The following is a 144,179-nucleotide window of genomic DNA, read 5'->3' as shown; positions in this document are numbered from 1 at the left end:
AGATGTGATTATCTTCATGCATTCTTGATGCATTCTAACTTCTTGATGTTAGCAGTCATTATCACTACTAACGTTATTTTAGTATTATTCACATACTAACCTTCTTGTTGACTTCCTGAAAGTCTTTTTCTTTTCAGTGTTTTGTATCTCCTTAACCCTCCCAGCAGAGATCACTGAGATGGTGTAAACATAAAAGCCATCACTTTTGGGAGATGACCCAAAAGTCAGTCCAGCATTTTTTCCTATAATATCTCTTCACTTTATTTAAGTGAATCTGTTACAAATGTTTAGAACTCCAGATCTCTGCTGCTGTTTTCTTCGGTTTTTCTTCTGATGTCCTTTGTCAAAGCATCTTGTTGATGGTGGGAATGGCGTAATAGCAATGAGTCAATTTAAAGTTGAAAACTACAAACCAATGATTTTATTTTATTTTATTTTATTTTATTTTATTTTATTTTATTTTATTTTATTTTATTTTATTTTATTTTATTTCATTTCATTTCATTTCATTTCATTTCATTTCATTTCATTTATTATTTATTTATTTATTTATTTTTGGAAACCAATAGCACAGATGTAAAAGGGACACAAGTGACATTAGAAATGTAATGAATTTCCAGTTGTTAAAAGGAATTGATTTCTTTGGAATGTATTATTGAAGGAAGCTGAGGCAAACAAATCTGCAAGAGGCTTAATTGTTTTCTTTACACCTAGATGTTCTTCAAACAAATGTTAAAGGAATACTAATTCACCTTAAGTGCAATCAGGTTATACATTATCCCTGTCACAGTATGTTAGACTTTCTGTAGAGTATCTGATGTTGGAACAAGGTTAATGAACTAAATGGCCAATGGGATGGACAGAGTATGAGGATGACGTATTAGGGATCTAAACTAGATTACAGTTGTGAGTGTAAATAACTCTCTAACACTTTGCTGCTGTGGAACATGAATAAGTAAAATTTTCCAGATTCTTTGACAGTTTGCTGTTCTCTCAATAGACTTTGAAACATGACTCCCCTGTCTGCCGCCAGTCTATATGCCAGGAAAAATACCTTTTCTTCCCCAACCTCTACAGTAAGGTCATCTCCCGTAACTCCCATAACTGTGACTGCAGATCCTCTGTTCTTCTCTCTGAGTGAACACATGATGACAAAATTACACTTGAATACTACGCAGGTTACGAGACATTACAGAGAGCAGTGAAGAATAACAGCCTTGGAATATACATGTAAGCTAGGTTGATGTGTAAGCACTGGAGAAAGGATTGTTTCTTTGATACCCCAGTAACACCCTAACTATTCTGAGATAACTGACTTTAGATGTCCAGGCTCTGTTCACATCAGAAGTGGCCAAACTGCCAAGTTCAAATCTGTTGCAAAAATTTGTCCAAATGGTATTCTTCTATAACATGCAAGTTACTTTTTAGAATCAAATTAATTTTCCATTAATAAATTTCCTTTGCTTATTTAAAACTGATGACAATACACAAGATTTGTTTCAGGCAAAGTTTCTGCATTTAGTTTGATGTTTGTCATAATTTCTGTTTGCTCCTCCATGTGACATGTTGTATGGGAATAAGCACTCGCTGTATATTCTAAATGTGAAGTTCATCTTGGAAATTCTGAAGAATTGTTCTTCTGTAAAACTACAGCTAGTTTTTGTTTCAGCTTCCCTTCACATGGCTAGTCAAGAAGTACATATGCTCTGAGGCCAAATAACAGTCAAATAGCTAGTGTTTGTTTAATCAAAATCCAATTCCAAGAAGACTACAGCCATTGCGTATATAAACCTGACATGTTGTCAGCAGGAATAGGTGAAATATGTAGATAATAAATATAGGATTCCTTGAACCTATTGCTGTTTTTACAGGTCGTTAAATCAAAAAGAAATGAAGATTAAGGGGAGAATCTTTTACACGGTGAATGTCAAAAGAGGTGATATCTGAGAAGCATTTTATTACAGTGGCTCAGTAAAATCTAGTTTCTTGGTTTCACAATGTAGCTCTGAGCAGTAGCTCAGATTTGTTCCCGCCCCAAAGGTTCTCTAACCTCTCCTGATGCCATTGGATATTAGAAGAACTTTTGACACAAACTTAAGGTTTCCCAAAGGCAACAAAGTTCTATAAAATACCATTGTTCAAAAAACATGCACTATCTTAGTTTTCTTTTCTTGTGTAACTCACAATAAGTTAATATATCCCAGGGAATCTAATTTCCCAATACTGCAGGCAACAATAAAATCCCAAGTTGTAATGTTCTGTATAATAACTCATTTTAGGAGATTGTTTCTTAGCTGCCTTCTATAAACTTTGAATCCCCTTCTTCTTCTAAAACAAAACAAAGCATACACAAAATCCAACTTCGACTTGCCTAAGGCTTTTTTTTTTTTTTTTGTCTTTATCTGGCTCAGTGATGACCTGACCTGGGACTGGCATCTTCTCCTCAAAAAACATTTTTTTCACACTCTTTGGGGGATTGCAGGTGGGGGTAGGATACAAAAGGATTGGAGCTTTTGGAAAGGATTGACCTTTTCTGTCAATTTGTACACACACTTGAAATTTGAAAACTTGACTTCCTCGAGTTGTGGAAATAGTATTTTTACATGTTAGCTCCTCACCCTGAATGGCCACCTTTTCTCTGGTATAATAAAATGAAATGAACTGAACAGTGGTACTTAACCACTAACTTAACTAATACAGACAAACTTAATTTAGTCTGTATGTTACAGAGACATATTGGAAACCCTGATAGTTCAACAGGAATGATGAGCAGTGATAACTATAGCTGAAATCAATGAGAATTGTGCTGCAGACCACCAAATGGCTACGTTAGGGGTGATACTATGGAAAGCTTAGTTCTTAGTTGTCATCAATAGGCCACACAAGTTATGAGAGTTTTCATAGCTTTTTGATGTGTACCACTATACTTTTTCACCTCATTAAATTTCAGTTAACCCTTTTTGGATTACATGGTCACACTATATATAGTCATTCAAATGCACATTATACACTGGCCTTAATGTCTCTCTGGCTGCAGGAGCAACTTGGGAAAATGTCTGCCTTTTTTTCACAAGGCAGCTTTTTTATAGTCAGCTTTCTTTTTTTTTTTCACTAATGAATAAATGTGTTTCTGAAGAGGTTTGACTTGCTGAAGATCTAAATGCAGTAATCTCAGTTCATCTGTAATTTTTAACATAATAATGTAGCTTTAGTACTTTGAAACCATTTTTTTTAATCTTTTTTTTTTTCTAACAATCTGAGTCTCAGTTTCATATATGTTTTTATTTTTATTTATTTTTTGTCATCTAAGCCTCTTCCAAAGCCATCAAGATCCTGTTGTATGTGTGACATACTGAAGTGGGTATATATCATTCTTAAACTTATAAACATAGATGAAACTTTTGAACATACTTGATCTCAAATACTGGTCATATGGATTTTTGTCTGAACAGGACAGTGAGGGGGTATCTTTTACAGCAGTCTCGATTGCTTAATTTCAGCAATGCATTTTGAAGCAAGCAGATATATATTTTTTACATTTGCAATATTTCTGTAAGACATTGCACAGAATTCTCTTAACAAGTCCAAATATCTCTAGGTTTTCTGATTTTTAAAGACAAATAAATATTTCTTTAGCTTCCTTCCTTAAACTCTACACTTCTTGCTTCACTTTTTTATGTCTATGGTAGAAGTTATCAGGGCTGATACAAAGTTATTCGTATGACATCTGCAAACGTGTCTTGAGAGTTTATCAAAATATACCTTCCTTGCAGAGTGTAGTGCACCTCTGCTGAGGAGCTGTGTTTTTACAGACTTTTGAATAAAGTCTAGGTAACTGGGTCTGAGAATTGTGTGGAGGAGGAAGGAGAAGGGGCATGTTCCCTCTTAGAAATTTTCCATCTTATAGATGGCCTTTATAAATAGGTAAAAAATGGATAGGGCCAGGACAGCCCTCAAGCCTATATTCTACTACTTGGAGAAATACTCTGCAAGATAGATGGGCTTCATTCATCAGAGGGATGTCTTTCATTTTAAGTGGAAAGTTGTGACATGAGCATAGTCATATCCCATCATACATATCTAATTGTTTGATTCCTTGAGTAACAGAAGTAGTGTTATTGGGATCCTGATTGTGAAGGCTAATTACCTCTGTTGTGTTCTGCTGCCTTGGGAGCATCATTGTTCCTTAGATACTGACTAACTAGAAATGATTTGTCTGGAAATTCAATTTGACTTTGGCCTCCAGCTCAGAACAAAAAAAAAAATAACAACAATCAGTAATGATGAAGTTTTGATTTTTCTCAATACCTGTCTTATTAGATGGAAGTGTCATTTCTGTGCTGCGGAAAGCACCACACTTGGTATCATCTTTGTGTAATTTCAGCCTACAGGCTTACTGCTTTCCTGATTCAAATACCATCATCCCTGGTAGATGAGATTTATCAGTATGTGAAGCTTTTCTCAGGAAACAGGGACAAAAATAATATATCTTGGTGCCCTTCACTGATACCTTCTTGATGCATCATTAAATTCCAGCTTTCTCTCTGTGCATGGTGAGTTCTAGCGTTGTTTCTCATAATTCTATCTATATAATATAAAGAGTGGCCTTTTTTTTGATTTTTTTGTCTTTTTTTTTTTTTTTGCAAGTGATCAAACATCCCGTGATATACCTTTCCTTTATTGTTCTTAACATGAATACTTTGACACATAAAATGGTCATTGTTTTCTTTTATAACATTTCACTTAATAGTTTTTAACTACAATTCGGCTTAGCAACACAAATTAAGTTTATGGACTTCACGTGAAGTGCATGATATTAATGTTCTCCATTGGACCCCTCATTTCAAAAGAGATGTAATTAAACTTGGAAAAAAATACAGTGAACACAATGAAGGTCAAACTTCCACACAAAGAAAGACTGATAAAGCTATGAGTCTTTATCCTGTAAAAGAGACAACTTAAGGTGTTTATTATTGAGAGAGAAAAATTATGAAGGTCTATTCACTGTTGTTGTTGTTGTTGTTATTATTATTATTATTATTATTAAAGACGGAAATCTGGCCATCAAATGAAACTTAGTGTGAATCAAAAGAAACAAAATGAAATGATTCTTCACACACACACACACACACACACGTAGATCTCTGAAATATCTCACTAGCAGAAGAGATGGATATGAAAAAAATGGATTCAAAATAAAACTACAGAAGTATTTAGAAGAAAGATTACTGAAGGTTATATAACAAAGAAACTACTCAGAAATCTCAGGAAAAAAGGTAAGTTTTCCCAGATACTTTTGCCTTAATAACCTCTGTGAAAGTATTTAGGTTTTTAGACAAATATTAAAATATTTTTATTATAAACCAGGATAATTCAGATGTGCAGGTACTGCATGTGACAGATGCACTGTCACAGCTCTTTGAGCACATTGATGACCCAGTGCAGTTCTGCTCCTTTAGGGCTCAGGCTTTTTAATTGAACTCTGTTTCTCATGATCCATTACGGGACTTCTTCACAAAACAAGATAATACCCTATGAAAACGTATAGTCTTTGTATAATCTAGTTTTCAGAGGGGACTACAAAATCAAGTCAGTGACATGTGCTTCATTTTCAATAATATATATATTCAGTTTTAGTTTCCTGAATTATGTATGGATTTTTTTTTATTTACATTGTTTAAATCTTTCTCAGAAAATAAGTCACTCTGCAATAAACTAAATCTCAATTACCTTGACAACATGCAAAGCTCAGACTAAGCCAGATCTTAACTAATCTATGTGAACTACAAATATGTTTATTTTTTTGGTTGTGAACATAGCTATATTCTGTTGTAGACTGACTTGATATGTCTTTTAAAGCTTTGATTTCAAATGTAATTTAAAGTATTAATTTCCAGTGAGCTGATGGTCTTCTGTTGCTGCCTGCTGCATTTGCCAATTGTCACTAGATGTACTCATCATGAATACAACAGTACTTTTTTTTTTTAAGTACTGTTACTGTGATTTACATTTTCAAGTTTAGTCACTAACGCTTTTGACAGCTCAGGTATGGACCTTATCAGTGAGTCAGTCCTGAAGCTCTTCTTCATCTCTTTGATAGTGGTTGAGGGTCTGAAGATGATTTGCATGGATTTGTGAAACCAAACAGTGAAATGGTTGCTTTTCTTTCTTGGTAGGTTTTATTTTCCTATGTTGCAATTTACAGTAAAATAAAATAAATTAACAATTTGAAACTCACGGGAAAATAAGTTGTTTGCTCATAGAATAGCCAATATCTAGGAAAAGCAAAAGAATTTGCAAAACTTAGGCCTGCCTGACTGCAATGTGTTGTAAGAAAAATGACTAGCAGACTTGAGTAAGTTGCAGTGACTCGTACCAGATGTTCTATGAACACTGCTTTGATCCAAAACCTTCCTCTCTGTGGAGAGAAATGTAGTTATGTTTGACTTCTATGTGCTTCTTTCCTGCCACATGGCAGCTTTCCAGTGTGCCAATGGAGTCATGGATGATAGGCATTTGTACTGTGTAGACCTCCATTTTTTTGAGATATTACAGCAGTAAGGATGCTCCTGTTGGTATTCTCAGCCCACTTATTGTCAGCATTATGATATGATTAGGAGAAGACAATTTGCTGGAAGGATCCATTTAAGTCAGCTTGATGATCTCTAGTTAGCTTGGAAAGTTTAAAAAAAATAATATAATAAATAAATAAATAATTAAAAACCAAAACCAAAACCAAAAACAAAAAACTTTGTTAGGAAACTGAAGTAAAATGTTGTGGTGTAGTAGCTCTTTCCCCAGCTCAGCTATGGTTCCAGATTAACTAATGTTACTTCATCCCTCCATTGTCAACAGGCAACTGGCATAACAGGTGAGTACAAACTGGCACTCCCTGATCATGTCTTGGACCCTGTGGCCTGGATTGTAGCCTAATCTGGGAAGTAACCAAACTATACATTTTGGAAGGTACCAGAATGGCACAGTTGGTGGAAAATAAAGCAGTTTGGGTTATCTGAAACATAGCCAGGATGGAAAAGTACTGATTAAAGAATCAGTCATCTCATGGTCCTATAACTAGTGATCCTGATCAAAGAGACTGTGGAGCTCTCCAGAGTTTCAGTGGGCTGTGATCCTTGATCTCCCGCTGAGCTGGGATACCTCTCACGGCACCCCTGAGGTGGGATGTCTTTCAGGGTAGGCTGCTTGAGGATCGAAGATTATCAGCCGACAAACACTGATGGCAGAGGAGGGAAAGTAATTCACCAAAAGGAGGGAAAGTCCTTGAGCATGTAACTGAGTTTAGATTCTTGCCCCTACAATATCCTGCAGTAAATCTTATGGGAACCTTGCCATTCTTGAATCTTCACTGTAAGTCACTGTTTCAATTGTAGTAAATTCTGTTGAATCACTGTGTTAAATTGGCTGATGTTTAAGTTTTGTTAAGAATCACACAATCCAATCTTGTGATTTACTGTAAAGGTATTAATAAATCCTAAATTGCTGCTTAATCAAAGTTGTGTAAAAAATAATTCGCAGTATTTATATGGATTGCCCTGGAAGAGGGCAAATGTCATAGAAGGACCCAGAAGATCACCTAGGAAACTTTGGACTCATTAGTATTATTTTAATTATAGGAAAGTAATGGAATGAGTTATCCTAGAAACTATAACAAACAAAATTAAGCAGGCTACCAGAAAAAGCCAACATGGATTTACCAAAGGCAAATCATGCCTGACTAACCTGATCACCTTCTACAACAAAATAACATCAAATAGTTCAAAGGAGGGCCATGAAGAAGATCAAGGTGCTAAAGACCCTGCTCTGAAGGAGTTAAGTCTTTTCACCCTGGGGAATAGAAGACTCCTGGGGAATCTCTATACAGTGTTCCAGTGCTTAAAGGGTGGCTACAAAAAGGAGGGAGACTCTCTTTACAGGGAGCCACATGGAAAAGGCCAGGGACAATAGGTACAAGCAGCAACAGGAGAGGCTTCATCTTGACATAAGAAACACATTTTTAACGGTGAGAACTATCAATGGTTGTAACGACCTCTCCAGGGATGTGAATCCCCATCACTGGAGGTTTTCAAGAAGTGACTTAACAGGGTGCTAGACGATCTCATCTAGGCTCCCTTTTCACATGAAAGATTGGTCCTAATGATCTTCTGAGGTCCCTTCCAGCCTGGGCTGATCTGTGATTCTGTGAGATCCCCCCAAGCCTTCTCTTCTCCAGGCTAAAGAGTCACAGCTCTTTCCTCAGCCTTTCCTCCTGGAAGAGATGCTCCCGTATCTTAATCATCTTTGTGGGCTTTTTCTGGACTATTTCCGGTATGTCTGTATCTTGTACTGGGGAGGTCAGAGCTGAACCCAGTACTCCTGGTGTGTCCTCATCAGTGCTGAGTAGAGAGGAAAGATCACCTCCCATTTAGTGCTTTGCCTAATGCAGCCCAGGATACCATTAGCTTTCTTTGTGGCAAGGGCACATCGCTGCCTTTTGTTCAACTTGGTGTCCACCAGGACCACCAGGTCCATTTCTGCCAACCTGCTCTCCAGCTAGGTGGCCTCCAGCATGTATTAATGTCTGGGGTTCTTCCCCTCCAGGTGCAGGACATTGCAAACCCCCTTGTTGAACTGCATCAGGTTCTTGACAGTTCACCTCTTCAACATGTCCAGGTCCCTCTGGATGGCAGCATGGTCTTGTGGTGTATCCTGCACTCCTCCTCCCATTTTTGCATCATCTGCATGCTCGCTGAGGTTACATTCTGCCCCATCCTCCAGATCATTAATAAAGATGTCAAAAAGGACTGAACCAAGTATTGACCTCTAGGGTACAATGCCAGTTATTGGCGACTAAAATTTGCAGCACTAATCACCATCTTCCTGGCTTAGCCATTCAGCTGCTTTTCAGTCCATTACACTGCCAGCTCATTTCATCATAGAAGATTATCAGGTTGGGCAAGCATCACTTCCCCTTGGTGAACCTGTGCAGACTCCTAGTTATCTTGTCCTTCATGTTTCCAGGTTTCCAGGATTAGCTTCCCCATTACATTCCCAGGTATAGAGATGAAGCTGAGTAATTGGTACTTCCCTGGGTCCTCCTTCCTGCCCTTCTAGAAGATAGGAGTCACATTTGCTTTCTTCTGGTCCTCAGACACCTCTACCAGTCACCAGCATTATTCAAAGATTATAGAGTGGTCTTGCAATGACATCTGCTAGCTCCCTCAGCTGGCATTCCATCAGGACCATGGAATTATGCATGTCCACTTTGCTTAAATATTCTCTAACCTGATTCTGTTCCACCTGATCCAACTTATTCCTTTTTCACTGACGGTCCATCTTCTTTGCTACAGACTTTCTCCCCTTCATCTCCTAGGTCTAGGAATTCTGAAGATTGTTTTTGCTAGGACCCTAATTCTCCAGGATGATTGGCAGAATCTAGATCAGCCTGAAGACCTGTCAGAACACAGAAAAGGCCAAGAAAGTTTTAAGATGGAGCAAAATATGTTCATAAATGTGATTGTATGTTGGTGTGTTGTGGCAATGGGGAACTGAGCATTGCAACTCTTTGAGGTTCCCTGTCTTGTGTATAGTCTTCCAGTGTTCAGCTGTGAATTGTCTTCACTTTTCTGCCAGCAATTGAGTGGGGAAGCTGCCACCTGGCTTTCAAATCAGCAGGAACATTATCTTGCCGTATGCTTAGTAAGAAAGTCCCCAGGCCACTGTATTTTGGTTACAAGTGTGTGTGTGGCTTCCCTGGATTCTTCATGTCCCTATCTATGTTATGCACAGTCAGTCTCAGTCCCAGCCTTTCTTCATGTCTCCCTGTGCTACTGCAATGAGGATTACAAGTGCATGTTTTCTCTTGCCAAAGCAGTGGTCAAAATGGAAAGGCTGTCTCTCATTATGGGACAGGGAGAAAAAGGATGAACCTTGGTGATCAAGTCCAGATAAGAGGTTTCTGCAGAACTCGTTATCTTTTTCCTCCACAGGGACACAATTTAAACAGAATTGTTTATAGCACAGAAGAGACAGCTATTATTGGCAAAGAATATGGTAGTGCTTTGGTGCCTTATAAACATCTGTAACAACCTTAGAGAACTGCGAGTGTAAAGAGATCTACGAGCCCTTTTGCAGTCCCTGGGTAGTTATGATGTAGGCATTTCCAAATCTTGAGCAGCATAAACCCTCTCTGTTCTTTGCTAGCAACCCAGGTGTACAGGCTAAAACATTCCCTCAGGCAGAGCCACAGAATGAAAGGATTGCACTGCTGCCACAACTTAAGCCATAATTTCTACAAAACACCAAGTGGAGGTTGTTGCTTGGGATTAGCCTGCAAGAAACATGCTGCATTTAGAGAGCACCCCTGGGGTGTATGGGCCACCAGTGAGCCTTATTGGCCAGTTCAATATCTGGGAGATGGGATGACACAAAGGCTTTGCTGTAGCCTGCAGTCTAGGATGTGCCCAGTGGACCATGACAAGAGCACTTCTGGAGGCTCCTGCTGTGATTCCAAGAAGCTCCCAAGAGGTAAAAGCAGGCTGAACATGGCAGAGCTCAGACCGCCTGCCCTCCTGGGCTCTCAGCCCCACACAGCAGATTTTAAAATGCATTATGTTAAGATCTATCAAACTCCGTAATAGTTCCCTGAGTAATGGAAGCAACTTTTGTTTGTTACACTGTACTGGACAAAGCATTGAAATATGCTTTAAGAGCTTATTCTGAAATAGCAAGCTGTATAGGAGATAAAGCTTTTCACAATGTGTGAATAAATTGGTTTTCTTTTATAATCTTGTTAACCAGGCTGTGGCTTTGGTCAGTAATTTCCTTCTTGCTTGAAGATTTCATATTCTGAGTTGAGATGAAGGGAAACATGTAACTTGGAAAATATTATCCTGGGTATGTGAAAGGTACCAACTTTCCAGTTCTCTTTGAAAAGGAAAAAGAGCCATTGGAGTTCAGAAGTTTCAAAATTAATCTCAATTGAAACATCATGTCAAGTTGAGAAAAATGTAGGCTCATACGCTGCAAGGAAAATGTTGAAGTGGGAAGTGGGAACAGGCTAGACTGAATTGTATTTGATTCCCTAATGGTTCCTATAAGACCTCTGTTTCTCTGAAAACAAGACCAAAAGAAGGCAAAGGAAATAGGATGCATTTTCTGCAGTCTGCTGCTCTTTGGCTGGGGCCCAGGAAACACATATTACTTTGCTCTGTACTATCCTGTGAATGCATTTAATATTAATGAGTCCTCTCAATAAATTTTCTTAGGCACATGTCTATCAAATCCTGTACATCTAGTGAGTAGCAGCTCTGTGGCAGGTTACATTACTGACCACATCAAATGGCAGCCACAGCTGCCACGAGAGCCTCCTGAGGTGGAATGGCCCCAGCTGCAGCACTGCGCAACTACTCAGGTCAGAAGCAACCTGACCAGAGATGGACAAGGTCAGCCCTGGCAGAGGAACCACAACACCACAGTGCAGGTCAGTGAAGAATAGTTCATGGCTGAATGTAGAGTGGGAACCAGTTGTTTTGCAAAAGTTGTGCAAGTCTTGATAGATTTGGAGATGTTTGAAATGTGGATCTGAGTGTGATTTTGATTGTGTTATCACAGTACAACAAGGTGTTTATTAAGGGTTATCCTCTGAAGAGCTCAAAATCTGTATGATAATGACTTTCAAGAGTGACAATATCAGCAAAAAGGTTGATATGTTGGAGAAAAGAAATGTAAAACAGATGCCTGTGTAAAGTCATGAATCGCTATTGATATATATTACGTGTATTGGGGAAAATAGATGGCCAATAGTATATTCTGTGAAACATGTCTTGACTTGATCCCAGTGGCTTAAATAATGTTGATTCATGATCTATTCTACATGGTAAGTAAAAGGGATGTTTTGGATACAAGATTAATATTTCCTTGTTAGAAAAATAAGAGCCCTTGAGCTTATTAAAAACATACACTATGTGACTGAAGCCCACTCTGGTGCAGCTGAGGTGCTGCTACAAAAGGACTAAATCTCTTCTTTGAATCTATTCTTTGGTAAATGCAAAGTTCATTGTGGGGTAGGAAAAACATGGAAAAGACAGGTGTGTGTTTCCGTTCGCAGGGAGCTGAATGGGGTGGACTTGTTTCACTTTCTCAAGGCTTTTTAATTTAGAATAGGTTATTTTGCTTTGATATCAATCGTTAAATAATGCTTGAATGATGGAGAAGAATCACATGGAGGCACCTGTTGAGAAGGATGCAGTGGTGTGCTGTTGCCATGCAACCCGCAGCAGGAGCACTTTGATAATCTGCCTGTCTCTTTGGACATGCTGATCTGGGCCTGGAATGGGAAGGTTGGAAATAGGCTTTGAAAAAAAACAATTATAATAATATTATTCAGTAATTAGTAAGTAACTTTATTCAAGCTGGCTGGAACGTTACAGGAAATGTTTTGTATGTCCTGCCTGTGCTTTGGAAAGTCATTAAAATCCTTTGATAGTCAGGGCACCAGTCTCATTTTCTTTAGTCAGGGAAAAACATAGTTTGGGATGGCTGGAGGGCTGGAAACTGAAATATTTTCACTATTTTACATGAAAAAAAGTTTATATCTTGCTGTCCATGTGTGAGGTAGTCAGTCAAATTAAGTATATTTGTTTCCCTTCACTGAAAATAATATAAAACTCATTGAAAAACTTCAGAGTATCTTGTTGCCATGTAAACTTTTGGCTTTTGGATACTGTTTAATAAAATGGCCAAACCCTGCAGTTTTTTGTTTGTTTGTTTTAAAGTTTATTTAATCTCAATTTCAATTGCCAGAAGGCAACTCCCAAGGAAGGGGACATTGACTTTGTAGCTGTCCTTTCAAAATCTGATCACTTGATTTGTGAGAACATGGGAAAATTTAGATGGCCCACAGATTTCATGTCTCATCTTTGTGAGGTGATGAAATTGTTCTTGAGAAGGATAATTGAAAAAACTGATCTTCTAGGACTGAAGTCTGAGCCATTTGATCATTTATAACTCTCTTCAAGTTGTAAAATACAATGTATCCCACCTAAAACAAACAAATAAATAAAAGGGAAACTGTACTTTCTGATTTCATAGGTGTTTAAATTGAGAGCATTTTCCATTGCATTTTTATTTTGTGATAAAAAGGGGCTGAACTGAAGAATCTGCTACTTGGGATCCAACTTAAAATGGTTTTACCAAGATTCTTAACAAAATAGCAGGCTCCTAGAAGAAACTTTCACATGACCATTATTAATACAAACCTGACAAGAGCTTGCATTGAATTTTTATGAGTGCTTTTGCAGAAAATTCAGAAGTAGCAATTTATTCCAGTCTTTCCATAGTCCTGCTTGTGTTCATGTATGGTGAGAGGCCTTATGTGTCTGTTGTCTTTATCATAATAACAGAAAAATGAGGTGCCAGAGAAGTATCTTGAGGAGTGCAATAAGCAATAATGTAATAGTAATAGTTTTATATATAATGCCTAGATCTGTACTTATTTATAAATATTTATGAACAAGTATGTTGGTAATTTATCATTCATAACAAATAATAACACTTGCAGATAAGTCAAATGTAGATTTAACAAAGTAATTTTTTCCATATCAGTGGCAGATAATTTTTAGCTTATGGTGATATAAAATATTGCAGCCTGACTTTGATCTCTTGTAGCTAACATATAGTTGCAAAGATTTAATGTTGCTGAAGAGCTTGCTTGGATGCCTTTCCAATGATCTGCAAAGCCTTAAGGATTTCACAGTGATTAACTCTACCATATGTTTTTTTTGAAACGCCAATTTTGCCAGGCCATCAGTTTATACTCAGATTAAACTGGCAAGTATGAGCAAACTTTCAGAACGAAGTAAAGTGTTAACCGCTTGTTAATACCTTTGGTTATCATGTTATATAGACTATTATTGTAGTAGAAAAGTTACAAAATAAGGAGGATAGGCGGGTAATAAATGAATTTCCCATTTGGCATGACAGCTGGAGTATCAGAAAATTTTCCTGTTGCCATGGGTTGCTGCTACCAGTTATTTTACATATAAATTGCTTCACTCATCTCTGGTTGGCAAGTTTTCTTGGCATGGCCAATATTTAGTGTATAAGCAAATGCTAAGAAATATTTTCCTCTCTAACTGCTTATGAATGATTCGCACTTGGCACCAGAAAAAAAGGCAGGTTTCTGAATACACATTAGAGGTTTTGAGGCCCTGAAAATGGACAGAAGCAGGCAGGAATGAATAAACATGCCTATACTAAGCTAGTAAGGAAGGCAGAGAAAACCTCCTTCTGCAGCAGCAGATTATCTGACAAGAAGATAATGGAAGTCCTGGTGCTCTGACAACAGGCAATGGAATGAAGCAGAACAGATAACTGTTCACAGGAACATGTAAGGTGTCTGGCATAGTGGACTTCAAACCAAGGACAGGAAGTCACATATCCAAAAATGTGTTTTGGTATTGTAGCTTCAACTAAAAACAGCACACAATTTCATATCTATATTTGTACATAGCATAGATTTATAATTTATAGATTGACTTGTGCATAATCTCAGGTTTGTGCCCTGAGGTCTCCATCTCTGTCTGCCAGGAGAAAAGGAACACTTCTCTCAGAAGCTGATAAGCAGTTTACTTTGGGTAAAGATTACTTTGCTTAGCCAGTAATGTTTGCTAAATTTGTGGCTATGTGAGGAAATTTCCCTCAGGAAAAAGCTATGTTCAAAGTCCTGAATGATTCCTGTTCTCAGAAATCTTGAAGTAAGGGAAAAGGGATAAATCTGAGAGAAACTGAGGGAGAGCTTTTGGTTTATGATTTGCCTGCACCCTGAGATTGCAGTCCTTTTCTTGTGTATCAGATGTAAGGTTTATTTAAGACCAGACAGACAGCTGAATTTGCAGTTAGATGACACAGAGAGATTTTACATTGATACTGATGAAAACTTGCAGGTTTGTTTATTTCTGGCAACCTACCCATAAAAAACTTTTAACTGTATTGCCTACATGCAAAGTATGAAAATGAATTCCTAATATTTACTTATCTTGAGTTCTTGGCAAACAATAAAGCCCGTAGATAACTCTGCTCAGTATAATCTTTAAGTGGGAAAAAAACACAGGTGCCCTTGCCTAGAGGAGCTGAAACAGATCTGGTAATGCTACTTCTCTATAGTGAGGATATCTTGTGATGAGACTACAGTGACTCCCTGGGGATGGGAAAAGCTGCTTGAAACTCAAGGGTTTACAAGTTTGTCATAGGTCTGCTGTGCTTTCAGAGCTGGAAAGATCTAGGAGAGCTACTGAAATTGAAAATCAGTACTTGTTTACCTTAGTAGATCCTGACATTAATTGTTATGTTTCAGGAAAAGTTTTGCATTCTGAACAGGAATTAGGGGAATAATAATTGCTCAGGAATTAGGGGAATAATTATTTCATTCCCCTTAAATGAAGTTTGCTTAACAGTAGCTTAAAAGCCACCACAATGAAAAAAGTTATCAGGATCATAAAAAAAAAAAGGAAAAAAAAAAAAAAAAAAAAAAAAGCACAAGTATCTAATAGGATAAAACTTGTCTGGAAGGGAAAGGTGGAAAGTCTGATGAATAAAACCGGTATCATACCTTAGAGGTTATCAACATTTTGAATTTGGGGAGAAAATAAACACAGAACAACAAAGAGGAAAAAAGATAATGAAACAGTAAGGAAATTGAAGGATTAGCCATAATTAAAGACTTATCAGGGAAAAACAAAAAAAAAAAAAGAAATGCTGAAGTGAAGAAAGAAGTGATTTGTTAGTATTAATCAAAGAAGAAATCAATAAATGTATCAGGGTGATATATCCTAAAAAGAAGAAACTGCACCAGCATGAGTATAAATAAATCAATAACAAAGAAGACATTGAATAAATACTGAGAGTCTGAATAACAGGAGGTATTATATCTCATTAAAAAGCAGGTGTAGGAGTACTTGGAAACACTGTAAACATGCTCATATAAGATATACACTTCCTATGATACTGGAAAGCATAATTCGTTAGCACCGAAAGGTCTTTGAACATAGGAAAAGTAGCAGATGATCAAGACTTTATTTATTTATTTATTTATTTATTTATTTATTTATTTTTTACTATGGATAGATACTAGCAGCATTTATTTTGTATGTATTTACTCACTGAAAGAACAAAATGTTGCTGTGGTAGCTTTTTATTCTTTTGTATTTCTATCACGTTTTCTTCATGATGTGACAGAAAAGGATCTGTAAAAAAGGCAAGTAAAGAGCATGTATTAAAATCAAATATTTTTCAGCACCATTGCTCATTCCCATGTTCTGAAAAAAAAAAAAAAAAAAAAAGATCAAGTAGAAGTTCCTGTGCCACATCCCAAGAGCCTTCACAAGGCTGGCTTTTGTATTTTTGTTTGTATTTATTTTGTAAATATAAATGTGGAGAACTTTATTGACTGGTTATAGAAACAAAGATTTAGCAGACTGAATTCTTTCCCTGTTGGACCACAGGAGCTTTCCTGGACAGAGGAGACAGTTCACCAAAAAGCAGTGGAGACAGGTCACTAGCTCTGAAGAGACTTTTTTTTGTATGAAATAACTGAGCAGTGTATTTTAATCATTGCATATGTTAGCTGCTGTGACATAAGAGTATCTTTTAAGATTGTAACAGACTTAAAGCCTTTTTTCCTTCTCATCTTCAGAATAAGGGTTAGCAAATTGTCTCTGTTTCTCTGTCTCTCTCTCTCCCTCCTTCTTCCCCCACAAATTGACTTGGTGCAGTTCTGTTTGACTTCTTCTAACAAATGGGTTAAGGTGATCAATAACTGTGAATAACATGCTTGTGCACAAATTTGTAGAGAAGTCCTACCAGACATAAAATACAGGAGGGGAAAAATCTAAAACAGCCAGATTACTCTTGAATGAAGACTGATGCTTATACGATCACAAACCTTTGTGAATTAGTAACCCTAGAGAGTTTCTAATGAATGAAAGCTTCCTCACCTTAATCATATTACTAAATGGAAAAGGAATTCCAGCTTGACTACGTTTATATAGTCAAGATCATAGGATGACGTGTGAGAGCCACTGCTCATATTTTGTATGATACATTTGCTGACTTTCTGCTTAAAAAAAAAAGAGAGAGAGAGAGAGAGAAAATGCAGTCTGAAAATGCTGTTTTTCTCATATTTTTCTTTTACTTTTTAATTGAGAAATAAAAGCAGAGATACAAACACCTTGCTTTGTCTTGTTACTATAATGCATGAGAGGAGACTGGGACTGGGGGAATTGGAGTGCTCAGCAGATCTGCTGTGAATTTTAGAGAAGAAACCAAATTGCTTTTGTTCTAAAATATGTTTTCTGCTCCTAGGCACCACTCATCATACACACTATAAAAGCACAATACAACACAACGTTTGGAATACACACAATACTACATGAGTACTGTCAACACTAAATCCTAGTCAACAATGATACAAACTATTGTTTTTGGCAGGGAGATTCATTTGACAGTCATTGCAGGGATTTCTGAAGTTTCTGGTGATGTTTTACGTATCAGGATATGGAAGAAATATTTCAGACCTCCCTTTTTAATCTGGAGAAAGCAACACAACCATTGTAGATGAAGAATTAGTTACACCCATGCCCCTTACACAGCTTTACCTCTCTTGCAAATCAGGAGCTGAAATCAGCTGTCAACATCACCCTTTGATGAAGCTGAATGTAGTATAATTAACGTTGAATTGCCCTTACCTGAGAACTTTGAGGTGAACAAATAGTCAATCTGGCATATCTAATATTGTTATCCTTTGCTTATTCTTAAACAGATTCATTAAGTTCAACAGTGAAGCAGTTTAACAAATGTGTGTGCTCCTGCCTAACAGAGTCATCCTTAACCCAGGTTAAAAATGTACTAGAAGCTAGTTTGAATATCTGGTCCCAACAGTTGATAAAAGAGGAGTGACCAGCAGATGGAGGGAGGTGATTCTTCCCCTCTGCCCTTGTGAGGCCCTACTGCATCCAGGTCTGGGGCTCTCAGGACAAGAAAGACGTGGACTTATTTGAGTGAGTCCAGGGAAGGTCCACAAAAATGATCAAAGGGCTATATCACCTTTCTTATGAAGACAAGATGAGGGAGTTGGGGATGTTCAGCCTGGAGAAGAGAAGGCTCCTGGCTGCCTATTGCAGCCCTCCAGTATCTAAAGGGGGCCTACAAGAAAGCTGGGGAGGAACTCTGTGTCAGGGATTGTAGTGATAGGATAAGAGGTAACGGCTTTAAACTAGAGGGTAGGTTTAGACTAGATATGAGGAAGAAATTCTTTACTCTGAGGGTGGTGAGGCATTGGCACAGATTGCCTGGAGAAACTGTGGATGCCCCATCCCTGGAAGTGTTCAAGGCCAGGCTGGATGGGGCTTTGGGCAACCTGGTCTGGTGGGAGGTGTTCCTGCCCATGGCAGGGGGGTTGGCACTAGATGACCTTTAAAGGTACCTACCAGCCCAAATCATTCTATGATAACATGATTTTATGATCATATAATCACAGTGTTTAGGTGTGTGCTGGGACCATGGGAGCTGTAACCATGAATCAAGCAGAAGAGGTAAAGAAACACATTCTGGATTAGTGTTCCAACAAATATGCTGTTGCTTCAGGCAGGCAGGCTTAACCGTAGCTCTTCCTCCTGCTGTATTTTATAAAAAAGCAGATGTTATGACTGCTTTTTGTTTGAACTGTCAGGCTCAGACTCCAATTCAGGCACTGTGTTTACCCATAGTCCAAGAGAGCCTACCAGGCTGATCCCTTCCGGGAGGGCAAAGCTCACTCTGTGGCTCTCTGACTTGTTTAAATATGAGAGATATTTGTTCAGCCATGTTAAAGCTGGGTAGTTCTACACATGTACCAGAGAAGTATCTGTTGAACTTTGAGTCAGAAAACCCTCCAGGCATATCTCTGTGGAATCAGAGACCCTCAGGGGAAGATAGCAGCTGGACAGAGGTTTCTGAGGTTATTTGGTGTTTAGGGAGAAAGTTAGGTCATTCAATCTTACTTTAAGTGCATTCTTTAAGCTGGTTGTTCGAATAAGGTTGTATAGCAGGCAACATAATCAGCTGTAAAATTGTTCTTTTCAGCCCTTTAAAATTAAACTGAAAATAGCAAACCAATTTAGTTCATAAGTAATTACAATGGCTTCTTAATTGCCTCAGTGCGGGTTGCCACTCCAGCTGATGTGCTGATGGGGTATTCAGTGATTATCTTCTGACATTTTCTAAGGGCCCCTGGAGATGTCTGACATAACCAGCGGCAGTAGCTGACGATTGAGCTGGCCTCCCTGCTGCAGTGTACAAACTGCAGGCTGCCTGAGTGCCTTGTGAGCCCGCGTCTTACCACAGCATTTAAATGCCTGCTCAGTTGGATTCACTACTTCCACTGCTGGTGGAAGTGGGTGAAATGAAACTGCTGAATGGTCAGATGGGGGAGCATGGTGGAAATGTGTGCTTCTCTTCCTTGTCTGGAAATGTATGCTTCTCTTCCTTGTCTGTCTACAATGACATTCCTTTAGTGAAGGGATAGAGGGACAGAGGAGAGTGTAGGCTCGTAGTCCTTCCTGTTACTGTATCATGTCTAAAACACTACTGTAAAAGGTTCAGAAGTTTGTTTGTTTGTTTGTTTAGCTCCTCCTATCGGCTGTCAGAAAAAATACAGTTACAGAAGAGGATTTGATGACCCGTGGATAGTTGAGTGTGACCATGTCAGGGAAGTCACAGAAGGGGGAGGAATTGAAGGGTCAGGGTCAGATTAGGGCAAAAATGACTCAGTTTTTCAGCATTTGTGAATCCTGAAAGATCTAAGTGGCCATGCTAATTGCCATCTTTAGTTGGCAATTTCTGTGGAAAATCTGAAAGATATTGTATTTATTGTATCATATTCCACATGTCTGATGTAGCATCCCTTCAATTTCTCCACAAGCCTCATATCCGAGTATCCCCCAATTTCTCTGGAAAACATTTTATTTCCTGATAATGTGTTCTTCCTCTTCACTACAAACTTTTATTAGCCAACTGAGCAGTAGGGGTATCCTGCTCTGTTTAGGGCAACAGTTATGTTCTACCTCCCAAAGTATTCCTTGGGACTAGCTAGGTCTACTTTGCTTTTTACACTAAAATTTTTATCCTGGCAAAACACTCCATCTCAGGTCATTGTGATTAAACTATAAAACACTTGGCATGATAGTTCAGTGAGAATGAGTGGTGCCTTACTTCATGCTTTATTCAATTAGACAATGGACTGTAAGTGAGGTAAGATAAAGAGCTGACTGATGTGTTTATCAGGATTTATTTATTTATTTATTTATTTGGTAAGGAAATGCATAAGAAATTTCTCTTATCACATATTCCTCTTTACTCAAAGTAGAAGAATATCTAATTGAAACTGAATATATAGAATCACAGAATGTCTCAGGTTGGAAGGGACCTCATAGATCATCTAGTTACAATCCCACTGCCATATGCAGGGATGCCACCCACTAGATCAGGTTGCTCAGGGCCTCATTTCCACTTTGCCACTGTTACAGGATGAAAGGAATGGAAATTAATGAAAAGCAATCATATGGAAGGTAGAGAAATATTTTGGTTGGGGCTGAACAGAAGATAATTTTAAATGAGATTGGAACAGAAAGGAGGAAAAAGAAAAGCATTAATTTTGGATATTTTATTTTACAATAAATAAATAAATAAATAAAAGGCTTTTGTTTTGTTTTGTTTTGGATAAGGTACATTTAACTAAACTTATCCTCTTTCAAACCTTGTTAATGTGAAATAAATTTAGAAAAGATTTTCCAATTTGGAGAAGAATTTCCCCAAACAAGTAGGCGCTTCAGAAGCAGACACTTTTTTTTCAAGTAGGCACTTCAGAAAACAAGAATAATAGCTGAAAAACAAACAAAACAAAACAAAAAACAAAAAGTGATGTTCCAGCTCTTGGTTTTCTTCCACAATTGAATTAAAATGAAAATGAATTTTCATAATCACAGAATCACAGAATTTCTAGGTTGGAAGAGACCTCAAGATCATCGAGTCCAACCTCTGACCTAACGCTAACAGTCCCCACTAAACCATATCCCTAAGCTCTACATCTAAACGTCTTTTAAAGACTTCCAGGGATGGTGACTCCACCACTTCCCTGGGCAGCCTGTTCCAATGTCTAACGCCCCTTTCGGTAAAGAAGTTCTTCCTAGAATAATGAATGACACTTATGTAAAGTCCATTGTCTGTTTTATTGGGCTTTTTCTTTCACATGTATATACCATATTTCAGAGAACAGCAGGACTGCACAAAATAAAAGGGCTGGGTACTGGCTAATATTAAAGGCTATCATTAGTGAAAATGAAATTAATTGGATTATGCATAGTGTGCTATCGGTTCTTACAGAAATACCAGAATAAAACAGCAGGCTTTCTTGAGAAGGGACAAAATCATGTAAACAAAGCATCAAAAACCCCACTAAGGAGCATTAAACTTCTGAAAACTAGAAAGAAATTAACCATAATTGCTTGCTTGCTTACTGGGGAGGTTATAACCAGAGCCTCTTAAATATTGTCTGCACTTTTGCAAGAAAACACACTTTTTTTCCCTGTGGAGATGACATCTACTGAAGTGCCTGTGTGTGCACATCTACATGTATTGCTGGAGAATTCCTGTAGTCAGGTATTATGCAGAGGGAGAATTTATGTTATTTGACCCTAGCTGTTCTCCTTCTTGGATTTCACAGAAATTTTTGAAGCTGAAAGACTTCAAGTGCATTTTGACTTAAATATTTGGTTACTGGAAGTTGTTCTGTTGGTTCATCTGCCTCCACTTGACATTCAGCGGAGTGACCACAGCACAGAACAAGCATGGATGCCCAACCCTATGCTGCTGGACACCTGTGAGCTGTGTCCAATAAACCTGTGATAGTCTCTTTGATGGTTGTGTCTTTTCCACAGTTAAATCTTCATACCTGTTAGTGTGTGGAGCATAATCCACTCTTTGGTGCTCATATTACTCATCTTACATCAATTAATTTCATTACCCTTTTAAATTTATTGGTACATTCAGAGTAAATTATTCCTGCACACAGAAATATTCCTCACACTCTGTTCAACTGGATAAGACCACAAATCATATTTAAACACAATACTCAAGATTATTTGTTATTTACTTCATTCTGCTTGGGAAATGACTGTTGTTTTTGTTTCTTTGTTTGTTTTTGTTTTTGTTTTTCCATTAAGTGATAGAAAAATTTATCAAGACTAGGTTGCAAAATTCTAGCAGAAAGAATTGTACCCCTCCATCCAAAAGTAATCTTGAAAGCTTCATTTTTTGTAATTTTGAATCAATTGCACATGTATCAAACTGATCCATGTATTTTTAGTATCCTAATTGCTTTGATATCTAGAATGTGCATAATATAATAAGAGCTTAGCCAAACTTGCTAATTCAGCAAGCCTAGCTTCTGAAAAGCATTTCATGATTCCAGTTTAAAGGCATATAGATTTTATGAGTCACATTTAAGCAGTGCCAAATGCAGCTGATAAATGGCTTTTTAATGTATCACAAGGTATTGCTGCCTGTTTTAATCTGGAGTCTGCAAGCTACATCGGCCATAAACATCTTCTGAATATTTACAAATGTCTCCTATTAGTCAGAAAAGCATGTCCCATCTTATGACTTTTGAGAACAGAAGCCTTCCTGAAGCTGTTGTGGTTTTACCCTGATGGGCATCTGAGCTCCACCACAACCACTCTCTTGCTTCTCCTCAAAAGGAAAGGAGGAGAAATACAATGGAAAGGGCTCAAGGGTTGAGATAAGGACAGGGAGATCACTCAACAATTATCACAGGCAACACAGACTCAACATTGGGAAAATATAGAAATTTATTACCTATTACTAACAATCTAGAGAAGTGAAAAAAACAAACTTAAAACTCCATTCCCTGCCATCTACCCTCTTCCACCTTCTCCCCCTGAACAGTGCAGGGGAATGGGGAATGGGGGCTGTGGTTCATCTCCTGCTCCCTCACAGTTCCTCTCTGCCCCTGCTCCCCGTGGGGTCCCTCCCACAGGATGCCGTCCTTCCCAAACTGAGCCGTGAGGACTGATCACAGGCAGCAGCTCTCCAAGCACTGCTCCCACACGGCTCCGTCCCATGGGGTCCATCCATCCCCCAGGAGCAAACTGCTCCAGCACGGGTCCCACATGGGCAGCAGCTCCCCCCAGAGCCCCTGCTCCTGCGGGGGCTCCTCTCCACAGGCTGCAGCTCCGGCCCGGGGCCTGCTCCTGCGGGGGCTCTCCATGAGCCGCAGCCTCCTCCAGGCCACATCCACCTGCTCCACCGGGGGCTCCTCCATCCATGGGGGGGCTGCAGCGTGGAGATCTGCTCCATGTGGGACCCATGGGCTGCAGGGGGACAGCCTGCTCCACCAGGGCCTCTCCACAGGCTGCAGGGGAACTGCTGCTGTGTGCCTGGAGCACCTCCTGCCCTCCTTCTGGTTCTCACTCCTTGCTCTCCTAGCTGCCATGTGCAGCAGTTTTTTTTCCCTTTCTTAAATCTGCTCTCCCAGAGGCTCAACCAGCATCGCTCACTGGCTCAGCTCTGGACAGCAGCAGGTCCATTTCGGAGCTGGCTGGAGCTGCCTCTGATCTGACATGGAGCAGCTACTGGGCTCTGCTCACAGAGGCCACCCCTTCAGCCCTCCCTGCTACCAAAACTTTGACACATTAACCAAGACAGAAGCTTCTTTTAACATTTCTCAGTTTTGTGAAACCTTAAACATATGTAATATTATATCCATTATTTATATTACATTAGTATTATACGTAATATTAACAAAAAATTAAAGTTTAAATACTTACTGCATATATTAGTTATTAATTCAAATGAAGACTACTAAAATGAAAATACTGCAAAACCTATTTGTTTTCTAAGATTTTTTTTTTAACCATGGTAGAAAAAAAAAAAAAATATATATATATATATTATATATATATATATATATATATATATATATATATATATCCAGTAATTGTGCCAAGAACAAAATTTGTTAGTAACAGGTTGCAGACAGTAAAAATTTAAATTTATTCATGAAAATTTCCTAATTACCAACAATGTATGGTATATTCTTTGATGTATTAAGTTGCAAAACCACTTGTCTGGCTAAAACTACTCACTGTTTCCAGCATATTTTTAGTCTGTACATCACATATTTTCCCAGAAAAAGGAAAATTAAATCAATTTTTATAACATAGAATGAATGCTGGCCTTTTTCAAGGCCCTTTAGCTTATCCCAGATGCTGGAGTTTGAGGTAATACAAATCTTTAGTACAGTAATTGAAGCTGCATGAAAAAGGGGCTTTTTATAAGACTAATGTTATGAGTGTTGTATGACACAGGACTAAGTATCTGCCATTGTTAGAATGAAAAAAAAAAAAAAAAAAAAGTCCAGTATCTCTTCCTAATTGTTCTTTGAACTTGGAAATTAGTATTCCAGTCTAAGGCTGCTGCATATTTTCTAGTATAAATCCTCACACTGAAGTATGTTTGTACTCACACATGCTTAATGGCTGTGTAGCACAGGTATTAGTGAAAATTGAGACACTATATTAGAAATTGTGAAGTACAACTCCTGAGATTTATATATCAAATTTTGTGTATTGATGCTTCATATCCAAATACAATTCTTTTCCCTTTACTACAAGGCCACATATCATATATGTATTATCAAGAGATTGTATTTGGAAGTGAAGTTTAATCATATGCATGGGTTGATTGTTTCAAAACTTTTAATTTTATGGAGTGTTTTTCATCAAATAAGTTAAAGGATGTAAATATTGTGATCTTAGCCCTTCTGGTTAAATCAATGTCGTTATCTATAGGAGATGTTGGTGATCTCCAAAAACAAACAAACAAAAAAAAAGAGCCCTCCAAAAGTGATTTGCTGATATGTATGCTGAATCAGCTTACAGCTTATTCAAAGAGCTAAATGAGACACTTGAGATAGCACAGAAAGTTAAAAAAGTGAGAATATGTGTTGTGGAAATTGAGCTATGAAGTTGAGCTATGAAGTGAAATTAGAAGGCAGGTTTTAGTAGAGTGAAAATCAAAGATAATCAGAAGATGTGGTTAAGATCATCAAAGGCCTTGAAACAGCAGTTTGGATCAGCTTGGGAAGCAAGGACTTTGCTGTGATATTTAAAGAGCAGCAAAATGACACATTTTAATGAGATGCAAAGAGTTAGAGCAGAAAAAGACAAAAACTCTAAAAAGTGTTATTGATGCAGATGGAGAATAAGAATCTGCAAAACAAAACCCTTTAGTTGCAGTTATGGAGTTATGGAGTAAGAGGTACTACCAGGATGTTCTGTGTAACTTAATTAAAGCTAGGACTGTTACATATACCTAGGACATGGGTTTGGGCTTTATATGGGGACTGAGGGAGGGAAAAAAAAAAAAAAAAAAGAAAAAGACATATAACAGCCAATCACTTAAAAAAAGAGCCATTTACTGATAAAATGGTGTTAGAAAGCTTTAGATCTCAGCTACTGCCATAGTCAAGAAGAAACAATGAAAGATGATGTCAGCTTGCTTAGAGGAAACTTCTAGGAGGGAGCAGGAGAAAGAATTGGAAGAGGCAAGCTGCTGTGCAGCAGGGCCACCGTGAGAACAGGAGGGGAGAAAGATATAAATCATAAGCGAGTCAGAAACCACTCGATCTCTGTCCCTGAGTGAGCCAGTAGTTGTGTGAGAGGATTTCAGGTGTCATCCAGGTGAGCACATGGTCAGCTGACTGCTCTGATGTTGGGATACTGGAGTCAGTAGTTAGGAACTGGAGGGCAAGGAAGACAAGCACCTTTGGGACCCCTTTGTAGGGAAAGGGGAACTGGCAAAGTGATTGGAAAATGGGCACAAATCCTCAGCCTCTGGAGGTGACTCCTTTCTTGTCCGAAGGAAAGGAATCCCTTCAAGGAAGATACTGTAAATTTCCAAAGCAAGTAGACCGACATGGAAGGAGGTATCCAGTACCTGACAGGGTCTTGTTATGAAAGTGTGGTCTTCCCAAGCAACCACTATGAGCCTTGGAGCTTTGCTTCCCAAGATATGGCTGAACATTGCTAGCTGATGAAAAGTATAGAATAATTGTTTTCTCCTTTTACTTCCATTCAGCTTTTGCTTTTAGAGGTCTATCAGTGTGAAACCACCACAGCTGGTTCAATTGAACTGCTTGATTCCTTTTTTTCTCAGGCGGCTAAGATGGCATGAGCGAAACAAAACTTTCAGAAGTAAGATGAAAATCTTTCTTTTCTGGATGTGGTGATCACTAAAAGAGATGTTACATAAACTATTTTTTAAAGTTTTTGAAGATAATTAGATCTTTGATGTTTGTGGGAGTGCTTTGTGCATTCAACTGTTTTGAGGCTGAGATATCACTGACTAATACAGAAATGTGAAGGTGGAATGCTGAGTCACATGGCTAGTGATACCATGGCTAACAAACTGTGAACAAAGGTGTAAGAACATTTTTTTTTTTTAACAAACAAACACTTTTGTTCAAGTTAAATAATGCCTTCATGCAGTATTTTTTTCCCTCTCTTTTCTTTATTTTGAAATCCTTAGGGTCAAGGGATTTATTTGTGTGTGTGTGTGTGTTTAGGTCACTGTTAAGTGCAATATAAGAGATGATTTCAGATAAGCAGGCTTATATCAGGCTCAAAAAGATGCATATATGCATTTGCTATTGTTTCTAATAATATATGCTTATGCATCATAAGCTATTAAACCTCTAAATATGTGTTAGGCAGTGATGTTTATATCTTAAAATGATTGGATGATCTTGAGGTCTCTTCCAACCTAGAAATTCTGTGGTTCTGTGATTCTGTTTAAACAACCATCCAAAATGTCAGACTTACCTGAAGATAAGTCAGAATTTCTGACTTTTTTCTTTGGTGTTACTAGACTCTATAGAAGGCTTAGTTCAGAAACATTTATTGCATCATTGGGCAGTACTAGTGGGCAAGGATCGTTAAACAAGCCAATAGTTTAATTATAGTCATACAAAGATAATTATCACAATGATTTTTTGTTGCATTTCTGTAACTACATAAAGGTAATTCTATAAAAATTTCAGTTACACAGAAATGTAATTTCATTTCTCATTTTGAAATTACATTTTCTTTTCATTTCAATTCATGTAAATCCAAATGACATTTTGTTCAGTTTTCTTTCTTCTCTCTTTTGTAGATCTTAAAAGACATCTTGCCATTCCCTATTTCTTACTGTTATCTCTCTCCTCGTACTCATGGTACTGCCATTAAACTTTTTCACATGTTTTATAGTACTTTATCTATCCAAAAGATTAAAGCAGATGGGCTAGCTTTCTCTCTTCTTCCTTTGTTGTTGTTTTTTTTTTTTTTTTTTTCCTTCTTAGTCTCTAAGTAAGGGTAAATTTTTTTACATCTAGTGAACTGCCTGTAGTTCTGTACGCAGGGAAAAAAAAAATCTTTCATAAAGTAACTCTGTATCCATAATTAGTAATTTGTGCCTGAAAATTTCTGTCTTTGAAACATAATTTAACTAGAAAATCCAAAATCAACACAGGATGAATTTTATTTCACTGAACAGTAGAGAACAATTGAAATGCAAAAACAATATATATATATTTTTTCGGAAACACTTTATTTAAACTTACAGTTTATAGTATTACCAGAAATTGAAATTAATATTTATTCACCTTAACAATACTTTTTAAACAGTTGGTTGTACAAACTGCGTAAAAGCTTATACTTTTGTTGCCCATTTATTCAGGCTTGTGCCTCTGAAAAGCTTCCAAAGTGTTCATTCTTCTTCATAGAGAGGAAGACAAATAAAATCAATAACTTCTTCATCAAAGACATTTCATACACTAGTGAAAAGCTATTCACATGAGGTAGAGTTTCGAATGTCTCTGCTGCTTGTTTTTCTGAAAGCAGCATCTTCCAAACAGAAACAGATTTGGCTGATTTTCTGCCCCAGACAGTTAAGGAGGTTTGTATAGAGAAGCCTGGGATAAAGATACAGGAAGGTGGGCATTACCATGTTGACATAAACAGCCTCTTGTATAGGTTCTGGAGGCAAAAACAAAACAAGACAAAACAAAACAACAAAAAAACAGCTTCTTTTGGAATAAGATAACTGAGCCACTGTCAGGTCTGCTTAAGAAAAAAACTATGTGAGCTAAAGACTGTTTTACTAGAGGCTGAAGACAAATGAAAATATAGGTTTTTCTGGAGCAGCATGTTTGCAACAAGCAGTGAAGTACTGCAAAAGAAAATGTAGGAAGTATAGCCAGAAAAAAAAAAAAAAAAGGAAGGAAAAAAAATAAAAATAAAAGTATAGCCAGAAAAAATTAAGAATGCATTGAGAAGGACTGGGGCTTTTGGCTGATGAGAAGCTCAAAATGTCTGCTTACAGCCCAGAAAGCCAATTGTGTCCTGGGCTGCATCAGAAGCAGTGTGGCCAGCAGGGTGATTGTCCCCCTCTGCACTGCTCTTGTGAGGCCCCACCTGAAGTGCTGGGTCTAGGTCTGGGGCCCCCAGCACAAGAAAGATGTGGGGCTGTTAGAACAAGTCCAGAGGAGGGCCAAGAGGATTATAAGAGGGCTGGAGCACCTCTTCTATGAAGACAGGCTGAGAGAGCTGTGGATGTTCAGTCTGGAGAAGAGAAGGCTCTGGGGAGACCTTACAGCGGCCTTCTGGTACCTAAAGGGGGCCTACAGCAAAGCTGGGGAGGGACTCGGTTTCAGGGAGTGTAGTGACAGGACAAAGAGTAATGACTTTAGTCTAAAGAGTGGTAGATTTAGGTAAGGAGGAAATTCTTTACTCAGAGGGTGGTGAGGCACTGGCACAGATTGCCCAGAGAAGCTGTGGTTGCCCCATCCCTGGAAGTGTTCAAAGACAGGCTGGATGAGACTTTGGGCAACCTGGTCCGGTAGGAGGTGTCCTTGCCCATGGCAGGGGGGTTAGCACTAAAGGATCTTTAAGGTCCTTTTCAACCCATACCATTCTATGATTTTATGATTTGAAAGGGTGGCACTGTGAATGAGTCTCTATTATAAATGAAGACTCTTTTGAAATGTGATGACCAGATCTCAATGGTCCATTTTAAAAGTGTGATTTTTTTTTTTGACTTTTTTTTTTTTTTTTTTTTTTTTTGGCACAGGCAACAAGCAGTCTGTGGCTGTATCTTCTGAGCTTTGCAAGTGTGAGGTGGGTGGTGAATGACAGATCAACATTATCATCAATTCAGCTTTCACTGAGCCCTGTAAAACATGTCTGTTGTAAAAGCTGTCCAAGGATCACAACATATATATTTAAAAAATGTTGCACCATCCACATGTGTAGCAATAAGATTTTATAGGTAATAGAAATTGAAAGCAAAAATATTATGTTTTTTTTTTTTTTTTTTTTTTCCAAGTTTTAAATGTCATAAAGCAGCGTGAACTGTAGGAAGGACTCTTTCATAAAAGTGTGTACTATAACCTAAAACTAGACATAAAGATAAGGAAACTTGCAGATGGAGTAAATACAGAGATTCCATTTTAAGGCATAGAAGAAACTGAAGTGTCAAAGCAGTCTTTAACAACAAGAAACTCTATAGGATGACAGCACTGGATTTAGCTGCAGAAGGTGAAGAGCCTTCTTTACAAATGAATGGGATGATAGAGATGCCAAGTAAAGTTGAGTGGAATTTTATTAGTCTTTTTTTTTTTTTTTTTTTTTTTTTCCAGTTTTATTGCACTGTTGGAATCATGTGTTTTCAAAAGTGCTCAGCTTTATCTTTTAAAAAGATCTACAGGAATAAAATTGAACCTGAGTTCTCTAATGCATCAGGTCATTCTGCTTCTGCTAATAAGATTCCTAAAGCCATGCTACAAGGAAAGCTCTTGCAGTAAGGACACTACGTGAATTCTCAAGGGTACCCATAATGTATGGTTCTGCCTTCAACAGTTTTCTCAAGTACATTGAGGGCTCCTTAAACAGCCCTATGTCAACAGCAGGAATCTACTTCTCAGTGGCCAATGTTACACAAGAAACCCCTGTGGCATGTAGAGCCCATGGGAGATGATAACATTTGAAATACATTGACAGCATCATGAAGGCAGTCTACGCTTGCCTACTTCTCAAACCACTTCTGCATACCAAAGTGCCTTAGATATTTCTTATGAACAGCTTTCCAAGGCTGTTTATCCTATCCAAATCTGTGAGCCCATTGGAAATCAGTCCCTTTTATAATAATTACATAAACAGATTCCTTGGTCAAAGTCATGGGCAGACACCAACTGATTGTCTCGTGTATGTAATGAAGTGTCTTAAGGAGCACAAAGCTGAAGAGACTTACTCTGTATACCCTGCATCAAAATTGTTTCACTTTACTGAAAACTAGAATGCATCTTCTCAGCTATGTTGACAGCTCTGCAGCCTCACTGAGATAATTTTTTTTTTTTTTAGTGTATTTACATAGAAACATTGTAGATTCAATGACTTACCATTGGATTTGATTTTATTTATTTAATTCAGATTATGTATTTCTATATCAAAAGCTGGTCTCTGATATGGGTGCTGTTAGGCTATTGTGAAATCATCTTTTTAACCTGCTTCAGGAATAAATTCAGCCTTTTAGGAAACAACTTTAAGAGATGTTTTTCTGACTTTGCAACTTCTCTCTGAATCCTCTCCACTCGGTAAAGCTCCTTCCTTAAATGCAGTTACAGTGCTTGGCACTGTTGTGCTACAGTTGGACTGTAGTTCTTCTAATACTTATATAAAAATGCCTTATTCTTAATCTTTATGGGCTTAATTTTCATATATTCTTCTTTATAACTGTCATCTTCACTTGCTTTTAATTGCTGTCAATTTGTTGTGTATATTTTCCTTTTATTATATGTTGGTAGGATGGAGTGTTTGGTTTCCTTACAGTATGCACTTACACTCAACAAGTACAGAGTTTAAATTAACAGGGCATTCTTTCTCTTGCATGTTAAAACATTTTCAAACAATTACCCTTTATCATTCACATTTATGTATTTATACTTTTTGGACCAGACGATCTCTAAAAATCCCTTCCAACCCAAGCCATTCTATGTTTTTTCTCCTCTTCAGTATTTTGATCTTCTCTTTTATGGTAAAGGCTTTTCTATTTTATTTTATTTACTTTGAGTTGTGTCTCATCTTTCTAAACATAAAATAAGCCATATTCTTTACTTTCTACTGAACATATTAGAAGCCAGTTTTCAGTCTCTAGATGCAGCAGCAGGATGTCAACATATGGGAACTGGAGTAATTATTTAACAAGTGATTATTATCTTTGTCATGAACATATGCAGGAAAATGCAACAGAAATAATTTGCTGGAAATGCAAAATATATTTAAGAGGGAGAATTAAAGGTTCAACCCACCTGTCTATAATTGTTAATAAAATTGCCAATATGCTGCCTGTTCAGAAAACAAAAATCAGAGTTGATTGCAGTCATTTTCATCCACACAGTTTGCAGTGACAGAAAAAAATTACAGTGAAGCAAAGCCTACAACAGTCCAAATGTGGTTTAGTACATATAATTTATCTCTCTACCCACACTCAATTAAATAGCATGCTTTGAGGTTCATCTAATTTCCTTGCTCCAACACACAAACACCCACCATTGAAGTTAATGGTTTTTATTTTATTTTACAAAGGTTTTCCAGCTATGCTAAATTAGCAGGAACATTTTAATTACAGCTTGCAGTGGATAGTCCCTTGCCAGTTTCTGGGGAACTACAGTTTGGTGCATGCAGAGGGTGTGTTTGCTTAAAGACAGCTATGCACAGATATCTTGTCGGCTCATCACATGAACAGAGACAGACTGGATGAACCATATTACTTGATCATAGCTCTGACAAGCTTCAGCTAATATCTCAGGACAGCTGCTACTAACCATGGCAGGGTTAAGTTATAATTGGATTATTATAAGAAGTATTCTGAAAGAAAATAAATTACAGCTAGTTACTACCACAGATCTCACCACTCACTTTTCAATAACAAGGTGGATTTCTTTGATTTTGTTCTCTCTATTATAATGAATACTACGACTTTTTTTTTTCCTATAATACATAAGAGAACTTAATGTTTTGTCTTAAAAAACAAGAAATCAAGGAATACTCTATACCTGATATAGGCAATGCCAGAAGATAGGATGATCTCACAAACAATAAATGATATATGCCAGCCACAGTGTGATTTTGCATCTGCCTTAAGTATTGTGAGATGCTCCTTGTGAGATTTACACTTTTCTCTGCCTTTGTCATTTTGGGTACTGTTATAGGGCATGCACTTAGGACGGTAAGAATAATAGATATTGGATATTCTACTGGCTAATGTGTGTGGGGGGGGGGGGGAGGAAGGCAGGGCATGGAAATGTGCTTCATATCTTTAGTACTTTATCACTGCTCTTCTGTGAGAGAAACTGAGCCTTAACTTTGTGCTTACAGAAATGTTACTTAAGAGGGCCTATGCAAAACAAAATATTTAGTGCAGGTGTTTGCAGTATAATACCACACAGTTTCTACTAAGAGAGCTATGAAGAAAATTAATGAATATTGACTAATTTTATGTTTCCTAACATCATTCTACAAACACCAGTTTTGGCACCTCAAGCAAGTAATAACAGCCTTTAGCTTGTGTGGGAGCACATTTGGCTTTGATGGCACTGTTGGATGCCAGAGAGTATGTTTTGTCCCAGTATTATCTGGGTCCTTGCTTTGCTCTTTGCCAGATTCTAAGAGGGAAAATGCTGAAAATGTTGAACAACTTTTGGATCTAATGCAACATGTTGTTTCTTTCATCTAGAATTTGTATTAGCTTAAAAAAAAAAAAAAAAAAACACCACACAACTAGTTTAAAAACAAAAACGCTTTAGTGATGCTTTAGATAACTAAAGCAGATGGAGGAGACTATGTGTGAAGATTTTGTTTATACATTTTGAAAGGCATTTAAAACAAACCAAAAGTATTTCTCCATACGGACCTTCTAACAAGAAGAAAAACCATTTCTTTTCTCTGCCATAAGATCTCTGCTAGTTCCTTCTCTTAATATATAGGAATGGAGTTTCATTGCAAAAAAAAAGTCATGAGAAAAGAAGTATTTCAATGGAATTTCTAATATTGACTCAAAATATGCTTCAAACTTGGGTTTTACCAATATTTCACTCTGGTTGAGCTCTTGGAGGATGTGATGTGGATTGAAAATAAAATTTTGGAATTTTCTGGGGAATGGGATTTCCATTTGTCAGTCACCTACAAGCCCAGTCATTGCCTCCTCCACACTTCTCCCTGGTCACATTCCGAGAGGGCTTATTTACCCTTCCACATTCTGAGAGGGTTTATTTATCAAGTTGCATAGCTGGATCTCAAGTGGTGAAAATTAGCAGATTGCAAGCATGGTAACTAGATTCCCAAGTACAGGAATTGTGTCTGTTCTTGAATCCAGGAATTCCCATGCCTTGCACATTTCATATACCAAATTGTGCTCTGACCTCCAAGTACAGCTATTTGCTTGTTTCTTTCAATTATGGGGCCAGAGAAAGCTGCTTCCAGACCTGATCCTTGCTCCTGTCCTACCTTCTTATTTATACTGTAAGGCGAAATTGATTTTTGAATCTATTTCAACCTATCTCTGTTTCTTTTTTATCACACAACTCCACAATCAATTGTGGTGGTGCATCTCAAGCAATGATACTGGAGCAGTAGTTGACATGGTTGTTAAAGAAATGTAAATCTAAACGCATGATTTTTTTTCCCTTTGTCATGATGAGCTGGGTACAAGTGCTTGAAAGTCTGCTTAACCTTTCTGAAATAATCTTTGTGGGAGCTGTGAGCTGTTAATTTGTTTCAATGAGACACCAAGTTTGAAATTTAAAGATGTTAGAGTGAAAATTAAAAGTGCAAATTGCTTCATCACTTCTTATCCTAGCAGAAAGCAGCCGTCTAACATGATTCCTTCACAATCCTGCACTTCCACTTCAAGCATTTGGAAATCAAATTCACATAAAAAGTTCAACATACATGTAATTACCAAAACATTCACAGGTCTATGGATATCAATATTGATTGCCATTGGTTTCTCTCTTAAGCATATTAATATTTGTTCATGGCATCTTCTCTCCTAAGCATACTTTTATGCAAAGATTATGGTTAGATATTGTCCCATCCTGACATTACAGAAATACATACTAACCTTATGAGTAGTTCTTAATACCTTAGTTTTCTGTTGCTTAATATGATATTTTTCTTTTGTTTATTTTCCTCGGCTTTTCTGTAAATTTCATTAGGAGAAATTTCTTCTCAGAGAGAGCAGTTAGGTATTGGAACAGGTTGAGATAAGGACAGCTTAATAAGACAGGTAAAAAATAAGAACTAATAATAATAATTATAATGATAATAATAATAATTTATAAAAAAAAAAAGTGATGCACACACAGCTGGTCCCTGAGCAACAGCAGCAGCCCCGGCCAACTCACCCCTTTTTATCATTCCTCGTGACACTCTATGGTATGGGACATCCCTTCGGCCAGCTTGGGCCAGCTGCCCTGGCTGTGTCCCCAGCAACTCCTGGCACACCCCCAGCATCCTCGCTGGCAGGGCAACACGAGGAGCTGGAAAGGCCTTGGCTCTGTGAGAGCACTGCTCTGAAACAACTAAAACATTGGTGTGTTATCTGCATTGTTCTCTTCCTAAATCCAAAACACAGCACCTTAACAGCTACTAGGAGGAACATTAACTCTATACCAGCTGCAACCAGGATAAAGAAGTACAATTATAGTTTTCTGTTTTGCTTAATATTTATGGCTTTCAATAGATCAATTTATGAGCTATCAAAATTATTTTATCTCTGAGTTAGAAAGAGCAGAGAAATAAATATGTTTTGAAAATAATTTTCCACTTTAATATTTTTTTCTTTGTCTGTACCCAATCAAAACCTTTTTAGGCAACTATGAATGGTTTTCAACAGAAAGAAGTTAAGCTGAGACTCATTCTGAGCTGAGACTCATTCATCTTTAGCAGTGGCAGAGTCAATACCTGGAGAGAAGATAAAACATACTTCTAAATGGATTTTAGGGTGTGTTTGTGAAAAATGAAGACAGCCACTTGCTACAATTACAGTTCAACTTTTTAATTTCTCATGATGTGTCTGCTTTTGAATTTATGGGCTAGATTGAGGCACTTCCATGCAGGCAGCAATCTGGAAAAGAGTAAGTTACGGGCTTTGGTGGGCCCACTTGCCCAATACCACTTTTACAGGAGGGATTTCATTACGTAGTTGCTCTAGCACCAAAACTAATGCTGTTCCTTCACCATAATTTTAGGTATTTCAGTAACTCAAACAATTTTTTCAACTTTTAAACATATCTCCTATTAAGTCAAGACTTTGGGTCTAATGAAGTGAACGTGCCTTTTACATCACCTGGAAGAGAGAAGCAGCCATACAGTTTGTTGATGTGAAGTAGTGATTTAATAAAGCTTATGTGTTTTAAAGATTTGATGATGACAATTTGTTTATTTACTGCATAGAGGATAAGAACAAACAATATCATCAGGGAGGCCCTGCCATTGAGTCCCACAGTTCATAGTGCATCCCCTTGCTCTCTAAACTCCTTGAACCAAGGAGGTAAGGAGCATAGGTACAGCTAAATACAATCCAAGTACCACACTTGGTCAGAGACTTATGTCTGAAGGATTATATATGCACAATCAATCCTTTCTGTTACTTAGAAGTGTGGCTCTCCCATTTGGCACATTTCTGTTGTGTGATTTGGCTTTTCAAACATTCCCTTTCAAAGCAGCAGTTTGGAACTGGAATTAAAATGATGGCAAAAAGCCCTAATCAGAGCCCAGGGCCTCATCCAACCTGGCATTGAACATCTCCAGGGATGGGGCAACCACAGCTTCTCTGGGCCACCTGTGCCAGTGCCTCACCACCCTCTGAGTGAAGAATTTCCTCCTAATTTCTAATCTAAATCTTCCCTCTTTTAGTTTAAAACCATCCCCCCTTGTCCTGTCACTGTCTGACTGTGCAAAAAGTTCTTCCCATCTTTTTTATAAGCAAACCCCCGTTAAGTATTGAAGAGCTACAATAAGGTCACCACGGAGCCTTCTCTTGTTTAGGCTGAACAAATGGGCAAGAGTGTTTGAGTAAATTAAAGATTCCTTTTAATTGACTCATAGTTGTGTTCTTTTGCACATGCTCCACTCACCCTCAGCTTCTGAGCAAGATGTCTGTCTGTCTGTCTGTCTGTCAGCTCCTCCAGCGCCCAGCTTGAGCCAATACCATGGTTGCTCTCTGCCTGAGCAAGGCCTCTGGTGCAGCCAGGACACTTTTAGAGCAAGGGAACAGCCAGACCAAAGTGGGGGTGGGAGCACACTGTCACATTTCCTTCATACATACACACAACATGTTTTATTTTTCCATGACCATGATCTCATCTCCTGCAGGATTGCAGATTTTTGTAGCCTGCACTGTTTCAATGGGAGGTTATTTGGGTTAACAACCACTTGATGTTGCTATACCAACCCAGCTGATGGTGATGCTGAGCAGCTGGCTTGGTACAAATAGAGGTTTTACAGGCTACAACTCAAGCAGCTGGCTCCACGGAACTATTAGTTAGGCTAAGGCAATTCCCTAGTAAAAAGCAGATAGATCCACGCATTAGAAAGACAATACATGCCGCTCATACCCTAGCGCTAGCACTGATAACACTTTGTGATTTCTGAGGTCAGGCACAAATGGTGAACTGAAAGCAGGGTCCAACTGTTGAGCAGTATTTTATCTTTTCCCTGGATGGTATAATTTGGACTCTCAATTTAAGGAGACTACATTAAAAACAAAAAACAAGTACCATAGACCAGTAGGATTCAAGCTTATGGTCAGAAATTCAGTGCAAAATATATCATAAGAAAAAAACGATTTAAGTGATTTTAGATTTTTCTTCTTTTCAAGAATATTCAGTTCAGTACTAATGATAGTTTAGCATTCTTAGTATTTTTTAATCTTCTACTGTTTTCTTTACGTAGATATGCTAAACATACCATTTAACTGCCATGACATCCTCTGTGAGAAAAGGTAAATACTGTGAATATTTAGGATCTCATCAATGCTTTTCTTTTAGCAGTCCTGAGAACTGGAGCAGGTAATGTGACCCCGTATGACTCCAGTGTGCTTATAAATGTATAGGTCCTCTTCAGACCAAGGCAAAACCACTGGTGAAGGATTATATTGGGGATGTATTCTTTATTTTGAGATTATTAGTGTTGAAGAACTCTGTAAATCTGTTTTGTTTTCAGCATTTTTTATGTCTTCACTTGTTAAGTATTTCTTCAAATTTAAGTTTGCTTTTGGTAGGCAGAGCAGGCTACCAAAATAGGCCCAGGGTGCACAACTCAGCCAGCCTCTGTGCTGCAGTGGGTGCTAAGGACCAGTGGGTGCTAAGTGGCTGTGGACCAGTAATGATAAGAGCTATGGTCTGAAAAAAACAGTGATGAATTTTTTATACCACAAATAATAAATATTGTTGTGGTTATTAATTCTCACATAGAAAATAACCATACTGATTGTATTTAGCTCAAAATCAAGATGGTTGTTTTAGTGTTTTTTTTTTTTTTTTTTTTTTTTTTTTTTTTTGTCATTTAATGTGTTTGTTTTGACTGAATGTAAAGTTGATTAGAACTAATAATTCCCTCATTCTTAACTGTGATTCATGAAAAAGTCTGAAGCGTTTCCAGAGATTAGCTCACTGTTAAACTTCATACCAAATGATTTAATTTAAAGATATTTACCACGCAACTCATTGTTTGAACTACTTGCGGTAATGCAGAGAAAACTGATTCTGCAACCACCACTGTATTCCTATGTAATTACAGCAAAATATTCAACATTCTTTATCTAATTCAACTTTTTCATCAATGTGTTAACCTCAGTCTTTTTCTTTCCTTTCATCACAATCAGAATCAACTTCAACAAAACACTCTAACATCAACGTAATTGTAATGCAAAATCCTTCCTCTTTGAAAACAAAATTCTTATTTTAAGGTAAGCTTTTACTCTTGTGCTCTTTTTGTATGTTAACAGTTCAAACAAGTTGTTGGCAGATTTGTCACCTCAGAATTGAAATCTAATGTGGCTGTTTGAGGCTTGAAATTTATGTGAAATTAATTCTGTTTTGTAAGCTTTCAGCAGTACTGCTTGGTCCAGGTCCTTTATTAATTCTGACATTCAAGCACACCTGCCTGACAGTGGGAATGGCAGAGACTGGTGAAACAAGAGGAAAAAAAGAGAAAGCTGATTCTGCTTAATCTAAGTATTTACAGTGCTATCATTGCTGGGCAAGCAAAGTTCAAGTTTTAAATTAGCAAGTTTAAATTAACAAAATACTTTATATTTTTATTTTGTTTTTTATATTCCATATGGGATAGGAGCTTTCAATTCACTTTTCATGGAAATGCTGGAGGGAGAAGAGTCTGGAGAGAAACATCAGCAATGATTTCCAACATCCAAAATGAATGAAGAAATGATGCTTTTCCCAGTCATTTGCTTGATTGTAATGGCTGATGCAGTTTTATTATTCAGACCATGGAAATATCTCTCAAAATGCCTGAGAAATTGTTTTTTGAGAAAACTGCCTCTAGAGACAGGGTTGCTATAACACATTAGAAGTCAAATAGCTCTTGCTATTTAACCACAAAACTGGAAATGAAAGGATGTATTCTGTGCAGTAGCAAGTTTGCTGCTTTGTCATCAGAAGGTTATTAATGGTTTAAAAACTAGGCATAAAAAACAGTTTTGAGCTTAGCTTTATGTTATACATTATTTAAAGCATTTCTTATTCCATATCTAAATTGTTCCTACACCTACAACAACATTATGTCAGGAATGTCTTCAGTAGAGTCCTTACCAAATGCTGACACAAACTTGTCAGGCTGTATTTTTATTTCCCACAGAAAGTGATTTTTTTTTTTTCCTGTCTCTGTTGGACAGGTTTTCCTCCATAAGTCTGTGGTACTTGTTGATCTTCAAAAGCCACAGGGATGTGATTCTGGGTCCCCACTCAAGCAGCAGGGTTAGACCAGGTGACTTCCAGGAGTCCCTTTCAACCTCAACCATTCTGTATTTCTGTGGTACAGAGCTGATGCTGCTAAGCAGTGTTTTGAGTAAAAGGTAATTAATCCCAAGCAAAAAATCACTCACAAAAATCATTTGCTGTCCAGCTTGTGAATGTTGGAGACTACACAGCCATACTTTCACTTCAGCTGCCCTTGCTGCCAAGAGGGCAGGCTTAGGTGCTCACTGTTACAAGCACTGGTGACATGTTCCTTCCCCGGGATGAGCTCTTTACCCTAAAATTAAGTGAACAGAGACTGAAATCGACTGAACAGAGATGTTTTCTTCTAGGTTACTAGGAACAGGGGACTGAGGACTGACAAGGAGCTTAAAGACATTCTTTGTTTCCTATGGATTTGCAATAGGAAGCGGTTTTATTTCTATAGTGGCAGGGTGCACTGCTTATTACCGCCTGCATTCTGGGTCTGGTTTTTGCTCGGACTAACTACACGCTGCTTGCAGGTGCAAAAGTCCAGCTGAGAGGTCACAGGGAGAAAACATCTTTTATTTAAACAGGTGCAAACCCTCTGTGTAAACTGCATTGCCTTCTGCAGCTTAGTGCACAGCTTGCCTCTGAATAAAGCTAGACCTGGGAGGGCTTCTCTATGGACTCACAAACTTGTGAAATAGCAGGTGGTTTGAAAAGACATCTGTGTGTTCTTGGAGTTTCAGTTGCTTTTCAGAGAGAAACATGTGGGAGCACTGGCTTGGTTTGACAGATTTCATTCTGTCTTAAAGTTTATTTGACTGAAAAGAACCAGCTGTGTCTTCAGTTTTTCCTCTACCTACATTTATAAATTGTCATTTTTTGACAGTATACTATTAACCATAATATGACACTAATGAAGCAATTCACTTATAAATTTGGAAGTATTTGTTGTACCACAGTAGGAATATGTCAGACATGAAGTACTACCAAGACAATTCATGCTGCTCTTTTGTATTCAATATACTTCTATACTACCCTGAAACCAATGAAATCATGTAATGTTAAAAAAGGGATGCATTTATTCATATGTTCTTGATTTAAACTCATTGAAGAAATCTAAGGTAAATCTGCTAATTTTCATTGGCTGTAGACCATGCTTCATATAGAATAAGCACTATCTTTAAGCATGATATAGAATAAACTTTTTGCCTGGTATTAAGACAATCTCTGAGCAGTGAGTAGACAGCTAACCACAGTTGCATTCTCAATTAATATTGGGTCTTAAATTTGCTATATTTACATCAGAATATCATAAAGAAATCCTGCTAATTGAGGAGTAACTAATATCCTGGGATGATGACAGAAATCATGTCTCTGCTGATACTCTTTTTATTGACCTTCTAAAGACTTGTTCATAACATACCATAGAGAAAGCTATAAGACCAGTCATGGTTGATGGGCTCAAATTAAAGCAACTGTAAGCATGTGAAACTAACTTGAATTAATCTTGTGCAGTATTCAGAGTTGTTGTTATTTTGTTTACAGTAAAATGTGAGCATTCCAGAAATTCTGGCAAAATACTTCTTTCTGTGAAGACCACAAAGCATTACAGTTTGATGATGAACAAAGTAGTTTACCACTGCTGTGAAAAACAAGCATATTAAGGATGCTTTTGACACCTTCTGTCTCTTGCCGCTACATGAATTCATATTGAATATCATGACTTGCAAGCTGAGCATATGTCCTCTAAATTGCCAGCCTTACAAAGGCAATGGTAAAAATAAAATCGTCTTCGTTCTGCTGCTATCAGCAGAATAGATGTTCATTGAGTCAAACATACAATTAAAAAAATCTCCTTTTTCCTCTTCCAGTTGCAGAATTATAAAAACAAGATAATGGGAATGACAGTTAGAACTTAAGCCCACAAAGAAACATCAGTGTAGTGACAGGAATTGTTCCAGTTGTGGAGGCTGTCTCTTACAGAAGAATTTGCCTAATTGAAAAGGAGGTCTACATTCTCCACATAGTTTACTAATAGTAAACTTACTAATAGTCTCTTATTAAAACTTTAATAATAAACTTTTCTATTTATTAGTAAAATAAGACTAATAGACTAAAATAGACTAAAAACCAAGAAGAAAGTCCTAGAATGCAAGATACTGAGCTGAAGGGAATGCTAAACCAGCCAAGAAGAAATGCCAGGCAGAAATCCTATCTTATTCTTGATCTAAACATTTACCTGTACCACTGAGATTAAATTCACAGCATCAAACTGCTTCTGAATTTAGATGTGTGAATTGTTCCTTTGAAAATCCTCCACTCATTTCTTACAAACAGCAATATTGTTGGGGGAGGGGGGAGTAGGAATTCATAACGTATCTGTTTGCTGGAAGTTTAACATGAAATCTGAGGAGCACGAAATTTGGGCATCAGCTGGAAGAGGCAGTGAGCACTACAAAGATGCTGACAGCACTCACTTTGCTGGATAGCGTCTGGGCTGCCTATCAGAAAAAAAAATATCAAAAAAACCTAACAGAAATGAAAGAGATTTAAGAACAAGTAACACAAGTAACAGAAAATGACAATCATAAGACCTCTCTCTCTCTCTCTCTCTCTCTCTTCCCTTGCCTTTTGCAGTGAAGGATTATTAGAAATCCCTGGAATTTGTGGGAAGTCATCTTTGAAGCCTTTGGTGTAAATTGAAAATTTTAATCATTTCAGGAGAGACATTTATCTGATGATAAAGTGCTTCTTTAGAGCCTTGGGAATTACCCTTGACATTATTAAGGCATAATATATAGAAAGTGAAGAAGTAACACTTCAGAAAGGCTATCCTGGCAGGCGGAGCAGATGTCGTTTTTTGTCGTGCAGATTTCTGTTGCACATCTCCATTAGACCAAGAGTCTTGTACCTGACGGTGCCGAGCACTTAAAAGTAATCAAAGTGAGGTCTGTGAGAATGGGTTTTACACAAAGCTGAGCCCTGTTCTGACCGACTGCAGGGCTGGTGCTCCTTGAAACCTCAGTCTCCCTTTCTGGATAAATTTGATCAGTCTTAGTGGTAACTTTCATAGCTCTGTAGGTTTCTTTTCCAAAATGATGCAGGAGCCAGAATGCTCCTGCCTTCAGTGATTTGCATTGCCAGGTACTGATGATTATGGGATTTGGGAAAGAATATTTAGTTTGAATACTAACACCTGTTTAAAACTTTTTTTTTTTTTTTTTTTTTTTCTGTGATAATAAGTTTAAGTTTGCCTTCAGTGTAATTCTCAAATTTTGTGAATAATATATCCTTGATAGAAAAGATTTACAGGAAACTATATTTATTTGAAAAGACTAACTGGTAATGAAAAATGCATGTGTTGTTTCACTAAGGTAGTACTTTGGCTAAGAGAATGGCCTGCTTGAAAATAAAGAATTTGCATGTTACCAGCAAGTTCTCAAGAACTATTCAAATATTTTTGTACCACTTAAAAGATTTAGTCATCTCTACTTTAAACCGTGCAACTCCATGTTCCCTCTTCGTTGTTGTTTCTTCTTCTTTTTTTTTTTTTTTTTTAATGTAGTATGTTCATTTGGAATGGTCAATCTTATTTCCTGAATATCTAATATCATATTTGATTGTGAATGCATTAATTGTACCTGCTAAAACAGGCTTTACGAATCTGTTTTTCTAGCTTAGGCTAAAAAAATGGTGTCCAGTATAAGCAAAAAATAGTCTAGTCTCAGAATAAAAATGGTAAAAAAAAAAAAAAAGGTAAATCAAATTTTTACATGGTAAAATCAAGGTAACGTTACATTGTATGTTACAGCTGAAGTTCTATAATGCAAAATTCTATACTGCAAAATATCTAACTCCAGAAATAACAATAACATTAGTGGTTTATCAACTGTCATAACACATAACCTTAGCAAATGTTTCTAATGATGTTCTCCTTCAAAATCTTGTTTGCAGTTACTATCTTCTACTGTCATCTAGTGTCCAAATAAACTTTCTGCAAGTGCTTAGTGATTAAACAGAAAAATGAAATGCTGTTTTTTCCCAACTTAAATTGAAATGAAAAAACAAAACAAAACAACCCACAAACAAGCAAACCAGACCACAACAAACAAAACCAACTAACAAACTAATCAAAGAAATTTATTCCTAAACCTTGGGTATTTTCTTCAGTCTCTGTAGTTACTCAGTCTTGAAAAACTCTCTGTAGCTGAATATGCACGTCCAGCAAAGAAATATGAAATGGAGAAGCAATACAGAGCTTTGAAAAACAACAGCATTACAAATGATAGTTGAAGGAACAGGGACTGCAGGTCCTCCTTGTGTCTGAGCTTGAAGGGAACTAGAAGAATGTGGGCTAGGAGAAGGCACTGTCAAAATGTCTCAGCACAATTAAACATTAGAAGTAAATAAACATATCTAGTGAATAAAGATATTAAGATATTATTGAAAACCAAAACAAAACCACAACAAAATAATAACTAAAACCCTGGCAAAACAAGAACATGCATTAAATATATTCCATGCTTTTCCATGGAATCTGCCTCTTTCCCACATAAAGTAACAAGACAGCAGACATGGCAGATTTGAGACGTTCCCCAATGCATTTTTATGGTATTTCAGTGAGCACACTGCCAGTACGGTGCAAAATTGAGCCATATCCAATAGTTTCCTCTTCATAAACACCCCTGTCTATCATTCTGATTAGTATTTCAATAGAACTTGTTAAAGTATTGCACTGAGAAAATTTGACAACCATTTCACAGAAATACCAATTAATTTTCAAAGTGAAAGATGATATGAAACTCTTGTTTCTCCTTACGTGTATTTGCCACAGCCACCTGACCAAATTCAGTTTTCATTTCACAACATTCATGTAGCACACAAGACATTCTCAGAAAAGGGGGGGGGGGCGGGGGAGGACTGTGCTCACATATTGATGAGAAAATAGGATTTAAAATAAACTTTGATAACATGAGATGTCATATATGTATTTAGCCTTGCTAGAATTAGCTTCAGGAACCACAGCACCAGACTCTAACAACAAACTTAGCCCAGGGCATTAATATCTGTTTTTGAATGCAAGGTTGCTGCCAAATGTGTATTACCTGTTTACTTCATAAATATAATTCCAAGGGCAAAAATGGAAGTATAGTGAAGTTAAATAACCCAAGGTCACATAAGGTCCATTTATTATTATATAATATATTAATAAAAGGCTGTTAAAAAAAAAAAGTAAAAAAATTGCTATTCTTGGTTAAAGTACATATTGAATTTCAGTAGGTAAGTGCAATAAAAGTTTTCACCTGCTTAATGGGATTTTTCTTAACCTTTAAGTTCTCTTCCTGTATTTAGTAAATATGTAAATAACCTACCATGTTTACCTGTTTTTAGTCAGAAAGAAAGAACTTACTGTCACTCTCTTTTAGTAGGTGATTTTTGTCTAATGTTAAAATAAGGTTATTAGGTTATTATATAGCCTGTTAAAAAGGCTACATATTAAGTCCCAGTATGTCCTTTAGAGAGGTCCATATGGAAAATGCAAAAGACACTTGGAACCCAATTAAATAAGTATGTGCATTATTTAATATCCTGTCTATTGCCTTACCAAGTAACTAACAAAATTTTGGTAGCTTGGAGTTCTGAAAGAGCTTTAATGCATTTTCTATAGAGAAAAAAAAATTATTCTATAAATCTGAATTATAATTTCCTTGCGTTATGGTGTGCAGAAAGAAAATCTAACAGTAGCTTTAAAAGTCAATAGAAAATACTATACCAGGGTGGCTGTCCCATCTGCAATGTTGCTTTAAGAAAACAGAAGAAAAAATGTTCCAAAAAGTTGTGTTTTTTTTTTTGTTTGTTTGTTTGTTTGTTTTTAATATGAAATTATTCTTTATTTATTTTTGAACATGGCTAGCTTCAATTGAAACATAACCTTGAAACCCACTAAGCAGCACAATACAACTTCAGTCCTTTGTGAAATGAAGTCTCTGTGTGTCTAGTAAAGTATCTAAGTATTGGTACTTGAACTTTTGATATTGTGCTATATTGGACCTCTAAAGGTCTACCTGCTCTTTGCTATAATATTAGAAACATTCAAGGACATGCCTTTTTGCATATAGTAAATGACATTCAGACAACTTTGTACTCATCAGACTATAAAAGAAACAGAACAAATATTAACTTCCTTTCTGAATCACTGCCTAACCTTAGCAAGCATTCTACATGCCAGAGGCAGCTCAACAGTAATTCCTAATATAAGTCTTTAATGAAAAATATTAAAATTCACATTCAGGCTTGCTAAATTAGATATTTGGAAAATAATTAAGAAGCAAATAGAGAGAAAGAAATAAATTGTGTAGGACTGACATGCAGTCAGTCCTACACAATTTAATGCATATATTCACTTGTCTGTTCTGGGACTGATGCTCTACTCATTTGATATATATATTAAAAAAAAAAAAATATGAAGCGTGAAAACTTATGAAACCATGCATCACGAGCGGGTTTGGTTCCTAAACATACCCCTCATTATGTATGTTTAAAGAGAAAAACAGTAACTCCAACTCAGAGCTCTGCTTGCTTTCAGGCAGAATCAACGTGTAAGGACTAACAATGTCCTCTAGCGTTGCTTTCTCAGAACTGCAATACAGTGTTTCCAGTAATAAACCACAGCATCCATGAAATAGGTAATTCTAGACTGTATTCAACTATGTGGTGCAATGCATAAGAAGATCTTTGAGAGAAGAAAAAATGCTTATTCTATTAAATAAATACTTACACCAGCAGAAGTACTCTGTCGTTTCTCTTAAAAGCTAGTAAAAACTTATGGAGCCCTTTTTGGATTGATAGCTCCTGTTTCTGACTATAGTAGGGAAAAAATTTCTGTGCTCTTCTTTGCCCCTGGATGGGGAAGAAGGACAATGGCTCAGCTGAGAGGCTACTCCCTCTGGCTCATATTCTCAGGACAGGCAAGACAGGAAGAGTAGGAGAAAATGAATTAAACCCCAACAACAAAAGCAAGTGAAAGGCTATTACATTTCATACTGTTGCTGGCTATATTATGCATCCTACAGAGCTTTTGTGGGGAAATGATAGAGAAGCAGTGCTTTCTAAGACAACCTTCATGCAGGGATAAGGCTGTTACTGTCCCCTACGCAGACAAATAACCCTGTTGCGTATTGGTTTCAATAGCCATGAGCCTGAACAGAAAGAGCCTAGATACACAGACATGGTTAGAAAAAGACAGTACTAGTATGTAAATTAATTGCTCGTTTGGGCTTGAGAGGAAACACAATACTTCTCTTTGGTAACATCACAGATATGCCAAGAATCTTTGGCCTTAGTCCCACAGCCCAGACCTTGCTTTCAGATCTCTGGTGCATCTGTTGAAGTGAGATCCACTCAGTTCTATTGAAAATACCAACTGCTTCAGAGAAATTAAAAAAAAAAAAAATTGTCTTTAGGGACAAATTGCCAAAGCAGGATGGTTAAAAAGATTAATCAAAATCTGTGGAACCCATCTTACAGAAGGACTCCAGAGACCTTCATAAACACAGCTGAACTGAAATCACAAAATAATCTTCCAGGGTTCTTTCAGAGTTTGCTCTGGTCAGCAGGCACTGAAGAGTGCAATGTTTCTATGTCTAATTCCACTTTTGGATCTGGCTTGCTCTCACTTGCTCCTCATTTTTCTCCTCCTTAACCTTTCTTTCTTCCTTTGCAATGACAATATTAAGCACACCACTGAGCTACTGCTTGTATCTGCGAGATATATATATTTATATAATATATATATTATATTGATATATATATATCTCAATATATATATATATCAATATATATTATATTGATATATATATATAAATATATATTGATATATATATTTATATAATGTATATACATATTTATATACATATAATATATAAAATATTCTATATAATATATACTATATATTAATATATATTAAATTTATATGATGTATAGATATATAGAATATAAAATATAGAATATTTTATATATATATATATTCTATATTTTCTTTAATTGCCTCTATTTCATTGCTACTTGCTGTGTAAACAGATGTGGGTTTTTTTGTTTTTGTTTTTGTTTTTTGTTTTTTGTTTTGGCTTGTGGATTTGTTTTTTGTTTGTTTGTTTGTTTGTTGCTGTTTGTTTTTTTTTTTTTTTCAGAGTACACCTATGCAATTCTCTAGTCGATCTATATCTGCAACTTGAGATGATTTCTATTGCACAGTTTAAGAAATGTAATCCTGTCATTAGAGAAAAGAGTGACCGTAAAGCCTACAGGGAAAGGTTTGACTCTGCTAGCCCTCAGTGGGTCACAGCACTACTGGTGGCATAGCTGCAGCAACACAGAACTTAGGCTGGGGTAGCCGGTTGTGAATTTCCTGAGTTCACAAAGCAGTTTTGCAGCCACGGCTGAGCAGGTGATGCTTCGGCTGTGCTATCACCAATGAAAGACGCACATTTCATGCAAGTTCTGCTCCACATCTGCGACCTGAAATCCAATACAGAGCATTGACACTGTGTGCGATTTGTGGGATGAGCTGTCTGCAGCAAAATCACAAAACATCCTGGCACGTGCTAGAATGTACCTCACAAAATATTAAAAGGGACGATGAACTTAGGAGGGTGTGAGAAGCAGTGGCTTTTTGAGATGGTTGTCTGGAGTATTTCTGAATTGAAGATAACCACAGGAAATGCTTGAATTTCTATATGCCTCTGGACAGCTTGATGCAAAATCAATCGTAAGCACACTCAGACTATAAGAAGCATTTGGAAAAGATTGGGCTTCTGTGCTCCTATGAACTAAGTAAACCGCAAAGTGGAGTTACTACTTGGAGAAATAGTAAATGAACAAAATTATGACAGTTTATCTACCTCTGTCTTTCTAAAATTACCTTTTTTTTAAACCAGCCAGAAATAAAACAATTCCTCTCGCAGATAAACCTACATTATTCATCAAGTAGAATGTATGGCTGTTTAGTGACCACCAATGGTTTGTCTCATTCAGAATGGGTGTGCTTTGGTCAGGTAAGGGGACATAGGTAAACTTGGCAATTCCTTTTGCCTAGTCTTCCAATGGGAAAGGTAATGAGCAAAACTGGAAAGCTGAAGTCCATAGCCTGTCAAGGCATGGGTCAATCATTCTTCTGTTCCCTGAATCCTAGAACTAACACTAAGCCCATAACAAGCTGTCAAAAATGTTAATGACGTAAAAATTGTCTAGTGCTAATCAAGGAATTTACTAGAACCTGGCTAGGGATTAATAATTTGAGTGAGTAAATCCAGGTACTTTGGGGTTCTACACTGTGGTCCATTAAAGATAATACAATAAAAATGTGAAAAGCAGGGAAACTGCAGAAGACTAAAATGCGGAGTTCTAAGGTCAAGGCAAGTTTTGAAAGTTGCAAATGGATAAAACTAGTTAAAATCTATAGGTTGATGTGACACCTAAAGAACACTTTTTTCATCATGATGTCAACAGTTTAATTCAGTTAAAACAGCTAAAAGGATTAAGAATAATGTTAATACTGTTCAGAATCCAGGAAAATGGATCCAAAACAGTAAAACTTCATTGACTCAGGTTATATATTAGAGGAAACAATAGACTCACTGAAGCTCATTTCTTCACAGTTAAATCATGAACACAGAAAAACTCTTATACACCTAATTTTGTATATATTCTGAAAAAAATAATAATTAAAAATAATAATAATAAAAAAAAACACAGATCCCGAACCAATCTTCAAGAAAAGAATCCTATTCAGAATTTGATGGTGGTGAGATTACAGTTTCTTACTTTCCTGTGCCCAAATGATTATGCAGATAGTGATCTGCATTATCGCTAATTTTCTTATTTCAACAGAAAACATTCATTTGTTCTTAGTAGAGATTTTTCCCGTTAATCTCCATTTTGGTGTCCTTCATGCATTGCTGCATAAATATACTAAATTCAATCATTTTAGAAATACATTCTAGAAAAATATTTATTTTACGATATTTGAGAATTTTTAACTGCAAAACAGCCTTCCACAATCTCTGTCTCTTTAAATAATTCCTTCTCTGCACTGCTTCAACAAACTGTACATGTTTTTAAAATGCATAGGGAACAAAAATGATGCAATGAAACCAGCAGACTTCAGAGTTGCTGTATTGCAAAGCTCAAATGCAGAGCAAATTCCAAAGCTGCAAAGCCCTGAAAGAGGATTTTGCCAGCACCCACGGCTTATCTCATCAATGAATATAAAAAAGCTTCTAAGAATGAGTAATGAATGCAAGTACACTAAGAAGTCAGATTTTTATTTTTTTATTTTTTTGAAAATGATTTAAAATCTAGCTTAAATTAGTCTACTCCTACAGTATCTTTTAAAAATACTTTAACTAGGTACTTAGGGATGGTACTTAGGTATAGCCTCTTCTGGTGATACAAAGAATCACCACTTCAGTTTATTCAGTTAATTGAGGTCAATGACTAATTCTTTGCATTAAGAATCTGGGAGCTAGAAGAAAATGATGGGTTTGTTTCCATTCCATTCAGGAATAAAAATGAATAAAAATGAAACAAAAAGCACTGAATGCTACCAGACCAAAGGAGGAAAAAATAATTCAATATGTTAATAGGTGATATTTTCTCTTCATAACATCTTCGTTTAAGCACAAAGTGGGTTTTATAAATTTGGTTTGAGGATCTTAATAATCTATTTAAATATAAATAATAAATTATATCAAATGAAGAGTTTCTGCACTTTGAATTTCCAGTTTGTGTAAATAGAAAGCTTGTGGGTGGGGGGAAGTTATACGCTAATATAAAATCCAAGCAGTCCTTTTTAACAACAGCAAAAGAAAACAAACAAAAAAATGCCCAAGTTACTGACTTAGATTATATGTAATCATACTTTTTCTTGCCTTTAAAAAATAGAGTGCCCATTAAAATCTAAACATAGGAGTGGACATGATCTAGAAGCATATGCGGCTGTCTCAGGGCAGTGCCTGCTGAAGGGCACCTCCAGGCTGGGTGCTGGGACGTTGGTTAGCTTGTGGCCTGGGTTTTCAGCTGGGTACATCCCAAATCCCTTTTTCATGAATAATGCCATTTGAACATGGCTTCGTGTACTGTGCTAGGGTTACAGTGAGATACAAAGTTCACTGCTGGGGCTGAAAGGAGCCGCAGCCTCACAGGTAAGCCTGCACCCCTTGGTTTGTGAATTATTTCTTTTTGGTCACTGATTCAGGACAGGGACTGATGCAAGTCATGAGAGGATGGGAATATGTGATCTGTGAACAGAAAGACTATCAGGTATTTAGAATGATGTTTTCCAAATGGGAACAGTGCATCCCATGCCATAACTCTAAAATGAAGAGGTGTCTCCACAGCTTTCTAGCAACTTAGGCCAACTGAATTCCTGGGATAACTTCTGCAACCCAAATATTTGCTTATATAATTAATTTTCTTGTCTGTGGGAATTAGGTTTAACATTTAAAACTATCATTGTATATGTGAATGTGACTTAAGTGCTGTAAAAAACAAACAAACAACAAGCTGTTACACATTAAAAAGTAAATTCTATTTCTAGTAACATGAAATAGTAATACTAATATAGCAATGCCTTTATATAATTGTATTTATTATTACTGTTGCTCTGTGTAGTCTTTAATGCATTACTTGTTTGGCCTTGTGTTCAGTATCCTCCATGTGTTGTGGAGAGGAGGTGGTGCAGGAAGGTCTGGTTGTTACATTACATACAAACGAGGTCTCTAAATCAAAATGAGCAAAGAGGATTTTTATATGATTATTCAGGTGGCCTGTGTTCCTTTCAAAGCTCCTGCTCTTAACCACTTCTGAAGGTATGTCCATTCTGACTATTTTATCCGAGGTTTAAATGTCATTTGCATGTTTCTGCCCAGGACCAAAACCTGATCGCATGACCTAAATGTTAAATTGAAGCTAAATAATTAGCTTCCTGCGCAGAGCTCAGGCAATGAACACAAAAAAATCAAGTTACTCACTTATGAATTCAGAACCTGTGTAGTCAGAATTACAGAAATATATTGGGAAGAGTCACGTGGTGTTAAAATCACTGGTTAGGAATGATCCATAAAAGGGTCAGAGGGAGTGGTGTGCTTTCAAAAATGGCATCAGCTGCTCCTGAGTCATTGACCATTCAAAAACAAATTACTGAGAGCTTACGGACCAGTCTGTGCTCTGGAAAGAAGCAAGAGATGGGACAGTATTTGGTGTTTGCTCTGGAGCGCCAGGCTCCATTAAGGGATAATCGAAGTTCTTGAAGCCTCTCTGCCTAATGTAGAGGAGAACTTGTGTTGTTGGAGGCTGGCATTTACTTTGTACACTCTAGTTCAGAGCAGAAATACACTTTGTGCTTTAAAAACCCTCACTATTTGAAAAAGTGATTAACTTATTTTGTTGCAGGAAAACTTAAACTGAAAACAAATACTTGTTCAAGATTTCTTTAAAAGATGCCACAAGGACTCAATGAGTGTGAATGGAGAGACGAGGAACTTAGGTATAAAACGTCAGCCTGGCTCCGCAGGGAAGGAAAAGCAGCTATCTCCATTATCCACCCCATCCCCCTAGCCCTCCAAAAAGACAAAATTGAAGGGAAGTTTATAAAGATATCAAGTGTAAGGGAAGCAGAAGTGCACAGGGACAGTTATGGGCAAGTAGAGCTAAAGAAAACAGGAAGATGTGGTTTTTCAAGTACATTTGGAACTCAATAAATACCAACAGTATTGGTCTATTACTGGCAAGGCAGGTTACAACTGCAGATGAAAAAGTTACAGAAATATTGATATGCTACTTCCCTATTTGATACTAACTTAGTGCTATCAGTTCAAAGCATATGCCTGACAGAAGTGTTAGGGATACACTATGGGAATAAACACTTAGGAGCAGAACTCGAGGAGTTAGCTTATTTGGTGCCATGGAGAAAATTCAGAGGTGCTAAGGAATCACGTGTGAACAAACATCTCCAGAAGAGAAATATGTAAGAAATTAAATGGCTGACAGTGAAACTGCCCATCCGAGGTAACAATATGATGCTAATTAACCACTGTAATCACTGAAAGTTTAGATTAACACTGGATGTTTTTCTTAAAACACTGTTAATCAAACAGTTTTCACAGTCTTGTCTCATTTGTTTTGGGAGTACTCAGACTCAGTCATGTCTCCTAGTTTTCTTTTGGAATTTAATTACATCAATATATATATATTTCTCTAAAGCATTTTCACTCAAAAAGCATTCTTGACTTTGTGAAATTACAACCCCTATAGTTTGTAGTAAGTAGCTAACCAACCTTGCTTCAATTTTTTTCTATCTATAGCTTTGGCTTGCAACTGGAATTTTTAAGCATAAATCACATTTTCAGTACATAGTTTAATATACACAATCTATTACAAAGTGTGTACTTAAACAGACGTTGCAGAAGGCTAAATGGGCTAAAAAGGCTAATGCTGTCTGCAACAGCTAAGGTAAAACGGACTACCTTTTTTATTTTTTTATTTTTTTTTTTGTATCTACACTGTGTTTCAACTTCGTACATAGGTCTACACCCACTTATGGCAGCTGTCACGGCCCTCAAAGCACAAACAGGTTGTACAAGCCCTTCCAAGGGGCCTGGCTGTCCTGCTTGAGGCCCCTTGTGTCATGGTGTGGCCATGGGGACCTGGTCAGGCTGCTGTGAAAGGACTGTGTGGCTGGCCCCTGGGGGGCTGCTCCCCTCTGCTCTGGAGCTGCATTTACATTTCAGCCCTTGGCCTCAGCCTTTTCTTGAGCCGCACTGCAGCTGTGACCCTGCGGATCCTGATGCGTTGTGCTGGCTCCACCCCAGGCCTGCCTTGTCACCATGGATTTGTCTCCCAGCCATTGACCTGGTGGCTGAACCAGGTTTTTGTCACCAGACCTCTTTCTGTTACAGTGGGACTGCACTATTTATTCACAGACAGTGCCCCTGCCAACCTCGCCATCAGCCTCGGCTGCCAGCTTGCCTGCCCTCGCAGAGCACCGCTTTCTTTTTGCTCCCCAGCTACAGCTGCATGAACATACAACCTAAGAGACACATTCCTTGGTACGCCAAATTTAGCTCCCCAAATTAAAAGCACACAGTGAAAAACTCCTTCAACCTCCTTGGCTGTTTTACAGAATGTGAAAACAATGTACCGGTGAATCCTGAACAATAAGTTGAAAGAATAATAACTTAAATACAGCGCTTTGGAAATGTGAAGAATCATCAGCAACCCCAAATTAAAGCCTTTTATATATATGTCCTGGAGCAAAATAGTCTTCATAAAATACAGCTTTTCAGGGCAGATGTGCTAGATATTATGTTAAACTTTTGCTTGTTTTTGTTCAGACAGGTTCGTGAAAAAGAAAAAAAAACAACACACACACACTGTAATTAGTTGCTTGGCATGAAGTGGCTCTGGATCACTTTGAGAGGAAGCAACATAATGAAATGTTACAAGATCAAGCCAGACCAACCTGCTCTGCTAGCAGTGCTTTGCTTACTCCTGTTCCTGCTTCAGTCCTTCCTGAGCTGCCCCTGAAATCAAGGTGTCCTGCACGTGCTGGCAAAGACTGTACAGCCCTTCTTCAGTGCCTAGAGCCTTTATGCAATTGCTGAAAGCCTGAATGGCAGAGGTTCTTTGTTAGGAAACTACCAAGCCTGTTGGCACCACCACTTCAGTGCCTGAGTATCTGCTGTTGCTTCTCTCATTGACCCTCAAACTGCAACAGGTAACTCCCAGCAGTATCTCCTCAAGATACTTGGCCAGACAAGTTCAATGAGGCTCTCTGGTGCTTCAGGCTTACTAAACCTCAATGTTGTTTTTTAACTTTGGCTTACCTCCCTGTTTAGAGTATATATAGCACTTGTTAAGTTCTAGCTGGATGTCATTCCCTTCACAGTACAGAAGATCAATCCTTCATCACATTCAATTAATTTATGAAGGAAAAGACCATTTTTGGAGATAAAAAAAAAGTTAAACTTCTGTAGAACACCTGACTGATGTAATCAAAGTTAAATTACCCAAAGCTGCCCTGAATTGCTCAATTGCCCCGATCATATTTCCCATAAAATCACGTGTGCTCATTTCAGTAGCAATGCCTTCTCCGCTCCAGTCACGGCTGTACTCCGAAGTGCCAGAGTTGTCTTCCACAATGTGGGTAACTAGGCCATGTATCCCAACAAGCTCCAGCAGTCTGAAAGCACTGGGTATCAGGTGCCACAAGGTGGCAACTGGGGGTAGCAAGGCCTTATTTACTTGCAAAATCCCACAGCAGTGGTGTTTTCCAGGAACAAATACCTGTCTGCACAAGCTGTGGCTGCTCAATGTTATTTAACATGACAGGCAGGCAGCAAGCTCTTCAATCTGACAGAAGGAACTACTTCAGAGTTTACTGCGAGAACCATAAGCCTGGTCTAGCTTGTGAGAAAGTGTGTTTTCTGGCTGATGAACTAAAGAAAAAATAAAATTGGGTGAAGGGCTGTGCACTTGGGATTTAAACAGGCCTAAGAGGAAACCTCAGGTGAGGGGAAGAAAACACACTATATAATGGCCCTAGTTATTTTACTAACTGCATCTGTCCTGCAGGCTGAAAATGAGCTGCCTGTGCTCTCGCTTTGCATTCCTCCTCTCATGTGCTCTCTTCCTATTCTGACCGGGGCATCATGCTTTGAATTTCTTCTAAGTTGCGCCAGGGGAGTTTTAGGTTGGATGTTAGGAAGAACTTCTTTACCAAAAGGGTTGTTAGACATTGGAACAGGCTGCCTAGGGAGGTGGTGGAGTCACCATCCCTGGAGGTCTTTAAAAGACATTTAGATGTAGAGTTTAGGGATATGGTTTAGTGGGGACTGTTAGTGTTAGGTCAGAGGTTGGACTCGATGATCTTGAGGTCTCTTCCAACCTAGAAATTCTGTGATTCTGTGTGATACTCCCTGACCTGCTGCCCATGGTACACGTTACAGGAAAAGGTCACGGTGCTGCAGCACAGAAGACATGACCCAGCAATACACAGAAAATATAACACAAATAACATGATAAGGAGAAGGCATGATGCAAGGAAGCCTTGCTTCTTGTGAGGATGTCCTCAACCCCACAGGCAGCCGAGGCCGAAGCCCCCTCACGCCGCCCTCTGTCTCGCTCTTTTGTAGGTGACCGCACCACCGGAGAAACCAAAAACAAAAGGGAAACCCGAAAGCGAGGCGTGCAAAGTTTATTTTCGCTTTCTCAGCGCAGGAGCAAGAGGCCAGCCCCCAGGAAGCTCAGGGGCTGCTTCGTACCAAAATAAATAAATAAATAATCTCATAAGACAACTTGGGGAGGCGGCAAGGGGAACCTGGGGCGGGCAGATGGGGCCTTTTTAGGGTTGGTGGGGGCTGAAATGACCCCGGCGGTCGCTGCCGCGGCGCTTTCGTGAGGCGCAGCCCAGCCCCGCCCGGCCCCGCCGCTTCCGCCGCCCGGTCCCTCCCCCCCCGGGGCCGCCCCCTCCCGGCGTCCCCCGGCTGCGGAAGCGGCTGCCGACAATAACAAACAGCGGCGGCGGCGGCTGCGCCCCGGCTCCCCCGGCCCCGCACCGCCCGCTCCCCGCCTGCCTTCAGCGCCCGGGGCGGGGGGTCCCCGCCCAGCCGCCGGGCCCGGGGGGCGCCGCTGCCTCCCTCCCTCCTGCCCGCCCGCTGCCGCCGCCGGCCCCCGGGGTGAGTGGCGCTGCGGGGGGGGGGGGGGGGAGGACGGGGATGGGGCTCGTAGGGAGCCGCGGGGAGGCTGGCGGGGGGCTGCCCGGCTCCCTCGTCTTGCAGCAGGGGGGCTCGGCTAGGAGGCGAGGAGCCGGGGTGCGGCGCGGTGGTGGTGGTGGTAGTGGGGGGGGGGGGACACCCCCGGGTGGGTTGGGGCGCTCCCTGCCCGCGGCTCGGCGGAGGAGCCCTGGCAGCGAAGTTGCTCCGAGGGATGACTCAGCCGGCCTGTGCTTAGCAGGCAGGGCAGTGCCGTGCTGGTGAGGGCTGACCGGCCATCGGCTCGCCTCTTGGCTTCTTTCTGCTCCCCCGGGGCCCAGCCGTCCCCTGGTTCCCCCCCCCCCCGCCGCTGCCGGGGCTTCTGCGGTGACCCCAAAGTTGTGTCGGAGGTGCCGCTGCTCACCTGGGTGCTGGGGGGGCAGCGCCTGGCATCGCCGTCTGTCTGACTTTATCTAGAGATTAAAGGAAAACAACTTGTGCCCGAAGCCGAGGTGCTCAGCAGTAACCTTGACGTGTTGGTTTAGCCCTCTGGTAGCCCTGGTTGTTTTCACTCTGCCCTCTGTTTCGTGCCCGGAGTGATGGAGCAGGGCGTTGTGTCGGTGAGCCACGCCGTGCCTTCGCGTTCAAAGTTTCATTTTGGGAGGTTGGGTGGCTTCCTACCCCTGCCTAACCGTGGGAGGTGGTTGGCGTGGCAGGCTTCCTGGAAGAGCTACGCTTCCGAAATCAATCGGTTGATGTGAGACACCCCAAGTGTGTTGGGGAAACCCCAAAGGTAGAAGGAGATGCATCTTAGAGTTTGTGTAGCTGGGCAGCGTTACGAGGAGTACTAGGTACTAGAAACACCTGATCACAATTAAGCAAGCTTGTGCGCTCCCGTGATACATCCAAGCTGTGAACCTAAAATAAATTAATATCTAGTACTTTGGGATGCTTTTAGAAGATGAAGCACATCAAGAAGGGGTTTTGCTGTTGATTAATGCTTTCTCATAAACTTTAGCACCAAAGAGCAAACACTAACAAGAAAGAAATTGGTTGTGTCAATCATAGTATTTAGTATTAAAAGAAAGCATGGAAAAGATACGTTTGTACTTACTCTAAACGCCATCTAAAGCTCCAAATGGTTTTATTTTATTGGGAATAGTGAGGAGAATTTACCCGAGGGCATGGAGAAAGGGACTTCAGGAGTGCCTGTGATAGAGCCAGAAATAGAAGCAGGAACCTTTGGGATAATGGATTAGTGTAAGATAGACATAACTGCACTTTGGAGGTATGTTATCATTCTACACTTTGTATAAATAGCTGTGTGCCTTCTAGGTTAAAAACAAACAAACAAAAAAAAGACACACACAAAAACAACCAACCCCACTATATGTTGTGCTGTAATCTGTTGATTTGGCCTTTTGCTCGGCGCAGATTTGGGTTAGTAGTGTCTGAGATCTTCCTCAAGGGGCTGGCTCTCTCCCCATGTCATGTTACCATATTTATAATTAGAAGTGCACGGAGCAGATTTGCGCCTACTGGAGGAGAGGGCAACGGTTATTTTGAGGTCTTTTGTGGTGTCTGTTTAAAGCATGGTTTGTCCCTGCATGTACTCCAAACGTTGCTTAGGTTATGCATAGTTTTGCAAAACTTGAAGCGAAAAGCATAGTTTCTAAGCTATTTGCAAGTTTCTTAGAATTTCAGTTATTCTGGTTAACCTGGAGGTAGGTTGATGTGAGAGGATAGGAATGGTGCGTGTCCTTCTGCTCCTTTTGATATGAGTGACAGAGCGGGATCGTTGGAGAGTTCTCGTTACATTGTCCTGCGGGGTTGGGTGTTATCAGCATGGTCTTAAGCATTTGTTTTTAAAGTAATAATTTTAGTGGACGGCTGGCTCTGCTCTGTGAGGATCTTGAGGTTTGTATTGCAAAGTTTGGGTTTGCTCATGTACTACGGTAAAATGAACCAGGTGGTTCATTTTGGGTGAGGTGGGTGCTCTGAAAACTATAGCTTGCATACCCGGCTGTCTCATGGGCTGCTCCAGAGTCATCTGGACAGTGTCCAGGATGCCGTGCCTCTACTTCTGCATGTGCATGCCCAAGAACAGTTATGCTCCTGATGTTGGTCTGCAGCTCTATGGTATTACACGAGGAGTTTCCAAAAAGGGGGGAGAAAAAAAATCTAATACCCTACCAACTTTGCACCAGAGCATTAGTGGTTAGCGGGGTCCTTAGAAGTAGTAATCTGTGAAGAAGCAAAGCTTGATTACAAGATGCAAGCTTACATAATGTTGCATGATACTGCAAGGCCTGGTTGAATGCACTGATACCAAGCAGGCAAAAAAAAAAAATCACCAAAACAACATGTAAATTACTAAGATAGTTGCTAGAGGTCATACATGCGTTTTGTAGCCAGTTTTTCAGAGTAATGATTTCCGTGTACAAGTTTTTATGAATTCTGTGTCATAAAAGCTTGCGGTGCAATTGATGGTGATAGAGAAATCACTAACAGTAACTTGTTCTGGGAACTAGTTAGGGATTCTGTGGTTATTGCGAAAGTCACTTGTCTATGGGCTAACTCATATCGCAGATTTGCTTTTAGTTCAGTTTTTAGCTCAGTTGGAAGACACCAGCTCTGTATCAGCTGTTTCCCATTGTAAGCAGGGTTGGCAGTGGATGTATTTTGATGTTTCCTGAAGATAATGGAATTTCAACATATCTGGATTGTTACTATCTAAATTAAATTGTTGGCAGTTGTTGACAGAAATATCAAAACAAATGTATTGATATAAAAACTTTTGCTCAGAGATTCAGGTGGGGCTGGTTGCTCTTGGCTGATTAGGAGAAGCCCCTGGGGTGTCAGGAGAACTCTCGCTTGTCTTATGTCCGTCTCCAGGTGTGTATTTTCCTTTTTGTTGTTGGGGATTGCAGTTGGGGTTTGTGTTGCTCCAGCAGGGTTCTGAGCTCAAGCAATGACAGTTGCTAGTGGAGCTTTTTTTATGTGCATCCAGGATGCTGACAGTTTCTTCTGGGAAGAGATTTTGCAGCTGGGCCTGCTGCCTTTATCACATCAAGGTAAAATGATTACAGAATGCTGTATGTAAGTCTCTAATAGCTTGTGTACCTAGAAAATCAGCTGTTGTAAGAAGTGGTAGACTGTTTTCTGTGACTTGAAGAGTTACATGAATTTTTCTCCAATATGTATTGATTACCTGTTGATTGAAAATAAAATGTGAAGCTGCTTTGTTGGCTAGGTGGGGTCCAGATGTCTTGCTGTGTTATGCCACTCTGACTTCAGAACTTTTCTTGCTATGAATAGCTTTTCTTACCTGCTGAGGATTATTTTTGAAACACTTTCTGCTTTTTTTTTTTTCCTGGAGACTGGGAAAGCTTTGGCAGTGTGTGTGGGAGTAGTGTGTTCATTATTTGAATTGCCCGTTTTTTATTTGGACAGATGAGTTGGAACTAGTGTCTATATGGTAGAAACACAGTACAGCAATCTTCATTACTACTCTTAAAGATGTGTTTGAAAGGCCAGCATGGTGTTTTCAGTTTGAACAGATTGAAAGCAATGTGTATTTTTGAGGTAGAAAGTGGCGCTGGAGAAGTAATTAAAGGGCAAGTTTGGCTTCCATCACGAATTCACAGATCAGGCCTCTCTTAGCAAAGCTGCAATATGAAATCTGTTCAGGATGGCACTTTGCTGAGACCTGATTTCCATGAACATTTGAGATAGCTGCTTCTAAATTCCCAAATTTTGTGTTCACATTCTGTTTCATAACTGATCTTATCTTGTAACTTATTCAACCATATAAAAAGTGGAGATACCTTTGTGCTCCATTCTGTAAAATATGCTCTTTTGTCTATTGCATATGTTGCAGAAATGGCTGCAGCAATTTTTCTTCTTTTTCCTTTTTGGATGGCAGTGTTTCCCTGATATTGCAGGGATTATAAATGTCAGTGTTTTATCTCAAATTTTATTTTGGGTTCATTGCTGCCTACTAGCTGTGATGGTATGTCAAAAGTATGGATATTTGTTTCTTACTTAGTGTAGTTGTGCTTAGGTTAGGCAGTTTACACTGATAAAATGGTGCTTGTATTGTTATAGTTTTCCTTCCATTTTCCAGTGTGTGTATTTCTGTTAAATTCAGATGAAATGAAGGTGGTTATGTAAGAATATATTGTGTAACTGGACTATCAGCTCTTTTATAGTATATTATGCTTATGTCATTGTTATATTGCAAGTATTTTACTAGTAAACTCGAGATGATTTGTCTATTGTAATTAAAAATATTCTGTCCAGATACTTGTGTTACGTACTAATTGCAAGAGACTTGATGTAAACCCAATGAACGCTTCTTTACACAAAAAAACCCTAAAAGATCACTTGCAAAACTTCTCAGATCTCAGTCTGAGCAGAAAGAGGGGGTGGAGTGTGTAAATTTTCCTTTACTTATGTGGAAGACTCAGAGATAAAATACTTTTTTTTTTTTTTCAATTCATAGGTATATGATACAACAAAGCAATTTCACATTAATGGTCTGTCAACAACACGACCAGAGTTTAATAAGGTGGAGGTGTGGTTGTCATACATAAAGAGTTGTGGGTTGGTTTAGTTGTCTGTGTTGTTTTTTTTGTCAGAGGTTGTCTATTTCATAAGTTGGTGATATTCCATGGAAGGAATTATCGATGCACTTTGTTAGTTGTTTTAAACTGCCAAAGATTAAGCCAAGAAAAGTAAAGAGGCTAGTTGAAGTTAAATTTAACTTCAAGAGGCTGTTTAATAATATTCTTCATACCCATCCTGCACTTCTTCTCATTTTTTGATACATTAATGTTATCTTTCAGATTGATTCCAATGGAGACCTGAAGTAGATTTGTAATTATGTAATATGCAAATAGAGCAGTAAGCTGGTTTGCCAAAAATCTAGATGTGATTTTTGTTTTTGAAATGTGTTCATAGGGAGGATATGAACTCTGCATGTTCATAACTATCCATATGAAGAATAAAAAGTTTGAAAACATTTTGGAAGTTGCTGATCATTTGAAGAGTTTACCAAGACTATGGGAGTATTCCTTCTAACTTGCTACAGCAAAGTAATCCTGTTTTCTGCATCTATGGAAAGTTGCACAACTGAAAGCTGATGCAGGGAGAGGAGCAGAAGGACAACTGGCTGAGGAGAAAGGACGCTGCTGCTCATGCTCTAATCAGTGTTTGTGATCATGGTCTTGGTTAGCCAGAGGGAGAGTGGTAATGAAGGAGAGGCATTGGTGCTGACTTGTCTGATTTTGATGTAAGAAGTAAAGGAATTTTTTGTTGGCTGTTTCTTGCAGAATTGTTTGCAAACACTGCATAATTTTCATGCTAATTATTTTTAAAATAGCTTGTTATGGGGAAACCTCCCTACCAGTATGGAGTCAGTGAGTAACTTGAATAAAACCACCTGAAGCTCTACATACCCAAAAGCACCATTCTTTGCAAAGTATTAATCTCCATAATTGGAGGGAGATGTGTAGTCTGGCAAAATTACACTTAAAAAAAAAAAAAAAAAAAGCTGACTAAACCTGCAGTTAACTTTGCTAAAGACAAAGTTGCAGGCAGCTGTGCAAAGACTGTTTTCATCAATTAAAAAAAAAAAAGGAAAGAAAAAGCACTTTTACAAGCTGTGGGCTGTTTCCTAGCAATAAGAATGTCAGAAAACCTTGGTTTGTTTTCCAACTTCTACTTGTTAACCAAGGCACAGAAATTTCACTTTCTGACAGATAAGAGATGTGGCGTTTTGCAAAAGCCAGTAAACTTTTTTTTTTTTTTTTAACTGTTGGAGGAGAAAAACTTTTGCCTGATTCTTTATGTGGATCATGTTTTGGCACAGATACAGTGAAAAGAGTAATGTAAATAGATGCTAACCCCTCACAACTGAAGTTTTATAATTATATGCATACAGAATCATGACATAATGTCTATTAATGTACATTTTGCCTCATAAAAGTGCTTGAAACTATTCTTTTCCTACAGTTCCTGGTGTAAGTTCTGTCTGAACTTGAAAGAAGCTGCATTGTTTGGGCCAACTCAATTTTAAAGCTACTCCTTGAGGGGTGGTGTGTTCTTACCTGCCCGGCTGCAGTCGCTTCAGGTCTTGTGCTGTTCCACCCTCGGTGGCGCTGGGGACCTGTGAGGGTCTCTCTCTGCCTGCCTTGCTAGGAGAGCAGAAATAAAAGTAGGAATGGCTCTTACACTGAGTTACTGAGTTCTGAAACTCCTCTTCAGTGAATTGGGAAGTAGGGACTCGGGCACGTTTCCTGCTTCCTGTGCAGGACTGCGGCTCCTTTCCTGCGCTCGGAGAGGAAGGGACTTGCTTTGCTGACCAGCCTGTGGCTGTGAGGGCTGCTGACAGGGCAGGGACTGTTGGAGGCGCTTTAATTAACTAACCGCTTCTGTGCCTGACGCACATCTCAGCACAGTATAAATAGAGCTCCAGATGGCACCTTGCAGATGTCAGGGATTGACAGCCTTTCCTGAAGACTACTATGCTCTGGCTTCAACATGAGATTTTTAGGACTTGTTGTAAAGTGGCCATGGGAGACAGGATCTCCACCTGAAGTAACGTGCATCTTGGGCATTAGGTGTGGCCTGGTTTAAAACTTTTTGAAGGGGTGGGCGATGAGGTTTCTCTTCACATCTGGGTCAGGAGAGGCCCTGCTGTACATTCATCAGGCAGCAGAGCCAGCTGTATGCTGGGCGGCATTGAAAGCAGCATAGCCAGCAGGTGGAGGTGGAGATTGTGCCCCTCAGCTCTGCTCTTGTGAGGCCCCACCTGGGGTGCTGCATCCAGGTCTGGGGCCCCCAGCACAAGAAGGATGTGGGGCTGTTAGAGTGGGTCCAGAGGAGGACCATGAGGATGATCAGAAGGCTGGAGCACCTCTCCTATAAAGACAGGCTAAGAGAGCTGTGGATGGTCAGTCTGGAGAAGAGAAGGCTCTGGAGAGACCTTACAGTGGCCTTCCAGTACCTAAAGGGGGTGTACGGGAAAGCTTTGGAGGGACTCCTTGTCAGGGAGTGTGCTGACAGGACAAGGGGTTAAAGAATTTAAATTAAACAAGGGTAGTTTTGGACTGGACATGTGGAAGAAATCCTTCACTCAGAGGGTGGTGAGGCACTGGCACAGGCTGCCCAGAGAAGCTGTGGGTGCCCCATCCCTGGGGGTGTTCAAGGCCAGGTTGGATGGGACTCTGAGCAACCTGGTCTAGTGGGAATTGCCCTTGCCCACGGCAGGGAGGTTGGCACTACGGGATCTTTAAGGTCCCTTCCAACCCAAACCATTCTATGATTTATTGAAGAAGTTTGGAATTTGTTTTTTGAAGTGCCTCTTAAAGCATGTTTCCTTTCAGTTGCCCAGATAAGGGTATGCATTTGCATTGTGTTTCAGAAATGAAGCGGTTTGTGTTGCTAAAAATATTAGGGAAGAATGTTGTGAGGTCATCCTGTCTGTTTTTCTGGGTGGTTGCAGTGGTCTTTGCAATATTAAGAGATTTTTGGTTGCATTGGTGGCAATAATGAGGAAAGCTCCTTGACGTCTGCTTTTAGAGATGATCTTACAGTATGAAGAAAGATGTTTTTCTCCTTAAATTCAGCTTTAGTCTCTATGTTCACTCTCCTTTGATATTAGGAAATGTGATGTTAAATCCTTTGCTTCTGAAGTGAGGTGTGGAAGATCAAGAGATTTTTTTTTTTTTTTTTTTGAGAAGGGCACCAGAAAAAAGGAAAGCAAATAGAGGTAGAACACAGATTTGTGGAAGAAAGCAAATTGAATCGGAAGGAACATTCTGTGCTAGTCTACTACTTTGTCTATTATAGACTTGCCTAAGTTGAAGAGAAACAGGAAATCCTGCTCAGAGGAGAGCAAGGTGAAATCACAGGAACTGCAGCAGCTCAAAGGCAAAATTTAAATTTTTGCTGCATGGACATGAAGGGCAGCTTAACAAAATGATAATGTGCTCCAGAGTTGGTTCTCCATCCCCAGAGGTAACAAAGGCATATTCTTCTAGAGGAGAGAAGTACTTCACATAAGATGCTCAGTGAATGAGGAATACATCATGAGTCTTTTTAGCACGTGACAGTCTTGTCAGACTCTGCCTTGGATGAATTGTCCTTTTGGCAGGTAGGAATTCAACAGTGATCCCCAGTGAGAATCCAGACCCTTGTAATCACAGGTAACATTTGTGACTCATATTGGAGGCAATATCTATTACCTGTAACAGCCTCAGTAAGCGAAGGAGCTATCCTTTATTAGCTTATACAGATGATGTTCATAAAGAGCTGTTACAATGTCTAATAATTAGCAATGTGGAAAATTTCAGGCTTTTGAGTGAATAACAAGGGTACTGCCCTGCTTAAGCTAGTTCTGTCTGATTTTAGAGCCATGCTCCTTTCTACCTGGAGATAAGTATGGGGGCAAGGAGTTCGGTCTCCTTGGTCCTGTCTGACCTTGGTGGTGAAGTAGTGTTGAGTACAGCACTTACTGTGCAGATATGAAGTAACACTTCCCCACTAAAAGAACGGTACCCTATACTGCTGACGCGTTGCTGTTCCCTCTTGAACCCGTGGGCTTTAAGGGAAGCCATGATTTTGGCATACTTTAGTTTCAGTTCTAGATGCTTAAATAAAAAATTATTAATAACTTGGATTACAGATGAAACTTGAACAACCCAGTTTATAAAGGAGACATGGAAAATGAGATGCCAACAAACAAATAAACAAAAACCACACACAAAGAAAAAAACATACACAAACTGAAATATGAAAATACATTTTATCGGGTATCCTCTATAATAAAGTGAAATTGATGATGCCCCTTTAAACGCAAAGAGCAAAAGTAAACATTGGTTGCTGACTTTGTCATACCCTGCATGCTGTATTTTAGTGTTTGGGTTAGTGAAGTTGGAAAGAATTGTACTGTGAAGCAGCGGAGCAGTCGATGGGAAGGTGGAGCAGAGATTCTGCACTTAATGGGAGATGTGGATGGTTAAGGTAGCCATAAGATTATATGTGGAGTGCTGTGAGACCCATGATGTCTGTGCTGTAGTTACAAAAAGGAAAGGTCTGTAAACAGACATTCATTTCCTTTTACAGATGTAGAAATAATAAGCATATTCTGAACTAAATAAGCAACATTTTAAAATTTTTAAACAACATACATTGAAAGTATTGATCAACACAGACTTCAAAAGTTCTCAATTGTGTTTCGGAGTTTATATTGGATAGGGCGAGCTTGCAATGTTTTTGTGAAGTGAAGCAGATGTAATTGTATTGCAATGTAAACACAACATAGAGCAGTGAAATAAATGTTACATTGTCAGCATAACATATTCCCGGCTGGTTTTGGTGTTAGTTAATGTTACAAAATACACATCTGAGTTACTTTGTGAAGGTTTTTCTACTTTGTGCTATTTTCACTTCACTTTTTGTCATCTTAATCTTTTTCTTATATTAATTTCTACCATTTTCTGTCTGCTCTGGCAGTTATTGCTCTGACAGCAATTCCTCTTTTCAGGCTTCTGGCTTTTTAAAATGATGTTGTTAATAATTCCTGGGTGCTGATCATACAAGCTTCCACCCCATGACTCGAAAGATCTTATTTCTATGATAGCATTGACCTAATGGTGCAGGCAGGTCATGCAGTTCAGACAACAAATCTGGGTGGACGAGTCATTTTGTTACAGCTTCTAATTACATAGTTAAAGGCTTTGTCTTCAGTAGTTGTCAAACTCTGTAATTTTTCAACCCCTATCAAAATGGCTGAAAATAATTTAGCAGTGTAATGCTAAAAAGCCTAACTAACACTTGTAACACTATGTAGAAGTGTAACAGTAAAGATTGTGAAATTCTCTTAACAGCCTGTTGAAGTAATGCCAGCAGAAGAGTAATAAAATGTATTTGTTTATGGGTATATTCTGTTGACAATTGATGGTTCCTGTTTTTTCACTCCAAGCTTACGTTAAAAACCTGTGTTACTGCTGAATCATATTCTTGGAATCATGTTCTCAGATTCTAGGAACAAACCTAAAAGCTAATTTGTGGTATGGAGCTGACTTTACTTGTGTTAGCCTACTTTACCCTTTTTGAAGAAAAAAGATTTAGGCACCTGTGACTGAATTTCACCACCCTTTAACTAATCTTGGACATTGTTGGGCAAACTCAGGCAGGCATTATCCAGAGATGCAAGAATAGTGAGAGCTCTCAATGTTAAGTTTCTTCAAGTGTTGTGAAAAGAGGCAGCTGGGGAGACTCTTGGTGTCTTGTCTTCAGCTGATGCCCTCCTGCTGAAGGGAGGGCTGCAACCTGCCTTTGTCGAAATATTGCAGGGAAACTCAGCATTCGAAGCATATATTTTCTAAAACCTTGCTTCACGTGACTCCTCTATTCGTGGAAGTACTCACTGAATTTTCTGGCAACCTTGGGAGTGGGTAAACTTTTTTTTTTTTTTCCTTTAAATAGTAACCTAACAGTGTGAACATACAAATTTGTCCTGCTTGTCTGAACATACTTCTGTTCCCTCAGGGTTGTTTGTTAGCTTGTCTGTTGAAGTGTTGGGTGGAAGAAACAACACTTGGTTTCTGTCTTCTGAATGGTCACAAAGGAATTAGAAGGATAAAGATTGTGGTACTGGGGTCATTCTTTGTGGTAGAAGTAGTTTCTTATGATTTGTGGTAACACACATTACTTCAATCTAAAACAAGTATTCCTAAATTTATTTTGCTTGAGTACAACAGCTGATAGCCAAAGGAGGATGCCTCGGTTAGTACTTTTCCCAGTGGTGATACTTTAGCACGTTGCTTTTTTCATCTGCTTGCACCTTTACTTCTGACTCGGTGATGTATGTGCCTTTGAATGGGAGGAAAGAGGGAGTGTGCAGGAATGGAGGAAGATAAAAGCTCAAATAATGAACTGCCTGACAAACTGCCATCTGTTCCATGCACGTAAAATGCAGTTGTGTAATCTTCCCCTCGATCACAATGTTTACAAATTTAGGATGGAGAGAGTTTGTTTCCAATTTACTGTTAGAGGCATGAGTTGCGTAAAACAAGTTACATGTTCTAATGGTTTTGGGGCTTCAGCAATCCTATTTTTAGTAGTGGATTATCACCCTTTATAGTGCCTGATCATCTTCTCAGAGAGCTTGCTAGGGTATTAACATGGCAGAAATAATGTTTGTTTCAGTTTGATTGTGCACTTTCCTGACTGCTGTTGCACCAGTTGAACTGAACGGGTTACTGAGCCCAGTTGCTTGTCACCGCCTCCTTGCCAAGGGCTCCTTCTCCTTCAGCGTGCTACCTAACTAATAGCAGTTAAAATGAACTAAACTGGCTTTAAAAGACCGCTTTTGCTGATCTGGCTCACTTTCATTGTTGTATTATTAACAGTGTTTCAGGGAGAGGAAGCCCCTGGCAGAGATGCCAGTGATGAGCAACTGGATCTGGTAACATCTTCAGTTTAGGGAAATGCCTTTTTACTCTGGGTTTTCTTAGATCAATTGCACGACATTCTGACTTATGTTGCTCTTAGCATCGTATCAGCATTTTGCACCAGTTCTAAAAAAAAAAACAAAAAACAAACACGCTTTTAATGGAAATGCAAGCAATTCTTTTTAGTGAACTAGCTCTACCTCCTTGTAAATACTGAAAAATGTTACGATGATTTTAAATTGAACTTATGGGAAAAGTACTAAGGTGTATAATGGCTTTGTGTAGACTTACAACTTGATGTCAATGTTTTTAAAAAAAAAAACAACACTACATAATTCTTTCTAGTATTGGCATATACATTGGCTTCAGTGTTAAACACTGCGATAACCATAAAATCCTGATGTTTTCATGTTACTAGTAATTACGTTCTTTATCTTTTCTTTACAGATCTTCTCTGGTTTTGAACAGTCATGCTACTCTGTTGCCAAAATCAAGTAAAGCGAGCAGGCATCTATTCTCCCTGTGTATTTGAAGAAGGTGATAGCTTTGTATAGTGCCTGAAGGTAATTCTTTCTTTGCTTGAAGTTGAAAAGTTTGAGACTGTTGCATGCGTCGTGGATGCTGTCATAAATATTTTTGATCTTGATGCTATTTTTTCTTTAGAAGCTTTAAATGGTTAGCCATAGTGTTAAAGATGGGGTGTATCAATTAAAATTTCACTTTCTGTACATGAATAAACGAGGTTTCAAGACAGATTGTCTGTTAAATACCACTCAGGCTTGCGAAGTAATGTTTCTGTGAAAACTAGATACTAGACAAGTATTTTACTCTGTTTAGGTGAGAAAGACAAGAATAACAGCTTTTATGTGCTCTGTGGTACTTGTTTTAAACATTGTATTTAACATGTCTATTTCTAATTTTATATGGACCATGATCACAAATAATACCATTTACCAGATGAACTCTCTCTGTGCTTGTGAGACTGATTATTAAATTCTCTGGCCTAAGCTATAGAAATAATGAATTACTGCTAGTATGCTCTTGAGATTCAAGAGTTTTTTATATGTCTAGCATGTTTCTTTATAGAGTATATTCTTTACTGAGGCTTTTTTTATTTGACAGTTCTCTTTCTAAGCCTTGTTGTTAAAATGCACCTCTTGACTAGTTTATGTTCATGCTTGGAAAGTGCAGAAAATCATTCTTGAAAAAAAGCTGTTACGACTTTCTGGAATTGTTCTTCTGGTAGAACTACCTTCTGACCCCTCACATGCTTTAACAGTTTTGTTATTTTTCTTTGTGGTCTGTCAGGTTTTTTGCCTGTGTAGACAAAGATAAATGCAATTTCAAACTCATTTTAAAACAATGCAAGTAGCTGTGCAGATCTTGTGCGTTTTCCTCTTATTTCAGGGAAAGAAGGATGACTTACTCTTCCTGTGAAGTAATTTAATCAAAAAAGTCATTCTAATAATGATGTAGGGGTATTGCTGAGGCTAAACCATCCCCAGTTTAACTTTTCATTGCTCTTTCCACATCAAAATAATAAAAAAATAAAAATAAATGCAATGCATTAGTGGCTGCAGTGACAGTGTGCTTTTGCAGTCACTCTGTTAGTGTAGTGAAAAAGGCCTGGAAGTATGGAGTATTTCAGGGGTAGAATATCCCATTAGATCTCAGAATGTCTTGCAAAGCAATTAAATGTTTTTCTTCTATTATGTACTCTGGAAAAACATGTGCGTACTTATAGTCATTAATCCAGAAACTTGTAGGGTACATGACTGAAAATGTCCAGTGTTTCTTTGATCACTCCATAGTGGCTAGTAGTGACTAAGAAGGTAGCTACAGATTTATCTACTGAAAACAAATGAGAATCTGTAGGGTTTTTTTTTTTTATGTCTGTAATTACCTAATAGTTTTTAAAAACTAGTTTCAGCAATTTTTTGTTTGATATCATTTCTATATATCTGAGAGGAAAAAATTATGCATAGGTATAGGTAAGCTTTGTAGGGAGTTGTAGGTTGGGGAATGAATGCTTACAACGTAGACCGTGCTGCTATTTGTAAAATGTAGAAAAGATAACTGGAAATGACTGTATCTGGGGATTTAAAAATGTATTTCGTATCTGAGAAAAGCCAGGTAATCATCTGAGATGATGGCCTCTGCAACTGAAAGTTGTCTTCACCTCTCCTTCCTGTCTTTCCCCAGTGTATACTATGGAAATAGTATGTGTTCTGTATGGGCTAGAAATGTGTTCTAGCCCATTCGCGTATGAGAAGGCCTCCTGTGCCCATGTTTCTCGTAAGAGAAGCATCTGTATGTTTAGTATCAGCTAAAGAACTGCGGAATATGAAAGCTGATGTATTAATCCACTATATGTCTGAAAGTATTTCTTTCAAAAGCATGTACGTGCTTTTTCATAACTCATATGTGAAACTAACACTTCAATCTTTTTTCTTTTCAGTTTCTAGATGATTTTAACAGTGGAAGTTATAAACTTCGGAGACCTAAATAAATCATCATGAAGCTATATGTATTTCTGGTCAACACTGGAACTACCCTAACCTTTGACACAGAACTTGCTGTACAAAAGTAAGGAAGTAAATTAATCCCGTTTTATTTCCTTAATAAATAAGTGGTATATGCTATGTTTTTAATGAGTTCTTGAATGTTGATATTCAACTGTTTGTTGAGTATGTCCACATAGTTTCCCCCTAGGTTTTCATGTAATTCAGTGAATTGGGGATGTTTTTTATTAGCATTTTCAATGCCTTGCAGGTGGTTGTGCTTCTCTGAGATCCTATGAAAGAGCAGGGAGGTTACTTTCTGCAGCAGTGACATAGGATGTAGGTGTTATTTACTTGATCTTAGCGCAGTCTGGTGTTATACTTGGGATTGTGTTTTGGAAAAAACGTCAGATTTACTTCTGGTGTTCTGTGATCTTTTATTGAACAGCATTTTTGATTTTTGCTTATTGACATCATAAAATAAGTTCTGTGGATTGCTTTTTCTACTTGCAGTATTTACACATCCTTAGGAAAATGTGTTCTAGATGCTGAAGAACTGGCATATAGTTTTTTGTCTTACGTCCAGGATGGGAAAAACTTGGTTCTTTCATATGTTATAAGGCTCTAACATATCTTACAGCATTCTCCCTATCAAACAAACTTCCAGACTGTGAACTGCTTGAAATGTGAGCAGTGTTTTAGATTCCCAGTTAAATTCCAGCGACTTCACAACTATTTGTTTCACCGCAAATTAAATACATCTTGCAACCTTAATGATGCTTTAGAGAGACCTAGATATACTAAGTGTATTGTAGCATCTACCCTTGTTCTCATGTAGAATGCTGATCTAATACAATAAATCTTGTATAACACAATTTTGTATAACATCATCATAGCCCATGTGCATTGGAGCTAGCAAGAGCCAACCTAACCTGCTGTCTTCATATTCGATCAGTGGTGAATGAGTTGCAAGTGATCCATGTACATGCTGTTACATGTGTTAGATAATGCTGATCGAAAGACTTCCGTGGATTTTGTAATGAAGTCCATTGTTTCCATACTCCTGAATTTCTGTATGTAACTTTCCAAATTCACTTGTTGAGTCAAAATTTTGAAACTTTTAAGCTGGAAGAGCCCTAACACTGTGTGCATTGAATGATTTTGCATGCTGTCTTGTAAAGCTAACTGAGGATATTATTGAGGATGAAATAAAATACCACAGCCATTTTGGATCTACTGAGTCATGAAGCTTGTGAAGGGACTAGAAAATAAGATACGAGGAGTGACTGGGGGAACTGGGGTTGTTCAGTCTGGAGAAGAAGAGGCTGAGGGGAGACCTAATTGCTTTCTACAACTACCTGAAAGGAGGTTGCAGCAAGGAGGATGAGACTCTTTTCTCAGGTGGCAACACAATTAAAATGGCCTCGGGTTGGTGACACAATTAAATGGCCTCAGGTTACTCTGGGAAAGCTTTAGATTGGAAATCAAGAGAGGGTGGTTAAGTGTTGGAACAGGCTGGCCAGGGAGGTGTCACCATCCCTGGAGGTATTTAAAAGATGTGTGGATGTGGTACTTAAGAACATGGTTTAGAGGTAGACTTGGAAGTCATAAGTGTATTCTCCAACCTAAGTTATTCCATGATTCTGTCATTTGCAAATGTGTCAGTACCTCTTTGTGTCATCTAGTACATTGAGATCATAGAATCATAGAATATCCTGAGTTGGAAGGGACCCTTAAGGATCATCAAGTCCAACTCTTGACACCGCACAGGTCTACCCAAAAAGTTCAGACCATGTGACTAAGTGCACAGTCCAATCTCTTCTTAAATTCAGACAGGCTCGGTGCAGTGACCACTTCCCTGGGGAGCCTGTTCCAGTGTGCAACCACTCTCTCTGTGAAGAACCCCTTCCTGATGTCCAGCCTAAATTTCCCCTGCCTCAGCTTAACCCCGTTCCCGCGGGTCCTGTCACTGGTGTTAATGGAGAAAAGGTCTCCTGCCTCTTGACACCCCCTTACGAGGAAGTTGTAGACTGCGATGAGGTCTCCCCTCAGCCTCCTCTTCTCCAGGCTGAACAGGCCCAGTGCCCTCAGCCGTTCCTCGTACGTCTTCCCCTCCAGGCCTTTCACCATCTTCGTAGCCCTCCTCTGGACACTCTCCAACAGTTTCATGTCCTTTTTATACTGTGGTGCCCAGAACTGCACACAGTACTCGAGGTGAGGCCTCACCAGCGCAGAGTAGAGCGGGACAATCACCTCCCTTGACCTACTAGCGATGCCGTGCTTGATGCACCCCAGGATCTTAAAAATGCCTAAATCATGGTGAGGTGCAGCATCTGAACTGCCAGACAGGGTATCTAATAGCATGGTATGGACCAACATTTTGCTCTGTCTGATATTTTTTGAGGATAAACTGGTGGATGAGACAAAATATGAGACATTTCAGTTGAGTAGTTTAACTTTGTATTCTGAAAGTCTGTATAGACTTGCTCTTTTTAGCAAGATCTTTTTATTGGGTTCTTTGGGTCTCCTTGTATGTGAACAGGCCAATCAATTTTCCCAATGATCATGAGAATGATAGGTGAGTTCTTATAACACAGCTAGTGAGTATGAGCCCGTGTTTGAGGCTTTTGTAGTGAATTAATTTTGTCATCACAGCTATTTTAGGTAATAGATACCTCTTTTTTCAAGTACCTTATAGGCAGTAACTTTGCTTTGCTTCCTGCTAATTATATCAAACAGTGATGCTTACGTTGATTATTCACTGATAATCTGAAGCCTTTCAGTGCTTTTGCACAGTTGTCACCACAGTGTATTATAGTTTTGGTCAGTTACTGTATCATATTAATGAATTCTTAATTATTTTATTTGTTTCTTTGAGATAAAGTCTAGAATTGTTCAAGTAAGCAGTGTCATAAAGGTGTCATCACCTGAAATTGAAGCTGCTAGGATGGAGGACGAAAGTAGGGATGGCTTATTGGTCTACTGTTCTTGCATTAAACATGTCTGCAACATTTATATGTGTTTGTTGCATATGCATTGATTGAATTTCCTGTAAGTTGAGCATTATACTGCGCTTCATGTACTGTAAATCAATCAGAGTTGATTAAGTGGAAATGTGTTTAAATTAGGCTTAATGAAGTGTTGAGTACTCTTGCTATATTATAGAATTTCATAAAGTCATTTGTATGATTGTAAAGTAAGCATTCAAAGAACATAATATGACTTACAGTTATTCTAAATGCTTGATTTGATCTAGTATTTCAGCACGTTATCAGATCTTATTGGAAAAAGATTACTGATTATGTATCAGTATTCTACAGGCTCTACTCCGTTAGCTGATAGCTCGTTAGGTGAATATCCAGAATACAACATGTTGCAGCCTTTACAGACTTAAATATTTCATTGTGCAGAATGCAAATGAGACAAGTGCTGCCTTGAAACAGACAAGTTTCCTGTCTATATTAAAGGAATATGTGAAATTAGATACACATGTTATTGTCATCTTCTCCCCCATTTTTTTTCAGCGTGGCTGATCTGAAACATGCAATACAAACAAAGTATAAGATTGCCATTCAGCACCAGGTACTGGTTGTCAATGGAGGAGAGTGTATGGCACCAGACAGAAGAGTGTGTAGTTACAGTGCTGGAACAGTAAGTGCATACTGCATTTGTCATCTAAGCTGTGATAAGGGAAGACAAAAATATTTTAGTAACAGATTTTTAAGTATTTTTCTGTAGTATACCATGTTTGCTGATTTTTTTCATTTGAGATTTTTTCTTATCTACTCAGTTTGTACATGTGGATTTTAACATAGTCTTAAGACATATTACCCATATGATGGAATAATTGGTGATTGAATGGTACCTTTACTAAACGTGTGATTTCACTTTCTTCTTGAGTGTAGGACACCAACCCAATTTTCTTATTCAACAAAGAAATGATCTTGTGTGAGCGTCCCCCAGCTATCCCCAAAACTACATTTTCAGCAGAGAATGAGATGGAATTGAAAGTAGAAGAATCTCTAATGATGCCTGCAGTTTTTCATACGGTAGCATCACGGACACAACTTGCTGTGGTAAGTAAATTTGTAGCGTACTTGCGCACAAAAAGACAAAAGCCTTTTTATGTCAGAGAGGTAACTTGATGTAAATTTTGAAGTGATTTTGTCAGAAGACAGTGAAAATGGTATACTATTAATGATCTATTCCTTGAAGCCTTTGTCCCTGCTTTTCAAGGTAGGTACTAAAATGTGCTTCTGTAGCATTTTCAAAGCTTCTTTCAAAAACAAAATGCAATATGGCTTTATGGATGCATACGTTTATAGCATTGACAAAATGAAAGCAATTTGGTTTCTTTGGACTCGTGCCTCAGTTCCCTGCCTTATTTTTAGTGACTTCAGTCTATCCCAACCAGAAAAGTTTGTTAGTTCAGAAACAGTGTTAACCCAGATTGAAACAAATTGCATTGCAAATTTTCTAAGTACCTTTCTAATCTCCTGTTTCCTCTTATAAATTTCTCACCAGTTGTTTAGATGTGTAAAACTAAGTTTAATTTTCTGAAAATTTCTTTTAGGTCTTTTCTTATTGTGTACTTATTGAGTGTTGGCTTCTACTTGCCTGAAAAGCAAGCATGTTGTAATCCTATTTGATTATTTCATATTGCTTTGAGGAGGGGGCTACCCTGCAACAAGGGTGGTAAAATATCAAGTGTGCATGTGGTATGAATGGTGGCTGCGTGCTCTAGAATGTAACACAATGCGTGCAGTAGCTGAACTGACTGCGTTTCGTGTTACAAAATACTGTCCTCGGTGTCCTTTTCAAATTTTACGTTCTAAATGCATTAAATGTTTTTGCTGTCTCTAATAATTAAATTTCCTTCTCTAATTATTTAAATTTCCAAGAGTTAGGAGTGGGTTAATGGTTGTGTAGCACGTAGCACAGACTGAATAGTAATTCATGATTTTAGCATGTTGTCTTGGTAATCGTTTCCAAGTTTCAGTAACAACGTTAAGGCAGTCTAAAAGAACACTTAGTGTTTTAAGTGACGTACTTCTTAAATACTTTACAGCAGAATTGGGAGAAAAGTGCTAAGTCATGCATATAACACAGACTTTTGCTTTGCTTTTTTTCCCCCTTTGGCCTATCAGGAGTGAGGTTAGCTTGAATAATCTAACATTGACATACTGTCTAATTTAAGGCAAGGATCAAGTCCAATAAACACTCTTCTTCCCTCTACCACCTGTTGACAGTTATTGCTGACTTAGTAAATAAGACCTTGAGTAATTAGGGATCTGTGAATCATATGACTGTCAGACTGAAAAGAGTAGATGTAGATGTGAATTCATCTAGGAGTAGGAGGTTTTCATTTGTGCTCTGTACTTGAAGAGTATGAAGATAGTTTTTTCGGCAGCTGAGACTGAAATACTGATTTTTATGAGGTGTTAAAAGGATGTTATAGAAGTCAGTAAGACTAGTATCTGTTAAATGCTTAATATGTTAATTGATTTAACATGAATGGGAGTTCTGGTATTCGTGTTTGAACTTCACTTGAGAAGGTGGTGTTAATAAGTGTCTTGTTTCTAATTGTTGATATTTTCTTTGTTTTCCCCATCTCTGAAGGGGAAAAATTAACACAGCAGGTATTCCCAACTTTTGTTTTGACCCAGTGAAGTTACTATACATTGATAGATAAACAGATTTAATTCCTGTGGAGTAAGTTTTTGTATTCTAGGAGTGTTTTTTAATGTATATTTCTACTTGAGAAGGATTGTTAGTGCTACATTCTCTTCCCCCTCAATTCTGAAGGCTGTATTATTACACAGAGCAAGTAAGTTTATTCAAGTATTTCTGCTTTTAAATTATTTATATTTAAATGACTTGTTCTGGTGACAAGTCTTCTGTCAGGGAAATCCATATTTCAGAAATACTCTCAAAGTCCGTGTGAAGTATAGCATTTAGTGGACAACTGGAGCAATAACATTTAGCGTAAGACTGTGAAGTTTACATAGAGATTGATCCTGAACTGATTCCCAAGTAAAGAAATCTTTCCATTCTTGATGGAATCTATTATTATTGTTGAAAGAGGGTGGATTTAGAATGTTAAGTCTTTAAACATCTATTTAAGTGGAATGGAGTTGTTGTTTTAGCCTGCACGTTGATCTTGTAAAAGATTGTCCTATGTGCTACACTTCTTCCAGCTCTTCGCTGCTGGGTAACAATGGTAGTAAGTTTTTTTCCTGGAAAAAAAAAAAGACTGAATAGCTAGTTATGTTCTTAAATCTGGTGAGCCTTTATACCATCAGTTAGCTTTGCCCAATATTTTAAGTATTTCAAAATCATGGGCTCTATATTTGGCTGTGAAAATGCTTTGGGTGCTTTTCTGAGAGTTGAATGCTAAGAAAACAGCTCTGTATCATAGAAGATGAGTAAATAGTCTAACCTGACTTGAGATGTGCCTGGGTGTGAAGACTTTATAAAGGACTATTGCAGTGTTACTACAGCTTTTCATGATGCCTATTTGAAGCACATTGAGCAGTAATTCAGAATAAACTAGAGAGAGGCTAGAAATGTGGTTAAAACGTTAATCGTCTTCAAGGTTCATTGTAAGCCTCTGGTCTGGGAGGAAGATGGAACATTGGGAGCATTAGTCCTCAAAATTAAGATCTGGGGAGAGGAAGAGAGGCTCTGAACCTCTATAGTTGTGAGAATGATGCATCCAAAGCCACACTGACTATACTGTATGCTAGATTTCATGCAAAATGGTCATGAAAAATCTGCAGTATAAAGATCGAAGGCTTATCTTTTAATTAATTTTAGAGAGGCAGTGATTTGTAGTACTAGAAAAACAGTTACAGTACTTGATAGTGGGATAGTGGTTTTGCCTGTTGAAATTATTTAGGGAGCTTAAATAATTATCATGTATTAATTACATTTAAAGATGTTTTGTATTAGGAGAATAGAAGTCTCAGTCTACGTTGTTGCTTATGATTGCAAAATGTTACTGTCAGTAATAAGAAACAGTGATGTGCAACTACTTAAAAGTAGAGGAGAATGTCTGATAGCTGCCAGGTTATATTTAATTTGCTATCTCTTCTGCCCTGAAGATATGCAGTACAATTTTAAAATCAGATTTTATAAGACATAGTAACACGGTTTATGAAATAGTAAGCACTGCTTAGAAGATGACTTTGAATTTACTGTGCAAGAGGACAATTAGTATTCTTGGTTGTCTCTTGTAGCTTGTGGCCTGCTTCTAATTTGGTAATAAGTAAATGTATTTTCTTTTATGGAATATTATATATGCTTCAGGGTGTAATGGCTTTTGTTGTCATCTTAGTTTTCCCTTATTTTAAGTCTTCCTGAAAACCTTTGAATTTGATCCGTTTTTCCGTGGTTGTATTATGCTGTAGAACAGCGTGAAAGGGTATTTTTATCTTACCTTATTTTGAAGTTTATTTGTGCTGTAGAGGAAGCTGACAGATACTCACTTTCTGATACGGTCTCTTACAAACTACTTTTCAATAGCAAGTAGTTCTACGTTTTCCTTTAACAAGGATTTTTCTTAGTCTGTGTATATATATATATTCCTCCCCAAATTCTTGTTTTGTATCTTCCCTTTGTTAGATGAGCAGCTATAGCTGAAAATAAAAATTTTTTTTTTGTAAAAACAAAAGTTATCTTTTAGTTCACAGCGGAGGCCATTTTTTTCCTGCATTGTAGGTAGCTTAAATCTTCTGAGTTAGGTAAATAGTTGTATTCTGTGCATTACTTAAGGAACATAGTTATAGCAACATAATTATAGTTGGAATTATTGTTGAAGAAAGACTCTTAAGAAATCTGTGTAAGCTTTGCTACTTCATGGCTCTTTTTTTTTTTTTTTTTCTTCCAGGTCAGTAATTTAGAATCATGGGGAGGGGAAAATATGCAGAACTGTAATATTTTTCAGGAAGACTGTTTGTCATGGCTTGCATTTTTTCCCTTTCAGATACTGCTCTCACCTACATTACTGAGCCATTGTCACATGAATAGCTGAACTGCTTTTGAGGCTTGAATGAGTCAATTCACTTACAAATACATTCTTTTTATTGAGCGGGGACCTTTAAAAGCCCTATGGGGATGTTTGCATTCTTGTAACTTTTTATCCACGTGATAGAGATGTGTAAAAGCAGCAGATACTAATTTTCTTACTTGCTGGTTGGAGCTAACTTCGTTAATTTACATTTAGTCTTTAGGTTTTAATACCTCCTAACCAAAAGTCATTCCTATGTCAAGTTTATTACCACCTGTTTGGTTTTCTGCTGTAGTATAACTCATATTCAATTCATATCAAGATAAATTCTTTTTGATTTCCTGAATTTAAAACTTAAACAGATTTCTTCAAGATGTGTTGTTTTTTTTTAACTAGAGATCTCATTACGTAAAATTCACAGTATAAAGACTTTGTAGCTTTAGAGAAGCTATATCTGTTACCACAACTTGCTCTTTCACTGATTAAACTGAAATTCTTTCCATAGCTTTTTGTCAAATGTGGTGATGTCTTAGTGTTTTAAACTTTTTTTTAATCGTCTCTTCCTTGCTCAATGTTTTTCATCTACTGTCTGGCTTTTAAATAGCAGTTAAAGCAACTTCCTAAGCCTATTTTCATTTTATGATGTCCAAGTATCCTGGTTTCCCTCTGGCTAAAAATCTACTGTTGAGATGTAAGTGCCTGAAGTGTTACAGCATGCTTTTCTACAGCTACCCTACTTTCTTATTTCTCTTCCAGTTCAGCAGTTCTGGCCTTGAGCTGCAGAATGTGGACAATGAGGTGCACAGTGTGTTTGCAAAAAGTTGCGTACACATCAGCTTAGGAGAAAACAAGCTGTTCTCTACACAATGCATTGCGCAATAAACTCTGTTCTATGAATCTTGTCTAATCTTTTGGTCTTTTAATGCTACTGCTAAAAAAAAAAAAGCATAACTGATAATTTATCTTTTAGAACAGGATTTATTTAGTTACTTTTAAGCAATTTAAACGAAATTCCCTCATTTCAACTGAAGTCCCAGAAGAAGGTTCTTAGAGACCTGGACTTCTGGTCAGTGGATACATTTCACATTTCAAGTGATATTGTTGCTGACATCATCAAACTGTCAATTCCAGTCATTTTTTCTTTTAGAGATAGGGAAGACAATGAGAAATTGTGTGGTTGTTCCATATGGCTAGATAAAACTAACTGTAGTCATAGTACCAACATCATTCTTGGTTCAGTTCCAAATGCTTTCAACTCTAGTGAAGATGTATAATCATGCTTCCTGAAAGCTGTGTAACTACTATTTAAATACGTACGCTTTCACTTTGGCTAGAAAGCTGCTTTGAGACCCAGTGGAAAACAATTATTTAAAAATGTTGTGTTCTGAAAGCATCTATAATGATTGTAGCAAGTGTGTGATTACATTGCTATTATTAGTTCATTTTTACTAAATCTTCTAATAGCGAGAAACGCTTCTAGCTCTTCCACAGAAGTCCAGACTTCTTTAACTTGCATTAATGATGAATCTCATCTTTGAATGTCTTTGAGCTGTGAAAGGTTAAAATAGAAAAGCTCTTATGATTAGATGGTTTTTGGTTGGCCTTTGTGACCAAAATCGTTAGATTAAGGTTTTGGAAAATTCACTGCGAGTGTTTTTTTTGTTTTTTTGTTTTTTTGTTTTTTTTTTTAAAAAAAAAGGACTTAAAAAAGGACTTGGATGGCTTGGAATCAAGCTAGTGAAAACTATCACTTACCTCATACCCTGCTTTGATTCATTGGCAGGTTGTTTTATATCAGCTTCTCAGTGTCCTTTTTGGTGGTAAATTCTGTCACTTGACTTCTCTCAGCTTGCTTTTAGGATCTCAGCCAAGAGCTAGTGAAAACAGGACTGAAGAAAAAGTCACTAAGCTATGAATAGCTTGGTTCTGTATCACGCTGATGAAATAAATACTTAATGAATATGTAATAAGTCATGAACTGTGTGGACAAATGTCCAAAGGACAGTCACCAAAATTGATCAATGTTAAACGAGAGTGGAATAATATTCTGTCTAATGAAAGAAGAGAAATTATAATGAAATCTCAAGTCTCCCTCACAGTGAAATTAACTGTTCAACTTCAGGTTTTAAAAGCTGAAATCTTGAGAAGTGGTTAATATAGTAGCATTACTGTTGTTTTCAGTTGAGGTGTATAAAAAGTGATATTGGTCTTAGTTCCTGATACTGGTAACTAAGATATTGGTTACCTTTTGTGGAAGTGGTTATCCTTTAGTGTAGTGTGTGGTGTAACTTCACTTTCAGGGATCCTTTTTGGTGGCCTGAGGTTGATTATTTTTCTGTTGAGGATAACTCAAACCTATAAGGAGTCCTTTTAACAGAATTTCAGGCACATGGCAATAGAGGACTTTGATGCCTTGTTTCCTTTTACCACAGGGTTGTAGAGAATGGAAAGAACCCTGCATTTCCTGAAAACTTTTGTTCTTTAGAGGTAAGTCCAAAAAGCACTGAAGACAAATGGACCTTCCCATTATTTATTTTTTTTCCCCCATTCAGATGAGCAAAGTTAGGGTGGTAGGATGTGAGGGCAAAGTCTTGAAAGGAATGGGGAGCACTTTGCCAATTAATTCTTGTTTTAGATAAAATGTATTTTGTTGTTTCTACTGATTTTGGGTGCAACTGACTAAAATGAAATAGCTATAATCATAAGAATAACCTATGTTTAAGTCATGCTGATGGAATAAAGTAATACATGTAAATATTTTGTTAAAACATCTAAAAAGAGATAAAGAAAATCTTTCTGGTGAGCCTGTGGATTTTTAGACAAATTAAAAAGTCAAGATGCCTTTATTTGCTCTTCAATGTAAATGGGCAAGTTGAGTTTGTCTAGTCTTGTAGAGGTGCTTTTTGAGGTCTACATTCCAGTGGTATCTTGAAACTCTGTTCTAGGTATATTGGTATATTTGAGTAAAATTAATGTAGCTGTGCAAGGCATCCAGTTTTTCATTTTTATATTCTGTGAACCATTGGGTGTTTGGAAATTACTCTGAACTGATTTGTGGAAGAATCAATGACAAAAGCATACCTGTTAGGCAGGCTGCATTTTCTGTGCTGGAGCTGGCAACTTTACTGAGAAGTGTTAAAGCATATGTTGAACTGCAGGTCTTTATTTATATGCCTGCAGTTTTAGATGTTAGTCGTTTGGAAGGGAACCGCTTAATTCTTTTCTTCATGCAGGTATACTGATTGTGGAAAATAGATTGGTCTTGATCTTCTGAAGTAGCTTGATGCCTCCCCCTTAGTATTGTTTATAGAAAAGGCAGGAAAAACAAGCCCAATCACTTGAAGCTGCATTGAGTAGTGATGAAATTATAAGAAAGATGCACTTGTGCAGATTTTAATTGAACCACTTCTAAACAACATATAAAATATCTTTTTGTTTCAGTATCATATTTATAATTCATTTCATAATGAGGTTTTTTGTTTCAGTGGTCATGTCTTCTGTGTGTATGTCCACCAAAGAGCTGTAGTACACTTCACACTGAAGATGAAATTGGTTAAACTTACATGGCGCTGGGGTGTTTTTATGTAGTAGTTTCTTTGGGTCTGCCTCTATTACATGACCGATCTTGACAGTTACTAGAATGCCCTTCTGTTATGTGGTTGCTAAAAAGTATTAGTTTGCCTCTGTGGGAAATATTGTTCTTTACTCTTTCACTTTTCTAGGACACAAGTTTCTGACTCGGATAAGTTTGGATCATGGCAGGTCAGATAAAAAGTGTCAGTGCTGGTGGTCATCCGTAGTGTAACAAGCAATCTCAGTTGTAATGTTTTTTTTTTTCCTATTAAAATTTGATAACTTGCAATTTTTGTTTTTAGCTTGAAAGTGTTGTGACAACCTTGACAGAATTAATGTCTTAAGTTGACAACATTTAAATTCTCCAGGGAGTATCAAAAATGACACACAAAACTTAATAGAACAAAGCTAATTTTGTAGCTTCTGACTCCTATATTGAATGCAGTAAATAGATCTAGCTTTTTTTTTTTAAGTGGCCTGAATTGGGAGTATGTTTTGGGGCAGATCATCTGGTCTAATCATGCCTAGTGTATGCATCTTGTCATTACACAGTTGATCTGTGCAATGCCAAGTCAATTTGTCCAAAGGAAAATAGAACTAACAAAGGCCTCTCTGCCCAGGGCTTTTAAAGGAACATTTTAGTTAGGTGGTGGGATGAATTCAGTCTTTATTTTCCCCAGTACACTGTGATGATGCTTGAAGACAGTGCTGCATAAAAAGACTTTGAGATCAATTTAGATTTTGTAGATGGCTTAAATCTTTTTAGTCTTCAGACTAATGTGTGGTTTCCATATTTATAGGGTTCTTGAAAATAGCGTGGGAGCAGGTTGACTTTGGGAAGGGAGTAGTGTTTGTCGGTTGAAAGTAGAATGCTCGCTTACTTTCACGGGGCATACATTAGAACACAACAGACATCCAGTTGCCTTTCAGCTTTATATTGTAGATATATCTTCTAGTATACTTCAGGGTAAAAAGGTCTGTTCTGGTTTTCAGTATGATAATTGAGAAAGCAGTAGTTATTTTTTTACAGCTGATACAGAATTTGCTTGAGCAATTTGTATTCAAGAATGAATAATAAAAATTCGTCAAGTTGTCAGTATTGCTTTAGTTTGCAGGTGTATATTTAAATTGTACAGAGAGGGACTGGATCTAGTATTAAGATAATGACTTGAAGATGTCAGCATAACCTGGATGCTGTCTAAATTGTGTTGCTAGTTTTGATTTAGGAAGTGAGAGCTCATACTGCAAATAAAATAACTGTTGTTCTCAAAGTAGAAACTATTGTTCTGTGCGCAGAAGGTGAACAAAGTTCATAAAACAAGACAGAGCTGGAAAGACATACTAAAGACAGAATCACAGAATCACAGGATTTCTAGGTTGGAAGAGACCTCAAGATCATCGAGTCCAACCTCTGACCTAACGCTAACAGTCCCCACTAAACCATATCCCTAAGCTCTACATCTAAACGTCTTTTAAAGACTTCCAGGGATGGTGACTCCTCCCTGGGCAGCCTGTTCCAGTGCCTAACAACCCTTTCAGTAAAGAAGTTAAACCAGTGTCTGTACTATGAAATGGTAGAAATCTGTAATTGCTTTTGATTTCCTTGGGTTTCATGTATAAGTAGTTATATATCCATTGTTTGCATGCTGATAACTTAGATAAGTTAGTAATTTGAAGGATGATGGAATTTTGTGATGCTGCTGGAGACAGAGCTTGGACTTTTTTGTTTATTTTTAAAGGGGGTTCATAACTTAGGCTTTGCTAAGATTAATTCTGAAATGTTCAGATAAAATGCTCTGCAGTTTTGTGATTTATTTTGAGAATATAAGTGTTACCTTTAGAAAATTTTGGGTTTGAAAATATGTGCTGTTAACCATGTGGTCAGAAGTGAAAGTATTTCATAATATGTTGGGGTTTTAATGCTGCTTTTTCACCGTACTTAAATAATGTAAACTTGTTTCTCCATGTATGCTTTTCCCACATGCACTCTAACAAAGGAAAGATGCTTTGTTTAGTTCAACACTATGAACAACATGCAAAAAGTTGTAGGATTTTCTTCCTTGGTGGATAGGCAGACACTAAAACCAAACATCCAGGTATTCTGAGGAGACTATTTCCAATGTAGTGTGTTATGAAGTATTGAGCTGAAGGATTAAGTGTGACTTCTGTATTATTTTCTTACTTGGGTGTTTGGGAAGTAAGCACCTTGGGAGTAGTAGGGGGGATGTGGTTTGCTTCCTTAAGTTAGTATACTTTAAATTTTCTACTAATAGTTAAAATTTTGGAATTGAATACAATAAGGCATTGCTATTAGTGCACTTCTAATAGGATACGGTACTTGCCAAATCTAGGTCTCTGTTTTAACTCTACTGAGTTGGGTGGTAATTAAATTCTCACCCTCTTATGGGGGTTAAATGTTTGTGTCATCCAGTTATTTAACAGAAAAGCTGCTGTGTTGGTTTGCGTGCACCAAGTTTCAGGTGTTTTAGAGTTTTGTATGCTCTCTACGCTGCTCCTCTGGTTTATTAATTGCTAGACTTCAGTGGAGTATCTACCCTCCCATTTACATTATGAATCTCTCCCTGCATCTGATGTACCTGCGTTTCTATCAATGGATACTGCGATTCTTTGTCTTGTTCTGAGTTTCTGCTTGGCTCTTCCTCTTTAATCTACCTTGTTTGCCAGCTCCTTCTGTTAGATTATTACAAGTATTATTATTCACATATGCAGTATTTTATTTTAGCAGAATTTAATTCTGAGTTTTTATTTTGATAAAAACTCATAGAATTAAATTCTGCAACTTTTCATCTGCCTATTTAGAAGAAAAATAACTCAGTAAATATCTCAGTTTTTTCATCCTCTAACTGTTTTTCTTTTAAGAGTAAAGGAAGTTGTTATTTTTGGTTGAAGTTTTAAAAGATGTGCAGCTTTAGCTGTCACAGTTTAACACTTTTTATCTTAATATTTTCCAAGTGTCTCACTTTTCTGTGGTAGCTATATAAAACATCACAAGTCTGGCTAAGTGACTTTCATTTTGTTGTTGGATTTTTTTTCTTCCAGGAAATGTATGAAGTTGCCAAGAAGCTTTGCTCATTCTGTGAAGGTCTTGTACATGATGAACATCTTCAGCATCAAGGCTGGGCTGCCATAATGGCCAACTTGGAAGATTGTACATACTCTTACCAAAAGCTACTTTTCAAGTTTGAAAATGTATATTCAAGCTATTTGCAGTCCATAGATGATATCAAGTTGAAACTCACACAGTAGGTTTGCCATTAAACTTCAGTCTCAATCTCCAGAGCTTATTTATGTTTTTTGTGTTTTAAGTAATCAGGCATGTATTGTTTGATTTTTTTATGTCACTGAAAACATTCTTTCTCTTCTATGCTAGTCTTTTTTTTTTTTTAATTGACTTTTTTTCATTGCATTCATCAGCACACAGATACCTGTACTGAATTATCTGGAAAATTATGCTTACTAATGTGAGCTGTTTAACAGCTGGAGTCCTTCCAAATGTACACTAGAAACATCTAAATAATAAATTTAGTCATTAAATAGTATTTTAAATACATATTTGCACTTCTGAATTAATTACTTCTGAATACACATATTAAGAATTATGATTTATGTTGCAAATTTGAAGCTACTTATAACACAATCTTGACGCATGTAGACATACATCTTTGGGTATATGTATATAAATGTATACTTAGAGCCTTGCAAACTCGATGTTGCTTGAAGGAAAATTTTGACGGCTTTCTGGAGACGTTACATTATTGTGGTATTTCTGTGAGTGATGTGCCTAATAGAATTTCAGGTACTTAGAGAAATCAAGCAGAAATATGGTGTACCTTTTTTAATAAAACAAAAAATAAGTTGAATTTCATAGCTTTTACCAAATATATAGAGAGCATTCAATCTCTGCAAAAGCAGTCAGCCAGAGGGCACTTAGTCTTTGCTAATAAGCATTGATGTGTACCTATGCAGAATGCAAACATACAAGTCCTAGTTATGTGTTTAAAATATGGACATGTCTCGGTTTATCAAACTGTTGTCTTTTTTCATGTTTTTGTCATTGCATTATAACTATAAGCTTACCTTGAAGTTTAGAAGAGTTCATATTGAGCAGTGGAAGAGCAAAAATTACTTTAGCTGTGCTCTCATAATGTTGTTACTGAACACAGTGCTTTGAAAGGGTAATAACCAAATTCATTTTGAAGTCTGTTTCAGTTCTAAAATATACAAATAGCACTTCAATTATAAGTGGCTTGTGTCAAAGTTATGCAATTGGCTTCTGGATACTGATGGCTTTTTGTTTTCACCCTTTTTAAAAAAGCTTGGGTTCTGCTGTTTCTATCATGGCCAAGATACCACTGCTGGAGTGCCTAACGAGACATAGTTACAGGGAGTGTTTAGGAAGACTGGATTCGTCAGCTGAGCATGGAGGGGCAGAAAGTGAAGAAACTGAGGATGGGAAATCTCCTGAACTGGTGCTTTATTCTGATGTATCTAAAGTGAACAATAAATCAATGTTAGCATCATTTTGCAAGTCAGTTGAACATTCAGCTTTGGAAGGCACAAATCCTGAAAATGTAAAAGATGATAAGGAGTCGGGTCAAAATGCTACTGTCCAGGACAATGAAACATCAGTAGAATTGAAAGATGATGATCAGCCTTCATTCAATGTGTCTTTATTAGACTGGATAAACGTTCAAGATAGACCTAATGATGTTGAATCGCTGGTCAGAAAATGTTTTGATTCTATGAGCAGGGTAAGTTAACTTTTTTTTTTCATCACTCAAATTATATTGGAAATATGCTATGGGATGATTTTTATTTTCCAGATGCCGGTTCTTTTGAAGTGATTCAACTTTCTATAGCTTGTTGTTTCTCAAATAACTTTCTGAAGGGGAGACCAAAACAGAGTGGGGGCAGGGGAAATACTTTGTGAATGAGTGTGTGAGTTTTAAGAACTTGACCTTTGAGAAATTTATAATGAACATTTATTGTGAAATTGTCTTGGAGGTTTTGTTGTTGTTTTGGTGTTCCCCTGCTTTTTTTTCCCAAAAGTAGTCACTCCTGGAAAAACAATAGTTCCTTGTATCAAATCAGCTTCTACTCTTAGTTGATTGTGGATTTGTGCTCATAATGAAACTAAAATTTTCCTGGACCAAACTCACTGTTAGTCTGTGTTTTAAAAATACTGATGTATTTATTGAAACACAGATCAAATTCATGTGGTTAATCATAATATTTCTTCAGTCTTTATTAACTGGTACATGCTCTTGTTCTTTCTGAATCACTGCTTTAACCAATTATAGCATAGTACCCTTCTACACTGAGATTTCCATTTTGCTTCCTTGTACATTTTGCTGTAGCTTATATTTCTTATGTTGTGTAACCTTGTTTGCATATGTATTTTAATATAACTCAATGTACTTAGAACAAAGAAAATAATTTCTATAGCCTTGGACGCTTTATTCTTAAGGTAAGACTATAAGACTCTCAATTATGTCTAAGCGTCATCTGTTATAAGGAGTTGTTACCGTGTGATCAATTTTATACTTTCTTTCTTTAATTCTGACTTAAAAGTAAGTGGAGAATTGGGAGTAATATTAAGGACCTGCCCAAGGTTTTGAGCTGTCTCCATTTTAGTAGTGCAGAAAAGGCTGAGTGAATGACTGTACTTCCCAAGTTGTGACACTTTTACTTTCCTTTGCCAAAAACTAGTATATTCAGTGCTGTCTCTGAAAAACTTTTGTAATCGTCAAAGTCTGAGACAGTCCTCTTTTTTGTTTCTTTGGTAATGCTACAAGGTGGTTTCTGATAGTTTTAAGCAAGTAACAAAACCCTGTAGCTCAGTTTGAGAGAGAAGGAATTCATTTTGTTCATACTAGTTAAAGTTGTCTTGTGTTATATCCCTATATCTATCAATATTTTAAGAGACAGGAATTAAAGAGTTGCTTCAAAATACACTTAGTGATGCTGAAGAAAAAAAAAAAAAACACGACATTTTAGATAAATAGTTGTACCTTTTTTAGACCAGCTTGTAGACTTATTTGACCTTTACCACGTTTTAAATAGGCTATATTGTAAATGTGTACTTTTCTGTCCTTGCTTTTCTTATCTAGTTTTTTTGTTTGTTTGTTTTTGTAGGGGCGGGGGGGAATGGAAATTGCCCCTTCAACTTCTTGTTTTCCTATTATAATTTGGCAGGTAGATACTCCATCTATTCTGGCTACCACCAGACCAACTATAAGTGATCTATTTTGATTTTTCGTTCTCGCAAAAACTCAAACTTCAATATGATAGTTCCTAGGAAAACATTAATTTACTCTTTTTAATGCAGCACAGACAAAGGATTCAATCTTTATTTACCATTGATTTAGAATTAGAAAATAGAATTAATGTGTAGCTGGAATGGTAAATCAACCAAATAAGTATCTCACAATACAGTTGTCATCTCAAGTAAATAGTAAGAGTACACTTCAATGTGAGAATACAAAATCCAGTTTTTTTTTTTTTGTTACTGTTCTTTGCTGTTCTTCCCCTGCCCTTTCCTTCTTGGAAATATGAACCATACCAATGGCTTATTGTAATTCTTATTTGAAACTCTGAATTTGGGTAAGATTGTCATTGAAGTGTAACATGTCAGAGTATGAGATTTGTAACAGAGTGAAAGTATTGCATAGGAAAGCTTTTATACAGTCAAATACTAGATTAGGGGAAAATAGGTATTTTTTTTTTATTCATGTTAATATTGATACATGTAAGTGGCTTCTTTAGAAAGGTGTAAGTACGCTTTGTGTTGTGGGTTGATGTAAAACCTGCATATTAGTGGAAGAAACTAATGTTATGACAGCTTGTATGACCACATACCTGTATATTTCAGAATCATTTGTTTCTCACATAATAAAGACTCCTAATTTGTTTTGCTGCTTCTTTAGTGAAACTTGAAGAGTTACCCTTACTGTCTGTGGGTGTTGTAATCTTTTAATGTTTCACAGTTTATTTTTTGTTTCCTAGATAATGGATCACAAAGGAGTAAAGTGAAACAATTTTACAAACAATGTGTTATAAAAATTAATAGTGAAAAGTATTAGAAATGTACTATTTTTCTGTAGCTTGTATTCCAGTTACTAGTACTGACCTGCTTATACATGAAGCCATCAATTAAATGCTTTCATTTAGTGGGAAAGTGCTAATGGATCTTGCAGATCTTTCCTACCACCCTCCCTGTTGCACTTCCTACGGAGTCACGTTTGTCATTTGTTCTGATTATAGCTGTATAGACTCTATTCTAGTGTACGCTCTGTCCATTAGCTTTAATCCTCATTGTCCCTTCCCCTTGCAAGGACCTGATTTGTATTATGATCTGGTTGGAAAATTTAAAAGAAGTTGATGTGTTGATCAGAAATCCACAGTCTAATTCAGTATTCTGAAACAAGTGAAAGATGTAGGCACGCCTTTGATTCAAAGAAAATGCCTAGTGGAAATAGTATTAGAAATGATAGAATAGCAGGGGAAAAACATTAAGGTTAGAAAAATTAATGTAGCTATTTCGTGTTACCTTTAAATACATCAAGTGCTAATTTTTTTCATTATTTTATTTCTAGCTCGATCCAAGGATCATCCAGCCCTTCTTGGCAGAATGTCGACAAACTATTGCCAAACTAGATAATCAGAACATGAAGGCTATTAAAGGCCTTGAGGATAGGCTCTATGCGTTGGATCAGATGATCGCAAGTTGCAGCAGACTGGTGAATGAACAAAAAGAACTTGCTCAGGTAATACAAATGTATATTTGTCTGTGACATTGGAAGATGGTAGACTTTTGATATGTGTATGCTGTTAAAGATTATAATGAAACAGTTGCATGTCTTAATGCAAGATAGTTTTCAAAGTGTTACAGTAAAGTGCTGTATTTATAATAATTCGACATTTAAATATTTTTTACATCTTATGTTTTCAGTGCACAACCGATTATCATATTCTTTTAAATATTTTAAAGTGTTCTTTTTTGATCTGAAAAGAGGAGTTACGACATCACTGTTGTATACTTTAGGAGTTAGAGAAGGCCTGTTTACCTTCAGGTTTCAGATATGAAGGGATTTACTGTTATCCTTGTCTAGAACTAGGGAAGAAAACACTAGAAAATCAGAGCTTGAGTGGGAAATACAGAATAAGAGAGACAGATTATTTTCTGTTTTTGAAGGGAAATGCTTAGTCCTTGGTAATTGTCCCTCTATAAAAGTACCTGAGAAGAGGAAATGTGCTTAATGGTTAATCACCAAGCTTGTAGTGAGGAGAGAATGTAGTGTGCCTGTATTAGACAGTGTCATTTGAAGTGGTAAGAAATTGGATAAAAAGGGTCTCTAAATATTAAAATACACAAACACACAAGCTGTACATTTTAAATAGTATAGTGCTGTAGTAAAGCTTCTTCATTAAATACAGCTTCTGTGAAGAGCTTCAGTTAATTTTGTACCCAATTGTCTTTTTGAAACTCAAAATACATTAAGACCTGTATGTGATCATTACCTGAAGTAATAGATGTGTAGATTTTCACCATTGCATCAGAATAGGGACCATAAGGAAACAGACGAGTTTCTCATTTCTGCTTGCATGGTGGTATATCATTAATGGGAGTAAGTGGGTAGTGTTCTTCCCTATCTTGCTGGGCAGCTGGGTAATTAGGGGCCCCTTTCAAGGCCCAGGGAAGAATTGGACTGGCAGTCATAGGACCCAGGTGTTCAGCTGCATCCTCTGGCTGGTACGTAAAGGTGGGTGCTACTAGTGCTTCCAGCAACATTGTTTAAAAGTGTAGACTGTTCTCCAATACTTTCAATGAGGAAGTCCAGGCATATTTTTTTGTTAAATCTCAGTCTTGCATACGTTACATACAATGTTATGTTGTAGGCAGATGCTAAATCCAAGAGAAATTTAGCATGGTGGAGAAGCTATTCTTGCATCTCTCTACTTGGTTGCCCAGTGCTGTTGTGGTCTTAGCTGTGTTCTCCCTCTCCACTTGAATGAGGAATGTACCTCAAGTTTACCAATTCTATTTGAGTGACGTGCCTAAAAGTCAATTGGAAAGATACTTGGTACCTTTTTTTTTAAATACCTCTGTACATTTTGATTTTGTGCCTTTTGAAGATTTATCAGACTTGAAACTTTCAAATCTTCATCTTGTCTTTTTTTTGTAAATTGGCTTTTCTATGCGTATCATAAAATACACAAGTTTGTTTTTAAGAATAGTGAGATAGAATCATAGAATGGTTTGAATTGGCAGGTACCTTAAATACTATCTTATTCTGATCCCTCTACCATGGACAAGGATACCTTCCATTAGATCAGGTTGTCCAAAGCTATATCCAGCCTGAGCACCTCCATGGTTCCACAACCTCTATGGGAAACCAGTTTCAGTGCCTTACCACCCTCATCATGAAGAATATGCCTTGTCTTATACCACAGATAGGACAACATTATTTTTTTCTTCAGTGAATTGAATGCTCGTGATTAAGTACAAAGTGTACTACTGGATAGCTTTATTCCTTGGTTTTATATGGAACTATTTCTGTATATGCTGCATATATGATGGAAAAACTTCAGGAAGCATTTTCTAATCAGATGTAGGAAGACATGGTTTTTCATTTCATATACTTGTATTACTTCATCTACTACATTTAATGTAGTTATTTAGATAATGTTTACAAAAACTAGATGCTTTTAAATGCTTAATGTGAAATTAATTAGAGCTAGTATGTTACTCAAATGATAGTCTGCGTAGAAATATTAAAAAGAACAACTAGGTTCAAGGGTTTGTTTATTGATATAGGCAAAGACTTGGGTATTTTTAAAGGGAGTGCTCAAAATTTTTGTGGTAACTGTTGATATTTGGTGTTACAAGAAGAAAGCTCTAAATTTTCAATACATCACATATTTCAGCAGTGAACTATTTCTGTTCATAAAGAAATAGCAAGTGGATGTATTTTATGGAACAAGAATAAGGAACATGTAAATGGCAATTCCAGTGGCTGTATATGTATTGGAAGCTCTATAGATGTCTTTCCCAGGCTGGAGAAAGCTATGTTCCTTCTAGAATTTGACTTGACTTTCTATTCCAACTTAGGTTCTATTACTGAAATTCAAAACAAACTTAGCCCAGAGAACAGTCTGCTAGAAGTCCTCGGTACTTAGATAATTTGTTTGTCCCTTGGACTGTCTTAAGAGTTGTTTTGTCTCTGGTTAGCCTTTTCTGTGAACTGACCCTTAAACAGCCTTTTATATGAAACATTACTTTTTGATTTATGTACTTGAATAGTAAATATCTAGCTGTTGGAGCAATGGAAAGCTGCTTTGTTAAATTCAAAAACTATTTTTCTCTATGGAAGCTGGGATTTGTAGCATAAGCATATATAACTATGGTCAGTAGGTGGCATCATGTAATAACAGTACTCCTCTAGAAAATTGGGAGCCTCTTTAATCTTTCAGTATGACTGTCCAGTAGCTTGACTTTCACAGCATTTTATTGTATTTGTTTTTTTCTAAATTTTCTCAATTAATAGTGTAGCTCTTTAAAACATCCTGTTACATCAAAATTCACTTCCAGAAAATAGAGATTCATAGAAGTATTAGTCTTCTGTTAGTTCTGTTAACCATAGCCGACACACAGATTTTCAGATGGCTTTCTTGGTTCTAGGATTCTTCTGCTTCTCTTGAAGCTGATGGGAAAAGAACTTTTGACTTAAAAGGGGGAGAGTTATCCATGTTGTCAGTGTCATATTCTGTACTTTTATATCCCTTCCACTTCTTGACATCAGGGGGAAAAAATTATTTTGTTTGGTTTTGGGGGGGGATTTAGAGTGCTTTTAGGTCTTCTCAGCTGTTAAGTACTGCACTGACTGCCACCTTTCCCTATCAACTATTTGCATTTAAGTCTAAAGTGTTAAATATTCTTTCTTGTCGCTTTTTTGATTTGGAAATAGGCACTGGGAAAATCAATGAAAGCACTATCATATCTGTTTTACAGGACTCTTATTAGTTTACCTTTGAAGCTCATGTTATGAATTCTTTAATTTTCTCAGGACCAGAAAGGCAGGAACTTGTTAGTACAATTGATTACTCACATCTTGGATTTCTCCAATCTTTGTTTTCCTCTCCTTTTTCTTTTTTTAAATTCACTGTAGTTTTTCTTAACTAGCTGTTGTGGTTTAATTCCCAGCAGGCGGCTCAGTGTCACACAGCTGCTTGCTCACTCTCCCTAGGTGTGATAAGGGAGAGAACCAGAGAAGTAAAAGTGTGAGAAATCATGGGTTGAGATAAAGGCAGTTTACTGGGTAAAGCAAAAGGTATGTGCACAGGCAGAGCCAAACCAGGAGTTCATTCGCTGCTTCCGAGCAGGTAGGGTTTCAGCCACTCCCAGGAGATCTGGGCACATCACACATAACGGTTTCTTGGGGAGACAAAAGACTCTGAACATCCCCCTTCCTCCTCCTCTACCCCAGGTTTTATTAGTGAGCATGATGCCCTACGGCATGGGACATCTCTGGCCAGCCTGGGCCACCCGTCTTGGCTGTGTACCCCCCCAGCTCCTGGTATACCCCCAGCCTCCTCACAGCACAAGGAGCTAGAAAGGCCTTGGCTCTGTGTAGGCACAGCTAAAACATTGAGGTGTTATCACTACTAGTCTCATTAAAAAAAAAAAAAATCCAAACCACAGCATTATGCAAGCCTGTACTAACTCTATCCCAGCCAAAACCATGACATTGGCTTTTTTTCTAGTATGATCAGAATTTTATTTCTGATCTGCATGCTATGAGAATTTTAGTTTGAAATTTATTTTAAAGATGGATTCACAGATACAAAAACTGCAAAAGATATTCAAACTTACGGATAGCCTTTTGGAACTGAGAGTAAAACTGGAAGGAATTTTCTAGCTCAGTGTATCCAGTTTTGTGTAATTGCAAGCTCCATACCATGTGGTCAATTTAAAAAGCTTACTGAGATGCAATTTAAAAGCAATTATTTTCTTGACTTCTGTACATGTTACAACTTTTTTACTATCTGTTCTAAAACGTATATACATCCTTTCATCTCAGATCTGCAAGTATTCTTGTCTAGTTCATATCTGTATTTTTTCATGCCTAATCCTGTCTTTGATTTTGGTACTTAGCAATTCCCTAATGGTTACCACAGTATATGCAATGTCTTTGTCTTCTGTAGCTAAACAATTCAACTTATTTTGGTGAGACTCCTCATCTTGATAGTCTCTAACAATTCTTCCCACTTTTTCCAGTCTCCATTCACTTGGGCTGAATAAGACAGGCAGTTAAAATGCTGGCAACCTGTTTTTGTTTCCCAAAGGGTCCTCCCCCGTTCAGTGTGGAAGTTGCACATAGTTCAGTAACTGCGTAGCTCTTCCGTATTCTCTTCCATCTTCAGTGTTCATCTTTCACTTTCTTTTTATTACGCTTAACTTTTATATTTTACCTTTTGATTTCTGTGCTTTTCTAGTAAAGATGCAAATACATACTGCAGGCTTTGTAAATAAGCTTTACAGTATTTTATGTCAAGACCTCTTCGCTTTTAACATCAAACCAGCAGTGACAGTAACTTCATTTGTCACCTGGTAATTCTATATGGCTTACTGTTCTCATTGACTTCAACATCAGAAAGAAACACTTAGAACTAATAGGTTTTTTATTTCTTAAGAAAACAAAGGGTTAATAAGTTTATGGAAGTACAAATGTAGCGTCCACTGTGTTCAAGCAATGTGTCAGATGCAACATGAAAGTGGACAAAATCAATGGGCAAAATCATGTCTAAAGAACCACGCTGCTTCTAGCAGTATTGTCACACCTGGGGAATGTGATGGAGGCAATGGCGCCTGGCACAGCAGTTCTTATGCCAGAATGCTTCCCTGTCCCTGCCTTTGCTGCCTCTTCTGCATATGTCTACATATGCTGCCTTCTATGATCACCAATCTAAGACATGTCTAAGATGGTCTGGTTTTCCTGTTTTGTCCACTGACCCTTTTATGAGGTTGCCTGTTACCACCCACAACAGAACAAGTAATTCCTTGCGCTGCCCAAACTCCAACTTGCAAATAAATGCCTAGCTGAACTTTCCTATTCTCATTGTCTTGCTGAAGCTTATTCATTTCCCTACTTCCTCTTGTTCCACTGGTTCACCAGAAACAAGAAGAGTTTAGAGCAAATATTCACAACTGGACAGCCCTCCCCACCGTGATGCGTATGGTTTTGCTGGAGACCCTGTTGCTTTATGGGAGGTGTTTTGTAACCCTGCACTGTTTGACTTCACTACTTCAGCTTTTTTAAATGTTTTTGTGTCTTTCTGGATTATTGAAGAGAAGTTGGTGGGGGTGGGGAGAATTTCCTTACATGAAACTTCTTCCGCTCGCAAGTATGGCACTGATAGGGTGTTTGCCAACAAAACTTTCTGCTTGGTTGTTAAGCAAAGCCAGCACCCTTTACAGGAATAAAAGAAGAAAAATGTGTTACTGATAGCATTTGCTGTATTCTCAGCTCTGCAACTGGTAAAATGGACAACTGTTTCAGAGAGTCTGTGGTGTGGTCTGGATTCCACAGAAAATCCTGGTCATAATGCTCTTTTGTCCTTCGCTCTTTCATTGCATTTTCTGACACCATAGAGAACCAGGGTGAAATTGTAATTCCTGCCCCATAATAGGAAAGTTAATACCTCTGAGTAAAAACAACTATAAGAATTTTTAACATCTTGCAAAAGCACTTAATATTCCTCAGATTTTTTTTTTTAAATGCTTCAGTATTTGACTTTTCAGAGGAAATTTGTGAGGAACAATCTTATCCAAGTAGAATACAGAAGAGCTAATGCCAGGCAATTATATTTTGGAATGATTAAGACTAAGTAAAAATGGATGCTCTAATAAAGAGTATCAGGCATCCTTAATCGTCACTGCATGCATTTACTTTGTGTTTTGAAGGTTATACATTCCATACTGCATAAAGAAGTTCAGTAATTTGTCTTAGATAATCCTTGCATGGCTGAAAATTTCGTGACAATCATGATATACTTCCTAATTGTCAGATAATGAATGAAGATGATGTTTAAATTTGTACATACTACATTCATTTGGGGACGGGGGGGGGGGTGTGGAGAAGGGAATTGTTTTCATATATGAATTTAGTGGTTCAAGAGGTAGATTCTTTAGCCTGCAGTAATAATACTGGATATGCTATGATGTTAAATCTTGGATATGCCAGAATTAAAAAAGCTGTTTGAAGAAATTAGAATGATGGTTGATTGCCCAACTACTAGTATCTACTTCTTTCTGCTGTATTAAATTTATAATCTTTCACTTGTGCTGGTTAGTTGTGTGAATTTCTTAAAAGGTTGTGTTGGTAATATTTGGAGATTAAATCTTAGGTGAGATTTATTTGGTACTATAACATGGAAGTAACGTGAGCTTGACACTTGATTCGTCTATGTAGGATTCTGTTATACCCTTCAATAGTTACAGGAAGTTTATTAAGTCTTGCATGGTTGCTGCATAGTTGCTTGCAAGGTGGTTGCTTCAGTGCTTTTTGATTATTACAAACTTGTGTAACAAATGTCTTTTCTCTTCTAGGGATTTTTGGCTAATCAGAAGAGAGCTGAGAACTTGAAAGATCCTTCTGTTCTGCCTGACTTGTGCTTGAGTCATGCAAATCAGCTGATGATCATGTTAACTAATCACAGAAAACTGTTAGATATTAAACAGAAATGCACCACTGCCAAACAGGAGCTTGCAAATAATCTACAAGTCAGACTAAAGTAAGTTACAACTTCTCAACTTGGTATTGCAAATTCTACTTGCACTGATACTCTTAAAGTGTCATAAAGAAATCTTCAGTAATGCACAGAGGCTTTTCTTAATGGAAGAAAAAATAAAAGTTGGATTAGTTGAGTTTGTATATCAAGTCATCAGTAAGTATGAAACAAAATATTACTTAAGCTTCAAGAAAAAAACAACTCTTAATGACCTTCACATCAATAAAACAATATTGTTGAACCTACAATCCCCTCTCCTGTCAACCTTGGAAGCCATCAATTTCTTATTTAAAATTTACTGGCAATTGATGTTTTCATAAGAGTGTAATAAATATAAGTAAAACGTTCTTCAGTAGCTTGTGATCGTATCAAAGCAAGAAAGCATGACATTAGTTTGTGATTTACTTGCAGTTAATGAAAAACAATTACATGTATTGATATTGAGAACGTAATTTTTTTTCAAGTAAGCATCATTGCCATATGCCATAGAAGGCAATAAGTAGTCTATATTGCTAAATGGAAAAACAGTTCTTTCCACTGTTAAACCTAATCCTTAAGCTTTATTTAATGTGATGTCAGATACATAGGGGAAGTGTACAGGCTTATATCATTTCTTCAGAAAGGATTGTTTATACTAGCTGTTAACAATTAGGCAACATTCGTGAAGGGTGTAGAGGGCAAGAGGTATGAGGAGCAGCTGAGGCCCCTTGGTTTGCTCAGCCCCGAGCAGAGCAGGCTGAGGGGAGGCCTCATGGCGGCCTGCAGCTCCCTCACGAGGGGAGCGGAGGGGCAGGCGCTGAGCTCTGCTCTCTGGGGACAGCGACAGGACCCGAGGGGACGGCATGGAGCTGGGACAGGGGAGGGTCAGGCTGGGGGTTAGGGAAAGGGTCTGCACCCAGAGGGTGGGCAGGCACTGGGATAGGCTCCCCCGGGCAGTGATCATGGCACGGAGCCTGTCAGATTTCAAGGAGCATTTGGACAATGCACTTGGACATTTGGTTTGATTTTTTGGGTTGTCCTGCATGGAGCCAGGAGCTGAACTTAAGGATCCTTGTGGCTCCCTTCCAACTTGGGGTATTCTGTGGCTCTACAAACACTGATTCTGTTAAGACTCTGCTAAACTTGCACACTGGATCCATCAATCCATCATTTTTTTTCTTCTTGAAAAGATTACAGTTTGTATGAAAAAAATTAAAGATTCAGGAAAAAGTAAAGCAGAGTCAGCAGTGCAGTAATGACAAAGATTGTGTTTGTAAGATGAATTATTGCTAGGGAAATCAGAATAGGGATTTGTCTGTATTCAGTGCCCATGCATCTACTCTTACCCTTCTGAAAAGATGTTTTTTTTTTTCACCATTTTTCCCAAGTATCAAGGGTTAGTATGTAGAAGCTAGCTTATCATAAACATCACTTTGATTTCCTATATGCTGAAGTATTGGTGTAGCTGTGCACCTAATTCATAAGTTACTAGAGGAAAAGAATTGAATCCCTTTGGAAGGAGAAAGTGAGGCACAGAGAATGAATCTGAGGAGGATAGATCTTGAGAAGAATAAAACATAGACTTTAAAAAAAAAAAACAACACTTCTTTTGTGTCAAACCAAAGGTTCTTCTAGATTGCCTTCATCAGCAGCTAGTAGCAAATGACTAAAACAGGAATAAGGAAAATACATAATGTTTTCCTCTAAGGATATTTACATACAGAAGCAGTTCTGTGTTTAACTACTGGTTAATTAGCTTAACTAGTTCTTTTGAATCCACAAAATCCTCCTGGCTTTTGTAAGTTCAGCAGCATAACTGTTGTGTGGAAAAAGTACTTTTTTTAGTAGTGTTACTATTACTAGTGTTGACTTTGTTGTATTTGTTGCTTTTACTTCACTTCTGTCATCGAAAATTTCTTTGTTACTGCTGGGGTGTAGCTCCATGTTACGACTTGGGAAAAGATGCTGTAATGTTTCCACTCAGACACCAGTTTATCACCTTTTCAGTAGCTAAGCTGTGGTTTAATTATTATGGTGTCTGTTTGAAATTAGTATATTGACCAAGGAATACATGTGTATATTTTCAATAAGGTAATTGGATGTGTGGTTACATAAAATGAGAACTTCCGTGTTAGCAGGGTGGTTATTTGTAGTGAGTGAGTAGATAGTGTGAACTTCTGGGCAGTCTTTAGATCTTCCCTTTGACAGTATCCCCAACCCTGCTATTTCTGGCTAATGCTTTTCCACATTTTTAAGATTTATAAACAAAGACTATTGTCATATTTGCTCTGGCTGTACCGATTTCTTTGTAAATTCTTCTAGAGAAAATTACATTATTATTTTAAGGTTATGTATGCTAAGAGTATTACTTACCAAAAACAATACCTTAAGTGTTGGTGAGCGTTAATTTGAGTGTTTATGTGGATTTTTTACTCTGAGAAGTTAATAGGGAAGACAACTACTGAATTCTGAATGACTTGGTACTTACAGATAGCCTGTTGTTGGCCTGTGTAAAATAATATAATTGTTCCGTTGATCCAGAGATTTTGCGAATTTTGGATAAATTCAAATGCAGAAGAGATGACTAAGTTGCTATCTTCTAAAGTGTAACCTGCTTTTGTAGGTGGTGTTGTTTTGTAATGCTTCATGCTGACCAAGATGGAGAGAAACTGCAAGCTTTGCTTCGTCTTGTAACAGAGCTGCTAGAAAGGGTCAAGGTTGTAGAGGCTCTCAGCACTGTTCCTCAAATGTACTGTCTAGCTGTTGTTGAGGTTGTAAGGAGAAAAATGTTCATAAAACACTACAGGGAGGTAAGTGAATACAAAGGTTTGGTCTTGACAGTTTGTCAATGTATAAATTAACTACTAACTATGTATTTTCCTTTCCGTAGTGGGCTGGTGCTTTAATAAAAGATGGTAAACACCTATATGAAGCTGAAAGAGCAAAAAGAGAATCTTTTGGTAAACTGTTCAGTAAGTACTTTCTCTTCTGTGAAATCAGAGCTGTGGTTTAGTATGTACTGTTGTCTTTAAAAGTAGCAAAAATATTTTCATTATGTTGTAATTTAAATACCTTCATGTTGTTTTTTGTTGCTTAAAAAGGGAACATATGGTGTGCCAGGAGGTGCTATTAGTAGCAAAGTTTGTTCATAAGTTATGTTATGATTTAACAAACTACTCCGTATAGATTACCCAAAATACTGTGAAAGTTCTAATTAGCTTAAAGCTTTTGAAAGAAAAAAAATCTGATTACTACACTTGAATGCAGTTTCTGCTTGAACATGTACAAGCTTTAAATAGCACTTGTGAAACCATTACTGAATATTTGAGTATTGGTACAGCTTCATCTGTAGTTCTTCAGGAAAGACAAAAACTAAAGTTTCACGTGTATAATACTTGACCAGAGGCTTAAAAAAAAAAAAGTATGAAGTTTGATTAAAAAAATAAATCAGAGAAACTGGATTTTTCTACTAAATCTGCATCCTATGTTCTAAATGAACTACTAAAATAAGAAAATTGAGTAAAAGGTTATCAAAATTTTGGGAAGGAGATTTGTAAGATTACAAAGAAGAAAACTTGAAAAACAACTTGAAGATTTTAAGAGGTAAGCATTAAAGGAACTATCTCAAATGGAGTGCAAAGTTGTATTTTTCATGGTGGGTTTTGCATGAAGTTCCATGCAAAAAGTTTCACTTTTTGTTAAGAAATAGCATGGTTGGTAATACTTTCAAATTTAGTTCAGTTGTTAAACTGTTTCTCTTGAGGCATTGTTTGTATGTTGCATTTATTTATTTTGCATTTTAAATAACCACTTTTTTTTTCTTTGCCCAGGGAAATCTTTTCTAAGGAATCGCTTGTTTAGAGGACTTGATTCCTGGCCTCCGTCATTTTGTGTATGTACTCGGCATCTTTGTTTCTTTCATATTTGTAAACAGTACTTTTGTAAATTAAACTAGGCTTAATTCATGTGATATGCCTGTCACATTGCTCTGACACAAAAGAAAGAGCTAGAAACTAGCACTTTTTTGCTATTTAAAGTGACCTATATTGACGTCGGTTCCTAACTTGCTTTGCAGTGGGAGAGGAAATGTCAGTTTGATACTCCTTTTTAACAAGGAGTCTCTGAAACTGAAACAAAAAAAAAGCTGTTGATCGGAAAGCTGAAGCCAGGAGGGATAATTTACCCATCTAATCCAATATTTTGAATAATATGGCCATAAAATTAATCATGCTGCGAAAGCAAGTAAAAGGTTTTCGTGTTTTCCCGTAATTACTAGACAAGTGGAGCAGAGTTTTCATCTCTTTATTGGTTGATAACATGATGGTGAAAAAGTGTAGCTATAATCAAGCATTGTCTATTAAATTTAGTTTCACGCAGACTGGTTAATTCAAGTAAAATCTCTCTGATTCTAATGTTGCCATCTTATTTTGCCTTGTTTACTCTTTTCAGCTTCTATTTTTTTTTTTTTTTGAAAAGATGCTGGGAAGAAATAAAAATGCTACTTGTCATATTATTTTAAACACTGAACTGGATTGATACTTAAATGTCTGTTTAGCAGCACAATAAGTAAAGTTTCAGTGCCATCTCTTATCCCTTAACTTCTTAAATCAGTAATGTTTACAAAGCTTGGTAATAGGGAGAAAGTATTGATGACAGAGGCACTATGGATAATGACTGTAAACGTAAATTAACTTTTTAGGGTTGTTTGGGTGAGGGTGTGGCTGGACATGGTTCCCTTAAAAGGATACTGAATTCTTTTGTGAGATCAGTTTGTTAAACTTCTCCATTATGAATTAGGCTCCTTTTTTGAGTCATTCCTTAGTCATCTTGATATCACCTTCATAACAAAAATTAATTAATTTCTTCTTAATACAGACACGAAAACCTCGCAGATTTGACAGTGAGCTTCCAGATATCTCATTAAGTGACTTGCAGTTTTTGCAGTCATTTTGTCCTTCAGAAGTACAGCCGTTACTCAGGTAAATCACCTTTTTAAACTTTGTGCAATGTGGGGGTAGCTTCCCTTTCTGTCCTGCTTCCACCTCCAATTTATTTCGCTAAAGGAACAGACAAGGATATTTTTAAAACTGATATTATTAAGCAATGCTCTTTTGCCCGCTTACTGCAGATGGATGTTACCTACATGCTTATACACAAGCTCAGATGACCTGAACACATGTATGCCCTATGTATTCCGTATGGAGATGTAGAGGATGTTGGACATTGCTCTAATAGTTAGTGAGCTTTCCATTTATATGTCTTAAACATGTTAAAAAAAAAAAAAAAAATAAATGTACAAAATAGGCAGGAGCAAGTCCTGTGTAAGGTCCTGTCTAGGATGAGGTCTATCTATATTACCATAATCAGATGCTACAGGTATCTATCATCCTCTGTTCTAACAAACGTGGCTGTAGTTAAAGATTTTTCTCAGACTTCATTTTCTAGCTCCAAGGCCATAATCCCACAAAGGATGGTAATATAAAAAGGAGTTGCTCCAGTGTCATTTGTCAGGTTCACCAACAGTACCAAACTGCAACCTGTTACTGGTGCACGGTGCAGGAGCTGAATTGACTGCGTTTTTCACTTTTATGTTGCACTGGCATTCTTGTTAATTCAGAAGTCCTGGAAATCCTCCTGGTGCTATGGCTGCTGACGTTAAATAATAAGTATAGTGAGCTTAGTGTGCTTGAGAGTGAATTTGCCATAGATCACAATGCAACTGATAAACCATTCTAATTTCCTCTTGTTACACTGTTAAGTTTGCTTCTGAGTCACTGTGGAGATAAAATGAAAACTATTATAATATGTATTGCTGATATTTGCTGTGAATTTTACAACCTTCCTAGTAAATCCAGACTGAGTTCAGGAATAACTTTGTTTTTCTGTTGTCAGGAAATCATCAGTAACGAAACTGTTGTGGGTTACTGATGTAATGATAGAGCTTTCCACTTGATGGCAATAGAGGTGGAATTATGTCATGTTCACTCTGTTTCGTGTTTACGTTTGGTGGCAATGTTGATGACAGTGGAGGACTTGTAACTTGAGTGGGCTGAGTACCCCACCTGGGTACACTCTGAACTTCAGAACAAACTTTAGAGCAGTGGTTTGTCTGGTATTTTCATTTAATATCAAAAAACAAAACAATCGGCAAACTAGCAGGCTGAAACCTAGCACGGAATCCTCTCCTATCATCACGAGTCCCCTGAGCTGCATAATTAAATGCTTCTATTATGCTTCTATTTACTTAGTGTTTCAGTCTTCTCAACTGCTAAATTTAAGCAATTACTGAAATCTTAATTCTATAAAATTCACTAGATGCTACGTGCATCTACTACATAATATTTTATCTAGTGTATATATACTACTATCTAGTATATAATATTTTGAATAGAGAATGCAAAATACAGTGAAATATAATCTGTTTTTATTATGTTGCTAGTCTAAATTAACTTCTGCTTCATGACTTCAGTGGAGTAATTCCAAGCAAATAGCGTGGAAGTACAGGCTCTCAAGAAAAATGGAATAAATATTACTTTTATGAAGGTTTAGGAAACTTGCAATTGAAATCTTACAGTGCAAAACATGCAATGTGATCACAAAACATTATTCAGACTTTTGATTTAGGCTACCTATCATTGATAAAGAATAATTGAGAATTAATTGTTGCTTCAAAGGAAAAGCTGGATTGGAGAGAATCCAAGAGAATAATCGAGTCATAAGTGCTTCAATTACAGATCTAATAACCATCAATTCTCTTCTGTTAGTGTTGTTGTAACTCTAGGTATTAGTGGTAAATGTTTTCCTCAGAAGGAAAAACTCTGATATATTACTTCCCCATTACTGTGTTTATCGTTATTTACTACTTAAGAGCTATTGAGTTCTTATTTTAAAGCACAAATACCATGTGTTTCTGTGGATTTTCCATGTAAAATAGATGAAACGAAGAAAATATAAACTTTATACAGAAGGAAGTTCAGTCTTATTGAAATATCTATATAATATGTTAATTGAATATTAGATGTAACAATAAAGGGGAAAAGGTAATCCTGTACTGTTTTTAAGGGTTCCCATACTATGCGACTTCGAACCTCTTCACCAGCATGTACGTGCTCTGCATAACCTGGTAAAAGCAGCACAGAGTTTGGATGAAATGTCACAAACCATTACAGACCTGCTGAATGAACAAAAGGTATGTGCTTTTCTTTTTACCAAGAAAATAGAATACTGGAAAATAGTTGTATATCTTCATAATATTGCTTTAGCTGAAAGAAACTTTGTTGTTCCAGACATGATTAGCTTTTCTCATAACTGCATAGTAATTGTTTCCTTTCTGATGAGTAAAATGAGCCTATTTAGAAAGCAGTCTAAAGACACTAAACTATCAGATGTTTATATTTTACAGAAATTTTAAAACTAGGAGAATAAATTAAAGAGTCTAATAGAATTATTCTGTTAATATTTTTCTGCCTTTTGTGAGCTTGTGTGTGTGCAATGTGTATATTTTGCCTATGTTGCTTTAGCTTGTATTTAAGTTTGTTCTTTCTCTAGATACTTGCATTGCTTTTTAAGTCTTTCTGGCACAAACAGGTAAGGTAGAATTCAGAACCTTAACTGGTTGTCCCCATTAATCTGCATATTGATGTGTCATCTACTCCTTTTGTTGCAGTCCTGTTTCCTGGGGAAGGGAAGTAATATGTGCAGTTCTTCTTTGAGTATAGAAGAAATAGATGGGAAAAACTTCTTCCTCATTTCACTCTACTGTTAAGCAGATACTTTGCCCTAGAAACTCTTCCTGTCAATCACTTTTGATTCTACACATTCTGCCTCTAACTTTCATAGTGTGCTAAATGGAGTCCTTTTTGCTTGTGACAGTAACCTGTCCTGTTGACTTCAAGCAAAAGTTTACATATAGCTTAAAGTTGACTGCTTCAGATTGGGCTTCTCTAGTAGTTGTAGTATAGAATTTTTGCAGGACTCCATGCTATCTACAGTATAAGTGTTCAGATACATTGTGATGCTGACTAGAAGCAATTTTTGTATTGAGCCTGTTCTAGTCCAACTGAAATTTAAGGTATATGCTTCAAATAGGTTGTTACTATTTTACCTTCAAGATCATGTGCATGTTCCATTTTGAATTAGCAAATTCCTGCTTAAACTATATGGATGAAGTTCTCTTCTTTTTACTCTTTTGAAGTCTGAACAAGAGATTTACTGGAAGTCTTCCATTTATATGAAGTCTGAGATCTGTGCTGTTCTTCGTTCTGAAATATAAAAAACGGGGTGCTATTTGTCAGCTTAGCTCTTTTCTATTTATGAAGATTGCTTTCTCTATGAGCAGCTGTTATGAACAAGAGGGTTAGGGCCTGATTGCTGTATTAGAAAATGGAATGACTAGGAGTAGTATAACTTTTGTGAAGTCTGGGAGTTTTCTGAATATACTCTTCCACCACACCATGCTATGGTATGAAGAAGTCCACCCCCAACTTGGAGCATACTGAAATTTATCTCTTAAGAAACCAAGTCAGTGACGGGGGTTCTAGGGAATTCTTAATCACTGAAGCTTTCAGTGTCAGGATAGCGTAAAATAAATCAAAAGAGTAACTTTTAATCCAAGATGTACATAACAGTAGAACAAGAAACAGGAAAGGTGCCTTGTTCAGTCTTGATCATAGAATTATTAAAGTTGGAAAAGACCTCTAAGATCTCTGATCCAACTGTCCCCCTACCACCAATACCTCCCACTTAACCATGTCCCTAAGCACCACGTCCAACCTTTGCTTTAACACCCCCAGGGATGGTGACTGTACCACTTCCCTGGGCAACCCGTCCCAATGCTTGACTACTATTTCTGAGAAATGTCTCCTAATTTCCAATCTGAACCTCCCCTGGCACAACTTGAGGCCGTTCCCTCTAGTCCTGTTACTAGTTCTGTATGAGAAGAGGCCAACCCCCTGCTCCTCACAACTTCTTTTCAGGTAGCTGTAGAGAGCAATGAGGTCTGCCCTGAGCTGCCTCCTCTCCAGACTAAAAAACCTCAGTTCCTTCAGCCACTCCTCATAGGACTTGTGTTCCAGGCCCTTCACCAATTTTGTAGCCCTTCTCCGGACACATTCCAGGGTCTCTGTACTTCTTTTACTGAGGGTTCCAAAACTGAACACAATACTGGAGATGTGGCCTCACCAGAGCAGAGTACAAAGGGCCGATCACCTCCCTGGTCCTGCTGGTTACACTATTCTTGATACAAGCCAGGATGCTGTTGGCCACCTGGGCCGAGGTGCTAATGTTCAGGCAAGCATCATTCAGCACCCCCTGATCCTTTTCCTCTGCAGAGCTTTTGAGCCACTCTGTCCCAAGCTCTAGCACTGCATGGTGGTGTTGTGGGCAAAGTGTAGGACCCGAAATTTAGCTATGTTGAACTTCATCCCATTGGCCTCTGCCCATTGACCTGTCCAGGTCCCTCTGCAGGGCCTTCATACTCTCCGGCAGATCGACACTTCCCCACAACATGGTGTCATCTGCAAACGTACTGAGGATGCCCTCAATTTCCTCATCCAAGTCATCAATAGAGATATTAAAGAGGATGGGCCCCAACACCAACCCGTCGGGAACACCGCTGGTGATTGGTCATCATCTGGATTTCACTCTGTTCTCCACTGCTCTCTGGGCCTGGCTGTACAGCCAGTTTCTAACTGAGCAAAGCATGTACCTGTCTGTGCCGTGAGCTGCCAGCTTCTCCCAGAGCATGCTGTGAGACCATGTCAAAGGCCTTGCTGAAGCCTAGGTAGACTACGTCAACAGGCTTTCCCTCATCCACCAGGTGGGTTACTTGATCATAGAAGGGATAGTTTCTATTGCTCTGAAAGTCCACCTAAATATTGGTTCAGACTTGTTTATCTGAGAAATTTGCATCTGTATCAGGCTTTACAAAAAATGCTTGCCGAATCAGGATCTGTTCTATCCACATTTTTTTGCTATTCTGTGATCAGTTTGGATTCTTGGCTGACTCAAAAATGTCAAATGCCTAGACAGATTTGGATAATTCTCTCTTTCCTTTAAGTAAATTAAATTACACAGTCAGAGTTGGGCAACTCGTGATGTCATCTTGAAAATGCCCATCTCTGTATGTCATTTCAGTGATTCATTTGAACATCTTTTTAACTGAAGCAAATAGGTCTGTTGAAGAGATCTTTCTTTGTCAGTGTTCCTGTTATTATTTAGTAGAAGATTGTGCCCTTTCTCTGTCACTTTGTTTTGCAAATGATCTAGAAGTATTTTTTATTTGTTTTAAGTCACAGAACGTAATCAAGGAAAGGCTTGGGTTGGAAAGGACTTTAAAGATCACCTAGTTCCAACCTGGTCTTGAACATCTCCAGACGGGGGGCATCCACAGCTTCTCTTGGAAACCCATGCCAGTGCTTTACCACCCTCAGAATGAAGAATTTCCTCCTAACCTCTAATCTAAATCTCCCCTCTTTTAGTTTAAAACCATTTCCCTTTGCCCAGTCATTACCTACCCAAGCAAAAAGTTGTTCTCCATCTTTTTTATAAACCTTCTTTAAGTACTGATCCCCCCCCCCCCTTAAGTACTGAAAGATCTGAGTGAGGTCACCCCGGAGCCTTCACTTCTGTACCCTGAACATCCTCAGCTCTCTCAACCTTTCTTCAGAGGTGCTTCAGCCCTCTGATCATCCTCATGGCCCTCCTCTCAACCTGCTCTAACAGATCTACATCCCTCTTTGCATATGCTCTTTTGTTTTTGTTTAAAAATGATTGAGATAATATCAAAGTGTCCTCTTATCCTCAGTACTGCTAGGAATTTCTAATCATGAGCCAGCAATGCGCCCTTGTGTCCAAGAAGGCCAATGGTATCTTGGGCCTTTTAGAAGAGTGCATTTAGAGTGTTGCCAGCAGGTCGAGGGAGGTGATCCTCCCCCTCAGCTCAGCCCTGGTGAGGTCACACCTGGAGCATCATGTCCAGTTCTAGGCTTCCCAGTACAAGAGGGACATAGAACAGAGGGAATGCAGTAACTGATCGGGGATGCTAATAACATATTCTAAGTGTCCCCTTAATTCTTACCAATCCAGCTTTGACGAATGTGGATAATATGCGTTTTTATCTGAGGTTTCTTTTTTTTTTAGTATTACATCAAAGTATTTAAAGAACAACGTTGTTTGTTTTTAATTTGTTGCTATTTTGAAATGTATTTTTCTTTGCAATGCTTTCTGCTTTTTCTGTTTCATTTAGTGGTCTCACACAGATTGCTGTGTCCTATCATTTCTATAATACAAAGTTTAATCTGATTAATGATTTGGTTAAAGATACCTAGGAGAAAGTTAAGGTGCCCATAGCAGTGAGGTAAGAGGATTAAGGTGTCTTCTCTGTGGTTAGCAGGTAACTAACATGTGCAATCCTGTGGTGTTAAGAGGTCCTAATGTAAGAGAAGGCTTTTCAAATGAGGTTATGTATATATCATTTGTTCTAGTTAAATTCAAAATCTATTGCCAATTGTAATCCTTTGAAGAGTTGCACAACTCCTTGCCTATGATTTTATCTACTGATATAACTAGAACAAGGCATGTAATCTAGTAACACCTCAGAGCATTAAAATTACTTCTGCTTTCTAGTTTTCCTTGTTTGCTCTGGACTTTTTTCTTTATTGTCACAGAAATTACAGCATATGACATATGCATGCATTACTGTGTATACTTTGTAAATGGACTGTGAAGCAGGCATCAAGTTCTCAGGGAAATAAGCAGTGGTAAACAAAATCTTCCATCTAGTTTCAGTTCTTCAAAATGTGAGGTTTTACTCTTCACTAGGAAATCTAGTGATTCAGCTAGAGTTCCACCTCAGTTCACAGCAGCCACTGCAGAGACATCTGATTCGTTACAGCCTGGGTTTCCCTCAGAACTGTATAAAAAAAAAAAAAAAAGCAAGTTCACTTCAGCATATTGCTCTACACAATGAAAAGTTGTGGTTTATTTTCCTCTTCTTTATGCTGTATTCTTACTCTGCGCCTTCTAATATGATCCTCCAGAAGTGCCAAAAGTTAATACCATCTTTCCTTTGTATGTGGCTTTCTGTAGGACTTTCTAATATTCGATCTTCAAAGTCATTTTTTATGTGCTTACTTACATCTGTGATGCTAGCTTTTATTACTGTTAAAGCTTTGGTTTATCGATATTAAACGCTTGTCAGTTAAAGCATGTGGTTTGAGTCCAGGCATTTATCAACATAGAGAGTATCTTTCAACATTTCTTTTTTTCAATTTTCTTAGATAAACAGTAAGCTGAAATTAATCACAAGGGAGGAAACATATTGAAATCTGAACTGATAGTATCTTTAACAAAAGGAATGATTCCATTTATGTTTTTTCTCTCTTGTATCCTGTATTCATTTTTTAATGGCTGAAGACAGTATTTTGAATAACAACATAAAGCTTTTTGCAGTGGGTTTTGGTCATCAAATTTAAAATCATTATATGGTTTACTTTCATAGAAATGAAAAGGCAAATGGAGGTAAGATATATATGCAGCTTGCCTGTTTAGGTGAGTGTCACAACTGGAAATAGGTTATTCCTGAATCTTAGTTTAGCATTCATTTCTTACTCACATTAGTCATGCTACATTCCCATGAAGAAAACGTTTACCTCATACTGAGAAGGATAAGGTACCTTTTTGGATAGCAGCTATTTGTAAAAAGATTGAGAAAATTAAAAATTAGGTATTTATGCAACAGCAGTCTGGTGTCTGCCACTTTTGTCTGGTTTTGGTTTCTGTTGCTGACCATTTATTGCCCTGCTCTACTAACTCATGTCATTTAAGTAGTTGAGTTAGATAACAGAAGTTTCTTCAGTAAAAACTAATATACTGGAGGAGACTAGTCACTATGTAAATGCATGGAGGCAGCATGTAGATTTTGGAAAAGAGGCATGCACAGGATCATTAGCTGGAGGAGGTTGTTAGCTTTCTGCAACTGAGCATCATTCTGAAAGATGTCCTTCAACTGAATTCACTTAAAGTATATTTTCCGTGGCAGTATATATAGACAAGCATTTACAGTTCTGAAATTTAGTATAACATCTGTAAGATATCTTTGAAATTGCTTAAGATTTGTTTTCAAACACTGTGCATGAACATACACTTCACAGTAGAGTTTGCAGAATTTGAACTCTTTCTTTATAATTCTCATAGTACTGAACAAGAGGTAATAGTGATGAGATTTAAACATGTTGTCTAATCTCCATTAATTGGAAAATTGATGAGAGGTAAACTTCAGCCTTTTAAATATCAAAAGCACTGTGATCAGAGTTTTTTGGAAATAACTCCATAAAGATGAAGAAGCTTGCATAATATTTGTGCTGGGTTACAAGCTGCTGTTACTCAGGGGTGATTGTGGAGAGGTATTCTAATCCATAGCCTTTCAGTTGAAGACTGAGTTGTTTGGAGTTACAGAATCAGATTTAGTGCTATCTGGTGTCTCTAGGCAAAAAGACAAAAATTGATGTTGGTAGTAACATGGGAAAATAAATCCACACCAACTGCAATGTCCTGACTTCTGAAAAGTAAGAATTTTTGCTTTTAATAAGAATGTATGCTTTATTATATTAGTATTCTTTTACACTTGCATTTACTGATCTCTGAAGCAGGACAATTCTCTTTGCGTGTTTTTGATACTTACATTAGAAGACAACAGTTTTGTCATTATAGTTTTTTGTAAATCTTTTTAATTTAATATTAATTAAGTGTCTGAATTAAACAAAATTTTAACAGTATTAACGAGAATAAATTAGAAATATCTTAACAAAATTATTAATGCAAAACAAATTCAGCAGATTGTTGGAAAACAAAGGGTGTCTATTTCTGACTGGTAGCTTCATTTTTTCATCCAAAGTTGTTCCAGACTTTTCAAAGACAATTGTATGTGATTTCTGTAGGATTTTTATATAGCTGGACATTTAATATTTGTTTGAACAATTTTGAAAATAATTAAAACAAAGTACCACTTGCAATTTCTACAATTTTTAGTTAAACTGCAGTCTTAGTTATTTTGGATTGCTACAGGTAAAGCTGACTTCATTGTAGTTTTTCCTGGAAATTATTGATCAATTTAAAATATTTGTCAACACTTCTGCCAATCTCTTTAAATACTTTTTTGTGTTCTTTAAATTCTAGGCCTCCAATAGTCAAGCATCGCCACAATCTGCTACTACACCAAGGATGGAAAGTACAACAGGAACCACAATTGCTACCTCTTCAAAAACTCCTCCATCACTCAGTCTTCAGGGTCCCCTGTGTCCTCCTGTGTGTCCCCCAGCTCCATTAGAGGAATTGTCACCAGACAGCATTGATGCTCACACATTTGATTTTGAAACTATTGCCCATCCGAACCTGGAGCAAGCTCTTAAACAAGGATCATTAGACTTGGATTCATTAGCAGAAAGTCCAGAATCTGACTTTATGTCAGCGGTAAATGAATTTGTAATAGAAGAAAATCCAGTATCTCCTAATGTAATAAGTGATCCACAAAGTCCTGAAATGATGGTGGAATCTCTTTATTCTTCAGTTATCAACGCAATAGACAGTAGACGCATGCAAGACACAAATTCTTGTGTAAAGGACGTTTCAGTAGAAAATGCATCGCTCAGTGTTTGCATGGAGAAGTGTAGGGTTATTGCTCAAGATTCAAAGGTACATTTAAGAGGTATAAAAGAAGATCTTTGCCACTTTAGAACACTTGTACAAAGAGAACAGTGTGACTTTTCTAATTCTTTAAAATGCACTTCATTAGAAATATTAAATACTATTGAGAAGGTAAAACTTTCACTTGAAAAAACACTAAAAGATAAACATCAAAAAGAACTGCAATCTTTGAAAAGTGAATATGAAACTAAAATTAATAAATTACTGGAGGATAGTGAAGAAAGTCAAAAAAAGATTACAAAGTTAAAAGGTGACTTGTTAGGCCTAGAGGAAGTACTTCAGAATAAAAATGATGAATTCGCAATGGTGAAAAATGAAAAAGAAGCTGTAGTTTGCCTTCAGAATGAAAAAGATCAGAAATTACATGAATTAGAATGCAAAATGGAGACACAAAATTGTGAAATAAAGAAACTGAGACAGTCACGTGAGACTGTTCTGGAAGACTTGAAAAAATTTCATGTCGAAAGTGATGAAAGACTACAACTCCTGAGGGCAGAACTCCAGAGTTTAGAACAAAGCCATTTAAAAGAACTGGAAAACAACCTACAAGCTAGACATTTACAGGAATTTGAGAAAGTGCTAGCTGAGCACAAGGACTGTTTAGATAAATTAAAAAAAGAGAACCAGCAGAGACTTGAACAAATGCAGGAATCTCATGCAGCAGTTGTACAAGAGAAACAACAACAGGTAGAAGAGTTAAAACTCAAAGTTTCAGATCTATCTGATATAAGGTGCAAATTAGAAGTTGAACTTGCCCTGAAAGAAGCAGAAACGGATGAAATGAAGCTTCTCTTGGAAGAAAGCAGGAACCAGCAACAAGAGACCTTAAAATCTCAGATTGATAAGGAAACTGAAAGCTTAAAAAAAGAGATTGATAAATTAAACAGTAAGATACAAAACAGCAGTGATGAATATCAAGTGGGCTTATCAGAACTGAGAACTCTAATGACAATTGAGAAAGATCAGTGCATTTCTGAGCTGGTAGACAGATATGAAGAAGAATCAAATTTGCTTAGAACTGAACTAAACAAAGTAACAGTTCTGCATCAAAAAACTTGTGAAGCAGAAAAAAGACTTTCAGAGCAAATAACAGAACTACAAAGTAAGTTAGAGTTGGAAGTGAATGCCTTAGAAAAGGAAAAAACGGAAAAAATGGCACTCTGTGAGCAGCGGGAAAAATATGAAGCGATTATCCATACGCTTAAGGAAGAGAAAGAACTGTTAGTATCTAACCAAGAGCAAGACAGGCAGTTGCTCATTCAGAAACTCAATTCTGAAAAAGAGGACGCAGTGCAAACTGCTTGTAAAGAGTTTGAATTACAGAGAGAAGCTGCTGAAAAAGGGCTTTTGGAAAAAATACAACAACTTGAGATGCAAGTAAATCGGAGGTACTGTAAGAATTAAGTTGCTGTGTTGTCTTAGTATTCTAAAGTAATTAATCTGGTTTGTTCACGATGCAGTATGCAGTAGGTAAAATTTCTACATGTTTGTAGTAGTGTTTGTCTGATTTGTTTTTTATTCAGGTTTCAAGTTATTTCTGTTTTATAAGTAATGACGTTCCTGTGTCTGCATTTAGTCTAAAAGACCGTAATATACTTTATACGGTAATGATTTTCAGACAGCAGTGAAGATTTTTATTTCAGTCTTGTAATGCTCTGTTGAAGGAGCACTTCCACAGTTGCTTGAAATTCATGATTCAGTGGTCTCAGCCTCTCCTCTCCTGTCCTTTGCTCTTGCACTAGCACTGTATAAGGTTGAAGTGGATGGCTTTTAGGCTAGTAACATTCTTATGTTGGTTAATTGTACGCTCATGGTGGTGCTAATGCTGCCATGAAGAAATGTGTGACAATACATGGTCAACTGAAAACTGGACTGTAGCTGCCTTGTTTCTAGGGACTTCCATTTGAGCTTTATAATGAAACATTGGGCAATGTCATTTTAAAGGACATCCTAGCATAATTGTTTTTCCTTGTTCATTTTTGCAGTATTTTTCCAATTGGGGAAAAAAATCCTTGCCATAAAAACCTAGAGTTACTTCTCCTGACTTCCTATTTCTAATCTACCTACTAGTTCATAATGCCCATCAGAGTATATTATATAATGCAAATACTAGACTTTTTCTATGCAACTATGGCTTAGATACAATATTCTAATTTGAAATGCTAGAATTTGTTTTTAATCTCCCTGTAGAGTTTTGGAGCTCCGAAGATAATTCTTATTTATATCATTGTACCAAGAACAAAAAGCTTCAGCTGGGTATTATACATCAAGTATGTGAGATGTGAAGAGTGATAAAATGGGCAGAATGTACATAAAAAGAACAGTGCAGAATTCAAACACAAACTTATTAAGTTGGCATTCACCTTTTAAATATCAATGTAATGTTTTTTAAAAATAAAAATGGGGAGAGTTTATACAGAGAATCCAGTACACAGCTTACTTCCGTGGTATAAAGAAATGTAAACATCCACTTTACTTGAAATATCCACTTAATCCCCATTACCTAAGGATTTTGATATGCTAATAATATCTGTCATTGTGTTATCACTGTCTGCTTTTTGTGTGTCTGTGTACAAAAAAAAAAAGAAGGTCAAAATGAAGGTGTGCTTCCTGAGTTAAGATTCAGTGATTGGGATGCAATTAAATTAAAACTTCTGTCTTTAAATATTCTCTAAATTTAAGGAAATGTGCTGAAATTAGAAGGGAAAAAAAATGAATAAATCAAGCACTGTGTTCTTTTCCTTTTGTTTGTATTAATGCATGTAGACATGATATGATGCATATGACTCAACAGGAAAAAGATACAGCTATGTCATCAGACTTTAAAAAAAAAAAAACCAACATTTAAATTTGAACTGAACACAGCTGTGTGCATTGCTATACAAACTGGATAAAATGGAGAGCAATATGTTTCAAAGAAATATTATCTGCTTCAGTCTGAAGACATGCTAGTAGTTTGTTATGAGTTCTATCAAGTAATTTAATTTTCAAAGTGTGATGTTAAAATACGGTTGCTCTATGCCTTGAATCTGCTGCTAGGCTTTTTCTCTAGGAATAAAGACACAACGTGTTTCGTCTCCAGAGGGCACATATGTTATGTGAATGTCTTACTATTTCAAAGTCACTGCCTAGCTGTTTGGTTTTCAAGTTCCTAAAACCCAAGCTATGTCAGTAACTTGAGTTGACTTTTTATCCTGTCTCAGTTGTTCTTTAGTCATTAATTTGTAACAGTGGAAAACAACCTTTATTTGGCACGTGCTTGTCAAATAAGTGCCTTTTTCTGCAAGATCAATGTTATGCTAGCATTCCAGAAGTCACTGAGAGGGACTTCTGTTGTTGAATTTGATCTGAGCATTGCACTGGTACCAGGAGCTTCATTTTTTGAACTTTCATGAAATCTAACAAAAATATTTAGAAGCTAGAAAGGAATATTTGTGGTCCATGTATTACTAACACATGAAAACTGATGTATTTTGTTTATAAAGTGCCTGGAGTTCAAGTCGTCATGATTAGGAGAGAGAATAGATGCGCAAAGCATTTGTAACTGTTTAATTTTTCTTTTGTATGTAGTATGTACTGTGCCCAATTTTGATTAACAGAGATTAATTGAACAATGCAATTTTTGTAATTACTGTCATTAAGCAATTTGTTTTGCTAAAAGATTTATAACTTTGAAAAAATGTTAAAAGCATAGTAGGGCTTCTGACTGGTTTTAAAACTCAATTATGGATTTGGTATCTTCCAGCCTTGGGATTTTCCAGCTCAGTGGTGAAGCTTTTCCATAAAGCATGCATGTTGTATCTCACAGATAGTTTTAATTTATTTTTAAATAAGTTGAAATTTAATCCAGCACAAAAGAAGCTTTCTCTGTGGCATAAAAAAAGACTTGCCTGGGTGCCTCTAAATTTGCTTTGTTTTCCTGCTCATTTTCCTTCTGACTTAAGGAATCTCAAAAGGTTGCTTTGCCACTGTGTGCACTCAGTTCTTTCAGGGCCTTTGTATTTACAACTTCTAACAGGCTTAGCTACTACACCATAGTTTGTATCTCCAGTATATGCCTATGTCTAGAGGAGTGGCAGTGTTCCTAAACATGTCCTTTGTCATCTTAGAGTAGTACAGTGTTTATTTGCAAGAGGAATCCTTGAAGAAAGGTGCCTTTGGTATCTGGAAGAAAAATAAAAAAGGTTAAGTAGGTGTTGTAACTAATGCCATAGGTATTAAGCATCCTTAGAGTAACGACATACTTGAGCTCTTCCTCCAAAGAGCTGAGAGTTCATTCAGTCCATCTGCGAGGCAGATGACACCTCCTTTGGTTTGGTGCAGCTGTCAGTCTTAGGTTTAGGCTGGTGCCTTAGTTTGGCACTCAGGCAACCTGGAATAACGTGAGTAGTGTGGTTTTTTTTGTATTGTAAGATGTAGGCATAACTCATTACACTTCCCAGCCAAACTTTTACTTATCTCTCTTAAGTAGGGAGAATTGGTGGCAGATACAGGTGAGTTTGTGCTGGATGATGTGGTGAAGAATTCTTGAAGCATTTTCAGGTTAAGAGTTGTGCTTGGTACGTTAGCACACAGTGTTTTGATTTCAGCACAGCCTACCTAATGTCAGGAGACTGTCCCTTCAGGCTGCTGAGACTGGAGAGAGGGGAAAAAAACAAAAACAAAAAACACGTGTATGTAGGTAGGTTTGGGGAAATGTTATTTATTTAAAAAATAACTCCAGTGTGGAGAAACAATTGAAACATAATACAAGTTTTCACAAAAATTGTTGAACAAAAGGGGTTTGTCTGTACTATACACAGTGGTGGTATAGCCAAACCACAGAAATTGTGGTTAACGCTTTGGGTTCGGTGATGGAAAATATTTGAGCTGTATTACATTGTCTGTTTCAAGAGCCATGTTAGGTTGTTATTAACCTTCCTGCCTGAGTGACATCTAATGCTTTCTTTTCTTTATGATCATTACTGAATTACTGCTGTTCTTCAGATTCTGCAAGCCAGTGTTGTCTTTTACATCTGCGTTCCACTGAATTATTGCTGAATTGTGTATTTTTATAAGGGTACTGTAGGCATTGCATTTTGACATACTAAAAATCTCAGTGGAATTGATCTGTCGTTTCTTGTTTCACCACTTTCCATACCTTGTGTCCAAAAAGTAAAAACAAAAGTCCCTCTCTCAAGAAAATTTCAAAAGTCACTGTAACGTACTAGAAAACAATGCTTAAGAGTGCTGAGATATACATGATTGAAAATAGAATTGAATATTAATAATGACTTAATTGGAATACAGTATTCGTTAAATATTTCAGAGAAAACTGTCTCAAAACTGACGTGATTTCTGTATGTTTGCTTCTTTCATATATTCTGGTACTCTCTATATGACATAAATTTAAAACCTAAACATTTTCTTTTAAGTCCTCCCACTGAATCATCTGCTGAATCAACTTTGGTTGCTGAACTTCAAGAAAAGCTTCAGGAAGAAAAAATGAAATTCTTGGAGCAACTTGAAGAACAAGAGAGAAGAAAGAATGAAGAAATGCAGAACATCAGAACATCACTAACTGCAGAGCAGCAGGTAAAGTTGATTCTTTATTACTTTTCCTCCTATGAGCATGTGTTCTTTTGCTGTTCTGAAGATAACGACTTCTTTTTGCTGTGTAACACACTCAGAATTTGTGCTATGTTCTGTGGAGTCGTATAATGTGTTAATGAAATTCATCACTCCACGATTTATTTATTAATTGCTTAACTATCTGTGAACGTGCAATCCAGTTTCAGTTTCTGTTCTTTCTTCACTTTTGCTTGTGTTGTTATGCTAGTGCTGTAAATTTTATCTGTTGATATACTGAACTCCAGAAAGATGTCACTTAAGTACCGTTTAAGTTAAGTGTTACTCTGTGCAATACATAATTAAAGCTTTGAAATACTAATTGATTTGGAATGCTACTTAATGGCTTTTATATGTCGTTAGCCTGGGCAGATGGCCTTTGAGGTTCAAAGCAAATATGATCTTTTACTTCTTTCTAAACTTATATTAAACAACTCTATGTATTCCTGACCTTGATACAAACTCCCATTACACTGATTTAATTATTACAATATCTTTACTAGTTTATATTTCTTTTTAAAATGTCACGAATCTCCAATTTTGTAGATACTCTCAGTTCTGAAATTAAATCTCTCTTAGTAACAGCTATTATCTACAGCTTAGCATTTAAACACTAAGAAAGGTTTTTCTGTTTTAAGCACCTCTACTTTAGTTGTAATAGGATCAAATAAGGTCAGAGAGACAGTGTAGTAATCCACTAGCATAGTGAATGAACTTTGAATCACTTCGTACAGAGAGCAGAAAATCAGACAGCTATAAAGAAATGAGTATTTTTAAAATTTCTGGACTGCACACATTAATACTGAAGTGAGCCTTACATAGTTAATCTAATAGGGATATCTTACAGATTGATAATTTTAAGATCTCTTTTTGTGTTGGAATCTGCCTTAGTGCACCATTTTCCTTGTTATCTAATAATCTTCATTCATGCAGCAAAGCATGGTAGAGAAAGCGTTAACATCAAATTCCAATGAAATATAGAACCTAATTAAAAATAAACATATATGCCAGTACTGAAAACTTATGTCTGCCTCCAACGATTGCTGAATTTTCTGGGTATTTAACCTCATACTTGATGTCATTTTCACCTTAGCAAAGCTACTTAAGTTTTTGCTTATGCTTGTGATGTGTTACGTGAGTTTTGTTAGACAGACTCAACAGGAAAAAGATACAACTATAAAAGTTGTATGGCCAGACAAATAACTTCTGATTTAAGACAGAGATGAATAGGCATAGAAAAAAATATAAAAAACAGAAATAAAGAATCAAAAGCTAGTCAAGGTCATGACTGGCTCCTATAATTCACCAAAGAAGTGAAATTGTGATTTAAAATACCCTCTTAATAGATAGTTCGTAGTTGTTTTTTTGTCTCCCTTCACCACAGCTTTGAAAGTAGGAAGTATGAGGGTGTAATGGTTAGAGGGATTCATATCATAGAATCAGCAAGGTTGGAAAAGACCTCTAAGACCAACCTCTGGTCCAACCATCCCCCTACCACCATTATCACCCACCAAACCATGTCCCTAAGCACCACGTCCAACCTTTTCTTGAACACCCCCATGGACAGCAACTCTAACACCTCCCTGGGCAACCCATTCCAATACCTAAAATTTCCTCAGTGTGGCATGAAAACAAACAGCTTAGTTCTTGCTTGGGCTTTTATTTCTCTCTTCTCTTGCTCTACTAGTCTCTTACGTTTCCTATTTCAGTAATACTTCTTTTTGTTTTCAGACCAACTTTAACACTGTTTTGGCAAGAGAAAAAATGAAGAAAGAAAATATAATTAATGACCTTAGTGACAAATTAAAAGTGCTAACACAACAGCAAGAAAAAGATAAGGGTAAGCATACTGTGAAAGTATTTCTTTTCTAATAGGACAATTCCATTTGCGTCAGGTTGGTTTTGCTCCTTTGTTCTGCTATTATTAAAGGAATTTTTATTTATTTGCGTCATAGATTTGATTGAAACGCTTTCTGAAGATCGAGCTCGTTTACTTGAAGAAAAGAAAAAGCTTGAAGAACAAGTTAATAAGCTGAGAAGTAGTAATCTTTCTCCATCAACCTACTTAGCAGCAGCTACAGAAGCTTGTGGAGCATGTGCAGCTGATATTCCTGCTGACACAGATAGATTAGCTTCTGACATTGCAGCTGAAGGGAGAATGGACTCCACAATGGAAACCAGTATGATGGCTGTGCAGTAAGTATCGGGCATGGTAGTAGAATTGCACAAAGCATGCTCACGTTCTTTGTGTGTGTGCTGTTGGGTGTTCTAAAGTACAAATGAGCATGTTTAACACTCCCTCCACCTTTGATATTCTTACTAAGAATGTTCTTTTAAATGTATATATACAATTGTGGCATCACAGTCATCAGAAATGGATGGTTTTGATGGCTTTGAAGTAGACAGCCTTAAGGGTTTTGCAATTATAAGGTGAAAAATTACATCTAAGCGTATGAAATATAAATCAAGTGGAAGAAGAGCAATTGTAATAGCGACCTAGGATGAGCTAGTAGAGTTTACATTTTGTTGGCATATCTTTTGAACAGTGGCTGACTTCAGATCAAACACAGAAAACTTTCTGGTTGGTTGAGTGTGTGACTGTTGTAGATTGCATAACGATGTTCGTGTATGAGTGGGAAGTGGAGATACTAGCCCGTGGTAGAAATTAGACTGAATCTTGTGAAATATGCAGAAATGTCCCCATTCTTCTTAAATGACCGCAAACTTATCATTTGTCAGTGACTGAAAATTCACTGGATTATAGAAGGGGGTAAGGTTTTTTTTTAATTTTTCAAAGGTTCTGCCAGAAATGTCAATGCTGGTTCTTAAATTGCCTTTCTGTTCTGTAGTTTTGTTTTTTCTCCCTCAGCTTCCCAGCTATTTTCCTGATTCTTTGCTTTCCTGATTCTTTCTTTCCTAAATATATACCTTGCCTATGTGCTAGGAATGCTAGTACCAAAGTATTCTGTAAACTCTGAAGTAAGCTCCTTATGCTAGCAGAATGACAGCATTCATCTGTGCGTGAATGAGAAGGGGGGGGGAAAGCACTTTTGAGTGTGTGGGGAAAAAAAATTGCTTTTAATGTACCCATTTTTTTCTCTTGTAGTGAAAATGTCCATATGTCTGAAGAAAAACAGAGGATCATGTTGTTAGAAAGAGTGAGTAGATTATCTGTGAGATTAAGCATTACAGCTAATTACTATAAATGTCTGTTAGTACTCTGGTGCAATATAGCATTAGCAAAGCTTATAAATACTATTTTGAGGAATGTTTTCTATTTGAATGATTTTCGGATTGGTATAACCGAAGTCATTCAAAATAAGTATTAATACAGTGTATTTATACTGAGCCTAGCTTAATGCTCATTTATACTTTGCTCTGTTTATATAGATTTTTGGGATAAATGAGTTGGGTGTAGTATTTCTTCTTTGGAGTAACAGTTCATTGACCTAGGGAATTTTTTACCATGAAAAAAAAAGTTTGAATGTTTAAATCAAGGCATCCACAACAGTTGGACAGGAGTCAAGATTGATTTTATGCTCTTCCTTTGGAAATGGATTACTTCTACTCTTAGACTGTTACTACTTAGGTGATCTTAGTTCTACCTGGGATACATTATAATCTTGACAGTATTACTTCAGTAAAAATTGAGATAACGCCTGTTTTGAATATTCATATTACAATTTTCTGACTTTACTGTAATGCTTCTACATTAAGTACTTATTTAATGTGCAGGTTAGGATTGTAAGTTTAAAGCTAGAGTCACTGCCCTGCCTCTCACAAATAATATATGTTAATTTAATTTTTACTTCTGTTACTCCTTTTATTTTGAGTGTAGCTTTCAGCATAATTGAATTGTGGAACCTGTTTGATGAAATAAGCTTTTTACTTATTGGTAAACAGTTAAATCAATCCTCAGTGGTTAAATTGAAATCTTTCATGTTCTGGTCGTTTTTAACAATTCAGTCATATTTAATTCCTCTCTAGTTGCCTTTTTTTCCCTCTTCAAAGTTGAAACCTGAGTTTCAATATTTAGTCTTCATTTCTTTAGGATCACTTAGACTGAATTCTGTGATCAGCAGGAGAACTTGAATGTTGAACCACATAATGCAAGTGACTGGATGTTTCTGATTAGCACTACTTGCACATTTTATTCTGTATTCTGCTTGCAAAGGATTTGTCGTAGTTAGTAGCTAGCAGCCACAAAATAGTAATATATTTTTTTCTGTTTTATTGATGGCATATTTTCAAGTTGAGGAGAAGAATGAGTGTGGAGATAAGCATAGTTTAGCAGTAGTAATTGCTTGCCTTTGAACTTTGTGCAAGTCTTCATTCAAAATATCTTTTGATACTGTTTTAAAACTGAAGCAAGTAAAGATTTCTATTGTGCAACTACTCTGGAACTCGTAGTGTCAACACTATTTAAGATGTATATACTGTACAAGTTGTATTAGTTAATCAGATAAGATTTTCTTTCAGACTTTGCAGTTGAAAGAAGAGGAAAATAAGAGATTAAATCAAAGATTGGTAAGTATTTGTGCAATGCACATCTTTTAGGTACCTTAAAAAAAAATTACAAATTTTAAATTTGTTAAAATTTCTTTAAATCTGAAAATGTGGTTTATTAACTACAAAAGTGTTTTAAATTGTAATGCAAGGGGCAAATCACTGATCTGATAACCTTTGAGTTACCTCAATTTAGCAGTTTTCCCATAGAATGGATGAATATGATTGGAGAGACTTCATCCCAAAGAGCACAGACTCTCCAGGCTTGGTGTGGAGGGAATAAATTTCAGTGTCAACAAGGCTTGGTTCTTCAGCAACAGTAGATTGAAAGCCAGTTTACAAGTTTATATATATGCCTGCACATCAAGCATATTTAGCAATAACCTAGATATTGTTTTTGGAAAACTGTTTTTTGATGTTAGCATTTTTAGAGGGTTTTTTTGTTTTTAATTTTCAAAATAGGGATGCAGCACATCAGAATACAACAGTGCTGTTGGCTCTGTCACACTTCTGTTACAAAGTGCTTTTAAGTTATAAGCCAAAAGTCTACTTATCCTAATAAAGCATTCAGAATACTCAGAGACCCTTCCACCTGCATTTGTATTTTTATCAAGTGTGGAACTTTAATTTTGCATGGCTACTAAAAATACTGTCATAATTTTTAACTTATATGCTGAAATATCAGTCAATGCCTAAGGAAGGATAGAGAATATGCTGACAGAGTTCCTTTAATTCATGAGCTATGAATCCTTCTCGATTGATTTAGCTGGAGCGTAGCATTGCTAGTAGGTCTTAACCTGAATTCAAAATAATGTTTATACAGGAAATTGTTAGTTCTGTTGGCAGTTGAGTGGTTGGACTGGTGATGGAGATCGCTATTTCTTTGAATGGATAGATATCTAGGAATTTTATAAGAACTGGTATCTGTGTGGTTGCATGAAGTTACATGTCATAGAAGAAGTCTTTAAATTGCTTCAGTTACATAACACCAGTCAGTTTTCTGCCTGGGATAGGACTGAAATTTGGTTTAGAACTTACTTCTGTTCTCCTGTTACATACTCAGGTATTAAATGACTCTTTTTTTCAAAAGCTTTCCATTCCCCATTAAAATCTGTCCTTAAAAATCTTGCTATTGCAGATCATAAAAGATTGCAACACCTTTTAAAGCATATTTCCTTTTACCTGTTTATTCAGAATGCTTATAAAGTGCACAAAAGGCATTTCTTTATAACAAACACGCTGGACAGTCTGCCAAACTTCCCTGTAGTATCCTGAATTAAATTCTGTATCTTTTGTAAAATTAAGTTGAAGGAAGTTTGGTGTTGTACAAGATAAATACAAAATCATTTCTGTTAGTGCATTTAATAATTTCTCCTACACAGCTTGTTAGCAGTTTATTGGTATCTAAATCTATTCAAAGTTAATTTCTAAATGGGCATAAGAACATACCTTCTCAATACCTTACATGTAGGTCAGCTGTTTCAAAAATAAAATATTTTGTCATCTCTTCCTCCTCCTTTTTCTCACCCCCTTCCCAATACTCTTCTAAAACTAAAATACACATCAGTGTTAACATATCAATATTAATTTATACCCAGCTACCTCAGATAAGGAACCCAGAAGATGTACTGCATAATAAAATAATCTTTTTCAGGTCGCTGGATTTTGCAGTAAAGTTTGAGGGTTACCTCTTTAAGCAATACAAGTTAAAAAGGATCTTTTAATGACAGGAATGTTGTTAGAGGATATTCATTACTTTATAAGAGCTGTTGAAAAACTTGTATTTATTTTATTTCTATTTGTTTATTTTAATTTGTGTTTGGTTTACATGGCAAGGTTTTGTTAGTGGGGCAGCTTCAGGGGTGGCCACTCTGAGAAGGATCCAGCAGCTGCCCCATGTTAGATAAGGGCCAGTTTTAGCCTGCTCCAAAGGGACCTGCAGCTGGCCAGACCCGAGCCAATAAGCGATGTTTTTGCCTCTGAGAGCAGATTTAGGAAAGGAGGAAAAAAGGAGTGGGTGGATGTGGCCTGGAGGAGGCTGTTGCCCGTGGAGAGCCCCCTCAGGAGCAGGCCCCGGGCTGGAGCACTTCTCATTGCTATTAACAAGGGAGACGTCAGCTATTTCATAATTAGTGGTGTGGTTTTTTTTTTTTTTTTTTTTTTAAAGCTGCTACAGAGCAAGCTGACAGAAAGATAATCTTTTCTTGAGTGAATGATCTACAAGAGCAGGCAGGTTTGAAAACAGCAACGAACAATTTATTTCAACCATATTGTTATCTGCCATTTACATTTCATCATAGCTTGCCAACTCTTTATATCTATTTTATTTTTTTATAGATGTCCCAGAGCATGTCTTCGGTATCCTCAAGACATTCTGAAAAAATAGCAATTAGAGAGTAAGTACATGTTTATTTTCCTAATTTTCCTAGTCAGATGGACTTGCCTTCATTAATAAATGTTGTTAAAGAATGTCACAATTCTTCTGTCTTTTCTCTGTGATGAAAAGGTGTGTAGATCATCTTTATAGCTCACACATCAGTTATTGAACCATGCCAGTTCAGAATAAATCAAATTTTATAAACTTCTTTTTTTTTTCCTTTTTAAGAAAGGCCTTTCTGAATTCATTATTGAATTTTTGATTTCTTGATTTCCCTGATTTCTTGATTTCTTAATTTTCCTTTATAAGGCTAATATTCCATGGGATTTCTAGAATGCGTCCATTTATTTTTAAAGTAAATTTTAGAAAAGTAAATTTTAGAAAACTTTTAGAAAAGATTTACTTTTTCTTTAGCTATTATCTTTCTGAAATAATGCTAAGAAAAAGTCAAAGGAATGCTATTCACCCTGAATCTGTATAGTGCTGTATAGTGTATTTCAGTAGAAATTCTACTTTCTTAAAATTTTGACCTATCTTGAGAGAATGAAATTAACTCAAATATTTTTTTGTATTCTGGAACTCTTAACATGTAAAGTTGTTGTGTGTGTGTCAATTGTTGCAAAATATGAAAGCTACAGACAGTTGTTTTCAAATAATATTTCAATTTGAGATTGAGGAACATCAAAAATGCTTTTTTGGGGGGGAAAAACAAAACATTCCGTTAATGTTTTTAATGTTTTCTGAATTACACCAAATAGCATGTTTATTGTAACAAGGGCAGTATGTACAGAATCAACCTTTCATTTTAGCATCTGAATATTATGGCAGCTCTCATGGTATTATCTGGGGAGAAAAATATTATGAAAGAAGATTTTACTCATCCAAGAGAAATATCTTTGAGTCATAGTCTGTCTCATCATATCAGTACGGGGGAAAAGCTGTGTTATTTTATCTGAAAGTGTGCATTAAAGCATATGAGAGAGATTTCTCTCCAGACTTGTTTATACCTGAGTATCTTTCTGCTCCCCACCCTTTTACAAAGAAGTATTTCCCACTTTCTTTGCCACTTCATCCCCCACATTCAGTATTATAGTAACATTTATTCTTAGTGTTCTCATGGTTTAATGCTTAATTTGTAGCTATTTCAGAATTCATTTCATTCATGGGTAATTAAATTACTTCCAACACATTTGAACCGTGAAACAAATTGGAGACAGAATTTCTCTAACTTCTGTTGCTGAAACTTGGCCGAAGAACTTTATGGCTTGTGGTAACCTGCTGTCAGGAAGAAGCAGACTTCTGAAACTTTTTATGTGAAGTAACCACAGTATTTCTTCGTTTCTAACCTTTTCATAAGAGTCAGATGAACATTTCATCTCTTTGTCCCGTGTGCTTAAAATCTTAGGATATCTACATAAATGCTTTGCTGTATTTTTTGAGATCATATTAGCAACAGTTTAAAACATCAAAAAGCTGTTTGTAAATACTATGGTACAGTGATCATCATAAGTATGGGTGAATAAAAAACAGTTTAAAAAAAAAAAAGACCATAGTAGAATATTTTAAGTATTCCTATTTATATTTTAAAGCAACAATGTCAGTTCTTTTGAAAAAAAAAATGAGCTGATGGATGTAGAAAAACACTCAAAAATATTTTTTAAAGGTATTTTTTTGTTGACTCCAGAAAATATAAAATGTGTATGAATTGACATAAGTAGAAAATTCTGTGTTGCTATGCAGTTTAAGTCTCATCCTGCCTGTGCAGTATATGGAAAAATAGTTATTGTAACTTATGTAGTCTTAAACTGTCATGCTTCTGTCGCTAAATTCCTTAATATCTCTAGTTTTCAGGTTGGCGATTTGGTTCTAATAATCTTGGATGAAAGGCATGACAACTACGTATTATTTACTGTTAGTCCAACCTTGTATTTCTTGCACTCAGAATCTCTTGCTGCATTGGATCTCAAACCAGGTGAGTGTGGTAAGTGTCAAATTATTTTCAATATTTGTCTTCCTACAAATAATGCTTAAATTTCTAACAGTTAGTAAGTGATATAAATACTTATGTGGTAAATACAAGTGTGTAATGTAAATAGCTATTAGCTTTCTCTGCAGCTTTTGCTACTTGATACTAAATGTTTTTCAACACAGAACACTTTAAATCAAAATTTAATGCAGGTGTTGATATCTCTGAAAAATAGAAAGAATATCTGCATCTTCAAGCTGTAATAAATGCCAATTTTATATACAGCCAGTGTATATTAACACAGAATCAAAGAACAGCCTAGGTTAGAAGGGACCTCAAAAGAGCATCGCGTCCAACCTTTTGTAGGAAAAGGGAGCCTGGATGAGATTGTCTAGCACTCTGTCCAGTTGCATCTTGAAAACCTGTAGTGATGGGGAATTCTAGCATATCTCTGGGGACTCCAGTGATTGATTCTTCTCACTGTAAAACATTTTTCTTAGACAACCTGGGTTTTTCTGGGAGACAAACCTCTCCCAGTGCATCTTGGACCCAATTGCCTCTTGCATTCTCCATGTAGCTGTTAGTGAAGAGATCCTCTGTCCTCTTTGCAGCTGTCTGTTAAGTACCGGAATACTGTGATGAAGTTTGCCTAAGCCTTGTGTTCTCCAAGGTCGAAAGACCTGCCTACTGCCTTTCCTCATAGGGCAGCTTCGCCGATCTTTTGATCATTTAGGGAAAACGTTCTATCAGGTCACATGCTATTCAGTATCAGCAATAATAGCGTATAATTGTGTAGGTCTCAGGCCTATTATTATGTGGAATTTGTTCTCAGTGTCTTTTTTATTTGATGAGGATAGCAAATGCAAAACTCATTGTAACGTTTCTGTCAAAACTGTGCATGCTCAGTTCTTATTTTTAATACCTGGCTTTATGATGCTCTTTAAAGATTCTTTGGATAAAATGTGTTCTCTCTCTAGCTCATCTTCTGTGAAGTGACTTGAATTTAGGTTCATGTATTTATGGCCCTAAATATGGGTCTATAATAATAAAATGTAAGCTATAGTATAGGGGAATTTGCAAGCAATTTTTTTTGCTGATAAAGTTTTCCCACTGTATTTATATGGTGAAACCACTCTCTGAAGAATAATGAGTCCTGCTAGTTTCTGTACATTTTGTTTATGTTCAGGTTGGTGACACACTTGCTTTTTTCCCCTGTTTAATCTTCAGGTTATTCATTGGTAATTTTTGGCAGCTACGTAAACTTAAAAAATTGAAGTATTAATCTTTCAGATATCAGGAAAAATAACAATGTTTAGTGCATTACAATGAACTGTGCTAAATTAAATAGATTAATGTAAATGTCTTTAATTTATCATACCTAATGTATGTTTTACAAACCTCCCCATCTCACCATGCTCCAGATCTTTGTTCCAGAAATTTTAAAAGTATGCATCAAAAGGAACTTTATTAATTCTGACTTACAAGTGAAAATGTATATCTGCTGTTGCTTGTCAGAAGCTGTTAATTTATACTCAAGCAGCAGACCTCATTATGGGTTTCAGTTACAATAAAAGACCACCAAGTTCTAACTGAATTCAGAAACTGCTGAAGAATCTGTGCTGTATGTTTTCTCTTATATGTCTGGGCAGAATCCCTATCTTACAGACATAATACAGTACAACAATGGCATTAGTATTGCATACGTAACTGTGATATACGACTGATTTTTTCTTACTGTTGTTTTACGTACATAAGGTAACCACTATTTCAGTTTGTATGTTATTCTGAGTATGCAATTCACTGAACACTTTTTGAATGGACTTACTTTGTTCTGTCCTTACTACTTGCTAACCAGAGGTAGTGCTACGTTTGAGAAAACTGCACATAAAACAACCATCAAGACTTACCTTTGGAACACGTTTATTTCTTGCTCAGTATTTCAAGAAATAGCGTCTTGATTCTATTTCTGCATCAGAAAAGTGGGGAAAATGAAATAAAGGTTACTTTAGTATTATTTGTGACAGATCGGAATTGGTGTGGACCTAGGTACTACAAATTCTTTCAAAGTCTGCCAAAACCAACGTAAATCTGACCTTTTGTACCAGCATGTATAAATTTTTAATATATCTGTATAGATCTCTACAATATTATGTGTCAGGGACTTAGGCTGTCATAGTGTGTGCCTCCATTAAGAAAACTTAGAACGTTAGGATGATGCTGAAGTTGGCTGAAGACTGCAGGGTTCATTTTGTCACACATTGTCTCAATATGGAAGTTTTAATTTGCAAATTTCAGGAATGAATGGCATCTTTCTCATTTTTGTGAATTTAATGAAGTCCACCAGCCAAGCAAATTCAAAAAAAATAATCTAGTATTTAAATCATAACATTGTTGTACAGCATTCAGGTCAGATATGAATACTTCTTACTGATACGTAGGAGCTTCGAGCAGAATGGAATCTGCTTTATTACTAATAGCCAAACTAATTTTGAAGAGCTAGATTAAAACTTCAAACACTGGTTCTTGAGTAACTTACGTTCTAGTCGCTGGATCCAGTTTTTCGTAGATGTGTTTAGAAGAGCACTGATTATGCAGAGCACATTCCTTCAGTCTGTTTCTGATGTTTTATTCATACCATAATCAATTGACAAAACAGATGTAATTTCTTGGAATAATAGACAAATACATGTCCTTACTCTTACTGGAATTTATAAATGCTGAAAGTTTTATATGGAAGACTTTCAATCCTTTGAAATACTTCAAGAAATTATCATCTTAAATCTGACTAAACGGTCAAACAAGGTTGACTAGAATAATTCCGAGTCGTTAAATTAATTTCAATTTTGATTTGCTTTTTCTCTTTGCTAATTTTTATTTTTCAAATAAAGTTTGAACTGAAACATTGTTTTTATTTGAAAATGCCAGTAACCCCATTTTGACATAATTTCTTTATTTTTTGTGGCTTTAACTTAAAATGGTTTTTGAACAATTCATGTTTTCAAGGAAAATGTTAACAAATATTTCACTGTAGTTAATATAATGTCCTGTTGCCTGTAGTTGACTATCCAAAATAGTAAACACGTTGTCTCTTTAGCTTCAGGTGCATCTAGGAGACCTTGGGTGCTAGGAAAAGTTATGGAAAAAGAATATTGCCAGGCAAAAAAGGTAAGAATATTGGAATAGAAACATCTCATTACATTAATAAGGAAGAAAAACAGTTTAAATGTTTGTAACAATTACATAAAGTATACTCTTCACATAATATGGGAGAGTACTTCAGTATAGAGGTTGTCCAGGGTCAGTGAATAGTAAGAGAAGGGGAGCTAGAAAAAAGAGTAAGTGAGCAAGTGGCTTGGATAGGTTTGCCTCTGGAAAACTTGCTTGTGTGATAAAACTTTCTGTTGGGATCCTAGTGACTATTTCCATCAACCCTGTGTAATAATATTTCAATGACCTGTAGGCTACAATTCCTAAACTTTGGTTCAGTTCCTAGTAAGATTTTGGTACCTCGAAACCATCAGAATTTAACAGCAATCAGGGAAAATGACGAAGTATCTTTGGAGACCCAGATAAGGCAATAATTTAGTATGAAGAGGAACCTTGCCAGGGTCTAGGAAATGCAGAGGGATGGGAGTCAGTCTTTATTTAAAACAAAACAAAACAGGTATAATTCTCTGAATACATTTGTAATATGCTTTTTTTTTTTTTTGTAGGCACAAAACAGATTTAAAGTTCCTTTGGGTACAAAATTCTACAGAGTGAAAGCAGTACCATGGAACAAGAAAGTATAACACAACAGAATTTCAGTTCACTTTGTCTCCATTCTTTTTTGACTTGTCCTTCAGTGCTTGTTCATCGCTCCGAATACCAGGCCATGTTTTTATACTGAGGTCATGTGACAAGATACTTCACTGATGTACTGCTTTTACTTTTTAACAGGTCGCATTTTAGAAACAAGAATTTCATCAGAATCTCTGACCCTGTTCCAATTTTTTTACCCAGATAACTTTAGGAGTGTGGACCAAATGAGTTCATTTTCTCAAAGGGCAACCACATGCAACATGGTTTGTTAGCCATGTTAATTGCCTGTTAAATATACATTAGCTTGTATTTAGGTGTTAAATGTTAGTTACCATTATTACCAGCATATGTCCTTTTGTGAAATCATTATCAAAGTACTTGCACTCTTTAACAGATTCTTTATATGTGTAAAATTCATCAACTATTTAAAGAGGAGTGTTCATTGCATGCAGATAATCATATAATTTTTCTTCAACATGAGTTTGCCTCAGTAGATGAATAAAAATAACTACTGCAACTTGTTTCATTACATGAAAATGCTCTTTAATGTTTAAAAAAAGTAATTTGATGGACTGATTTTGGAAATCAGTCACAGTTAGATCTGCAATCTTCAAAAGCACTTTCGATGGATTGATCACACAGATTCTGAAGGGAAGACTCACGTGCTGTTTATTCAAAGTGAAGTACTTGTTCTTCCCAACAAACCAGAAATCTTGTATTAATCTATTTAGAAAAATCATATTGATGAAATTGTATTTCATGGTTGAGTTTCAGGAAAAAACTCATTGTACATTAACCCATACAAGAGTCATTTAAGTAACAAATTATTGTAATTGTAAAAGACATGTAGAATTTTAAAACAATAAAGATTTGAAACTGTATGTGTTTGAAGCATTTGTGTGCCTTTTAAATATTAACTTCCTATAATGTTTATTTTGTGTTAATCTGTTACAGCTTTTATCTGATTGGTCAAGCAAAGTTTCATTGCAAGTACATTTTCACCAGAAGGAGTTAGTGTTCAACAACATTCAGTAATTGCCTTGTAATAATAGTTAGGAGATAGGCAGTATGGTAGCTAGATAAATAGTAATTTTGTTAACAAATAAGACTGATACATGACATTTTTAAAAACAATTATACTGGCTACAGTTTAAAAATATAGTCTACTTTATCCTGGTTTATTTTTTTTAATAATTCTATAAGAAAATGCACCACAAATGAGTAACCAGTTGAAAGTGAAATTCTGGATACAGAAGCTTATGTCTAGGACTTAACTGATACAATTACATGTATGTAATGATGATTTATCTTCGGAAGGTATAGAGTGGAGGAAGAGAGAAGATAAAGAAATGATCACATGAAAATGTCAATGCTTCTCCCCATATGTTGCAAATATTATTCCTCCAGATTAAATAATTCACTTCAATACCCTGAAAATCCAGTGTTTTACTTCAAAGCAAACAAACAAAAACTTAAGGTCAGATTATTTTTTTTTAAATTGTGAAATGTGTAGACTTGGAATTGTATCTCACCTTCGATTAAAATAAAACTAAGACAGTTGATCTCTGGAAAATAGGATGGCATTTCATCAAGCCTCTTTCTTACACAATTCTTAAATTTGCTAGTTGGTGGATGGACTTTTTAAAGCTAATTAGTTTAAAAAACAAAGTGCCTTGTTCTTCAGGAACAATATTACCATACTTGAGTATTACCCAGTGGCAAATATGTAAATAACATCGATCTATAAAGCAAGGTTAAAGTTCTGTAATCAGTTGAGTCAAGTGGTTTACAAAGATGCGCACACAGCACTATTCATTCCTTCTAATAAGCTGTGTGTTCAGTTGCCTTGATACTTTTACTCCACTGACAAAACTTCTCCAATCCTTAGATAATCTTCCTACTGCTTTGAGCCTTATTTGCCTTTTAGGGACTCATCTCCTGGAAGCCACCAGGCCTAGCTAAGAGGCACAGAGCCCTTCCATTTCTGGGAGAATGGTTACTCCTTGAGTAGCAATGGATCTGCATAATAGTATGCATGTAGTTCAGCACTACAATGTAAAATATCACTCTGCCATTATTGAATAGCCTACTTCAAAGATAAGTAGAAGGTCCTCTGGATCTTTCCTCATGGAGAAAAGGATCTGTTTGTGAAGTTCCAGATAGGATAAAATGGTAGACTTCATTGTGGACCTACAGAACTGCGCACCTACAAACAACAGTCCTTTTAGGACATTCAAAAATGTGTTTCTGGTACTCCAACCTCTAAGACTGCACCAAGGTCTGTGTGTCTTGCTACTCTTTAGATGACATTAGGTTGTTGCAGCTTTCAGATTATCTTCCTGAGCGTACAACTCCATGCTGAGAATTTTTTAACAATATAAAATAGCTTTAGCTTTGTCTTAAGAAAAGTCCGTGCTTTCATTTTAAATTAGTCAAAGTTGTTTGCTGTGCAGATTGAAATTATATGTAACTTTTATGTGGACAATAGCAGTATTGATGCATGGTGCTATGAAAGTTGGTTTGATTTCCTTCTGATTTCTATCTTATCATAGACAGAGACATGACTGATGCTTATAGAACCAAGAAACATACAAGCAATTTGAGCGTGAAAAAGCCTAAATACTTTGGTTAAAAAAAAGTACTGTAATGCAAACCATGAATGCAGAAAGTCCTTCCCAGCTGATATCTGCCACTTAAAAGAATACCAGGATATAGCTGTTATTTTTATATGACATCATACTTCTAAAATATAAATAACCAGCAATGGCTTTGGTTTTTAGGAATATTTGTCATGTGTTTCATTTTATAATCTTTATGTATATTTGAAATGGAAATTCTGTCAAACAAACTCCTAACATATTCAGTAATGATTCTGAACAGTCATTGAAAAAAATTTAGTTTACATATTTTTTGTATGTCACAGCCTTACTGGTTCTTGAAACTATGCTTGTTATGCACCACCTATGTGTTTCATCTTGCTCCATAATAAAATTTTGTATATGGCTATATAATTTGGAGCAACAGCATATTCAGAAGAGGTCGGGGAAGGCTGGGAATTAGTTAGGTCATGAGAGATTTCTTTCGTTGTTTTGTGTGTGGCTGTGTGTTGGAAATGTATTTGACTTATTTAAAAACAAACCCTCTTGTGCTACTGCTAATATATATTTAGTCTGTAAGTCTGGCTTTTAACAAGAGCAACTATATTTTGAAGTGCAAAAAGAAACATGAAGAGTAGATAAAGTTGATTCAGAGCAAACCTTATCCTGCAGACCTAAACAGAAAGGAGGTGATAATTTAAAAGGGCTTTAAAATAATAATAATAATCTTGGAAGTCTCTATCTGAGTGCTCTGAGCGTTACGTGGCTTTTGCACCTCTGCTGCTGTACATCTTCAGTCAGGAGGTTGTGCTGTTAAGAATTCAGTTGTGGTTCATTTGAATCTTAAGATGGCCAATGAGTAAGACTGATTAAGCATGAGTAAGACTGATTAAGCATACACAGAAGTATACGTGTTTCCCTAAATATAGCTGCCGTTACATATGTTGTATAGCAGGACTGGAAAGTATGCCTTTCACTCTGCAAAATTATTGTGCTGTTTTGTAGTCCAAGATTTCCTCTGTACCCAATATTGCAGCCTTTCTTTTTCTGTGGAGCTTCAGCTAGAAACCGCATTGGCTTTAAACAGCAAAAATTGAGTAGTAGCTTGTAGCGCTTATTCATTCCGGTAGATTTTTCATCAACAAGCTGTAATACAGGGAGCTACTTTTTCATAGCGTAAAAAGGTTAATTTTAGTAATTTTAGAAATGGAGCGTTCACCACACAAGAACACTTCCCTTTTCAAGTTACATTTGGCTATTAAACTTCAGTAAGCTATCTCGGTGCTGCGTTTTAAGGTCACAGTGTCTTAATATCACTTTACAAGCCATTCCACGGTCCTAAAGCAATGATGATAAATTAGAAATGTTAAACAGTTACTTCCTTTAGCAGTCACTGTAATTAAATCACTTGTATTAACAACATCCATATATAATACTGAGGAGTAAAGGAGTGTCTAGTCCTGTATTCCAAGTAGCTACTGGCAAAGAATTCAGCTCAATGTTAACATGCTCAAGTGGTGTCAGAATCACAGGATAGTTAAGGTTGGAAGGGATCTCTCAAGGTCAGTCTGTTCAAGCCCCTGCTCAGGCAGAATTGCAGGGACATTTCCACTAGAGGATTTGAGATTAAAACTAATTTGTTCAATTCAACAAACTCAAAATGTTCAATTTATTTCCTTTGTTTTGAAAGCTGGGTTGAAACTGATGGTATAATTTGGGTAATTTTATTTTTTTCTACTTTTCCCCTCAAAAAAAAAAAAAAAAAATTGGTAAATACTGGCTTTCAGTATGTTTTTATTTTACAACAGTTTTTAAAAGTTTTTAAATAAAAGAAACTTAGCTGCCAAATTAATATTTCTATGGCTGCTCCCAGCAAATGCAATACTTTTTTTGCCTTATATGTTGATTCCATTGTATAGTTGTAGAATATTTCAAGCCGTAAACATATGGCTTACTACTGATGTGCTGAATTTCCTTTTCTTAAGGCACCCGTCCTGTTCTTAAGGCACCACTTTCACTGAGTTTTGTACTGAAAAGAGAAATTAGAAAAAATATTGGGTAAGAAGCTGATCTTTCTGCAATGGGAGCAGCTTTGAAGGAAGGTGCCTTATAATCAAGAACTTGTAAAGATCACCAAGGGGTGTTAGAAGCTATGTTGACACATTCATATAAAGTAAGAAAACCTGTTTCTGCCCCACATCTCTGCATGAGATCTACCTAACCTAAACATGTGTGCAACAAAGGATTGAGTGATACTGACCTACTTGCAGCTAAACGTGCTATATTTTGGTCCTGTTTACCTGTGTGGGGAGTATCAGAGGTCTAGAAAAAATTAGAAAAGTATCCTCTCAATTTTTATGCAAAGATTAACTACAGAAGTAGGACCTACTTGTTTCTATTGCTAAGGGATTTCTGTTCTGTTGGAGTTTGCTGCTTAGCAGCTCATTCTTTCAACAGTTGCTGCAGGGAAAATATGGAGGAAGAACAAAGCTGACCTAAAGATCCTGGACACTTAAGGAGAAGCAGTTGATTTGAAGTATTTGAATAACTATTTCATATCTGAGCCTGTATTAATTTAAGCATATAAAACATCTAATGTAATCACAATGGTAATCAGGAGACTGCTGAGCGGTGCCTCTCTCAAAGGACTGGTCAGCATAAATTGACTGCCATGACTCTTGTGAGGAGAAGTATTTTCAGATTGAAATTGTAGAAAAAGCTTATGATGAATACTAAACTTGGCAAAAAAAGTTCCTGATGTTGCTATAGAAGACTGTGTTTTGTTTTGTTTTAAACTTTGTGATAGAGATTTTTTATGTAATTATTCTACACGTAGGGGAAAAAAAGTATTGTTTCAATTGAGCATGCCTAAGAGGCAATAACCTTTCTTGGTTTAATACTAAACTTTCTTGAATCAAGCTAAAGTAACTTTTTCAGAGATTGTACCTGTAAAAGTGTTTAACAAAATGGCTAAGAAGTAAAATGCCCTTTTTTAATTTTAGACCTTGTGATGCTCATTGTATTTATAATTTTTGTTTGTAGCTCTTGGATATAAGTGAACTTCTGTAAGCACAAATAATTATCCAAACATGATGCATGCAGTTAAATATGCTTCTGTTGACCTTCTGACAACATACTGTAGAGTTTGTAAAAATTGTTAAATGACATTAAAATGTAAGCGCATATAGTTGCATGCTTGATTTGTGATTGTAGTCCAAAATGCCAGATCTCTTCAGACCTATGTATGTTTGCCTTGTGTGTATGTAGTCTGATAGAATGCATTTAGATTTTTGCAATGTTAGTTTTAAAGCACTGAAAAGTTAGGAAATTTCAGTTTGCTTGAAAAACTTTTAAACTTCTTTCATACATGTATGCACGAGGATGCACATTTTAATTAGTTCTTATTTTCCTGCTCTTCTTTTCCACATCTTTTCTTACAGTTCTACATTAAAACCTTGTATTAAATATATGATTACATTCCTGTCCTTTTTATGTTGACAGTTTTCAAGTAGAATACTTGCTATGTGCCTCTTAGGTAAGAAATAAGATTTTCCAGATTTCTTAGTTTCCACTTATTTCTGGTACCTGAAAACCAAGGTGACCAAATTGAGGTACTTGAACTGTTTCAGACTGTTTCAGTGCAGTTTATAGCTTCAAAAAACTGTGTTCTTGCTGTCTGTGCTCTGTTCTGTAAATAGAGAGAATGCTATTAGAAAGTAAAACAATGTGTGTGAAGGCACAAAGTACCAGGACAAAAAACTCCAGCTGTGAATCTGTGCCCTCTGATGTTTCTGACTCTGCTGTCAGGAGCCCCTGCAAGCTGCTGTGTTGAAAGCCTGCATGTTGCAAGCCAGTTCTTGCTCTTAGAATTTCTCTGAGATTATGCACACAGGAGGAAATTCACTTTTAGAATGGTTGATTAAAGACCTGTAATTTATTTTCAGATGAGTTTTATAGGTTTCAATTTCTGTCCACTGGGATCTTGTTCATTTTTCTGCTTTTTGTTTTTTCCTTCATCTTTTTCAGTACTTCTCCATCTGCCAAATTAGTTCTTTCTTTCCTAATCTACAAGAGTAATTTTGAACCTTTAGTCTTTCTATGGATATAGTTCTTTAGCAATAATCTTGCAAAAATTTGTTGAAATTCTGAACCCATACTTCACAGGAAACTTAGGATAAGCCAGAATTTTTATATGGTGCCTTTTGAGTATTTTTGATTATTTTTCTTTTTGTCTTTAGTCTCTCTTTACTCTTTCTTCTTCTACAATGAGATTGGTTACCGGCAATTAAGTTTCTCTTTCCATAGTTTGTTCTCTTTATCCCTGCATGGCAGGATGAAGCAAATGTTTTTGCCTCATCGTGTAGATGAATCATAATTTCCATTGTATGTATGTAGTTACCTATCCCATGGTGACAAAGAATTGTGCATAAGCTTTTTGTACCCTGATGCTGGTTGTAAGTTTTTAGCAGAAATCTTTTTTTTGTCAAATGCCAACTTCTCCAAACGTGAAATGTCCCATAGAAGTACATCTAACATTTAGGAAACTTTACTTATTACCATTGAAGCAGATATGCCACAGTGGCATGGAGGGAGGGGTTTGCTGTTAAGGGAAGTACCTCATTGTGTATCTACTAGGCCATTGGTTAAATAGACCTCTGCAGGGGGCCCACACTTCTTTTTTTTTTTCCTAAGCTGATTACAAGAGTTAAACACAAAAACTGCAACACCATCAATGAAATGGAATAGCTATTTTGTAACCAGCCTCATCAGTGCCCCCAGTTCCTCTCCTACCTACAAAGCATTTTTACAACCAACTATTTCAATAGCTATATTAAGAAACAACGAGAAGGAAGTTAAAATGACTTTGTTCTGTATCCATGTGTATGCAGTGCTACTACAACAACAAAAGGGAAACTGGGGAGGAAATGGCAATCCTTTTCCTTTCTACCTGTTGCAGACTTTCTACCAGGCTCCATAAATATTCTCCATGTTTTCAGTTGCTCCATATTAGCTATATCAACTTATTTTCATTATTTCTGTGGGTTGGTGGGATTTTGTGTTTGCCATAGGGGTTTTCTGCTGAAGAAACTGAAATCATTTTGCTACAGGTTGTATGCTATTTTCTTTTATGCTCATACCTTTTCATCTTCAGTAAGTACTGTGCCAGCCTCTTCACATGTACTGTAATCCTCTTGCTGAATTTACAGCTGGCAAGCTAATGGCAGCACTGTTTTGCTGCAGACCAAGTGCAGTGGCTTTGGGCTGGGCTGTAATGAAAAGCCCCAGCAGAATGTTCTCAGATCTCTTGCTGCTCTGCACTGCTTTTATAGTGTTTTATTTTTCCTCATCAAAGGCACCTTGTACACATCCCCAGGAGCAATGCATGTGCCTTTCATGGCCATTTCTGCTGCCCAAGTAACTTGTTTGATGTGTTCTCACAGAAGGTTATAAGTTTTATTGTTAAGGTTGCCTGCTTCGTGCTGCAATTATCCTATCACTTTTGTTAGCATTGTGATGAATTAAATATTTATTTCTAATGAAATGTTCCTTCCCATATGATTCTTTGGCCCTCTGACCTGCTTACCAAATCCTGCTTTGTTGCTTCTGGAATTTGTTGTGTTTCTATACTATGAGTCCCATCCATGTCATTATAAGCTCTTTTGGATGACTGAGCCAGTTGAAAGGAGCAAAGTAGGGAGCAGGTATTTCAGTATATGCTGCAGAGCAGCAGGCTGTGCTGAGACCAGAGCTCTGTCATTGGTTTCTGACCATACACGTGATGCAGGCCAGGGCTTTAGGATGCTGTGAGGGAGGTTGCTGTGGTTGCGTTGACCTCTGAACGTAGGTGCAAGGAATGGCAGACGATTTCTGGAACGTTTTGTGAAGTTTAATTTCATCCTTCAACTGAGTGCTCCAGGTAGATCTGTGCCCTGGGTTGCAGTCTATAGAATCAGTGGTGAAGCAGATCTTGTACTGTTGTTTTGCAAACAAACCAACCAACCAAAACCACCATCACCAAAAAAAAAAAAAAAGGACAGTGTTTGAAGCTTATGTCCTTTCCTACACAGTGTAGTGCTGCAAGAGGTAGTGATTCATTGACCTGAAATTTATTTATTTATTTATTTTAATTCATCTGTTAGTACTCACACTTGCAGCTATGGCATTTATGTATCCTTAATACATCTTCAGAAACTGCTCTCCACACTTTTAGCTTCTTACAAATGAATGAATATTTTCTACAGGGAGATGTTGTCTCTGTTGCATAACCTTTGGGTTCTTAAGGAATATTTTTAAGTCTATGAACACAGTTATTTAGGTAAATGACAGAGCAATAGTAGCACTTCCATTTCTACATGCATAGTTGTTCCTGTTGAAACAAGCGTATGATTATAATATGAAAGTCAAACTACTTGATTTGATACACATTTTCACATAAAGAATTGATTTAAAATGGAAAAAAAAATAAAAAATAAAAGAACGATACCTGCTGAAATTCCAGTGCAGAAGAGGACTATTATTAGGTTTTTGAAGTCATGAAATGGCTCTCAATAAGATACTATTTCAAGTATGTCCCTGTAATTCAGGAGCCTTTTTATAACACAAAATCCGTGGGTTACTTCAATGAAGAGAAAGAAAGCAAACTATTAGTCTTATACAATTTTTTGACATACATGTAAGTAATGTTTAAATCTATTTTTAAATAAAGAATTAGATGCTTTCATATTTTAAAACCAGAGTTAAATTCTGGTTTCCTTATTGAACCACATGGTATTGTGTATGCAGGATATTTAAACAGGTCTTTTCTGGTTTTTGACCCCTTTCATGTGTGTTTATTTCATGAACAATAAAAGCAGGCAATAAGCAATATGCTAACAGCTACAATGAAAACTGCTTTCTTCCTGCCATGTTTCATCCTTTAGGAAATGGTTGTGACTAAGGCAGTAAACCTGAGATGTGTTCATGCCCTGCTTCTAGCCTATGTTTGTGTAGAGGTTATGTAGCATGAAAGCAGCATTGCTTTGTGCATAGCTCTACGTGTGTGTTACATTTCTGAATGGGTGTAACGTAAAGTTCCTGCCGCCTGTTTCTGCCTCATTCAAGATTAGATTTTTATGAGAAGAACGTCCTCTAGGACTGCTTTTAAAAAATTGCATATTTTGAAGAAAGACATCAAAAAATAAAATCCTGTAAATCATTATTCTAACAGCCTGTGTTTCCTGTCTTTCCACCAACTTCCACTTTTGATTTGTGAATGAATGTATCTCCCATTAAAAAAAAAATAAAAAATTATATCTGTATCAAAGAAGCATGGGACTATACAGACTACACTTATGCTTTAGAAGACAAAAAAAAAAAAAAAATAAATAATTTAGATCTAGAAAAATCATAAAGAAAAGGGCTAGAGCTAATGGATAAAGTAACCTCCTGACTATTGGACTAAAAAGTAACTTGGTGGGGGGTATTTTCTTAAGAATAAGTAATTTTATAAATAATAATAAATAAGTAATATAAATAATGTTACCATATAGTAGTGCCACTGATTCTTAGCATTAGTGGTTACTCCTAATTCTACCCACTTCTCTGTGTAACACTTCAGTAGATGGAAATAAGCATCTTGGCTGAGCTGCTTCTCCCGGTCCGTGTTTCACGTAGACTAAGCCTTACAACCTCTAGCTGTCCTACATCTTATTCTTTTCATCCCATCTGTGAGGTTTTCCACTTTCCATTGTACATCTATCCCCCCTTCCTTTCCTTGTCTCCTGATTTCTCATCTCCATTATTAGGTACTGTGGGAGAATATACAGGTTGTTGTTTTTTTTTCCCCTTGAGATTTTATCATTTACTTCCCAAATGTCTTGAACTATGGAAGAACAGGGTGGTGCCAGACAGCTGAAACTCATCTGACTACTCTCATTTGAGCTCTCAATAGCTTGATTCTGACCTGAAGATTTCACACCTTCTGAGTGTCTCTTTGATGGCAATTTTAAGGAGGAAATGGCTGCTCCATTTCAGGAAGATATTAAAGCTATGAAGAGGTGAGTAAAATTCTGATGTCCTCAGGGTAAGTGTGAAAACTGATTATTCGTGGTATTAGCTGCTTGAAAAAGCTTCAGTGCCTGTAAGTAATAACTGAGTGGAAATGATGCAATTCATTTCCGAGGTGGAAACTAGCAATGTGACATATTTCCTAGAATAATACCAAAAGTTCACAGTCTCATAATAGAAACAGCTGTTGGCTTTGAACGGGGGAAGGAAATTTCTAGCTATTGCCTCAGCCAAAAGGACGCAGGACTGCTGGCTGCAGACCTCTGGGAGGAGCAAGCCTAGCGGTGCAGCAGGGACTGCAACCCTGAGGGAAGCCATTGAGCTCCTGAAGACAAGGTCCTGCTGGTGAGACATTGCCAGAGAGATCTGCTAACTTGTCGTTCCAACCTGGTGAGAGAATCATGTGCTGGTACCATCAGCCATATACACAGCCTTATTATGGCTCAGTGCAAGTTCGACAAATAACTATCAGAGGTGGGAAGGGACCTCTGGAGGTCACCTGGTCCAAGCCCCTGCTCAGGCAGGGCCATCCAGAGCAGGGTGCCCAGGACCATGTCCAGGTAGTTTTGAAGATCTCCAAGGAGAGATCCACAGCCTCTCTGGGCAGCCTATGCCAGTGCTCTGCCACCTACAGAGTAAAGAAGTGCTTCTTGATGTTGAGATGGAGCCTCTTGAGTTCCAGGTTCTGTTGTGCTTCTTGGCTTCTGGATCTTTTCTGAAGGCTACTGTGTGCTTCACTAAATATGTCTATGGATCCTGGTTTTCCCAGTACCTCTAGTTTTCAAGCATGAAAAAACATTCCCATAATCCTCACAGTTAAATATGAAGATATATAAAGTATTTAATGAAAGACATCTTATCCTTCATGTGTATTTCATTCTAGACCAGAATGATGATCCCTCATGTTACATTAAAATATTCATGAAAAATACATAAGTGTCTGACCAGTTCAAAAATTTGAGAAGGTGTTTTCATACTGACTTGGTTAGATCTACTCCTATCAAGAAACACTCGAGGCTTTGTTGTATATGCTAAAGATACAGACGAGTAAAAGAGCCCAAGCTGGTGGCTGAAGGCAGATCAAAATTAGCCTGACTAGTTTGTGTTGCATGGGGGAAAAACAGGCACTTGCCTTACACCTTTAGCCTTGATATGTTAAAACATTCTTGTTAAGGCTTTGCTATAATGTTACAGGCTAACTTTTTTTTTTTTTTTTTTTTTTTTTTTTTTTAACTTTTGTTTAATAGACAACCCAGAATAACCAAGTTAGAAACCAATGTTAAAGGAATACAGACAGGTACAAATATCAAAACAGGCAATGATTAAAAACATCAACAGGAAAAAATCCATGGTTCTTTAGGATGCCAGCATCTGATGCTGCGGCAGAAGAATGATGCTTTGTGAGTGCAGGGAGAAAGGTGGTGCTTTCTGATAACTGCGTTTACAAACAAGATAACCTTTTAAGAAAATAAAGTTACCTTCAGACATAGGCAAGTAGGAGGATTATGTGACTTCAAGACACACAAAGCCGTGAATTAAAAATGCCAGATCTTTTATCCCAGTGGAGGAAAGCAACTATATATATATATATATTTTATTTCTTCTCTCTGAGGCCACATGGTGCTGGATCAAATGAATGTAATGCCTCCTGATAGCAGAGTACTGCTATTTAAAGAAAGAGCCACAAGTCCAGACAACAAATCACTTATAAAATTAATTCATTGGACTGGCACTAACCATTTGGAATTTTGAACTATTTTTGCCAAATTTTAGGAGCCAGCGTTTGTTTTGTTTGTTTTTCCTGTAACAGGAAGCCATAATGGAATTTGTAACAGTTTCTCCATTGGCAGAAGAAAGGGATAGAGATTTTTCTGCTGGTGGAAGCAGTGGTAATTGGATGGGTCTCAGTGAGCAAAGCAGATATCTTTCAATACTTTGAATCTTTGAATATCACAGCTATAAGAGTAGGAAATTCCTATGAAGTTATCAAACTAATCAAAAACCTACTGTTACTTTGAAGTATTCTTTCTTTTTTTTTTTTTTCTTTCCCATACTAGGAAAAAGTCATCTGTGACAGGAAATATGAACCAAAAGACAACTGATGAGTTCTCCTTTGATTATTTTTTTTTTCATTATTCATTAGAAGCCTTATCTTTAGTAAGAATGTTTTTTATTAGCATCTTGCTGAGAGGAACCTTTGACTTCTCTAACACATGCAATACCATGAATGAGGCATTCTGTTAACTGATATGGAGTGTTCTGCAAGAATTCGGACAGTCCTTGATAGAAAGCACGCTGTGGAAGATGTTGCAGGATCGTGCACTGGCTAGCTTGTCAGAAAAATATAGTTGTTGCCTCTCTCTAGCATTTTTCTTCAAAAATAATAAAGTAGCCAACAACCACCTGCAAGGAAATGCATGTGCCAAAATAAAAACAGTTCATAAGAAAGGCTGCCTTCTGGGATTCTATTAGAGGTATACCAGTTTAAAGGAATATTTTTAATCATGTATGAGATAGAGCTGTCAATATCTGTTCTATCTAATTTATGCTTTTTTTTTTTTTTTCAGCAATTAAAAAAAATCTCACCTGAAACATTTTTTTCACAGTTTTAAGCCAAATGTTTCCTCTACACCTCTGATGACTGAGGAAAGCACAAGTATTCTTGAACAAAGCATGTTTGTTGTTGTTCGTTTGTTTTTACTTTATCTTGGGAAAACTCAAATGAACGTGTTGTAAGTCTCTTGGCATTGTACTATGAAACTAAAGAAATGTGTGTTAATTATAATAAGCTTATCCATCTAGGTAAGTATTCTGGGAAGTTATTCCTTTAGAGTGGTCATCCACTCCAAGCTAAATACCTTGATGCTCTTTTAACTTGTAAACTTTAGCTACAGTGTATGTTCTTAGGGTAATCTCATGGTGATAAAGTATCTTGTTCATGGACAAGTATGGATTTATTTTACATAACTCATTAGATGATCCTCTTTAAAAAGTAAATGTTTTTTGTTTAGACCATCTGATCTATTTTTACAGTGCTGAAGTCTTTAAAATGACTGGACATTCAGCCAGTATAATCGATTGCTACATCTGCCAGAAATTCTGGTGATGAGTGTTTTCATGCTTTTTGTTTGTTTTTCCCTGATTTTAAAGAGGTTAAGTCAAATGATTAGATCACTTAGTTTGACCTTAGTTTGGCATACTAAAGACCATCATATTTTTCTTCATTAGGACTGAATCAAATGCAATAATCTGCCTAAATAATAATGACTTAAATCATGAACCTGTCTTCCACAATGACACTTGATCTTGCTGTCAAGATTGTCATTAACACCTAGCTGTTTGTTGCAGTGATTAAAATTGCTTTCTAAAAATAAGAACAAAAATGGGCCTGAATTCAGTTTCCAGCCCTTTGTCTAGCTCTGCTGGTCTGTGGCCCAGGGCATGTTAGACAGCGTCCAAGGGGAGTTGTAGTAGGCAGAATTATTTGAGTGACCACGCTGTGTCTGGTGGGCTATGGGAAGCAGAAAAGCATGTTCCCTTCTTGAAGATGCTTATATCTTGTTCTTCTTCTTGACTGGCTGCATAGATTGACATCTTGAAGTCTTGAGGTTCTTTTTCTAACTGGGAGAGCAGCAGGGAGGGATCTGAGGTAACTTTGTGAATATCTATCACCCAGACTGACCACTCTAGTCAGGGTCACCTCTAAGGGCAAAGACTCCATATCATTAATGAGGGTGGTCCTGTTACTATGTCCGCTGTGTATATCTGTGCATGTGTTACTTGGTGTTTGTCTAGCTTCCAGCTCTGTGACTCGAAATCCCAGAGCAGACTGCCAACCCAAGGGTGGGTATCACATTGTCTGTAGGACGTCTTTGCATTGGCTAAGTGCCAGGGGAGAAAATAGCTGAAGGTGCTCTCTTGTGTTGGATGTGTACGTGACACACTGCAATACATGTATGTATTTAGACATACATGTATAACAAATGTTTAGGATTAGGGACTAATACATACAAAAGTGTCTACCAAAGCTAGTGTGTTGTGCAAGTTAAATAGCAGTAACATCAACTATGAACTGCTGTTAGGGATGCTTTTGAGACATTTTGAAAAAATTTGAATGGGTGATATTCTCACCCTGTGTGTTAGTGTCTGCATCTTGTATTTGATGCTCTCATTGGAAAAAATAAGAAAGTAACTATTTGAGATTAATGCTTGGGGACACATTTCAGAAGGCTGAAAGACAGCTCTGCTGGCTGTGACAACACCTGTCCTATATAAATTATTTTCTCCTAGCTTTACTAGTATAGGTTGTACAGCAACTTATTCAATATGGCACTATTAGATCTGAAATGACAGTTGTGATCTCTTTAAAAGAAAAACAAAAA

The 144,179-nt window shown here is 37.1% G+C and overlaps 1 protein-coding gene and 1 long non-coding RNA gene across 4 annotated transcripts; both read left to right on the top strand.

Moving 5' to 3' along the window:
- The first annotated feature begins 36,668 nt into the window (after positions 1-36,668).
- LOC113842589 (uncharacterized) lies at positions 36,669-40,232 on the top strand. The gene is made up of 4 exons (XR_011807195.1): positions 36,669-36,801; positions 37,101-37,149; positions 38,032-38,115; positions 38,499-40,232. It is a non-coding gene; the product is annotated as an uncharacterized lncRNA (long non-coding RNA).
- Positions 40,233-55,634: 15,402 nt separating this feature from the next.
- Positions 55,635-130,035, top strand: RB1CC1 (RB1 inducible coiled-coil 1). 3 transcript variants are annotated; one of them, XM_027452089.3, is made up of 24 exons: positions 55,635-55,845; positions 67,770-67,885; positions 69,781-69,908; positions 73,348-73,474; positions 73,729-73,899; positions 84,465-84,667; positions 85,741-86,176; positions 89,021-89,191; positions 96,034-96,218; positions 98,818-99,004; positions 99,085-99,166; positions 100,025-100,086; positions 101,070-101,173; positions 103,257-103,383; positions 110,370-112,285; positions 116,312-116,471; positions 118,236-118,344; positions 118,460-118,700; positions 119,611-119,662; positions 120,984-121,031; positions 123,348-123,406; positions 125,232-125,359; positions 128,448-128,518; positions 129,067-130,035. In XM_027452089.3, the coding sequence occupies exons 3-24, from the start codon at positions 69,838-69,840 to the stop codon at positions 129,142-129,144; spliced, it is 4,788 nt and encodes a 1,595-aa protein (XP_027307890.2). In that variant the 5' UTR covers positions 55,635-55,845; positions 67,770-67,885; positions 69,781-69,837; the 3' UTR covers positions 129,145-130,035. The 3 variants fall into 3 exon arrangements, with proteins under 3 accessions (XP_027307890.2, XP_027307889.2, XP_038030349.2); XM_027452088.3 differs by having other exon boundaries at positions 125,232-125,368; XM_038174421.2 differs by lacking the exons at positions 55,635-55,845; positions 67,770-67,885; positions 69,781-69,908; positions 73,348-73,474 and adding an exon at positions 80,264-80,318 and having other exon boundaries at positions 73,782-73,899; positions 125,232-125,368.
- The last annotated feature ends 14,144 nt before the right edge of the window (positions 130,036-144,179 follow it).

This window comes from Anas platyrhynchos, chromosome 2 (assembly GCF_047663525.1).
Source record: "Anas platyrhynchos isolate ZD024472 breed Pekin duck chromosome 2, IASCAAS_PekinDuck_T2T, whole genome shotgun sequence".
NCBI lineage: Eukaryota > Metazoa > Chordata > Aves > Anseriformes > Anatidae > Anas > Anas platyrhynchos.
This window is presented reverse-complemented; position numbering and strand designations above follow the sequence as displayed.

What these genes read in the sequence shown, in the direction of transcription:
- RB1CC1 (XM_027452088.3), top strand. Translation starts at nt 69,838, where the DNA reads ATGAAGCTATATGTATTTCTGGTCAACACTGGAACTACCCTAACCTTT. An exon ending in GTTTTGATTCTATGAGCAGG is followed by an intron (nt 86,177 to 89,020) that starts GTAAGTTAACTT and finishes TTTTATTTCTAG; the next exon opens with CTCGATCCAAGGATCATCCA. An exon ending in GAAAAAATAGCAATTAGAGA is followed by an intron (nt 123,407 to 125,231) that starts GTAAGTACATGT and finishes TAATATCTCTAG; the next exon opens with TTTTCAGGTTGGCGATTTGG.